This window comes from Eretmochelys imbricata, chromosome 16 (genome assembly GCF_965152235.1).
Source record: "Eretmochelys imbricata isolate rEreImb1 chromosome 16, rEreImb1.hap1, whole genome shotgun sequence".
NCBI lineage: Eukaryota > Metazoa > Chordata > Testudines > Cheloniidae > Eretmochelys > Eretmochelys imbricata.
The window spans coordinates 10,218,634-10,362,812 of record NC_135587.1 but is presented as its reverse complement, the minus strand read 5'-3'; the positions used below and the strand labels follow the sequence as shown (position 1 = coordinate 10,362,812).

Sequence of the window (144,179 nt, the reverse complement as noted above, 5' to 3'; positions counted from 1 at the left end):
TTAACAGAGGCACAAAGGGGAGAGGTAGTCTGGTATGTGTCTGCTTCCTGCAGACATTTACATTTTAGTTACATTTTACAGTTTCGTTTCCACTGAGGTATGTTCAGAAGTCTGAACTCTGTAAGATCCAGGCAGTGAAATATTCCCGTATTCCATAGGTATGAACCCAGGGAGATTCCAGCCCTCCTGAGCTCTCATAAACTCAACAGTGAGACTTTCTCCATCACCACCTGAGATTTCTGACAGACATTGTCCTACCCCTTGAAAATTGTTCATGACTTTAAGGACAGATCCTCTTGTTGGGGTGTTTCCTATGAAGGGGAATTGCGTAGGGTCTAACTTTTCTCTCGTACCAGTGTAAATCAAGATTAACTCCCCGCAAGTCAACGCAGTTATGCCGGTATGTGAGAAGAATCAAGACTATGGAGCGTAAGGGCTGGACTACACTAGAAAGTTAGGTGAACTCAGCTACGTTGCTCAAAGGTGTGAAAAATTCACGTTCCTGAGTGACCTCGTTAAGGAGACTTAAGTCCCTGTGTAGACAGCTGTAGGTCAGTGGAGGAATTCTTCTGTCGCTGTAGTAAATGGCTACACTGAAGCGCTACAGTGCTTCAACTGTACTGCAGTAGCATTTCTAGTGTACACATAGCCTAAGTCAACAGCCTTTCACAGATGACTGCTGTAGTCTTTCTTGCATCCTGGAGCAAGATTCCTCTGGTAGGAAGAATGCTCTTGTGGGTTAAGGTGCTGGATTAGGATTCAGGAGATCTGCATTCAACACCCAGCCGTGCCACTGACGCTCTATGTTGCCTTGGGTAAGTGACTTAATTGCTCAATGCCTCAGTTTTCCCACCTGTAAAATGGAGATAAAAGTAATTCCTTTCTTCTAACATTTGTCTGTCTTCTCGATTTAGATTATATATTCTTTGGAGCAGAGACTGTGGTGTCTTCACACTGCCAAGCACAATCGGAGCTTGATCCAAATCAGTGCATCTTGGAGCTACGGTAATACATATAATTAATAACTGTATAATTAATAACCTCGGAACCTGGTCTCTTCCATCACAATGGACCCTACAAGATTCCCCTATCCCATTTCTCCTGTCCATTCTCCCCTTTGGCATTCGGACAGCCATCCTGACCATCCTTCCAGGTTGGATGTGGTTCTCTCTACAGCCAATCAATGTTGAGCCTTACATCAGCAAAAAGTAATTACTGGAGAGTAGTGGTGTCCTATCCACTTCCCACCACCCTAATTACAATCGGTCCATGGGACCAGAATGCTCCCATACATCCTCCTCTCCTGTTTTATTTGGATCTTTCTATACCTGTCGGGTTGGTGAATGCTACCTGTTAAACTAGTGACCTTTCTAGCCAAGTCACTTGCAGCTTGAAGGTGGGTAGACATAGTTCCCCGGGGTACGAGTCATCCGACTGAGTTGTAATTTCTACTCGTTAGCCTGGAATTCCGCACTCACTGTTTTCTTCAGGAAGAAGCCTTGTGTGACATGGAGACCCATTGGTGGTTCACTTCTCTGTGTCCGCAACTCCTATCAGGCCTGACAAACTCACTACACCTTGCACATTGCAGTCACAGTATTGCTTTGTAAAGAATGTTGCTAACCCAAATAAGAAGCATTAGTAGGAATAATAATAATGAATTGTAATATTTAGCTGTAAGGCTCAGAAGACGTCATTTTCCTCTGTCCTGGGAGGATAGTGTTTAGTGTCAGTAATGGCAGATGAGGTGGTAAATCCATGGGCAACAGGTATTATGCCTTTGCAGACTCATATTCTCAAACTGACACTTCATGGGTGGTCCATTTGTTGTAACCACTCTGCAGCTTTCTTTATGAATGAATGTATTTTCTAAGCACAGCTTCTGTTAGCTCAGCAGGTACTTACTTCAGGCATATTTTAACACCCAGCCCTGCAGGGCTGTTGCTTATTCCAGAGTACCAGGGGAAGCTATGCAGTGTCTATGCCATTTTTATTTGGAAAAAAAAGATGAAGATGGGCTAATCCTATGCTGAATGACTAGCCCTGACACTGCCTAAAGCAGTGTCAATAGAAGCACTTCAGACATGCCTCATCAAACTCAGAACTAGGAGGAGAGGGCTTCCTAGTGAGCAATCTGGGCTGGACATGTAGAGGACTCATAAAAGTAGCACATTTCCCCCACACTACATGGAGAGTTACGCAGTAATCAGTAAAGCATGTAACTCGTCCCTTCCCATGTCGAAAGTGGATCCTTTGCTCGGCGCCATCGACTCCATTTTACATCTTCTCCTCTGCTAGCATGGGATGCTCAGGATCGACAGCGCCAGCCACGTGTGGAACTTACACGACCTTCCTGTAATGGGTGACATATGGGATTGAATTACGTCTCATTCAGTTACAGAAGGCAACCTGTCTCAAAAGGGGGTGTGTGTGTGTGTGTTTACACAAAATAATGCTCATCCTAACTTATATAAGAGCTTCTTATTATTATTAATAATAATAATTAATAATCTTGGGGTTTTATACTAAGACCCATCCCCATAGTATCTGAGCGAACTTCCACATAAAATAGGTATCAATGGTGAAGTCCCTAGCAGATATTATTTTATTTATTAATAATAATTATTATTATTTTATGTATTTGTTATTAATATCCCAATTTAGGAAACTACACATCTTCAGCAAACATTGTAAGCACATGGTTAACATGCATAACTTTAACAGTAAGGTCAATGGGACTGTGACAGGCTGGCTGGGCTTTTAAGACAAGCCAGGCTCAGCCTTGCCTGTGACCTAGCAACTAGCTCCCAGCTGATGATGGTGATATGGCATCTTAATGATACTTAGTGACCCCAGCTTCAGGGAATCAGAAGGAACTACTTAAACAAGGGGGCGGGGAGGGTAGTATGGATGGGGAGTACGCTATGTTACAGGGACTTAAACCCATAGTTCAAGTTAAGCACTTGCTTATGTGCTTCCCTGAGTTTGGGCCATAGTGAGTGCAAGGTGGTGGGTTGTGGTATAAAGGCATTGCTGGCATTCATTTGAATACTCTGCATGAGCTATGCATGGCTTCACTAGCCAAAAGCAATGCAATCATGCTGGCAAAAGCTTTCTGCTGCTCCACATCCTTATTTATACTCCCTCTCATACAACCACTTGGAATATGCTCTGTCTTCTCTCTAGCTAACTAGAGGCCTCAAGCTGTATTTAGTCTCATCAGCTTGCAGGGGAGTCTGCCACAAATATAAGACATGATAAAAGTGGGTCTGAATCTTGCTCTTACTTCTGACACCGTCACTGGGACTGAAGGAAGTTGATACACTTTGTCACCAGTTCTTGACTCTCGCATTACTCCTTGTGCCAGAGCACTGGTTCGATGTGGTGAACTTAAAGGGTGTTGTATGTTCTGTCCTTGGAAGTATCTCTAATAATAGGTTTCAGAGTGGTAGCCATGTTAGTCTGTATCAGCAAAAAGAAAAGGAGTCCTTATGGGACCTTAGAGACTAACCAATTTATTTGGGCATAAGCTTTCGTGGGCTAAAACCCCATTTCATCAGATGCACGGAGTGGAAAATAGAGTAGGAAGATATATATAGAGAGAGAGAACATGAAAAAATGGATGTTGCCATACCAACTATAATGAGACTAATCAATTAAGGTGGGCTATTCTCAGCAGGAGAAAAAGAGTGGGAGTGGATGGGTCATTACACAAAGTAAAAACTATTTTTCCCTAATTTTTCCCATTACTCACACCTTCTTGTCAACTGTTGGAAATGGGCTGTCCTGATTATCACTACAAAAGGGTTTTTTTTCTCCTGCTGATAGTAGCTCATCTTAATCGATTAGTCTCATTATAGCTGGTATGGCAACACCTATTTTTTCATGGCCTCTCTATATATATCTGTTTTCCTACTGTACTGTTCACTCCATGCATCTGATGAAGTGGGTTTTAGCCCATGAAAGCTTATGCCCAAATTAATTTGTTAGTCTCTAAGGTGCACAAGGACTCCTCATTCTAAAAATAGAAAGTGTTATAAGAGGTTGATATTACGATCAGTAGATCTCAAAGCACTCTACAAAGGTCAGTGTATGTGTTCCTGTTTCTCAGATGGGGAAACTGAGGCACAGTGACTTGCCCAAGGCCACCCAGCAGGTCAGCAGCAGAGCCAGGGATAGAACCCATTTATCCTGAGTCCCAGTCCACTGCTCTAGCCACTAGAGCAGCTTTCCTGATTTTTTTTTCACTCCTGATAAGGGGACTTGAAATCTCTTTGATAGAGACTGCAGCTTCCTCGGTTATCTTCTCCTGCTTTGGGGTTGAAGCCTTCCCAGGTTAAGTGGAGGCTGTTCAGAACAGAACGCCTCAGCCTCCAAAGGAAGAGTTAAAGAAGGGGATACAGGAAGAGACCCTTGCAACCTGCTTCCTGTGCAGACACATTGCATAAGCCCAGTGGTTTTACTTTCAAACAGCTGCACCCCACTTCTTCTCGGGGCATAAACAGAACACTTAAGACAACATCCTGCCGATAGACACATTCTAAACAAGAAAGGACTTTCTGTTCTTCTTGAGAAGCATTTCACGGAGAAAAAAGTGTGGGTAATTCCAGTGTATTTTGTACTGGAATTGCTGGCCAATTATATTTAATTAGATTATTGGGGTACAGTTCTTCTCCTTACAAGTGTGATCAATTCCTTTGAAATCCCCAGGACTGCTCATCTGATCCTGCAATCGCTGCTCATGTCCTGCTCTCCTGGGTTGGAAGGCTTGCTGCTGCGGATTGTATAGATACACCATAAGTGTTATGTTTATAGCATTCTGTCCTGAAGTCCTTGCTCACGTTGGACTCCCATTGACATTAAGAATGGGCCTTTCAGTTCTCTGGCTTCTCATTAATGGATCATAACAGCCCCTTTGTGCTGCTGCTGTTAGGATGTAGCCAAATCTAAAGCAGGAACTTCATTAATAAGGTGGGAGCCAGAACACAACTGTAGCCATCCATAAAAGTTAAGAATCCTTTGGAAAAGTTTCTAACAAATCCCTATTTGCACTCCATTAACCACTATTATAGGTATCGGTTCAAGCATTCATACAGGAACCATCCATGCAGCCATCCTGAGAGCTCTTGATTGGTTTGGAAGTAATCAAGGCAGGGAGGAAAATTAACTGCTAAACAGGCTACATGAACAGCAAGTTACAAATACCAAACACTCCAAGCAACAGAGCCAGGATAATTTATGGGTCCCTGGTAAACTCTAAGTGGAACTATGTTCACGTAAACCACTTGCTGAATAACTTCAAATGAACAAATTCGTAACAATCAAGTATGTGTCAATCATCTGCTGACAGAAGAAAATACTGAATGCGTTGAACAAATGGCTTCTTACAAAAAGTGGAACTTTCTCTAGTAAGAAATCAAATGAGAATATTGAAAGAGAAGATGATAGCAAGGTTAGAAGAATAACACAGTCAGATTTAACATGAGCCACCTACAGGTTAGAGGCATGTAGAAGTCAAGACTTTAATGTTTTAGAAGCTCAGTACTTTCAAGATATGGGGTAAGGGAAGACACAAAGGTCTAAACGCTAGCCTGACATATTTTTTTTATTCTGCTAAGCTTTTCTGAGCATTGGCTCAAAGATGAGACAATATAACAAAAGGAGATTAAATGGGCTAGGATCACAAATGTCCCTGGGCAATTACTTGTCCTAAAGTCATCAGTAAGGGGACTGGGATCTGGCAGGGACCTTTCAGATCTGGTGTCCATTTAGTCAAGTAGAAAGAACCAACGCTATTATATACTATTTTTTCCATATACCTTTCATATAACACAAAGACCTATTCCCCTGATTGATCCACCTTTAGAAAGCTTTCTTCCACCAAGGTCCATTATCTAAATATTATTTTTAGGCCATTATTCCTCCTTGGTATCCAATGTGACTAGTTCATTTTCCTCTTTACTGTATCACTTTTGTAAAATCTCAGTCTTTCATCTGGATTCACATTGGAACGTTAGAGCTGAGGTACCTCTCTAATTTGTTTGCAGTTCTAAAAAAAATACTGTGCCTTCCATCTGAGAATTTCAGTGTATTTTCATCCCTGTTTTATGGGTGTGGAAAATGATTTGAAGTAGTAATACAGAAAGCAGGGCAGTCAGGATTCCTAAAGTCCTGCTCTAACCAGTACAAAACACTGTTACAGCCTGCCAAGCTGTCCTGCAGTGTCTCAAGGGCATGAATCTGAAGCTCAAGGCAGACTGTTAAGAAGCAGGGCACAAATTGGTTATGAGTTCTATACTTAGATTTCATCAACCAGTTACCAAGTGTGAGCTCCTCAAGTACTAAAACAGCATAATATGGACTCTCAGACAGTCCCCTTGCGTACTTTCTATCTTGCCATCCGGGTAAACTTATAGATGATTCCTTACACCAAAGATCTTGACAATAGTCAGTTTACTCCCAGTCCCAAAGGGCCAGTCATTTGCCTTAGGTCAGTTGCACCTTAGATCTCATACTTGACAACACTTGTAGCCAATCCTGTAATAAACTACCTAAAGATTTTATTAACTAGGAAAAAGGAATCAGAGTTATTTGCCAGGTTAAAGCAGGTAAAGCACAAATAAGTTCCAGTCTTAAGCTTAAGACAAATGGTCTATCTTCCATGAACTTGTCTAATTCTTTTTTTAAACGCAGTTATAGTTTTGGCCTTCACAACATCCCTTGGCAATGAGTTCCACAGATCGACTGTGTGTTATGTGAAGAAGTACTACCTTTTGTTCATTTTAAACCACCTGCCTATTAATTCCATTGGGTGACCCCAGGTTCTTGTATTATGTAAAGGAGTAAATAACACTTTTTTATTCACTTTCTCCACACCGGTCATGATTTTATAGACCTCTATCATATCCCTCCCTGAGTCATTTCTTTTCCAAACTGAAAACTCCCAATCTTCTTAACCTCTTCTCATATGTAAGTTGTTCCATACCACTAATCCATCTGTACATATGATCTATATCTCTCTGTTTTTGTTCTACCTCCCAACTTTGAATTACTTGCAAATGTTATCACTCTCTCATTTGATCATTTGTCTCTAACTGGAAACACATCTCTTCCCAAATGCCTGTGCTTGAATATTTCCTGCGGCCTAAAGCCATTCAATCCAGGTATCTATTCCACTGAATAAAAGCATGATCACCTGATCATTTATGTTTAATGAGGCAGATTCATTTGAGTTGCTGCTTTCCTATCTGTATGATGCTACCTAGGGTTGTGTACACTATTAGTGACACATCAGGATCCACCAAAAACACATGAATTCTCAGCACTACGGGCAAGCTGCATTCAAATCCTATTGTCAATATCGGTCTGTTCTAGGCTAAATTATTCTAGAATAGGATAGTCGAGTTTAAGTCAGAAATCCTAACCACCACTGACTACCTGAGATCCAGTAATCAATTTTCACAGAATATGATGTGATTCAATGTACATCTGACCAGTGTTTTCCAGAATCCCAGTCTGTGAACATGAGAAGTTTGAACTGTGGTGTCCTGCCATTATAGTCCAGTCATCCCTGGGCCCATCTATCCATTATGTCCTTCTCTACATATGTCTTGAGGTTCTATAAGTCTTATGAATGCTAAAAATCAGCCTTCTCTAGTCTAATGTTCTTTCACTGTCACATAGGATGAAATTCGCTCCCTCCCTCCTCTCTCTCAAACAAATCTCGCCATCAAAGTTTATTTCTCAAGAGAGGACGCATCAGCAGTGAGACCTGGGCTCCTGTCCTGCTTGGTATGGACCCCAGTGCCTAAATGTGTATCTCTGATCCAGAATTCTTTTAAAGAGAATCCCCCTCACCCCCACTGATTCAGTTTTTGTTTTGCTTCTGATTCAGAGAATCATTTCATGCTGATACATAAATTAAAACACCAGTATGTGATTAGGGAGGGGTGAGTATATAGGATGAAACAAGAACAGGCCTGGGGTGAGCCAAATAAGAAGAAACAAGAACAGGTCTGAACTTTTGCCTAAAACATTAATCTCATAGGGAACCTGGCTTGAAATTTGCATAGAGTAGTGGGTGGAGAAAACAAAGAGGAAAATTATGGTGAACAGGTTTTAACAAGTGAAGGCAAAAGGCTGGTATTAACAGTTACTGAGACAAACACAGCAAAGGACTTTGAACAATCCAACATTTTTAGCTTTCTATGACAGTCTCATGGATTTGGACAATGAAATAAAATGTTTTCCTAGCATATGCTAGAGTTAGGGACTGGAAGGGATAACCCTGAATGCATTGTTAATATAAGAACCATAGGAACAGAGGATTTCTTCTGTCAGAACTGAGCATTGGTACATTAAATCCAGGATCATGCTTCCAGCAGTAGTTAATAGCTGAAATTTACCTGAGGAATGGGAGGTTCTGTGGCCTGGGTTACACAGGAGGTCAGACTAGTATCATAATGGTCCCTTCTGGTCTTAATTTATGACCCCATGACACTGTGAATTCCCATAATACTCTTAGCCAACTGGGCAATGGTTATATCTGGGGGGAAAACCTTGCCTGAGCCCCCATCACACTTATCTGCCAAATAGATCACACTTCACCCAGTATTCAACGTTTGCTCTTCACAAGAGCCAGCAGTCGTGGGAGATCTGTACTAGAGTAGCTGTACCCTGAAAAGGGTTAGACAGCAAAGTAGGAAACATGCGGGTGCCCTATCTATTTGCATAACATTGTCAATGCAGCTTGAGAGAACATCAGTTCCAGTGCAACCTGCCCAGAACAATGGGGATGTGGTATTTTTAGAAGACAGTGGACCACTCTCAGCTTCTCTCCCAGGTTCTATTGGTGATTATTCATAGATTCCGAGGCCGGAAGGGACCATGGTGATCATCTAGCCAGACCTCCTGTATCACACAAACCCCAGAACTTCTCCAGAATCTTTTAGATCATCCTAGCAGACCTTTTAGAAGAGCATCCAATCTTGATTTTTAAAAACTGTCAATGATGGAAAATCGACCGTGATCCTGGGAAATTTTTATCCAATGGTTAATTACTCTGACTGTTAAAAATGTGTGTCTTATTTCCAATCTGAATTTGTCTAGCTTCAACTGCCAGTAGTGGGGGACAACTTCTTGGAAACAGAACTGGTTCCAAACAATTGGAACAAAGGATTTGTCACTAATTGGAATGGGGGGAGGGGAGGAAGAAATCCTTTTCTTCCTCTTCTTGACAAACTCTATAGCTAATTGAAAAACAGGACAAATGTTTTGTGCCCCCCGCACCCCCCATAAAAAAAATTTGTGAAAAAATTCATTCCGTGTTTTCACAGAAAATCAAAATTCGGAAGCTTCACCAGCTTTATTTAATGTGGCTGCTGCTCCTGAGCTGCCTGGGGAAAATAGATGCCTCTGCTAACACAGAACTAGCAACGACCACTGTAAAAAATTTTGGAGGATATTTGAAATGACCAGAATATAAAGAAAAGATGAGAGACAACTCCTAACATGGAGATTCTTAAAGAGCAATGATAGGCCCCCATTCAGGAAACACTTTGTTTAAATACATCCTTTATCTGTAAAAAGAAAAGGAGTACTTGTGGCACCTTTGGCCATGTCTACACTACCCGCTGGATCGGTGGGTCGCGATTGATCTATAGGGGATCGATTTATCGCGTCTAGTGTAGATGCGATAAATCGATCCCCGATTGCTCTGCTGTCGACTCCGGAACTCCACCATGGTGAGAGGCAGAAGCGGAGTCAACGTGGGAGCAGCGGCCGTCGATCCCGCGCCGCGAGGACATCAAGTAAGTGATTCTAAATCAATCTAAGATATGTTGACTTCAGCTACGCTATTCTCGTATCTTAGATCAATTGCCCACCCCCCGTGTAGACCAGGCCTTAGAGACTAACAAATTTATTTGAGCATAAGCTTTCGTGAGCTACAGCTCACTTCATCGGATGCTGTAGCTCATGAAAGCTTATGCTCAAATAAATTTGTTAGTCTCTAAGGTGCCACAAGTCCGCCTTTTCTTTTTGCGGATACAGACTAACACGGCTGCTACTCTGAAGCCTATCCTTTATCTGTGAAGCCCATAAATCATGTTTAACTTTAAGCCTGTGCATCAGTGTTTCCTGGATCAGGATTCTTTCCTGAATTAGCGGATGCAGAGTTGCAAACACTAGATCTGGTCAAAAAAATTCAAAATTTGAAATTTTGTTGAAAATTTTGATATTGGGTGGGAGGCTAATCAAGGAAATTTTTCAACAGTCTTGTGATTTCTTCCCATTTTTCTTTTTTTTTGGACTGATTGTGGAGGTGGGTGGAATTATCTGAATTTTGACACTTTCCTTTATTTTTAAAATGCGAGGACCTATCCAATAAAATATTAAATTTTCCATCTCTTTCTGATCAGCTCTTGAGTCAGTCCCTCCAGTTTGTCCATTAGAGGGTCAAACAATAGAATCAAATATTATTTTCGTACAAATGGTCAGAGCATTATCCAGTCTTTTCATCTGAAGTAATTATGATGAGAGTCACAGGATTCAAAGTTTAAGATGACTGCCCCAGGTCAGAAATTCTTTCCCTCTTCCATGTGCAGTAGAGCACAGTTGACCATATCTATTATGTCTGCCTTAGATATGTACGGGTGGGCAGGATATTCCCTGTAGTGTAATTCCCTTAACACAGCAAGGATTGGTTGCTGCTGGAGGCAACATACTGGATTTGATGGACAAGTGGTCTGATCCAGTGTGGCAAATCCTGAGTTCCTAGGAACAGCCAGCTGACAGGAGATGCAGTCAGAGGGGTTAAGTAGCTGGAAGGAGCCAGTCAACCAATTTTAATTCCAGCCAGTGTCCAGGTGGTGCCCTCGGATTGCAGCTCAAAAGGATCCCACTCCTTTTTAGGAGCCATATTCATCGCTTGTTCAAGCCAACCGGTGTGTTTACACTGACTCCAATGGGCTTTGGATCAGGCCAAAGGGAGTGCATCAGACGGCAGTGCTTGCTTACTGGAAGAGCATCAGAGATGTGTGGTCAGGACAGTAGCTAGGTGAGGGCAGAGCTGAAACTCTGAAGGTTTTTAAAAGGTAAGTAATTGGGGTGGGCTGAATGGGCTAGTTTATACTGCCCGATAGGAAGAACATACAGGTTACGTACATACTGAAGCCAGGACACATTTAACCCTCGGTCACAAACCTGAGGTTCAAGGGAAGAATAGAGAGAAAAAAAAAGATGCCCTCGAAATATACTAAAGGGGGTGGTCTGTAGATTATTGATAGCTTTGGGTGAGAAAAAGGGATGAAGGTGAGGGGGCTTTGTCCCCAGCTGGATGAAACAAAAGCATCACACAAGAGAACAGATTATCTCTCCAAACACACATGCACCCGAGACACACAATCCCCTTTTATCAAATCCCAAGAAGAAAGACGAGGCTTCTCTTTTCTCTCTCCTTTTCAAGGCGTCAGGCTGGAGCTCAGCTCAGACTTTTCTTCTTTCCCCCCTCCACACAGCTTTTGCGTTTGCAGCAGCTCAGAGACATTAGTTAATTAATGCAAGGTTGCAGTTACATGGGCCTCCACCTCAGCTGGTGTAAACTGGCATAAACCAAGTGAAGTTTGGCTGATTTACACCAACTGAGGGGGCTGTGATGTGTAAGAAGCATCTTTGGAACTGGAATCCTGCTTGCCACCCTCCTGCTCTTACTGGATTTTATTTCACAGCATTAAAAAGAGGGGGAAAGACTAAAAACTCTGATAATATACTTTGCTGATGCTGTAAGGAAAATATTCTCCTCTGAGTCACTTGCCTTGAGCTCACTTTTTTTTTTTTTTTCCTCATGGGTTTCCTTCTTTAGCCATAAACTGCATGCAAATACCTTTGTGTGTGGTGTGTTTCAGTTTGACAAGCTAACCCACGCTCCAAAGGGACTCGGGAGGCTGTTCCTTTAATAAGCCAACTGGAAAAAAAAAAGTGGAAAGCTTGCCTTGAGGCATCCCATTACAGTGGAATGAGACAAGGATCAGGGCTTCTAGCTCAGCTATAAAAACCAGGCAGAAGCTGGCTGCTCTGACCATAGTTTGCCTTACTGTCAAACATCTCTCTCTCTCTCTTTCTCTCTCTCTCTCTCTCTCTCTCTCTCAAACACACACAGACTATAAGACAAGACAACTTTTTCTCAGTTTTGACAGGACAGCAACAAAGTGGAAAGCCGGTTGCTGATTTTTACATCCTATTTATTTCATGGAGGCTGCTTGTGGTGGGATCTAATTCATATCAAAGCTTGTAAGGTAAGTCTGCTTCATCACAAATTGCTAAATCTAAAAACCCCCTAAACAAGAACAGCGACAAAAACTCTCCGGAGCTTTTTCTTTTTTTAAGCTTGCAATAATAGACTGTGCCCTAGTGAACTTTACAGTCACTGCTTTTATTCAGTCTGAGCTGCCAGAGGATCTCATCTGGGAACAGTTTTTCATGAAGTGTGCATGCGTTCAGTCTGTTTTTATTTTCTGAGGTCTGATATAATCAGATGAGTGTCTCAGTGGCATTGGCCTGAACAAATGAATGAACCAATCAATGAATGAATGAGTGTGGGGATTGCTGAGCTCTAGATGTGGGGAAATCCAGATGAAATGTGGATGAGAAGGTGGGTACAAAATGAATGTCTGGGTGGAGTGGAATTCTTGAGGTTCACTTTGCTACTCAAGTAACTAAAGAAGGTGGCCCCCTATCAGATCAAGCCCACTTCTAATTCTTAGGCACTTCAAATAATTCTCATCACTAGACTGTTAGGTATGAATTGAAAAGAGTTGGAAGGTTTTAATTTTTAATTGGCCACTTCCCTTGCGCTAAAGTTTTTTTTTTTCCCCTCACCTTTTTTCCCCACACTGGGCTCCATTTTCTTCCACAAGTACAGTGACATCTGACTCTGTATTGGGGGACAAAAGACAAAGGCACACACAGCTGGTATTTTATTACTAAGTATTTAAATGGCAGGACAAGAGGACTCCAGGGTAGAGGGTTGAAATTCTGCCATCATGATAGGTAAAAACGAGCCACTTTCTGTACTAACGAGAGTTACTTTCTCATGATTAGCCAATTATTTCCCTGTGCATTACAATTTTTGGCATTACTAGTGATCCTATTGGCTTAAATTGCTTCAGCTGATAGAGAAGACTGTAATCCTCGGCTTTGTTTAATGGTTAAGTCCTACTTCAGAACTTTCTGTAGTTACATCGTTTTTAAGTGTTCTCCCTTTGTGTTTTACAACTTAATATCTGGTTAATGAGAAGAACTGGGTTTGGGCTAGTATTTTCACCTTTACAAAACTTTCGTTGCACTGGGCAGATAAAATGTTACGTTTATGCTGTCTGGCATAAATGGAAAACCACGAAATGTCTCTAGTATACAGTAGAGACACCCATAGTCCAGAGGCACAAGACAGGTATTCTTTACCAATACTTCATTTATACAGAAGCTGGAACAAAAGGCAGTACACTGCAGTTATTCAGTGACTAGGGCAGAAAGTCTGATTAGTATCTTGTTTTCCCACCAGTTCATTTAGCAAATGTCTTCCTTTAGTGAATGTTCATTTTCAAACTTCCCCTCCATATGCTGGAATAAAGTAGCAGAGAGGAAAACTTACAACTACACACATTCAATTAGTTAGAAAACATGGTCTATCTAACATGTATCAGAGTTCCTGTATCTGCCCTGAAATTCTTTAAAACAAGAGCCTGTAAATGGTATGTACTGTTTGATGACTTAGCAAGTATTAACTCTTTTATAACAGAGAGCTAGAGAGAGACCTAGATATGGTATGGGAGTTTTCTCTTTTGTGTCTTTTTTCATTTTACATTTCTAAGCAATAAATCTGAAAAATTGGATTGTTTTTATCAAATCAACATGCGCAATTAAAATCAAGCTGAACCAGTAATGCCACTGGGTTTTCACACCAGTTATTGGGGAGTTCATGCTCAGCCTCATGCTGCAGGTGTTCCCCCTCTCCACTATCAGCCCAGCAAAGGGTTTGCATCTTAATGAACGTGGAGATTAGCAGCTGTAAAACAGCTGAGTAAAAAGGGACTAGTCAAAAGACTCCATCCTGCCCACACCCCCACTGGCCCCATTGCACTCATTGTCTGCAACAAATTACTATTCATGTGCCAGATTTTCTCTTCATTAATGTCATCCTATGTCTCCTTTCATCCCAGAGAAGAGGCTTTTCTAGTTACTTTTCTAGTATTGATGCTATCCGTGCCCTTGGAGGAGCCCTATGATCCACAGAAAAGCATGCATCTTGCAGATTAGAGTGCTGAGGCTTGTCTGACAGCAAAGCTGGTGTCACATAGCAAGAGGTGTCAGACAGTACATATTGCTGAACCAGCCCCAATAAAGGGGGACCTAAAAAAAACCCCGCCTTTCCATTGAATTAGTGCTGCTGGGTGCCCCATAAAATTTGACTCCGTAGCACTTCCCAAAGTTATTGTAACTCTGGCCAGACTACATAACTTTTATAGGGAAATCCCCTCTTTTGCTAGCCTCGCCACGCTCGGGATAGACTGTCTGCCCTCCCTCTCCCCCAGAATAATTGCAATTACTCTTAACTATCATGTTACCAGCCTGGAATTTCAAAAAGTGTTTGGAGTTGGATAGTGGTGGCTTATTGATCATAAACCTGCCGTTTATAAAATCCCTATAATACACTAAAGGACTCTTTCATAGGTGCAGATGTCCTGGGATGCTTTACCAAGACTGTCAAAGCTCTCTTGATTAAAGATATTCTTTCACTTAGGGATAAGCAAGACCAGATTAGATAGCTGCAGAGTCTATATTTCTCTGGGTAGGTTCCATACTCTCCTTCCTTCTCTGCTGTCAAAATACAGAACTGAAAATGGGTTTGGTTGCGAGTCTAAAGTTTAGCAGCTTCATAACCTCAAGGGGTATCATCATGTGAAATAATGGCCACCCACTTACAGCTGTTTGCTACTCTTCTGATAATACACATCTCATCTAATGTTTGCCTAGGCTTGTATGACTTTGACATGTAAGGCATTTTGGATGCAAAGCCATCATGGAAAATGCTAAGTATTAATAATTTGGTTTTTTGGATTGCATGAATTGACAATGGAGAATGAGAATTTATACCAGTCCTCTGGTGAACCTCACATTATATAACCTCACCCTTGCAGAGCTGCTAAGTTGACATAAAGAAAAGGAGTACTTGTGGCACCTTAGAGACTAACCAATTTATCTGAGCATGAGCTTTCGTGAGCTACAGCTCACTTCATCCGATGAAGTGAGCTGTAGCTCACGAAAGCTCATGCTCAGATAAATTGGTTAGTCTCTAAGGTGCCACAAGTACTCCTTTTCTTTTTGCAAAGACAGACTAACACGGCTGTTACTCTGTAAGTTGACATAGTGAGTTAACTTTAATTAGAGAATAATAAACCTCTTACTGCATAAGATCTGGGTTCAGATTTGAACTTGGACACAAGTGAAAAAGAGTTGGGTGGTCTCTGCGTAGTTACCAACTAGCCATTTGTCTACCTTACAAACTCCACACATAATTAAATATAAAAGACACAGGGAGGTTGAAAATTACTCCAGTTTGAAGTCTGGGACTTGATATATTCAGCCCTGGACACATGCCATAAAGTCATTGCTAGGTAAAGAGCCAATGACAGTTTTAAGGTCCAATATCTCATAAACCTCCAGAGTTAGAAATGCATGATTTATACTGCTGGAAAGTTAAGACTTTCATCTTTCCAATGGTAGAAAGCATTTGTTTTGAACTCTAGCAGGCTGTAAGACATTGGTCTGTAAAAATATGTTCTAATTTACCATCTTCGTTTTCCCCCCACCTAACTTAACTTTACCTAACTTAAATTCTTAAATGGCTTTTTTTTCCAAGCAGCACTGTCTCAGGAATTGAGACTTTCATTTAAAAAAAAGCAATTTATAAAATATATAAGTCTGAAAATATCATAAAGCATTAATACCTCATCCTGGCAGTTTTCAAGATAATAGCTGCAATATGATCACAGAAAGCATGTTACAACTGAAGGGGGGGAAGCTAACAAAGATGGGAATCAGAATGATATGATTTTACGGACCAGTCTCACATGATCTTCCAGGGGTAGAAATATTATGGCAGACAATACAAATCATTTTAGGATCGGTAAAGTTTGGTCCTAGATTTGTGCCTGAAAATACACTTGAGTCCCTGGGCCAAGGAATGGAAGAACAGGGGACAGTTGCAGGTCAATACTGAGCTATGAGACTTACTCTCATTGGTAAAGTGCTTTGAGATCTATGGACGGAAAGGACTTCCAAGGGCCTGATCCAAAGTCCATTGAAATCAACTATCATGACCAGTGATGCTTGAACAATTTTTATAGTGGGGGTGCTGAAGGCAGAAACCATGTATTTGGATTGTTATTACTAATTCAAGCCTGGGAGTGCTGCAGCACCCCTAGTTCCAGCACCTATGACCATTGCCTTCAGTGGATTTTGGATCAGACCTCTTAAGCTGTTGTTGTTATGACCACATTAGTTGTGTTAGGTGCTGTATATACACTTAGAGACAGTCCCTGTCCCCAGAACCTTACAAATAGACAAGATAAAAAGATTATTACTGATGGCTGTAAAAGCTCTTTGTGTGATTCAAAGGGAAGAAATGAAATGACAGTTCTTTAAAGAAGAAAAATGTCAGAAAGAAGCAATGAACAATTCTCAGATACCTTGTTGAGCTATTTCAGTTTCCACTGGGCTGTGGGGTGTGTACCATGCCTGTAGATGGCCCCGCTATTTACTTGTGCATTCCCCACTCCAGCCAATCCAAGTTGAAGTTAAATGCCTTCTGCATGTGGGGAAAGTTTAAAAACTGGGCATACTTCCAGTAAATAAAATCCCCCAAAGTGTGATGGAACTAAGCAGCACAAAATGGTTGGGACAGGAATGGGAGAGGATTCTTTGGGACAAGGGGTACCCGTGGGCCTAGCCAGACATTTGGATGCATGATGAAGGAATATTATGAAGTCCATAGTGCAGTGCGGAAAAAAACGTTACCTATGGTCTTTTTCTAGCCTTCGTAAATAGGAGAAAAGCTGTTACAACGTAAATGTGATTTAGATTATATATCTTTCATCATACTTAGATGAAAAAAAAATATCTTATTAGGATTTCTCTCTGTGTCATTCACACACCCCAAATTCCATTGCTAGGATACACAGCAATATAGGGCCATATCCTCAGCTGGTTAAAATCAATGTAGCTGCATTGACTTCGGAAGAACTAGGCTAACGTACACCAGCTGAGGACATATAGCTCACAAACTGTCCATAATAAAACGCAAGTAAGATATTGCTCCTTGGGCTATGGAGCCAATGGAAATGATGTCCCATTTACCTCCCTCCCCCATATATATGAAAGGCTTATTTGTAAGTTGGATTCAAAAGACAAATTCATTCCGAGCTGACTCGGACATTAGAAATATCCTCAAATTCACATCCTTAATGGTGTTGCCACTGTAGTTTCAATTAAACTAACCTTGGCTGCTGCCAAGTTTTAAGAATTTCTAACCAGAAAATCCCTGTCTGCAAATAGCCTGTGGCATTTTGAATTCTTCAGAAAATGGAGGGTCGCCTTGCCAAGGTTTCATTCAGTCACCCATCACATATTAGCCATTCTTCCTCAGCAAGAGGGGAGCTCTGGTGCCTACTTATAAAGATTACTCACACAGAAAACGCTTTCCTTTTAACCAGAACTGCATGAGGAGCAGAAAGGAAGCTTTCTTCAATTCATATAGCTGTTTGGTTTCCAAACCCCTAACAAAAATGATATTGTTTCATGGCTAGGAAACCTATTCTTTTTAGTAATTGACTAAGAAGAACATGGTGATGGAAACGAATTAGTTTTAATACAGACACAAACAAAAAATCAAATCTTAGAAATGAAAAAGATCAGTTAGGATATCTCTTAGATATCTTGTCCATCCTCGTGCTGAGCTGTAGATGATCTAGCAAGAGATGAACTGGGTATAGTTTTAGACTGAGGTTTTCAAGATGGCCCGTGGAGGGGTGCTGAACTCACTTATTTTCCTTTGAAAATCACTGGTGTGATGGCCCTGATTCAGCAAAACATATTATAATCTATCCTGAATCATCAGAACAGTTTAAGCACACACTTAAAGTGAAGCATGTGATTAAGATCCTTGCTGAACCGGGGAGTTAATGTTAAAGTTTAACTCTGTGGGCCTGATTCTTATTTACCCTTATGCCTCTTGACGCCACTGTGTAAAATAGTCTTAGAGTGGGTGTAATGTTTTTCACTCTGGTGCTCAGGCCTCTCAATCCTTAGGCCTGTGGGGTTGCTTTTACTTAAACACACATACACTCATGTGTCATTATGGTTATTGGCATCTCTAAGGTGCCCAAAACTGTGGTACTTAAGCATCACTACACCAGATTGCTTTTCAGGAAAGCGATTAAATTTTCCATTCCCCCCATGGGCTCACAATTACAGTGACCCAATGATCACCCAATTACTGCATTGCCAAGTCTGTTGTAAAGAGTACAAGATCCAAAGAGTGTGACATGCCAAAAGGGGACAGAAATGGATTTCCACTTGCCTGGTCTCTCTCAATCTGACTCTGATCTGGTCACACTTCTGGAGCTATTTCGCTGTTCTACTAGTCTTATTTTACAGATTATATCATCTTTGATATGGTACTGCCACAGACATTTTGGGAAAGTCAGTTTATTCTTGTGATTTATTTGTTTGGGATCTCTTAAGGGCGGATTATGAACCCTTTATTCAATTGGTGGTCAATTACTTACACAAATACCCTCATTGGCACTACCCTGAGTAATGGCTCATCATCATGAGTAAGGCATTTACAATCTGGCTCCAAATTAATAGTGTTGTTTTAAAGGGGCAGGGCCTGATTCTCAATTACTCTAAGGCCACCTTACAGTACTCTGAAAGTATGAAGGAGCCTTACATTGAGTGTAAATATAACTTGCAATTGGTGTAAACTCTAAAGTCCTTTTACACTACCAGATGGGTGCACACTGCTAGATGTGTGCAAAGGGCTTAGTGTAAATGAGAATTAGTCCTGAAGTGTCTAATTTATCTTCAATTGCTTTATATATGGACAGAGCTTATCCTATTAATCAGGGAGCTGTTAGCATTGCACTCAGAGTTGGAAAGTTGAGTGAGACCTAATGCATAACGCTCCATGCAGAACACCGAGCTAGTTGTATTGTAAAGAAACTTCAGCTTGCCCAGGATGCAGCAACGTGTGTTGACCTGATTCTGATCTGACTTGCATCCATGTAAGTCAGGAGTAACCTCTCGTGGAATTACAGCAAAGTAAAACCAGTACGGGTGAGAGGAGAGCTGGGTCTGTTGAATGCTTTTCAGTGGATAGAACGTATTACACCTGTGCTTCACCAATGTCATTGTTTGAAATTCATTTAATTTCTGCATGCAATTAAAGGGATCGGTTTTCCTCTGTGCAATCAGATGAGCTTAGAGACTGCAGGCCAAATTCTCTGTTGATGTCAGTGTGTTGACTTCAATGGAGATCTGCTAGCATAAAATTGGGCCCTGCCTGCCTCCTCAGGTTCCACAGCTCAAGTTGCAGTCAGACATGGCTCTTGAGTGGATAGATCCCAAGCGAATATGTTTGAGAGAATGGGTCAGGATATTCTTGGAGGATTCTCAAATGTCCTGTCAGCTCAGCAGAGCCTCAGTTTGTTGACATTCCGAACAATGTGCAAGGTGTCTCTGTGCAGACTTCTTGCACAAGTGCAGTCATTGATTCAATGCACCATTTGCTCAGAGCTGCCCGTGTGTCTAGATTTTCTGTTCCCCTACACGATGAAAGCTTATGCTTTACATCAAAGTACCAAGGAGCATTTCAGGCTGAGTTAAGGAGGAAAGATCTACTTCTTGTTTCAAGTGTTTTGCCCCCATTTCCCTCATGGTTTGTGGATTTGATCTGTTGGCGGGGTTTTTTGCGCCCTCTGGAGTGGACTCCATCCCATCTCTGCCTCTCAACAATATTTTTTGCTCATAAAATAGAGGGTCTAAGGAAGGATCTACAACTCCACTGCTGGTCTCCAAAGAAGCAAGTTCTTGATTTCATTATATCTGACAGAATTAGGCCAAGCAACTGTCTAGCCTTGAGGGAGACCGACTTCTAGGAATTATTTCTGTGATCTCATGTGTTGGTAAAATGTGCATGTTCCTGCAAATTTAAAATGTTAGTACCAAGGACAGAGGAGTTCTCAGCTGGGATGGAATGCAGACCAAGTAAACCATGAATTCTTTAAAAAATTAGGGTTATCTCAAAGGAGTGTTGCCAGCTCACTCCCTCAGCACCTAGTAAGAGGAAGTCATAAGCCCCCTGGGGTTGGAAGGGAAGCAGTAATATTTCACATAGCTGAGAGCAGTGTCTGTTTATGGTGAGGTCTGAGGGACGCATCATCCCAATGTGTAATCCACAGAGCTGGAATAATTATGTGGTTAAAGCAAAGCAAAATTACAAACTGCAGTGCAAAGAGCCACAACCTTTACTTAAAATATCTTTCCACTTCCCAACCAATTGCCATCTTAGCCATTCATATCTTTTAAACACTTCGTCTTTTTCCAGGCCAATGCACAAGTGTGCCAAGTTTGTTCTCTAGTTAAGCTAAGTCATAAAGAAAGAAGACGACCACTTCATTTGCCTCTATATGCAAAGATCCCTCTACAACGTTAACTTAAAAGAAGGGACTGTGTTATATTTGGCTTATGGAATGGGACACGGGATAATTGCATGCTGGCTTTGTAACCCCAGTATAAATCTTTATTTTCATAAGAGCCCACGTTCTATGAAATAACAAACAAAATTACAACACAAATCCTTTGATTGGCCAAGAAGGTCAATGGCATTTTTGGATGATAAGTAGGGGCATTGCTAGCAGATCGAGTGACGTGATCGTTCCCCTCTCTTCAACATTGATGCCTCATCTGGAGAACTGTGTCCAGTTTTGGCCCCACGCTACAAGAAGGATGTGGAAAAATTGGAAAACGTCCAGCGGAGGGCAACAAAAATGATTAGGGGACTGGAACACATGACTTATGAGGAGAGGCTGAGGGAACTGGGATTGTTTAGTCTGTGGAAGAGAAGAATGAGGGGGATTTGATAGCTGCTTTCAACTACCTGAAAGGGGGTTCCAAAGAGGATGGCTCTAGACTGTTTTCAGTGATAGCTGATGACAGAACAAGGAGTAATGGTCTCAAGTTGCAGTGGGGAAGGTTTAGGTTGGATATTAGGAAAATCTTTTTCACGAGGAGGAGGATGAAACGCTGGAATGTGTTACCTAGGGAGGTGATGGAATCTCCTTCCTTTGAGGTTTTTAAGGTCAGGCTTGACAAAGTCCTGGCTGGGATGATTTAGTTGGAGATTGGTCCTGCTTTGAGCAGGGGGTTGGACTAGATGACCTCCTGAGGTCCCTTCCAACCCTGATATTCTATGATTCTATGATTGGGTAACTCCAGGGAAGGATGAATTTGGCTTGCTATTTCTATAGGCTATGCGTGATCATAACCTCACCTTTGTGCAAAATGAACAGTCATTTAAATATGAATGAATATTATGTGCTGATAACATAAGTGCTTTACTCCCTAACTGCAAGCTTTAGCATAATTACAAAACTATTTTTAAAAATATAACTTATGTTTTCACTGTGATGGAAAGCGAACTCGAAAGTGAAGAGATGCTATTAGTCAAATTACGATCTCCTTTTCACCATTGTCATTCTAGTGTATCACATTTGACTAGCGTGGAGTCACTCTGGATTTAAACCAGTGTCTCTGAGGAAAAAAGGGGCAATGAAAATCTTAGAATATAGAAAAAGGAATCAGACCCCCAAAGTACGTGTAAGGGGTTCAACGTGTGTGGAATGGGTTCATGGTTATTGGTCAGATCTTGAAAGCTCCATTTTGTTTTTACACATCCTTCTCAGTATTGCTGACCCCGAGCCTTCAAAAATCATGAACCTGGCCTGAAAATTATGACATGGGGGGGGAGGGAAGAGGGGGCTCATTTTATTTCTCTTACGTTTTCTGAGCCTATAGGTCACACTGTCTTCCTGCTTTTAAGCTTTTTCCTGCAACTAGAAGGCTAGAAACTTACTTAAAACAAAGAGAGCCTGAGGGTGGTTTTTCTTTTTTGGATAACATGATTCCAGGAGCTGGGTTTTTAAGAGAAATACCAAATATCACAAGACTCCTAATATGAGAGCTGGCAACAGTGAACTACTCTTAGTTGCCCCTCTACTTTGTTGATATTAGTTGGCAAATTTATTGTAGGGGTGTCAATGGTGGATTTGAGGAGAGATTTGAATGCAGTCAGGGTGGTGGTCTTGTAGACAGCTCTGAAAGGACTGCTCATAGAGAGCAGAATGGAAGAAACTGCAAAGATTGTTTTGAAAGAAGCAGAAAAACTGCCCATCTAGTGAAGCATCCTCTTCAGAGAGGTGGTGATGGAAAAGAGGGCGAAGCACTAGGTCTGAAGGTCTTTCCATGAATACTGCTGCTCTGTGTTTCTAGGTGCAGTGGTTTCTCAGCCTAAACACGTTTAGATGTTTGGTTATAGTAATTCTCGCTCACACTGGTGGGATAAATTAATCATCAAAGTTGGGTGGGGAAGAAATCCACCCCTAGAGCACATGGGCAGGGTGGGGGGGGTGCTGGAGGTTTTATTGCTTTCCTCAGGAGCAGTGATAGTCAATTTGTTCTTTATTGTGGACTACTTACAACAGGTCAAGGAGACTCCCCTCCCAATCCCACACGTTCTCTGTGGTCGCTATAGTGCAAAGGAACATGGAAAAGCAATATTATGGCAGAACTGGAGACATGAGGAAAATCAAATCACTTTAATACAATGAGTTGGGCTGTTTATGTCCCTTATTCTGTAGCTGTGCTTCTTTCCTTCTCTCTGTGTTGTCCAACATCTCTTCTGATCTGTAGCCCCCACTGTCACCCTCTTTGCCAGTTAGTTCTGTTGGCGAACTCTCTCAAACTGTGTTTTTCATCTGCAAACTTGACCATGATTGAATTTACACCAAAGAAACACCCATGAAGGAGACTTAATTGCAGTCTTTCATGTCGGCCTCGCAACCCAAACAGGTATATAACGGAGATGCTGCTTCAGAACTCAGAGTAGCAGCCATGTTAGTCTGTATCCGCAAAAAGAAAAGGAGTACTTGTGGCACCTAAGAGACTAACAAATTTATTTGAGCATAAGCTTTCATGAGCTGCAGCTCACTTCATCGGATGCTTCAGAACTGATTCAAATGATGGCAGGCAGGACCACAATTGCATTTTGTGACCACCACATCTCTATGGGCTATGTGGAAGTAAGCTACTCAGATTCTATGAACCTGTTGAACAGCATCACTAAAGGAAAAACTTTCTTTGGATTGAGTGGACACCATACTGTGATTAGAGGCAGGTGAGTGGGCACTAATGTACTTTCACTATTCTTGACTTCTTTTATATGTATTTTGGTTTTGGCTTAGTAACAATAACATACTGTATAGCACCTTCATCCAATGATCTCAAAGTGTGGCAGAAATGTGAGTAAGCTGAGTTTTGAGACACCCCTATGAGGCATTATGTGTATTTTACAGATGGCACAGCTGAGGCAGAGTCCAGTGGACAAATTGAGAGTAGATCTGTAAGGTTATGTTAAAGAAAACAGCCTCAGAAATACTTTATTCCACTTGCTAGTGTGTAAATCTGAATGAAAAAAAGTCTAAATTTATGTAACTTACACTTTTTTCCAACCCTTTCATATTTAAGAAGCTGTAAATTAGAGTAAAGCAAAGGGCATTTTAACTTACGGACTCCTGTTGGTTGTATTTCTTGTCACACTTCCATATTCTGGCCCATCTCTATGTGAGATACACCAATCTAGAGGCGAACTGATGCTTAGGAACGTGTAAGTTACAAGTTAATAGAAGAGAGCCTCACTCATGTCTAACAGAGTAAGTCAGTCACTGTAAGATGGTGTAAATTACATATTGGAGGGTGCAGGGTCAGATGAACAGCAATTTAGACTCCTCCTACGTGGAATTAGTGGGCCAAATATTGCTCTCATGTACCTCAATATAAATTCAGAGTAACTCCATGAAACTGTAAATGAGAACGAAATTGTGCAGTTAGTCTTAGCTTCTCTGGACCCAATTCAGAATTGATGCCAAGTGGCTTGCCCAGCATCAGGCAGCAAGTCAGCGGAAGAACCAGGAACAAAACCCAGAAGTTCTGGTTCCCAGCTTCCGACCATTGTGACCTAATGGAAACTAACCCTTCGGGGCTATGTGAAATGGGCTGTTGAAAGTCTATGGATGGTTGTGGAAGAAACAGTGGGGGTTCTGGAAATGAAACAGAGCTTTGTATATGAAATTAACATATGTTGCTATGATTAATAGGGAGAAGAATACAAACTTCATAGTTTGAAACTGTGTCTGTGAAACACTTGGAATAATTCAGAGTGAAGTCACTTATGTCTACCCAAAAAGTAATGAGCTCTCGAGAAAGTGTAAATTGGCAAAGAAACTTTCCAAAGACAAGTTTAGAAATATGTTGATCTTTTCCAGCCATGCGCACATCTTTGCTAAAGGCAGGAAGAGCAAGAGTAAGCAAATACTTTTACCATTAGGCACAGTTTTATTAAAAGGTACAGATTGTAGGATTGGTTTTGCTGTATGATTAAGCACAAATATTGCTTTGGCTGTGGAAGGCTTTTTACTGGAAAAGGCACTAATCTGGTCTTTAGCTTCCTTGAGTGCTGCTTATGGACCTGTTTCCATATTTAAGAGTCCAGCAGCTCCATATGGGTCTGCAGAAACTAATGGGTAAGACTGATTTCTGTGCCGCAAATGCCGGGGGTGGGGAGCAGGGCAGGGGAGTTTACAACAGGAGACAAAACAAAAGGAAAGTGCAAACCCAGACCTTCTGTTTCCAGTCATTTTGAGAAGGCATATTTCTATAGTTCTGCTTCCGTTTTTAGAACAGAGCCTTCTTTTTCCCCCTGATTTCATCTCCTTGTTGCTGTTCACATTGCTGATGTATACTGCTGTTTCTAATCTATATTCTTTGTCTATGTTGTATCTGCCAGAGGCATTTTAATTCCAGCCCTGGAAACTACAGTAAGAATGGAGATTGCTTTGCAGTTTCGGGAGAGGAGTGTGGGGAGGTAGTATTTAGTAGATGCATAGTCCCCTCTTTTTATTTTATTTTCTCTCAAGTTTGTAGCAAATTGCTCTACTTGGCTGAGTGCTTTGCACCCTGCCGGGATTCTGAATGTAGCTTGAAAGCACCCCACTGACCTGCTTGTTTTGTTTCTCTTTTGCGAATTCCTGTTTCCAGAAAATTATGCTCAAATAACCAAGCTCTCTGCAGAAACAAGCTTTGTGCACGGACTGGATTTTCTGCTAGCCTGTGCCTCTTTTGAGGCAGTGAGAATTGGGTTGCAAGAGAAGGATGGGGTTGGCTCTTCCATTGCTCCCTCCCAATTTTCCATCTATCAGAAATATTAGTCACTCTGATCATATTCTGTCCCCTAAAACATCCAGATTGTCTGTCATGGCTTGGATGAAAATCCCTCCGCAGTTTCAGCCGAGTATTGTGTTCTTCACTTCTGTCCTAAAGCAAGAAACATGTCAGCTGTTTAACAGTGTATGTCATCACTACACAACAGTGATGCTGTTAAATAGCTGATATGTTTCACCATAGAGTGAGGGTGCATTTTGCGTGTGCACATGCATATGAAGTTATTCTTATGCTCAGCTCGTAAAGACCTTGGGGATTCTTTGAGATCAAAGGCATTGGGTAAATGTAAAATATTAGCTCCAAATGCAAAGTTTGGATTTTATTCCAGCTACACATTGTCCCCAAAGGCTGTAGGGTTTTGTTAGTATTATCGCTTATTTCCATACGTTCATCTTGTTTTCCTAGTCTGCTGACCACATGTTGGCTCCAAACAAAGTCTTCAATCTAGTATTGTTCCACCAGAAATTCTAAATCCAGGCAGCTTCATGGTGTTCTGCCCATTTATTTTCTCATGAGGACTTCCTCCCTGATGCAAAAGATAACCCATCCTATAGATAGCATGTGGGAATGAAAGAAGTTTCCTTATCAGGGAAATCAGACTTCAATTATTCTAATGTATTTAATTACTGGCATGGCTGTGGCGCTCCTGAATATTGTATCTAACTGTGAGCTAGGGGATTCTTCAGTGCCTTTCATCTGGGGTTGTTAGTGCACTTTACGAACATTCATTCATTCAGCCATGCTTCCCCTTTGAGAATTTGTAAATGCGCAAACTGAGGCGCACTGGTTAAGTTACACAGTGCTATGAGAGACAATAATATAGAAGCAAGGAATCCTGAATCCTAATCCCCTGTTCTAACCACTAGATCATGCTGCTACTAAACCAGGGCTTATAAATGTTTCCTGCTGACACTAAATGGTTGTCTGGGGACTCCAGCCATCCAGCATATTGAACCAGCTTTATTTCTCTGGTTACAGTTGAGCAGGCCTCTAGTTGGGAAGCTCTCATCTAGACTATTGACCAGTGGTAGCTTGTCTGAAACTGGAGAACTCAATCCACCTGTGAATTCAGTTCATGTTTTAGCTTTACAATGACATAAGGGGTCTCTGCATCACCCTGCAATCTAACTTTAACTCTAGTCTTTCCATTTTGCTTCAGCTGCAGTACATGTCAGTTCAACTCCAATTTCCCTTGCATTTTAATTTTCTAAACAGATTGCCTAGCCTGAAGAGTTGAAGTGTTTCGTCCTCTAACCTCAGAAGAGGAGCTGGGAGAAAGAACTGTCTCTAGTACATTGCAAAACCCAAAATCCACTGTACAACAGACGTGAGCTGAATGCCTTGCCCTGCCCTGCACTCTGTTCCATGTGTCACAGCAGATATATGGACACCATAGGCTCAAGTGTGGAGCATGTTTTCTCCCCTGCACACGTAGCCTGTTTAACAGAACACAAACCACTCTGGGCTGATGTTATAAATTTCATTTAAGATATAAGGAGAAAAAAAAAAACACTCCAAAAAGAACATTAATTCTTAATGCTCCACTCAGAGTTCAAACAAAGATCCATGTCTCTGTGTTGCCAGTTTGGAAGTAATCCCCGATTTGCAAAATTTGTATTTTTTATTGCAACTGCATTTTAACATCCTGATTTATAAAACTTAAGCCAGCAAGGAGCAGCAAGCAGTTTAAACAATCAGGGCCATCCCTTCACTGGGAATAAATCAGCATCATCCCATTGACTTCAGTGGAGCTATGCCCATTTACACCAATTGAGGATCTACTCCATATTTTGCCTCATATAGAAATTGTGGGGAGTTTTTTTTATTTGTTGTTGTTGTTGTTGTTGTTAATATAGGGACAGATTCTAAGCTTGGGTAAGTCACTGGCACTCAGCTGTGCTGATTTTCACCAGCTTGCCCAAAGCATTTGGTAAGAAAAGAGAAGGACATTTTTAACACTCCAAAACAATGCAATGAAATTAGAAATATTGGTACACGGGACCCCTCCTTCAAGCATTTCAAACTGCTTGCTTCATATCTAGTATCAAAAACACTTTCTCTCTCTCTCACACACACACACACAGTTTATTTACCAGTCGTCATGATGGTTTATTGCCAAATGGCCAAACTTGCCTTGGTGCCATAGGAACTGGTGCTCCAAAGTGTGATGAGAAACAGAACTGGGACTAGACAATGAGCCAGCTGGAGAGAGAGAGAGAGAGAGAGAACGTCCTCCGATCTAGGGCCAGATTCTTAAAGGTCTTTAGGCACCTAGAGATGCAGATAGTTGCCTAGTGGAATTTTCTGAAGCCTCTAAATATAGACGTTAGTTGCCCTGCCACTTTGAAAAGCCTGTTAAGCACCTATCTGCATCTCTTGGTGCCTAAATACCTTTGAAAATCTGGCTGTAGGTTGCTTCTGAAAATGACCTTAGGCTCTTAAGTCACTGAAGCACTTGTATGAGAAGCTGGATATGAGTCAACAGTGTGCCCTTGTTGCCAAGAAGGCCAATGGCATCTTGGGATGTATAAGTAGGGGCATTGCCAGCAGATCGAGGGATGTGATCATTCCCCTCTATTCGACATTTGTGAGGCCTCATCTGGAGTACTGTGTCCAGTTTTGGGTCCCACACTACAGGAAGGATGTGGAAAAATTTGAAAGAGTCCAGTGGAGGGCAACAAAAATGATTAGGGGACTGGAACACATAAGTTATGAGGAGAGGCTGAGGGAACTGGGGATGTTTAGTCTACGGAAGAGAAGAATGAGGGGGGAGTTGATAGCTGCTTTCAACTACCTGAAAGGGGGTTCCAAAGAGGATGGATCTAGACTGTTCTCAGTGGTAGCTGATGACAGAACAAGGAGTAATGGTCTCAAGTTGCAGTGGGGGAGGTTTAGGTTGGATATTAGGAAAACCTTTTTCACTAGGAGGGTGGTGAAACACTGGAATGCGTTACCTAGGGAGGTGGTGGAATCTCCTTCCTTAGAAGTTTTTAAGGTCAGGCTTGACAAAGCCCTGGCTGGGATGATTTAATTGGGGATCGGTCCTGCTTTGAGCAGGGGGTTGGACTAGATGACCTCCTGAGGTCCCTTCCAACCCTGATATTCTATGATTCTATGATTCTGCAGAGATGAACATAAGACCAGGCATACTTAGTCAGACCAATGGTCTATTTAACCCAGTATCCTGCCTTCTGCCAGTGGCTGGTGTCAGAGGCTTCAGAGGGTATGAACAGAACAGGGCAAGATTGAGTGATCCACCCCCTGTTGTCCAGTCCCAGCTTCTTTCAGTTGGAGGTTTAGGGACACCCAGAATATGGGGTTGCATCCCTGACCACCTTGGCTAAGCGCTATTGACAGACCTATCCTCCATGAATGTATCTAATTCTTTTTTGAGCCCATCTATAATTTTGGCCTTCACAACGTACCCTGGCAATAAGTTCCACAGGTTGACTGTGTTGTGTGAAGAAGTACTTCCTTATGTTTATTTTAAACATGTTTCCTATTAATTTTGAGGGAGAGATCCCTTGTTCTTCTGTTATATGAAGGGCTAAATAATTATTCCCTCTTTGCTTTCTCCACACCATGAACTTTACCCATATAGCAGAGAGTTCCACTGTACCAGAGGAGCAGAGCTTTCAACCATGGTCTTTATCTTGGTGCATTAGATATGCTGGACCCTGGCTACTGAGCATCTTGAAGATAAGGACTAATACCTTGAACTTCTCTAAGGTGGATGGGCCATCTCCTGCCTAGGAACTCTTGGTGGTTCCTTCATCCTCTCCCCTTACTGGATTACCTCTTCTGGACTGATTTCAGTACTGTCAAACCCCTAGCATTCAAAAAATCACAAGTTGTCTCTCCCTCCTTCCCCTGGCCCCTCCAGTCCCCCAATTGTGAGATTGGCTTAAATCAGGAGAATTTTTTTAAAATGTGGTTCTTTTTTGCCTTCTGGCTTTTGAGCCGCTGGTATTCACGTTTTTAGGCTTTTCCTCTATAGCCATGAGGTTGGAACTTCCTTTTCTGTTTAAATGAAAGCTGAGATGTCCAAATAACCACATGGCTCCAGGAGCAGGGGCTTTTAGAGAACTCCGGATGTTATGAGACACACAATAAAATTGTGGATTGACAACACTGTTTTGAATCTGTCAGTGCTCCATCATGATTGAGCTGGACCTTTCCCTCCAATAAGACAAGTGGTAATGGCAAAGTACAGTAGCACAGTGTGGTGACAGCAAAGTGACGGTGAGATCATGTGAAGTCCATAACTCTGTAGTAGACTGATCACCGCCAGGCACTAGTTGTACATGGAGCTCCTGGTAAGCCACTCACTTCCTAATGAGGTGCTCTGATACCACTGTGATGAGGACAGGAAAAACCCATAAATTAATACAGCAGCTAGGCAAGTGAATTCTGTTTTTCCAATAAAGACCAAGAGTAACAGCAAATTACTGATGTGAAGTGGTACAATTCGATTAGGTACAGATGTTTAACAGCAGGTGTTTTACAACCTCCCTGCATCTTTGTCCTGAATCCTTTTAGGTAAAATATAGTAAAACAACTACTTTCCGCACTGCTTGGGACTCTGATCCTGTTAGACCTCATTAGCTAAGCAAGGCTGGACCCGAGTAAAGACTTAGACGTTACAACTCTTTGGAAGAAAAGCGAGATGTGGTAGGAAGTGCTGACAGCAATTCAGTATGGTTCTCTCTTCCTTCTTAAGAATGAGCCACATTCCCAGCCTGGTGTTAAAGGGCACTGTGCCGCTGAAAAAGCCATCTGAGATGTACATCACAGTGTTTCAATTACAGCTGGGTGCAGATTTTCTTGTGAAACTTTTTTTTTTGATGAAAAATTCAGATTTGGCAACACCAAAACATTTTGCAAGTTTGTGCTGCTTTTGCCAAATTGTTTAGGGAAAACCAAACAATTCTAAAGTTTCAAAACATTCTGATTTTTTTGGTTTTAAATGACTTTTGAAATAAAAAGTTCCTTTGATTTCTTTTAAAAATTCCAAAAATATTTTAAATGATTGAAATTGAATGTTTCATTTGATCCAAATCTTTTTTCCCCCCAATTTGCTGAAATGTTTGGAAATTTTCATTTTCAAAAACAATATTTTTTTACTTCAGACCTGAAAAAATCCTTTATTCACCCAGTTCGCGTTCCAGTCTGAGAGGAGAGGTGTTAACCTTAATGTGCAGGTCAAAGTACAAGTTGGGCAAATTGCAATTGATCTACCTCAAACCGCCCCTCCTCCCCAAATCCTTAGTTTGAATTCGGATTCCGCGAGTGCAGACAGAATGCTATGCTCCAACCGTGAGGTGACCTCTTTTCAGTGGTGGTGTGAAATGACTCCTGTAAAGTATGTACAATGTGGAAAGGAAAGATCCTTCAGGCTGGAATGTGCTATATAAATGTGTATCATGATCTGCTACAGTGATGGGCGCTATAGAAACCCCTAAAATAGATTAGGATTTTGAGCATTGCTGTTCGTCTGTGAACAACGCACCCCTTTCTTGTGTCCCCTTTCCCATCTGATTGCTCTTTGCCTACATTGAATAACACAAAGCAAAAGAAAATCCAGTGTATTTATTCGCTTCTTTCTGCGACTTTTTAAAAAGACCCTGCTTTTGTGAGTTGAATCGAATGCTTGATAACAGACAAAGCGTTGCTAACTAGCACGGAGGCACAAAGAAGCCCCTTCAGAGGAACACATGACCTCATCGACAGGATTACTTGCTTACATGAATTCAGACTTGGTTGCTCACCTAAAATTAATAGTAGGCTTGCTCTGCAAGGACGCTCATTCATCCCCTCCCACTCCCCTCTCCCCAATCCTCCCCAGCAGGGAAAAGGCTTTACGAATCTCTTCCCTGGGTGCTGAGATCAAACATGTATGGAAATGCAAAGCAAGGCAGATGTCCCTAGTTAGGTTCCCTGCCATGCATTCACAGGCTTCTCCAGGGACCTTCACTTACAGCCACTGCCCTCGCTGAAGGGGCTGAGGACCAGCGACAGTTCCTAGAGCACGTCAGGCCCTGTTGACTTTGTTGGTTGTTGTCGGTGCTTGGAATATTGAAACCTCAGGTGCAGTGCTTCTGTGGATTCTTGGGAGAGTTCACGCAGCAGCAGTTACCCTTTTACCAGGGTGCAGCATGTGTTCCTCCCGCACGCACGGGGAGAGATGCGAAGCCAGGGTCCTGCCTGACTGCCTGTGTGGGCTGCTGTCAGCATTAGTGTCCCCTGGCTCTCGTACAATGTGGCTGAGATTTTTTTGAAGGAGCGGCTTAGGGGATTTGGATGCCAACCGGGTATTTGAATTGCCCAGGGGCTTTGCAAATCCCAGCCTTTGGATATGAGGATCCAGATGTTGCTTGACACTTGGGCATGAGTGAGAGAGGTACGGAGCACCAAGCTCCTAGGCTCGGCAAGGCTCCATAGAGCCTTGACTGTACAAGTGTGTCATTAAGAATAGGGACAAAGGTCTTTTACTGTTATTGAACATACCTCAGTGCTTGGACAGAGACTGCACAATGAAGTGGCATGGCAGTATCCCACTGTGTTGCGAGCTGGAAGCATATTTGGTGTAAGCCGGTCTCTGCATAGCAAGGAACCCAGGGAACCACTGGAAAGCAATGGATCTGCCATCTCCTGTTAATGAAGTAACACAGACTGAGACATCATTTATTTCACTCTAATTATACACCATTAGCAATGCATTACATGCGAGATCAAAGACAAAGTCATGAGCTAATTCTGAATTATGGAGCCACGTCCATTAAGGATTATCTCTATTTATCCAGAGCTTAATTAATTGTCTTTAATTCGAGTGGCATCAGAGAGGAGTTATTGGAAGCTTGTTCATTTCTGTGTTTAGAAATGGACCACAATGCAGATGGCTAAACATAACTATTACATAATGCCACATCCGATGCTTCTTAACATAAACCTTAGATGCAAAACAACTGTGTTTAAATAACCTTACGGGTCTGATGCAAACCAAAAGCAGGATGGAGATTCAAGGATACATCTAAAGCTCTTTCCCATTGAGTTGATCAGGCACAGGAGGTCTTTGATGGATGTTGCATTGGGCCCCTAGTGCATACTGTTGCTCTGCAGGTCCCTGCTCTGTCAACTTTCCTATTGATTTCAGTGATAGTGTTGCCTAAGTGAGGGCCCACAGAATCAGCCCTAAGAGTGAGAGTTGACGGTAAGTTACAACAAATCAAGGCATGCCTGTGAATTTCTTTTAGGGGGAAGGGGAGTTCCAAAAACCTTAGGGGCCAAAGTGTAGCTTTAAATGACAGTCCTCCACAGGGGGCACTGCAGAGTCACACTGCCCAGCTGCCGGTCCAGGAGGATCTGTGTCTGATTGACTCCAGCTACATCCTTTGGAAGGGTGAAACATCCATTCCACTGCATTTGGTGGCTGGTGCAAAGAAGGGCTGGGGGCCATAGTTTCCACCCTCTCTGTCCTCTCCCCAGCTCCGAGAAAGCTAGGGCTGCTGTAGGCACAAGACAGGAATGTTTCTTGTGCTCCCTGATCACAAGGATTGGGAGTGTGCCCAGCAAGTGTCTCCTTGCACATATCCTTTCTGCTCTGTGCTCACCTGGGCAAGAGCAGGGCAAGAAAGACCTGAAATTTAAGTAGGAAATTTATCTCCCCAAATTTGGTCCTCTCCGGATCAGAGAAAATTCCTGATGGATGAATCCAGACGGGCCAGAATCCTGCAGTCCACGTCAAAGAGCAAAAGCTGTCATAGTTCAGATGGTTTGAACTATGAAGGGGAGACAGTGCTGCTGCTCTTGGAGTTTTCATATATAGGCGCGCACACAGACAATGGATTATCAACATCCAATCTGGATTCCCTCGTGCTCTGGACACCACATCACACCTGCTATCCTTAAGGCTGCAAAGGACAGGCAAGGATTAATATCCTGCCCACTACAGACTCCATATGGGCTCTTTTTGGTGCTCATGCTGGCAGAATGCTACTCCTCAGTCAGCCAGAGTTGTTGGAAAGGGGAAGGAAACCCCGCTCAGCATCCCCCTCTCTTTGGGGAGTGGATCTGTGCTCCTCCAATACTCTGGCACTGGGGCATTGCGGTGGATTCAGAACAGTATTCAAACCAAGATCTCCCACATGGCAGCATGAAGCCCTACCGCTACACTAATCTCAATTTAATAATGTTAAACACGGATCTGTTTAATTTCCTCCAAGAGTGTCCAGATTCTGGAATGGCTCCAAAGGAAGCATTTCAACCTATTCTATAAATAATTACATAGGCGAGGCTTTAACAAGAGTATCTTATACCCAGCAGTCGTAACCACCGTGGTAGTCAATTTCAGTGTTGAAAGAACTATCAGAGTGTATATTTTCCAAAGACATCTCATCTGCCCTCTGCACCACTGTTCTTATCTTCTGTATTAGCTACCTCTTTAGGTGGTGTACCCTGAATATTATTAACCCTTTTGTCACTATCTGTAGTCACCCCAAGGCACATTGTTAGTTTTCTTCGTATTACAGTAGCACCTAGTGGCCCCTCAATTAAGATCAAGGTCCGATTGTGCTAGGCACTGTACATACATACAGTAAGAGACAGTCCCTGAACCAAACAGCTTCATTCATCTTGTGCAGATCAGGAACTGAGCCATGGAGATATCAAAGATTGAACATTTCAAAGGGTGCTAGGGAGTTTGGCAACCGACTTTCATTCATTTTCAATGGGATTTGGGTGCCTAACTCTGTTAGGCTTGGATTTTCAAAGGAGCTTAACTGACTTGCCCAAGGTTATGCCAGAAATCGGGAAGTAACCCAAAATTCCTGAGTCCCAGATTAGTGCATTATCCCCAAAACCAACCTTCCTCTGAATTCAGTGAAATTGATGGACTGCTAAGGTGTCAGGCTGAATTTACCTGAGATGCTCATCAGCATCACGGAGTCCCAAAGAAGCATGCACTAAAAGCCTTTATGAAATCTATTTAATGCACATTTTCTACTGTCATTTTTTCCCAACTTGTATCTTGGACAGTTAGCTTTATTTTCTATTTAAGTTGCAAGTAATTGCTCATCAAATCTAATATTTTATAGATTTGAATATGATTTCTGTGCTGTTGATGTTGGAAAAAAACCCATGTCTGATCCACAAACTGCCTTTATTTGACAAAATGCCAAACCGACTGTTTAATTTGGAAATATATGTTCTCTGTCTGGGATCTTGAATGACAAGGGTAAGCCAAGGATGAGTTTCTATAGTTGAGAGTACAAACCTCCTGAAACCAGTGGTTTAGAATGCAATAATAGATTCTAGTTTCATTAGAAATTGCTATTGTACCACAGTAGATTTGGTCTCTCAAGGGGATCCGTGTGTGCTTTATCACTCAGAATTTACTATAGCTCCTTTCACATGGTTTATGGTCGTTGGCTTTAGTTTTTTCTTTCCCTTCGTGGTAATGTCACGCTGATGCCTTTGTAATACAAGACTCTTCTAAATTCAAAATTGTACACAAAGCAATTAATTTAAACTCCTTCCAAAACACCCTTGGCAAAATTTCCTCTGCATGCTGCTTTTCATCCAAGATGGGAGGGATGGAGGCGAATATTAATCTTAATGGTTTAATTCCAGGATGATACACAGTAGGAGCTGTAAAGCAGAAACTGTACAGCTATTCTCTTGTTGAAATCACAAGAAATTACTCAAGGGGAAAGAAAACGGCCAAGAACTATTTGAAAAAAAGTGAGTGGTAGAACAAGAACAGCCATAAGTGATAGGAATGAGTTTCCAAAGCCCGTGGCTACCAAATGAGATAAAGGGTAAAAACCCAAGCTGATAAATAGCGGGGAGATTTTCAGCTGCAGAAAGAGCAGCTAACTGCCCAACTCCCATAGAAAGCCAGAGTTGTGTGCCTAAAGCCTTCTGTGCCTTTTGCCTTAGGAGAGGGGGATGAATAGAATCCAGTGGTGGAGGGCTGGGAGCATAAGTACAGCCCAGTGCGAGGAAGGACAAATATTATCCGGTGCCCAGAGTTTAGGAGCTTAATCCTCAGGTCCAGCTGAGCTGCACTTAGAACAAGATCCCAGGCAGTTGATCGGTCAAAACAAGTTTGTTTACTACTATCATATTGCTACTCTCTGATAGGGAGGCTGGGTTTGGACCCTGGTAGGGTGAGCAGACAGCAAGTGTGAAAAATCAGGACGGGGGTGGGGGGTAATAGGAACTTATATAAGAAAAAGACTCCAAAATTTGGGACTGTCCCTATAAAATCGGGACATCTGGTCACCCTAGACCCTGGGAGCAATAAACATAAACCTCAGGGCCTATTTATAGCCTCCCACAGCTTCCTTTGTTTATCTGAAGTGCACTAACACAGAGTTTCTCAACATTTTCCATACCAGGGACACGGTTGCTGCCTTCCTAAACTGTGTCAGGGAGATCTCAGGGACCGGTGCCAGCCCAGGGACTGGTCGTTGAGAAAGACTGCCCACATAGGAGGTCCTCAAAGTCATTTTGGAAGGAATGGGGGTTTCCATAATTGCACCACCAACGTTTACGGGGCATGCATTTTGCACATAAAACACCTCCTTTGCTGCACAAAAATTAATCACAAATTGAGGGTGCAAATCATTTTCCATGCTGTCCATGGAAAATGGACAAGATCTGGGAGTTGTTAAGGAGGACCTTTGTAAATGTGACCATGTGGGTCAGTAAGAGCTGTGCCAAAGCGAGATGTGAAACAGATGACTGCAGGATGTAGCCAAAGCCCTTCATTGCAGACGTTTATCCACATCAAACAAAAGCCTCAATTTGTCCTTCAAATAAGAGCTATTTAAGCTGTAAAGGCAGGAACATGAAAATGAGGTCATAGAACTTGGGCTTGATACTGAGAGGTTCTGAGTGCCTCCTGTAGGAGGCTGAGACCTCAGCTGCAAGACAGAAAGGGTGGTCTTGTGTTTTAATGTACTGGAGTAAGACTGAAGACACCTGGGTCTATTTCCAGCTTTGTCAGAGACTTGCATTGCCTTGGGTAATTCACTTAGGGCATTTCTACACTGCCCCGCAGTTTGTACTTACTACAGGGGTGTGAACTGCAGCGTGCATCAAAGTACTGCGCTCTAACTCCCCCATGTGGAGGCTGTGGGCACAAACTTTTAGAGGTCCCTTGTTCACACTCATACTTCTGTTTGTAGAGGACTATGTCAGCGCAAACTCAGGACCTTTAAGTTTTTACCTGCAGCATCCACACTGAGGAGTTACAGCACAGCTTTTTGGTGCATGCTGCAGTTCACACTCCCAGAGTCCAAACTGCAGGGCAGTGTAGACATGCTCTAGGTCTCTGCGTGCCTCAGTTTTCCATCTTTCAAATGGGAGTAATAATACTTTCCTTGTCCGTTGTGACTGCAAGCTCTTTGGAACAGGGAAGTGTCTCTTCTATGGGGTCTCTGGGCATCATTGAAATATTCTAGGAATAACAGGAATTAAGGGCCCACAGGGGTCCTTGCAGTTTCAGCCCCCCATCGCTTTAGTTAAGTGAATGAATTTTTCATCCATTCTTCTTTTTTTCCCAACTACTTTCCTCATGTCCCTGTGTTTCTGCCCCATGTTAGTGCCCAGGGCAAGCTCAGAGCTATGTTTCTTGGACTTAGCATGTCCTGCTTTTTAGCTTGTGTAACCATGAAGATGTGAGGCCAAGCTTTTCTTGCGTCCTGTCTGATGCAGCTGGATCCACTGTGTGCCACTTCATGAAAATCACCTCATACGGCAATGCTTTTTGACTCATTACCCCACAAATGGGTCACCACATCTGAGAGAGTGTTGGCTGATTTGGGGCTTAATCCAAGATGATACTTGATAACATAACGGCATGTGACATCCTTGCCTAAACTGAGAAAATATAATTTCCTTCCAACTGGCTGCCGCCTGCATTTCAATGTGACAGTGCCTGATGTGGTGTTCTGATAAGCAGAAAACTGGAGGGCGTTCTCTCCCGCTTTTTCGTTCCTTATGGATTTCTCTTCAAAGTAAGAACCCTTCTGCAATTGTATTTCTTACACTGAATTTCTAGAGATGGATTCAATCTACACATTTGGAGCTGCGTTTTGAGGGCCTTCAGATCTAGCCTTTCGCTTCCTGTCCATTAGAAGGAAGGGGGCCATTGAATCTGGATCCACAATCTTGGATTCTTTGGATCTGGGATTTCCAATCAGGTTTCTCTCTTTTATTTACAAATAGTGGACCAAATACCTGTCTGGAGTATTTGGTGGGTGTGATGGACAACCCTAAGAGAGTTACTTGATGATGATGTCCACAGAGATAGAACTCAAACTGTCTAGCTCCAAAGCATCCGTCTGTATTGCTTGATCTAAAGAACTAGGCCCATCAGGTTGTAGGAAGTGGAAAACCAAACCTTTTTTGTGTGGTCCAGTTGCTGTATGGCGAACAAAGAACTACCCTTGGTTAAATATAGGTTAAGAACATAAGAACGGCCATAGTGGGTCAGACCAAAGGTCCGTCTAGCCAGTATCCTGTCTTCCAACAGTGACCAATGTCAGGAGCCCCAGAGGGCATGAACAGAACAGGTAATCCTCAAGTGATCCATCCCCTGTCGCCCATTCCCAGCTTCTGGCAAACAGAGGCTAGCAACACCATCCCTGCCTATCCTGGCTAATAGGAATTGATGGACCTTGTGACGAGTTGCCCCCCTTTAAGGTGCCACCTGATGTACTGGGGTTTCACTGAGCCCCTTCTGCTCCACCAGTCTGGATTCCCTCTCCTGGTTTTGCTGAATTAGGCTCTCCGGCCTCTTGTAGCACACACACACACAGGTAGGGCCATACCCAGCTGCAGACACAGACTGAAGACAGCTCTGTGTGAGAGGATTCACCCAGCACTCACGGCCACACCCCTTTTGGGGAATAAACCCAAAATAATACTGTCTTGTGCTGTATGGAAAGATTTTCACAGCACAAGCTAATAAAAATTTACCCTTTCCCTCAATGTGAAGAGAGATATGCACAACTTATTGCCCCCCCCCATTAGAAATTGCACAAACCTAGTTTAATAATAAACAAACCAAATTTATTAACTATAAAAGGCAGATTTTAAGTACTTAAAGGGGATAGCAAACAGAACAAAGCAGATTACTGAGTAAATAAAACAAAACACACACACTAAGCTTAAGATCTTAAAGAGACTGGTTTCAAGAAGTAATTTCTTACCCTAAATGTTGTTTTAGGTAAGTTGCAGGGTTTCAGTAGCTTAGAGTTCCAGTTATTTTTTCTTGCAGACTTGATCCCTGTCTCAGTCTAGACTCACCCCTGCCTTTCCCTTCAGGTTAGTTCCTTTGTCCATTCAGGTTCTTTCAGCAGTGCTTCTTGGGTACACAATGGAGGAGAGTTCCTATCAACTTCCTCCCCAGCCCTTAAAAAAGAATTTACCTAAAGCGGGAATCCTTTGTTTGATTCCCATTCCCCTACAGAGGAAAAATACAAGCAACGTCCAAAGTGGTATTTTGTTATCAGGTGACAGGACCACCTCACCGGGTGGTGTCATGGCTATGTCCCAGGATGCCTCTGACGAAGGCGGGAGATTAGTATCTTTGCAGTCTTATCGTTCCCTCCTAATGGCTCATCAAGGCTGTGATGGCCCGTTGTCTGGTGTGCCTCCCCCAACTACACACACAGTTGTAAAAATATATCTTAGTTAGGCCATATTCGTATCATAACCATATTTCTGTGAAGAATATGGGGTGTAACATCACGTACTGATCAATATATAGATAGAACTTCTCTGAGTGTGGGAATCACTATTTCTCTCTCACACACACACACACTGTTGCTTTCCCTTTTTCCTCTCTGGACTCTGGAGATTCAACGCAGTGTAAGAGTTTTCCATAGGGTAGAAGGACTAATTACTGGATATTCTAAATAACTCAGCAGCCAGAGATTCCCAGTGAGAACATTGAGAGCTGCTGGATGCTGAGCTATGTGACTGCACACAATTTCACTACACCCTTATGGTCCATAACTCACTAAGACTTTCTGAAGTGGCTTGAATCATCCTTCTTAAAAACCTCCCCCTTCAGAACAAATCAGATGGCAGCCAAAGGAAAAGATGCAATGGTTTTGCATTGGTAGTACTCCTCCCACGCTCTTGGGAGGCTGCAGTACAGAAGTAGTCAAGGACTCTTGTTACAAATGATCATTTCAGCTCCCTGGAGTGATTTCATTTAGTCTGCTTTTCACTGAGGATTTCCCACTAGGTTCTTAGGCCTTTTGGCATCTCCGGTGGAAAGAGAGAGTATTTTTCTAGGCTTAAATGTACAGCAGCAATGAGGAGATGTGATTAGTTCAGAACTGTTCACTTGTTGCCTGGCTGCATCATACATTCTTTAAAACCATTTCAATACCCTCTACTCCCTAGCCTACCTGTGCTCAAGAAGATGATGCAAGGTCAAGGGCCCTGGCACAGCAGTAATATTAGCAGATTTCCTTTAGTTGGGTTGAGGCTTTTAAAGCTCTTCCTTGTGAAAATCCACCCTGGTAGCCGCTTTTCAGTTGCTAATCCTTGGGAATGAGGTCACTCGCACCACATTAGAAAGTGCCTGAGCTTTACCATTTCCCCAAGTCCCGAAAGGGAAAATATCCCAGAGCAGGGCAATTCCTAGTATGAGTCTTCTGTACCTGTCTGGTGGAAAGAGACAGAGAGACAAGGACACCACAAAACAGGGACACCAATGCTCACAGCTGACCATTTCTATGCACCCCAATCCTTGGGGTAACTGGGGACCAAATTAGCCCCTGGTGCACATTTGAGAAGCCCTGAGTCCTGATAAGCCTCAGAGGGCTGCTATGGAGTCAGCGGTTAGCAGAGTACAAAGTGCACCATTTTATGCTTCCTATGCCAAGGGGTGCCACAGAATATGTGTAACCAGCTCTATGCCAGCTGATGATCTAGCCCAATGTTTTCACTCTAGATTTTAACAAAACATGCAGAAATATAAAATATGTTGACACTATTTGTTCCCATCCTCTCGGGATGGTGACAGTGTCAGCATGGGTCTAAATGTATGTGTGCACATCTGTGAATTTAATTTCCCTATTGTGACATGTGGCAGGTGTCTGAAGAAATGGTCTCAGGTTTTGCCTTCTTCAGGGCAGGCTCTGCAGAGGGATTTGTTACCTCCTATAGTTCCTCACCCACCGCAATCTGCCTTGATTAGAACCACACAATATTCTTTTTCGCATACTTCTATCGCCATGTGTCTAGAAATCCTCTGACGGTCCTGCCACTCCTTCTGAATTGACAAAATGAACCAAAAGATACTCTAGAATGATAAGCTATGAGACCATAAATTTCTCTTCAAACCTGGTAGCTTCCAACTAATTTCTTTTTTGGGAAATATTAATAGATTATGTTTCCTTAGCAGCCACTGGGAATCAGGACTCCTGGGTTCTGCAATCATTGTAAATATTGTTTTCCATTTTCACTTAAAAACATAGATTTGCTATGTTTAAAAAAGTGAAAAAAATTCAGCTTTCAACAACCAAAAAAATACGATGCTTTGAGGTCCTCAGAGGTAAGGTGCTGCTGTGTAAAAGAAAAGTGCTGTTTTTCTTGGTATTATGGAGAGTCCATCTCCCTTCCATCATATATTATTATTATTATTATTTATTATTCATTGATGGCGATCAATATTTTATGGAGTGTTTCTTCAGGCATTTCCCCCATTTCTTTTCTCATAATCATCAAATGTCAACAAGTCATTCTTTCATGGGAAGTGTGCGTATTTTCTTCTGAACCCGATCAATAGGAATTCCGAGTCAGCCAAAGGGGTTAGTTTGAAACTGATGGAAGCTTCTTCATCCTCCACCAGAGGCTAACTCTGCTGCCTCTACCGTGCTTCATTGCGTCAGCTGGTCCAGTTGCATGTTAATAGTTGCTTTAGCGTTCCCTCCGCCTAAGTTAAAAACCAGGACTCTGGTCATGGCCTCTGCTCTGTATTCTGAATGCCTGGCTGCAATTCACTTAATTCCTAAAGCATATGTCCAAGGCTCTAACAGTGTGATGTTGAGGCAATAGCTTAGGCTGTTGTAACTTCTGGGTCAGGTACCGTCACACTTAATCTTATGGCTTCCTTGAAAAACAAAACGGACCGCAGTGACTCTCTGCCATCTTCTGCACAACGTTACTGCCACGGCAACTGTCTTGTTAAATCTTTATGCAATATCTTCAGCCTACCAGTAGAGAGGGTCTGAAATAGAGGATTCTGTTTTAACTCCTCCTGCACCCTCAATCCTGGTGGCTTAGTTGCCAGTCATGGACGTTAGGAGTAACATTTTCAAAAGCTCCTTCGGCTTAGGCATTTAAGTAAATGAGAATTAGTCTTGAAGTCACTTAAGTGCTTTTGGAAATTTGACCCCAGGCCAGGAAAATCTGACTCAGTATAAGTAAAGAGAATGGCTTTGATCCGTTCAGCAATGTTGTCAGCTTTACGAGCAATGGGCTGGACTGAGCACTGAAGTCAGTGCAGTAATACTACTGTGAAAATCGTGTCAGAGGAGAATCAGGCCCAGTGTGTGTTTATCTGACATTAGTCTTTGACTCAGGCTGGGTGCTATAAGCCGATGCCTGTTTGTCAAGCTACTCCAAGATCTCTAGACTGGTATATCCAACCTAACCAGAGGCTAAGATACTGGCTCAGGTTTATTCATACCTAACCCTAAAGAGCTCGTCTCTAAGAAGATGGTCTTGTTAGAAAATATTCTGCCTTGTATTTCCTATGCCGTATATTTTTCTTCCCTTTTCCCCTTCCCCACCAATTGCTTTAGGCCAAAATCCTGGTCCTTACACATCACATTTGTTCCATGCAGAAATCCTAAATTACATCAATGGGATTTCTGTATGCAAAACAAGTGTAGACTAGGCATTAGTCTAGCCCACAGTGTAGACCACAAAAGAGAATTATGCCTATAATGCATTTTGTATTGTGGTGGCTATTTTTCATGATTCTACTATATGTTAGCTGGATGAAGTCTGCAGCAAAGTATACGGACTAGTGAAGAATGGGAAGAAAGGGAAAAGAAAAAATAACCCTGCAATCCAGATGGGATTATTTTCCCAATCAGAAACAAAATGTTTGTCCTATTTCATTACATTTTAGCTAAGAAGCCTAATTATTATCTTTAATAAAAACATGTAAAAATGCAAACTGCATTCCTGGTGGTTGTTTTTTTCAGATGTACTGTGTCTAGAGCTAAGGTAACGAGTGACAAAAATAATACACTTAGAATATTTATGACAGATGGTTCTGCTAAAGGTTACCGATCAAGGGCTTGATTGCTAACCTGTACTCATAAGATTCAGGGTATGGCTACGCTGCAATCACAAGGTGTAACTGCAGCTCGAGTAGACATACCCAAGCAGAGACAGCAAGTGGAGACAGAAAGACAGATGAGGGAGCATAAAGAAACAATGAAACAGTATTAGTCAGCATGATGGGCTGTGGGGGTCAACCCATCAGGTACCTAATCATTGTCGAGTTTTTTTGTTGGCATTAGGACAGGATTGAGCACTTGGTGAATAAGGGCTGTTGCATCTGGGCCCTCTTTTGCAAACTCTTTCAAGCTTTATAACCTGCCGTACATTAAAATATCTCAACCCTTGAGGTCTATAGTGAGAAATATTTAGGAAATATCTACATTGGATTATATGTCTGTAACTTTTGGATGCTGACTTGCATAGCAACAAGAAACATCACAGAGGGGGGTTGAGGGAGGAAAATAAAGAGCAAATGCTGCAGGTTGCTTGGCTTACATCTTTCCCTTTTTAAATGTCTGTTCCTGGGTGGTCACTAGTGGCCAGAACTGTTGGGTAAACATGCTTGAAGGGTGGGAGTTGCAGGAAGGAGTGTTGCCTTTGTTGTTCCAGCCAAAGAATAGATAATTTATAAAGCACTGTGTGGAAATTGCCTGGTAGATTAGGAAAGATCTCAGATCCAAGTGGGGAACTCAGCTCCCCAAGCCCGATCCTTGTCAGATCAGACAAGAAACACCTGATCTGAATCAGCCAAGATACACTGGAATCCTGCGCTCTGCTTCAAAGCACAACGACCATGACTCAGGCAGCGTGGAGTGCTTCTTCCAGACCACCCCTGAAGAATGTCAAAAAGATGTCAGTAGGGATGAAGTCTTCCAGAGTCATCCTCCAGCTGGGAGGCTTAATTAATTCGGTCTGGCGCACCTACAATAAATCTGCATATGATCTTGTGACTCTTCAACAGTGGAGTGACAGTGGCCCACTAAGAAAACAGGTTTTTCAGTTTCCAGCCACATTCCAAAGACACAATTAATACAGTCACAGAGCCATATTCAACTCCTATTGAGGTCAATGGGCATTGGACTGCATCCATATCCCTTTAGGCTGGGATTTTGCAAGAGGCCTAAGGGAGTTAGGTGCTCAAACCTTTTGAAATCTGTTAGGAGCTGGATGCCTAACTTTCCAGATGTCTTCTGACTAGCCTTAAACTCACGAGAATTAGGATGACATTATAGGGGTATAATATTGACCGGTGAGTATTGTTTACTAGTTTGGAACATGGATGGGAGCAAGTAGAGGAACATAAGGAACTGGGCTATTTGCTATGATTAGGTGCCTGTTATGTTAGTTTGAGGCCTTGTGGGAGGAATTATACTAAAGGTTGGATTTTAGCTCTAATCACAGCAAGCTTAATAACCCAGTTACTTATGTCCACCTACTTGCCTCCCTGCGTGTTCCAAACTAATACACACAGGTCAATATATCCCTATAATGTCATCTTCTTTCTAGCGAGCTGAAGGTTAGTCAGAAGACATCAGGAAAGACGGTAGATCAATATGCCTAAGACCCCTTTCTATATCCCAGCCTTCAGTCTGTTGTTGATCCTTTCACCAACTAGTTCCTAAATGTAGCTAGATTTTTGTCTGTCAGTATCTTGTTGTCAATTTGGACAATAATTTTGCTTATACACTGAGCAAGACATGGCTAACATCTGACACAGACATCTCGCAAGAAACTGTAAACACCTACAGATAACTTGTGAGACAGTCGGGGTCTCGGGGTAAAATACATAGCGTACCTGGGATCTCCGCTTCATCATTTGTAAGACACTTTGAGATCCTCAAGTGGAAACTGCCGTGTAAATCAGGAAAGGCCTTAAGCACCTACATAAATCCTGACTTCACTGGAATTCAAGGACAAGTATGAAGTAAGCCTGTTTTTAAGTACTATCCTGAGTAGGGATACTTGCATGACTCAGAGCCCCATTTACAGATGGGCCTGGGTCACAAATTGAGATGTAGATCTAGATCTGAACTTCACCAACCATTGGGAGTGTCTGGCTCAGGACCACCTCTATTATTATTTACCTGGTGACTTTTTCCAGCACAGAAGCTGGGTTCAAACACTTTTGAACAAACAGGGAAAGTGCTGGAGAATGATTCAAAGCTGAATGGTTTCCTAGACAGAGAACAAGATGCAGTTGCACCTTGTATGGTTCTGATTTATTTCCTAATAAAAAAGATATAAAATTCACTCTTTGGGAGCCCTGCTTTGTCTATGCAGAAAATGGACCTGGATAAAGGAGGCTGGGGTATTCTTGTCCTCCTGTTGTAAAAGCCAGCGGAATTGCATGGGGAAACAAAATTGATCTCTACACTTCATGGGAGGCAAAGGGCCATGGAAGCTGGTTACCCAGCTGATATCTATTGCCATCAGAGCCTTGGGTATCAGAGTCTTTATTGCTGTTTGGGGAATTACCAACACAAAGAAAGAGAGGCCACATCCAGTCATGGGCCAACAACTGATCTATACATTTAACAAGACTTTTCTGGGAGTGGAAAGCAACACAAAAATTAAGGTATTTATTAGGGAGTGATTGGATAGCCTGCCGAGCAGGCTCTTTGAGTATGTCGGTCTGAGAGAAGAAGGGCTAATTCTGAATGGACGAAGATTGGGGGGAAGGGGGCGGTTATTTTTTTTTTTATCTGCTCTCCAGTTCAGCCCACTTGAAATTCACCTCAACATCTTTTTTTTTCCCCTCCCGAATTAAAAAAGAATGACATGCAGGAAGGGCTGTTCTGGCCCAGCCAGGTGGCCGTGGCTAAAAGTAGGTACTTTATGGATAGCTGATGAAAGATCAGATATTGGAAAATGGTGCCTGGTGAAAGGAGTCACCTGTTACTGAAAAGACCTGTTCACACCTGTGTCAATGTGAAGCTTTCTCTTTCTCTTGAAGGGCTCAGGTATATCAAAGGGGTTTTCTTTTCTTTTCTTTTCTTTTCCCAGTTATTCCCCCACACACCTGTCTGGTCTCCTACCCTTCCGAGAGATTGATGTAGCTCAGCACAGTGCAAGATACCTGCTACACTTGAACTAATATCTGTTTCTCCCAGTATATACGATGGCCTGGATCCTTAGCAGATGTAAATCAGTGTGGCTGTGAAGAAGATATCAAAGTCCATAAGCTTGACTCTTGGTCTGAGAACACATTTACTTCACTGCCATAAACCAATTCCTTTGCGGGGGTCTATATAAGAAACACATTAAGTCTTGACATTGATCCCCTTTCTACCCCCCAAGTCAATTGTAAATAAAGGGAAACAGTTGAAATGGGCTTAGTGGCTGTGACGTGCTAGATGACACATGATTTAGATCTCAGATGTCCTGGTGCTTGTTAGGCTGAATGTTGTTGGTTGTTGGGTGAGAGGAGGGAGGGATTCTTAGTTTCTTACTAGAATGACATCAAAATGTAGAATTTCCATTTGTTTTTAAAGGAAATCATCTTGATTTTTTTCAGAGTAACAGCCGTGTTAGTCTGTATGCACAAAAAGAAAAGGAGTACTTGTGACACCTTAGAAACTAACCAATTTATTTGAGCATAAGCTTTCGTGAGCTACAGCTCAAGTGAGCTGTAGCTCACGAAAGCTTATGCTAAATAAATTGGTTAGTCTCTAAGGTGCCACAAGTCCTCCTTTTCTTTTATCTTGATTTTTGTGTCTTGACTAGTTCTGCTTCTTACCCTTATAAAAACAGAGTATCCTTCAGTAATAGCCCCCAAACTTACTGCTCACAATACTTCTTTCAGGGGGCCAGATTCTTACCTCAAGTGCACATGGACAGTGCCCATTGTCAGCAATGGAATTTACATGTGTGCACCGGTGGGTAGAATTTTTGTCAGCAGTCTTGGTTTCCGTTCTTGGCCCTGTGACTCACTTAAACTCTCTGTGGCTCGGTATGTTCACTTGTAAAATGGGGACTCATTTGCAAGTGCACCAGGGTCTTGGATGGAAGGGGATGGATTGTGGTGGTGTTTAAATGCAGGCTCAGTGACTTGAAGCTGACTGGCTCTTGATGTCAGCGGTGGTGCACCTGAACTGTTTATCAGGCCTCCTTGCTTTCAGTATTGTGGATCTTTAATTGGGAGGTGCAGTGGTAACTCATTCTGTGCAACTTTCATTGTTGTTATAGGGGGAAAGCACAGCAGGAAGAGAAGAGAAATAGAATTTTGTTTGGAGCTGGCTCTCCAAATTCTTCTCCGGACTGAGAAAGCAAAACGGCATTGAGGAACCAGCAGTGTCCCAAAGGAGCCGAATATCACCATGGGGCTTCCCTTGCAGGTTTTGACCTGTGCCATCATAGCTTTGCTACACCACCATGTCAACGGTGGGCTCATCAAGAGAATTATCCGGCAGAAGCGGGAGACCGGGTTAAACGTGACCTTGCCGGAGGATAACCAGTCTGTGGTCTTTAACCACGTCTACAACATTAATGTACCCATGGGCTCCCTCTGCTCTGTGGACTTGGACTCAGCTAATGAGGACGCAGACCTGAAGCCCCAGCCTGAGCCAAGCAAGACCTACCAGGAGCACACGGTGAACGAGGGGAACCAGATTGTCTTCACACACCGCATCAACATCCCCCGCCGGGCTTGTGGCTGTGCAGCTGCCCCTGACATCAAGGATCTGCTGAGCAGACTGGAAGAGCTGGAGGGGCTGGTATCCTCTCTACGAGATCAGTGCTCCAGCAGCGCTGGCTGCTGCCACAGCGGCCTAACAGCAGAGGGTAAGGCGGGTGGGCGAAGCTGCTGCGTAGCAGAGTCTGGCTCCTGGCTGCGAATAAATATGAGAGCTTGTTGAAAAACCGGGGAAAATGAACCCCATTCATTCTGAAGTGCCATCAAAATTGGAAATATTTTTGACCAGCTTGTGAAATGTTAAGATACATTTGCAAGACTTGGATTATCCACAGGCCATAGCCAGACAACTGTTGTTCATGAATCCCTTTGGTTCATGAATCACTCGGTTCATGGATCCCTGTGGGGCTTAGGCTGCAGATAAGCAGCCACAGGCCTAGAGGGAGACAGCAGCAGGTGAGGCCAGAGGCTGAAACATGGGCACTTTGGGAGCTCTTATCCTGAACACGTAGGTGTCTGGATTAGGGTTTGGTGGGAGTTTTGTGGATCGCAGCACAGCCAAAACTGGGGCTTAGGTGCCCAAGTACCTTTGTGCATCTGGGCTTTCAACAAAGCCATGCTTTATAACAGCAGCTGAGAATCAGGTCCTATAGTCTTATGATTATCATTTTGTAAGGACAGAAAGTATTATCCACTGGCCTGGCCAGAAATCCATCAGCGGGTCGTGCCTGTCGACTTCAAAGTGCTGCACAGACTCTAATTCCTCTTCACTGCCTCCCCACTCCATCTTATCCCCATGTTACAGATGGGGTAAATGAGTCCCTGAGACTATATATGCCCAAGGCAGCACAGCCAGTGTGTTTGTACAGCACCTAGCACAATGGGTCCCCATTCTTGGCTGGCCGTTGGGTATTACTGTAATAAACATGATTAATAATAAATAATACATTTTAAAATTCTTACCATTATCTCTTTTTTAAAATTTCAACATACCTCTGCTCTTGTTGGGTTTGGTCGGTGCTGTCAGAGCAGCAGAATGAAGTGTGAGAAGCCATTTTCAGAGTATATTTGGCACAACCCAAACCTGAAGGGTTTAATCTTACACAAAACTTTTGGATATTTATCCACGCCAAATTTTTTGAGATTCACCCATCCCTTAATCACTATGTGATATTTGTGTGAGCAGGCCACGAATCCAAGCTCACTATCCACATTGGCATCATCCCACTACTGCCACCATTACCATTTTTTAAGAGAAGAGGTAACAGTTGTCCTTGGGTTCAGTGGATGCTTACACCTGCCATTTTATACAAGATTATAAAATTTTGTAACCCTGACCCGTGCCCTACGAGCAGTACCAGAGTTGTCTTAGTAACAATCTTGTGTGTCTAACTTCTGTGACGCACACCACAATCTGTTAGGTGTAATGAGTTTTCTGATTCATTGATACAGGACAAGTGGACACCACGCCGTATTGCAGTGGACGAGGGAACTACAGCACTGAGCACTGTGGCTGCATTTGTGAACCTGGCTGGAAAGGACCCAACTGCTCAGAACCAGAATGCCCGAACAATTGCAACAACAAAGGCCACTGTGTCAATGGAAAATGTATCTGTGATGAGGGCTTCACTGGGGAGGACTGCAGCCAGCTCACCTGCCCCAATGACTGCAGTGACCAAGGCAAATGCATCAATGGTGTCTGTCTGTGCTTTGAGGAGTACACCGGTGAGGACTGCAGTGAAGAGCTTTGCCCGGTGGCATGCAGGGAGCATGGAAAGTGTGTGAACGGTCGGTGTGTGTGTGATGAAGGCTTCACCGGTGAGGACTGCAGTGAGCCGCTCTGCCCGAACAACTGCAATAACCGTGGGCGCTGCGTGGAGAAAGAGTGTGTGTGCGACGAAGGCTACACAGGTGAAGACTGCGGCGAGCTTATCTGCCCCAATGACTGCTACGACCGTGGCCGCTGTGTCAACGGGACCTGCTACTGTGAGGAGGGCTTCACCGGGGAGGACTGTGGGGAGCTTACCTGCCCCAACAATTGCAACAACAATGGCCGCTGCAGTAATGGGCTGTGCATCTGCAATGAGGACTTTGTGGGCGACGACTGTAGCGAGCGGCGGTGCCCCAAGGACTGCAACAAGCGGGGGCGCTGCGTCAACGGGAAGTGCGTGTGCAACGAGGGCTTTGCTGGCGCCGCCTGTGGCCAAGTGAAGTGCCCCAAAGATTGTAACAACCGGGGCCGCTGCGTCAACGGGCAGTGTGTGTGCCAGGAGGGCTTCATGGGCGAAGACTGCAGTGAGTTGCGGTGTCCTAGCGACTGTAGCAACCGGGGCCGCTGTGTCAATGGGCAGTGTGAGTGTGACGAGGGCTTCACAGGCGAGCATTGCAGCCAGCTGAAGTGCCCCAACGACTGTAACAACCGGGGCCGCTGCGTCAACGGGCAGTGTGTGTGTGAAGAGGGCTTCGTGGGCGAGGACTGCGGAGAGCTGAGGTGCCTCAACGACTGTAACAACCGGGGGCGCTGCGTCAACGGGCAGTGTGTGTGTGAAGAGGGCTTCGTGGGCGAGGACTGCGGAGAGCTGAGGTGTCCCAACAACTGTAATGAGCACGGGCGCTGCATCAATGGGCAGTGCGTGTGCGACGAGGGGTACATGGGGGAGGACTGTGCTGAGCTGAGGTGCCCCAATGACTGCAACAACCGGGGGCTCTGCGTCAACGGGCTGTGCCAGTGTGACAATGGGTTCACTGAGATCGACTGTAGCCAACAGCGGTGTCCCAGTGACTGCAACAACCGGGGGCTCTGCGTCAACGGGCTGTGCCAGTGCGATGAGGGCTTTCAAGGAGTGGACTGCGGTGAGCGATCCTGCCCCAGCAACTGCAATGACATGGGCCGCTGCGTTGATGGGCAATGCATTTGTGATGACGGATACGAAGGGGATGACTGCTCCAATGGTAGGTTTTAGTGTTGGTCTCAGCCAGCCAACCACCCTTAAATTACCCTCTATTTGTCCGTCAGCGAATGGAGATTTAAGGGTATTTTTTAGAAAGCCGGGGTCTGATTCGGATCTTGTTTACGATGGTATAAACCAGGAATGACCCCAGTGAAGTCACTGGGGTTAAGGCAGCATTTGGCCAAGGTGACCAGAATTCTTGTTATCTCTACTGTTCTTGGGTCTAATAGTTTGATGACCAAGAGGCTAGTGAGGCTAACACTGTAGCTATGTTTCTCACCTGGTATAAATCTGTACAATTCCCATGGACTTCAGTGGCTATGCAGCGATTTACAAGTAGCTGCCAATATGGCCTCCTGCACTTTTACTTTCCCATGACACTTCTTCTATTGTATTCTTCTGTACTGGTTGTAGCTAAAATACATCTGCTCAGCCAAGGGGAAAGCAAAGAGTCCTAGAACTAGGGAGTCAGCTGGATTTGCTAAGGGAAGTAGCTTTTTAAAGGGTAGAGGGAGCTTTGACTCGAAAATAAGACTTGTGGCTCTCCAGGAATACTGGAGTATAGGCTAAAGACTTCAAAGGTTGACAGCCTGAGTTCTGTATATTTCTGATAGCCAGGTTGCAGATTAAAGATAAGTTTCCTATGTCGGATACCTCTTGTTCATGCTGAACTGGGAAAGTGGGGGTTTGCATCTGCAGCATAGCAACTGTTTCAGGTGTACAGAACAGAGTGCGTGCCACGCTGTGGCACCATGCAAGGAGAGACCAAGGAGCTCAGTTGGTTGACTGCTCCTTGGGAGTAAATCAACCTGTGGAATGGACAGTCTTGGCTCCCATCCTCTCTGACTTGCTGGTCAGCAAAGCTGAGTCAGCACTGGGAGTTTTGTCATTTGCTGTTAGCACAACCTATGGCCCTTAAGACAACTTGCAGTCACTCCTGTAGGAGTTTCAGAGGGGCAGCCGTGTTAGTCTGTATCAGCAAAAACAAAGAGGAGTCCTTGTGGCACCTTAGAGACTAATAAATTTATTTGGGCATAAGCTTTCCTGGGCTAAAACCCACCTATTTTCCACTCCATGAATCTGATGAAGTGGGTTTTAGCCCACGAAAGCTTATGTCCAAATAAATTTGTTAGTCTCTCAGGTGCCACAAGGCCTCCTCGTTGTTTTTCCAATAGGCGTTGTAACTCTTGGGCTATGAAACCCTGCTGTGTTCCTTTTGCTGTCCCTGTGGTGACATTTCCAATTCTTTATCTCCTCCAGTTTCCTCCCAGCAGAAGAATCCTGAGTCTTAGTTTGATCTCCCACCCATGAAAATCTGGAATAATTCCTCTGAAATTGTTGAAGTAATTCCAGATAGCTGGCCTCACCCAAGCTGACAATAGGATTTGAACCCAGGATCTTCAGCTAAACTCATGGGCCATTAGCACTTCAGATAAGTCACTAAGTCCCCTAACAGGCAGCTCTGGTGGCCTTATAAACCTCTGTGCATCAGCCATTAGAGGGGGGCGTGTATTACTATGAACAGGAGTTGCATATGGGTGTGACAGCAGAAATTGGCCCATTGTCTTAATGTCTCCATTGATTTTTTTTTTCTCCCCCTGGCAGTGTCCTCTCCAAGCGACTTGACAGTGACAGATGTGACAGATCAGACGGTCAATCTGGAATGGAAGAATGAGAATCTAGTCAATGAGTATCTCATCACCTATGTTCCTACCAGTGTTGGTGGCCTAGAACTGCAGTTCAGGGTGCCTGGAAACAAGACATCTGCTACCATCCGTGAACTGGAGCCTGGTGTGGAATACTTTATCCGTGTGTTTGCCATCCTAAAGAACAAGAAGAGTATTCCAATCAGTGCCAGGGTGGCAACCTGTGAGTTTAAAATAAATACAAATCTCTATATTTGACCATCTCTCTGCTCCCTAATATACATTTACTTGTCTCTTTTCTTTTCTTTGGGACTTTTCTTTTTTTATTGTTCTTTCTCTTTTGTATTCCACTTGAAGTCTGGACCAAGCCAGAGTCTCCTCAGTTTTCTTTTCCAATCTCTTCTTGCAATGGTATGCCTTCAAAACGATAGAATTACAGTACTGGAACTTTCCTGCTCTGCATGAAGCCTTCCATTGAATATCATTGGGTTCCTGTAAACCAAAACTCTGTCTACTGTCATGACAGGCTACAGTTTAAGGCTTTGGGACTTCACCTGTAAAATCGTTTTCATGCATTCACGTAAAAGCATTTGGCTCAGTACTATTGTAATTGGATTTTCAATGCTTCCAAATACAAATCACTTTCATTGCACATCTGTCTCACCTTTCTCTATGATATCTCAATGCCTTTCACTACTGCAAGGTTCAGCCTCTTGTAAGGCATGCCATGCCGTACCATACTATTCTATACCCGTGGCCCTCTAGCCCTATAATAACACTATTATAAGCTGTTGCTGTAGAATATTATGCTTTATTTTTAAGAGTAATGTGCACCATCAAAGCCAGATTAAATAAGTGCATTCACTCTTCATTATCCTCATGTTTCAGTCTTGCCACCTAAATATGCTCATATATTTCCAATTGGCCCACTTGAGAAAGCAAAGGCATTGTGGGTATATATAATATATTTAACTTATTGCATGCATGTGCTAATTACTGTGCTTGGAAAGGTTCTACGGAAGGGAACTATCACCTGTAAGTAGAAGGGGCTAAAGTCTGATCTCTGCTTTAACATGTAGTGCTGCAGTGTACCACAGAACTGCTAAACTGGCAAGTACATAGCTATGCATGTCTCTTAAAAGGCACCAACATATCTGTGGGTGTGATGGACATTTTGGCGGGGTGGGTCTGGAAATCAAGGATGATTAAAAAGCCCTTGTGGCTGGAGAGGTGGGAGGGAGGAGTCAGGATGGTGGATAGATTTTCCTATCGTTTGGGTCCCAAATTAACTCTGGCATCTTTGGGGACAGAAAAAAAGTCATTCATCCGTCTACAGAACCCACCTTTGCTATCTGTCCGCCGTGTGTTTGTTCATTGTACTAGTTGCCTATCTATCTATCTATAGCACCCATCACAGTACCATGTAAGCATCTTGGAGTATCTCAAAACATCCCCAGTGATTTTCACCACGGTACTCGTTTGTGAAGACCTAGTTTTCTGATCTGTGGGAACACTATGATCCATGTAGCTACCCTCTTGCTGTTTCTCCTCATAGATCTGCCTGCTCCTGAAGGTCTGACATTCAAATCCATCAGGGAGACATCTGTGCAGGTGGAGTGGGATCCTCTGAACATTTCATTTGATGGCTGGGAGCTCGTCTTCCGAAATATGGTAAGGAAAAAGCTCATCCCGTGATGCCTCCATGTACAAGTGCAGAGTGTTGGGCTCCTTTTATGCTGCTTTCAAACTAGAGCTGGCCAGAGAATGCCCATTTTATTTCATGATAACTTTTGAGGGTTTAAAATTCGTTTTTGTTCCTCATTGGAATGAAAACCAAACTTTTCCAATGTTTCCACAAAATGGAATTGTTCCAAAAGGTCTGAGTTTGGATTCAGTGCTGTCTCCCTGGAAATGACCGGAGAGTCCCTCCATGGACCTCAGAAACCTTCCCATCAAAAACTTCATTAAAATCAGTTTGTCTTCAGGAAACGTTAGAGTTTGGATGAATAAAAAAGCAGTTAGTCCAACTTGAATTTTAACCAAGTGTCTTGTATGTTACAGAAAAAGGAAGATAATGGGGACATAACCAACAGTTTGAAGAGACCAGACACATCATATATGCAGCCAGGTCTGGCACCAGGACAACAGTATAACGTGTCCCTGCATGTAGTGAAAAACAAAACCAGAGGACCTGGGTTGTTTAGAGTGTTTACCACAAGTAAGTACTATTCTGTTATTTGGTGTACTCTGTGGAGATGCTAAACTAGAGGCAAACCAAGCCACACTTTCAAAAGTTTCTGCTTTTGAAAACACATAGCCGGGAAGAACTGAAGTAGCTGACACAAGGAATGAGTGGGTTACCTGTCTGGGGAGGAAAGGAGATGTTTCTTCCAGCTGGCCGTGGTCCAGCATACATTTTATTCCCATTCAGAGAGTGCAACAAAGTGAAACTGGCTCTGCATCCTTAACCCACCACATGGAAACTATTTGGCACCAGCAGGAGTCCTCGTGCAGCTGAAGAACTTGCTTGGACTGCTGCTTATCCTTGCTGTGCCGGTGCAGGACCGGCTCAGTATACGTCCCTTTTCCTTCCTGTGTAACACAGCACTTTCCATCTGCATCGGTAGAACGTTAAGGGCCATAAGGAAGTCGACATGAAGATGAGTTTCAGCTAATAGGAGCCACGTATTTGAACTTTGCTTTGATTCAACTATGAAGGGTCAATGTCCAGACTGTGTTTGATCTCTCTATGATGGGATCAGAAAATTCATGTTTTTCCTCTTTCCTTAACAGAGCTTGATGGCCCAAGCCAGATTGAGGCAAGAGATGTGACAGACACCACAGCTTTAATCACATGGTTCAAACCTTTGGCTGAAATTGATGACATGGAACTCACCTACGGACCAAAGGATGTTCCAAGGGACAGGACGACCATCGACCTCTTTGAGGATGAAAGCCAGTACTCCATTGGGAATCTGAAGCCACACACAGAGTATGAGGTGACGCTGATCTCTCGGCGTGGGGACATGACCAGCGACCCTGTGAAGGAAATCTTTGTCACAGGTAAAGAGCTTGTTCAGAAATGGTCATAGCTTCTTGTCTTCTGCTCTACTCCAATCACCATCAACACATCCATGCGAATTAGCTGTAGCATGTTGCTTCACTTCACAGTTGTTATGCCAGCACAGCACTGTACCAGTCATAGAGGTTTATGGAAGTCGAGTAAACTTTTCAAAAGTGACTTAGGAACCTAGCTCCCATTGCTTTTCCAAGAGACTTAGGCTCCTAAGTGCCTGCATCTCTTTTGAAAATTGAAATTAGGTTCCCAGATTCTTTAGGACCTTTAGATACCTTTACCTTGAATCTCCCGTTTCCCGCACCATCACCACCACCAAACAGTGTTCCTCCTACCTTATCTGCCTGCCTGTGTGTTTACTGATCTAAAGTTTTCCTGTAACTGCCATTACCACAGTGCCTAGTTCTGAACAGATGCATTATTCTGCCTACATCCATTGTGGATTAGAAGAGAACTCTTCTTTTTTTCCCTTCCTGGGTCCTGGGAATCTCTGCCTGCTTTGATTTTTAATTCAGTTTCACCTTTGGTTATGCTGGGAATGCTTTGGTAAAAGGTGTGCATTTTAGCATGCAGTCATGCTTTGTATCTGTTAATGGAGCCATATGACAATGCTGGGGAATAAATGGAACAAGGAGAATGAAATCTTCTTTTGCCCCAGGGTGGAGTTGTTTCACCAAAGCAGGATTTGAGTCCGTTATGGGAGTGAATTATGACAGCTCATGGAATTTTTAGATAAAATCCCTATTTCACTCCAAGAGATGAGACTCCTTTAGGCCAGGGTTGGAGTGTATCTTCTGAATACTGAATTCCAGGGCTGGTCAACCATTTCCCGTCACACCTTTAATGTGATGGAAAATTGGGTTTTCGATTAAACAAAATGAAAAAATTTCACAGGAAGTGTCTGCTTTCCTTGAAGTGGCAACTTCTGTGGGAAAATTGATCTTATCTTGTAGATGGTACCATATGCCAGGCGTATGAATCATTCTTTCCTTCTGTCCTGAGAGAGAAAACCCTTTTTCCCTCCTCAGACTTGGATGCACCGAAGAACCTGAAGCGCCTGTCTCAGACAGACAACAGTATCACCTTGGAGTGGAAGAACAGCCAAGCCAGCATCGATAACTACAGAATCAAGTTTGCTCCCATCTCAGGTGGAGACCATGCTGAAATAACTGTGCCAAGGAGTAACGAGGTCACGACCAAGGCTACACTCACAGGTAGGATCAAAGTGAGATTGTTGTTAATGTAACTGGCACCAGTAACCATCTGGAGATCTGACCTCCTATCATCACGATGCACTGTGGCAAGGTGTAAAGGCATGTAACGGGTTACAAATAGAAGCCGGGTACCTGCTTGCCACATGGCTGATCTGGGGCAGGTCTCTAAAAACAAAGAGGAATCTACTGCATGGATAATGCCTTGTCCTCTCCCCTCACAGCTGTTGACTGTTTTGAAATCTTAGGTTAATAAAACTAGCCATGAATAAAGGGATCTTGAATTGAACCAGAGTTTGGGCTTTATTTTATGTCTCCAGCTGGTGCCTCAGCCCACCATAATATTTATATAATCACAACATAATTGCATCAATATTCAATAAGAACATTGTTTTCATTAGGGTCTCATAAGCTATCTAGAGAGATCTGATCTTCCTTTGCTATGAATGGAACTTTCCCCAACTCTAAGAATTATATCTGCACAGCAGAGGAACAGGAGACCCACTTAGTGTAAAGGACTGTATCTTCTGAATGGATTACAAAGAATTTACAAAAATGTAGCACTATAAAGAGTCATATTGGAGAGATGAGAAGAGAAATGTGGATATATGAAAGAGACTTTAAAACCACACCAAAATCCATGCAGATTGGGATAATAAGTGTATTTGAATCTTTTATGGTAGAGAAGATATTCAGGATGTAAAAGACTTTGAAGATGATTTACATACCAGGAGACTCTCATTTTTTACCAACTTGGGTACATTGTGTCTGTTCCTGTCAGGAGCCACATTGTCAGCCTGAGGGCCAGATTTTTAAAGGTATTTAAAGATGGGATAGGCACCTAGTGGAATTTTCAAATCAATTTTGAAATCACTGGCAGTTGATTTTGGGTAACTTTGAAATCTCTCTAGGTGCCTCTCTGAATCTCAAAAAAAAAAAGAGTACTTGTGGCACCTTAGAGACTAACCAACTAACACAGCTGTTACTCTGAAATCTGACTCTCCAGGCACCTAAATACCTTTAAAAATCTGACACCAAGGCTCCGGCTCCCCATGCCACTTTTGCACGTGCTTGCAGAAGTGAGCGTGCACTTTTTTATGCTTGCAGGTTGACCTCTTGCCTGCAAGTTAGGCAGCTGGGATTTTCACATTCAACACGAAGTCTGCACACTCGTGCAGGTTACATTTATTTCAATCATAATCTCTTTGAGGTGGGAATTGTCACTTTTTATGTGTTTGTACAGTGCCTAGCACACAGGGACCCTGATCTTGGTTGAAGTCTCGAGGTAATGCAATGATGATAATAAATCACCAAATTGACTGTGCATGCAACCGGTTATTCTTCCACATTGGAGGCCCACCAGAGAGTGTCTGAAAATTTGGCTCTTCATGTTCATAGAACAGGAAACATCCGGCGCCACTATAGTTTTTCTTATTAAAAACAAAACCAAGAAACTATTATCTAGCACCATCCCTAAACAGTGACACATCTCTACACATTCACCGTAGGTCTGAGACCTGGAACTGAATATGGCATTGGAGTGACAGCAGTGAAGCAGGACAGAGAAAGCGCTCCCGCTACTATGAATGCTGCAACCGGTGAGATGATCCTTTTTCTTGGCCACCCAGGGGGAAAGAGCAAAGAAAGCTGGAGTTGTTCAAGAGCCCCAGTTAGGGGCCAAGTATAGAAGTCTGGTAAATTGTGCAGTCCTTGTGGTCTCTTCCACTAAAAGTGAATGTTGTTGCTGGGAAAAAGAGAGAAGCCCACAAAATACGGTATAGTCCAGTTCTAAACATATAAAATGTTAATAGTGGGTCCAATTAACCATTAGGACAGCTTAGTGAGGGATGTGGCAAATTCTCCATCCCTGGGAGTCTTTTCCCCGGGATTGGAGGTCTTCTTAAAAACTTGCTCTAGTTCAATGGATCTCAACCCTTTTTGTACCCAGACCTGTTTCCATACTGGCATCCCCCTTTCCGTTACCGCTGTGGGAAGGGCCGTGCAATTGCAACCCCCTGCTACCTGTCTGTGGCACCCACTCTCCCCATGACTGCCAGGCTGAGAACCTGTGCTCTAGTTTCATCACACGGGCTCAGTGCTGGAATTACAGCTGAAACTGAATGCCTTTTAAAAAATGAATAAATGAGGGGGTCAGATTCTGCCTCTCCTCCATGCAGCCCTGTTGAAATGAATGTTAGTGAGGGAGATCTGGATTCAGTTTGGTTTGCACATAAACGGAACTTCACCTGCTACTATTTAGACCAAGGAATAGGGTCTGAAAGACATAGAAAGGGAAATCAGGCTATCATTATACAGTGAATCTATTAAGGCAGCAAGAGTAATTATGGCTTTTTCTGCAGTTAGCTGAGAGAATACCCACATGGCAGTACACAGCTCCTGCCCTGAGGAACAGAAAAAATTCTGATGTATAAATAACCTCTGTGGTTTAATGTGCAGATCTGGATAACCCCAAGGACTTGGAGGTCACTGATAACACTGAAACGACCCTCTCCCTCCACTGGAGAAGACCACTGGCCAAGTTCGACCGCTACCGCCTCACTTACATTATCCCCTCTGGGATGAAGAATGAAATTGAGATACCAGCAGATAGCACCTCTTACCTCTTGCGAGGGCTGGAGGCTGGTACAGAATATACCATCACCCTAGTGGCAGAGAAGGGCAGGCACAAGAGCAAACCCACAATGGTGAAGGAGTCTACTGGTAAGTAACAGCATCTGAATGGGTGCACTGTGTCAGATCCTCTTAAAGAGCATGTGAGATGGTCCAAACAAAATGTCACCAGCTTTCCAAGATGCTGCTGGGGAGCAGCTTTGAATATGTCAGCTGGCTGTAAAAACCTGGTTTCTCTCTGTCTAGTGTGTGAAAGCCTAACTGAGGTGTAGCCATGCCTTTTCCTTATCCCTTTGTTTTTCTCCATCTCCTCTGTTGTGTGCTTGCTTATCCCTTAAGGTGACCCACACAATACACTTATTCTCCAGCAGGGAATGTACAACCTCGTTCTTTGCTTTAAATTGGACGATTTTGTGTGTGTCGGTCTAATGGTTTATTTTGTTTCCCTGCACTCTAGCAATCAAAGAAGGGGGACAAAGATGTTAACAGCACACCCCTTTAACATTCCCCTCCACCACCTTAATGAATTTTCATTGCAGCCTTTCTTGACGCTGGAAGCATCAAAACATGGTTGGAGCCCTCACAATTCCGCTTTTGCCTGTCACCATTTTTCTCTTTCAATAGGAGAGGAAAGCTGATGTCCTAATGTTAGTCTCAGTCCCTTGAGTCCATTGGATACCACAACTGCTACACTTCTCGATAAAAGAGAGGCCATTCGTCCACCAGTATTCACCTTGAGCAGTACCCTATTCCTCAAGGAGTTTCTACTGAAGTCAGAGGGACTTCTTGTTGAGTAAGGAACTGTTCAGTGTGTAAATGGGGCCCAGAGATGGGACTGTGTCAGGCTATGGCCTTAGGGTAAAAGATAATCAGCTCCTATATGTTTTCAGGGTGTTTTATGTTTAAATATTGTGGGCTAGCATTCACCTGGTATAAATCAGCAGAGCTACACTGAAAACAGTGAGGTTACAACAGTTGGCACCAGCTGAAGATCTGGGCCTCGGAGTTTCATTTTCTTTCCTTCAATTCCATCTAGAGTACAAACCCATGCAAGAAATCTCAGATCTTACAAATTAGCAGCTGTAGACAAGAGAACATTGCCTGGTATTGCGAAGTCTGAAAATTGAAGTAGGCACCTTATTCTGCTGCCACACAGTCAATCCAATCCAACCCAACTTTATTTTCCATAGTATTTTTCATGCCAGCTGTACCTATAAATGCTATACAGAGTTGGATAATTCAAGACAGCTGAGAGTTCATATGCTGTAAACATCCACATTAAGTAAATTGTATGATGAATAAATAAGGCCAGTAGCCGAGTGGGAGAAAACTCAGCAGGCCCTGATACACAGAACAAAGCCAAGGGTCTACACTGCAGGGATGAGCAAACCTTTGATCTTTCCAGGGTTGTTTCTCCCCCTTCTCTTTGAAGAATCTTCAGACCCTCACAAGAAATGCACATAGAAGGTGAAAAGTCTTAAACAACATACATCAGAAGGACCTTGATGTGGAGTTTCACAAGCTAGTCATGTCTAGCATCAGAATCAAATCCCCTCAAACCTTATTCTGTATCTTCTTGTGATATCTTAAAAAATGCATGAAAGCAGTGTAATTTTTTAAGCATTTGCTCTGGGCCGTGAATAAACTGAGAGGCTCCTGAAGCACCAGAGAGGCAGCAGCACTCGTTGATGTAACCTATCTCTGGGATCTGTCCCTTGACTGGGGATGGATGCATCCCAAATGCATAAGAATCAGGGGCTGTAAAATAAGATCTTGTGGATGTGTGAACTGGGGGTACAGTACAGGTACAGCTGCTTTCATGATTCCGTCCATGTTCCAGCGTGTGTGAGATCCTCCAGTCCTCAGGCCAAGCAAAACAAATCTTGTTAGCTCTCACATTCTGCCTACGGCGAGAGATGGCTTTTGCGCCGCTTCACCATGGGGCGGCGGGGGAGTGCTTGCTCTGAGCAGCAGGGAGCAGAGAGTATCTGATTCAAGTGGAAGGCACCAGGAGCATGAGTGGGACCGAACTAGCTCTTTGTATTCTAGGAAGGATGCAGCGGAGGAACCCAGGGGCGCAGCTTGGAAACACTCGTTCATTAAAAGAGAGATTTGTCCTCCGCACTGGAAAAAAAAAAAAAGGAAACTGATTCACATGCAGCTTATAGAGCGCAACCTGCTTTAGGGCAGGGAGTATTTGCTTTCAAAGTTCCCTTCTTTTACCCATGTTGTGTATTTTAGTCTTTCTCCTTAATCCTCCCTGACTTCTGTTTGTTCAGTCAGGCCTGCAGAGGTCAGGGAGCCTTTGGTTTGGTTTGCAGGGTTTTTTTGTTTGTATCTGCCAATTATCTCCTACTGAAATCCTGTAAGATAGGCATTGCTCCTGTTGAGCTGAAGACATTATTTTCTTATGTGTTGTATGTCTGGCTGGTTCTCCCTCATACTTTCTTCAATCTCCCTCTGAGAATATAAACAACATCCACCCCCTTTGCACGCAAGCACGCACACACAAATTAAGAATCTTTGCAAATTGTGTAGCACGCTGGCAAAGAGTGTGTGTCACAATCTCCTTCAGTGGCCAGCCCATTAGTGGATAACAGTCAACTACTGCTACCAAGTAACGGAATGGATCCTTTAGCTCATGTGGTAGAGGTTTGTGCTTTGGTGCTGAAGGTCCTGGTTTCAAAATCTGCTTAGACGGTAATAAGTATGAAGTGCACAGTTCATTGACTTTTGTTCTTTTGAAAAAAAGGAAGGAATTAAGTATTTCATATTCTACCCTTTGCTTGTTTATTTCTTTATAGCCACACATAGTCTAGATCTAAAGTGGGAGGCGACTCCTGGCCCAGATGAGTACTCTGGATCTTGGAGCTCAGAGGCTTCTGGGATGGGGGAGGATACGCTGAGGGATGTTGTGGTCTCCAATGTGACAGCGCATGGCTTTAGTCTCTCGTGGAAGGTGGACTCAGGAGCCTACACTAGTTTTGTGGTGGAGTACAAGGAGGTGGCATTGGCAGCTGGGCCTCTTGCAGAAGTCTTCATGCCTGGAGACTCCTTAGGCACTGTGATTGATGGCCTCCAGGCTAACACATCCTATAAAATCAAGGTGTACGGAATGATTGGAGGACAGCGCTCCCATCCTCTTGAAGCTGTGGCTACAACAGGTACATCCTTTCAGTTGTTAACTAAGGGGTCCCTAATCATGGTCCACTTTGTCAGTTGTTCCACCCAGGATCATGGTATATTTGCAGTTTAGAATGACATGAGAAGCAAAGAGGAATAAGCCATGTATTAGCTGGAAAGGCCATTTCTCCAGCATATCTTTCCAAATATATTTATGGAGGCAGATAGTCAATTTGTAGTGTAACCACATAGCCCAGCTTTGAGGAAACTGAGCAATCAGATTGCATCTTTGTTTCTCCCTGCTCCAGTTCTGGAGCGATGCCTGAGCAGCATAATGTGGATGCTGGAGAAGGAGGGACAGTAGTATGTTACGCATGAGTGGCATGTGGAAATAATGAATGGACTTTATAATAGCTGAGTGCCTGCTTAACATTCCTCTGCAACAGTGCACAGATTATTCAGTGACTACTGGCATGTCTTGGATGAGATGCTTTCTTGTCTATGGAAGTGAGTTACAGGTCAAGAGCTGAATGGGAGCATGGCTTGGAGAAGGCAGCTTCCTACTCTGTTGAATGACTAAAGAAGATTCTTTCTATCTGCTGAGGACCCTTGACAATATTCTGTGTCAGTCCTTCTTTCTCTTATGGCTTCTGCTTGTCTGAAGTTTTGTCCCCGTTTTCCCAAGCTCAAAGTAACATTATCAACAATGAATATGAATGAATGTCAGCCTGACAGGAACCTGCAGTGGTTATCACTGAAAAGTAATTTGCCAACAGATGCTACACAATTACCACATCGGATTCCTGTTTAAAACAGAGGCATAAATGGGTATTGCAGATATCAGTATCTAGTGACTACTGGCAATACAGAATTTTTAATGGTAGCCATTGTGGTATATTAATCCACCACAAGTAAGACCTTAAATCAGATCCTGGCCACCAATTACTTCCCCTTTGTTGTTCTCCAATGGTACAAAGCTAGCGTAACCATCTAGCTGAGACAGAAGAGAGGGATATTTAAATGGAGGGCCCAAAATAAGATGGAGGTTTCATGGTTGACCCTGATGCCAAAATCCTATCTGGGGAGGGTGAGAGCCCTGAGGCATAGAACTTGGGTTGATGGAAGACCTGGCACTGAATTGATTGTGGCCACCTCTTTCCAATAAATAAAGCAAAAGACAGAAACAGGAAATAGTAGAAAGTAACACTCCCAGCTCTGTACCAAGCACCCAGAGAAATCTGACTTCCAGGCAGGACATTAACGTTCTTCATAGTGAAAGTACTAGTGAGGAATTAAAATGGAATTCCTTTAGAAGGCCCAAGAACATCCGTATAGGAAAGAATAGGCTATATGTATAAAAGGGACACCTCCATTTGAATTTTTTACCCTCAGGATAATAAATATAGGTATTTCACTTTGACAAGGAATTCTCATAGCAATTTATCTGTTGTCCATCCAAATGCCCTTTCATGTGTTTAATTCCTGTGCATTTGCTATTCACTCATCGTTCTACTAGGTGACATTCTGTCTGTCTCTCACCCATCCATCCAGAGCTTCTAGTTTGTCTCTCTTTTGTCCAGTTATCTAACTGTTGTTATCTTCACATGTCTCTGCCACACACCCACTTTGTTATTCAACAATCAAACTGTTACATTTTCTGTTGTCCATTCATCTAGTTGTTAACAATCTCTTATACATTGATAGCTATCACTAGCTACATTACCTGGATGTTTTCCATGTATCCAGCTATCTTGCATTTCTGTCTCCGTTCTATGTCTGTACACTAAGCCATTCATTTTTCTATTATGGGTTAGTTTTGAGCTAATCTGGTTTTCTCTCTACTTATCATCCATTCATTTCCCCTTTGTGGGTCTTGTTATTAAACCCTCAAACAGTATCCCTAGCTAGTTTTGCAACAAAATGATTGTAAATAATATGACAGTGTAGCTTTACCTGCATGTCATGGGCCAATTTATGCCCTGCAACTCCAACTGAAGTCAGTGGAATCCCATGGGCAAAACTAAGGGCAGCATTTGGCCCAGTATGTTTAACCTACTGGTAATAGTTAGATCCAGAATTCAATACTAGTTGCAAGGGTGTCCCCTTCATGTGAGTTACTCACTGGAGTTATCATATACTCCACCATCCTTTTTTCTATTATTAGCAGACTGCATGACAAATTAAGTCCTTGCCTGCAAATAATAGAATAAATAATTAAAATGGAGTCATTTTCTGTAGGGCTGGACAGAAAAAAAGGAAGAAAATTGTGACTTTTTTTCCAAAAATTCCTCTTTTTATTTTGGAATTACAAAAATTTTATATTTGGGCAATTGAAAACCTTTGATCAATTTTGAAGCTTCTCAAAACCAATAGGGGGAGGGCTAGAATTTTGTGGAAATATCACTGAAATCTTTCCCCTTCTTTTCTGAAATTGTGAAATTTTGTCACATTTCTGAAATTCAGAAATGGTCAACTAGCTCTAATGTTCACCCTGTCCCCTCAGTTATTTGTTTATCTCTGCAGCAAGTGCAAAAGGATGTATAAAATCAGTCTGCCTTTTCCGCTCACATCTTTCCATGCTGTGCGTTCTTTTCTGCACGTCTCCACGATCTCCATTTCAATTTGTCTAACGGACCCCGTATCTCTATGATAATTTTGCTGTTCCCCCTAATTCTGATGTTCTGTGTATGTATCCAGTGCATGTCTATATAGTGGGATGTACTCTACAATATATGTTAGCTAGTAGCATGCATGTAGAGTGGTCAACATTTAGGCAGCATTTGCCTTCAACTAACACACACCTCATATTCTGCTGTTGCCACAAATACTTAGAAAAGAACGGGTGGCAAGTCTTGGCAAAATGCAGCCAGTGTAACAGCAGTTCACAGACTCGTAGGAGGTTAATACTTAGATGTTGCATGCTTTCCTCAATTTTTCTCCCCTATGGGTATCACATGAACATAATGACTCTGATAAGTTAACAACTATAGGCTAACTCAGTATCCTCACTGGCAAAATGGGAATTAGTATAGTAATGCTCATGGTAGGTAATGCATTATCATGGTAATAAAGATACTGTCTTTCATTTATACAGTATATAGATTCTGGTCTCAGACTGGAGTAAATCAGGTGGAACTCTATCTAAGTCAGTAATAGAGTTACACAGATCCATGACCAGTATGAGTGAATGGTTTCCATAGGCTTTCAGATTTCTTGAAGATCAGCAGAAAAGTACTTTACATGAGTGCTGGAAATGTATTTTCTAGATATCGCTTTTTCTTTTTTCTTTTCTTTTCTTTTCTTTTCTTTTCTTTTCTTTTCTTTTCTTTTCTTTTCTTTTCTTTTCTTTTGCTTCAAGATGTTTTAATTGTTCTTTCTCTCTTCAAACATTTTTGTGCTATGCTAGTATTTTGTCAGTTTGGAGACAGATATTGAATCGAGGCTACGTACCCATGCTGATCTGCCTGGTGGTGGAAGGCTGCTCACTGTCTTTTAAATGAATGCCACTGAGACAAGAAAGCAGGGGAGCCCTTTCAGTGTGGAATGATGTGGCTCATCCACGAATGAAGAGATAATGCTGCATGGCTAATTGAAGTCTCAGAAAAGTTCTCTGCCTGTTGCTCTCCAACTGCGATGGGCGTTCTCTTTTATCTGTGCAATGCTCAGAATCCCAAAGGCTGATAGTGGTCTAAGGCATGTTACTCTTGGGTAGCATGGAAACCTATGCACAGAGCAAGTGCTGGCTCATCTCTTTGTCTTGTGGAGCTCTTTAAAGAGAGAAGGCTCACATTTTATTTTTTTTAAGAATGAGGCATGTGTACAGACAGACAACAGCTCCATGTCTGTTTTTCTTCAGGTAGGAAGAAAGTTAGCAATGCTACTGCTATAGCTGAATTCTCAGTCTGTCTTAGATATGTTTGCAGTCCTAGCATGCATTCCATTTCCCGTTTCCATCAGCAGTTTTACCCGTCATATTGTGTGGATAGAAGGCATGTTTAAGAGATTGAGGGCCAAATTCTTAGCCAGTGTAAATCAGCATAGCTCCGTGGAAGTCAATGAAGCTATGCTGATTTACACTGATGGCCCTGTATCTCTACTGAAAACTAGTGTCCTTAAATTGCTAGCTATTGTGATTGATGCTCGAGAGCTACCATTGAGTGTGGCTGGTATGAGACTGACATTATGCTTTGTAATGCTTCCTGTGCTTATGTCCTGGATTCAGTCTCCAAACAATCAGCTACCCCATCTGCTTTCTCTGTGTCTAGTGATCTTTAATGCAAACTGCAGAAACTAACCATTCTTAGATGTTAGGCATCGTTTGGTTTCTTTGCCTTTTATTTTATTTTATTTTATTTTATTTTATTTTATTTTTTTAATAAGGAAAACTTAACTTGTGATTTACCTCTGTTTAGCACATCTAGTCACAGCATCTGGAGAATCAGACAGCGAAACAACACTTAATCCTACCAGCCCAGCACCTACTGAGCTAAGTTACTTAACAAATCCAAGCACTGATTCTCACACTCTGCTTTCAGTACCCACTGATTTTTCCACCCTGGAATTCACTGCCCAACTTCATGACCTTAAAATAACGGGCAGGACTTTCAATAGTTTCACAGTATCCTGGGCAGCACAAGATGTGTTATTTGATCAGTTCTTTATCACCCTGAAAAGCCTGCCCAGTTTAAACAGGACCCAGGAAATCTCTGTGCCCGGAAACCTACGAGAAACAGAATTTATCAATCTCACAGCTGGCACACAATACCTGATTAATCTCCGTGGAAGCACTCAAGGTCAGCTCTCTCAGTCACTGGATGCTCTAGCTGCCACAGGTATTTTCTATGGATTTTGTTATCCATATGTTCTCATTTCTGCTTTGACATTCTGGGTTTCATCTTGTACTGCGGTTCCATTGCAGAAATGCCAGGCTTCATGAGAGATGGCTTCCTTCTGAAATTATTTTCTGCATGGGACAAAACTCCTGTTGCTTTGGAATGAGTTATGTAGCATGGACAGTTCCCCATCCAGCTTTTGAAGGGGCATAGCATTGATTCTCCCTTTACAGATTGCATGCAAAGACGGGATTCGATGCATCAGCTATTTACAAGACACATGGAAATAGCAGGATATGTGACTGGGTTTGTTTGGATTGTGATCCAAACAAAAGGAAGATTGCAAGGAGGTAGTATCTGGCAGTGTTTCCATGGAAGTGGTGATGTCTGAAAGGGGGAAAAAAAAAGATTGTAACACATTGTGAGTGGGGATTTTCAGAGTTTTTAAACAGCCTCTTATTTTCCTTTTGCACATTCATTTCTCCTTGAGCAATACAACAGTAAAAGGAAACAACCATATAAACTCTGAGTGCAATTCACTAATGATCAGGTACCGAGATGCAAATGTAGAGTTGGAGAAACAGACAATAAACTAGTAATACTCCCTGTCCATGTGCCAGTAACAAAATCACTGGTATGGAAATGGCTAGAACAGTCTCATCTTTTTCTACGACGTGTTATATCTTTTTTTTTTTTAACCTAAGAAACATCATCTCTTCATCTCACTCCCCATGTTGTTGTCATCTCTGTTGTCATGTATGGTCAAGGCTTTACTGGTGAGGCTGGCCGAGCTCCCCAGCAATTGGAATTGGTGCATTGCATGATTTGTGTATGAGAACAGGAAAGCATGATGGGAGTTAGATGCATTTCCAGATCAGACATGCATGTCCCTGAACAGGAAACTGAAAGGAAAAGTGTTTTTGTGAGCCTGCGTCTTGGAAGAGAATGGAAATTGAATTTTATGTCCAGGGAAATCTGAATGGCTTTTAAGTTGTTATGGCATTTGCAAAATAGGTAATGTTTTTCCTTGAAAGACTTCGCTGTGACTTGACTTCTTTTTTTGGGGGGAGGGGGGTGTATTTTGATTTTAAATTAATGTCTTATTTTATCTCTACTGCCATCAAATGATCACTGATTTCTTTTCCAGCCTGCATTCTCCCTTTTGCATTATATCATAACGAGTGTCTGATCCCTATTTTTGTTAAAACAGCTTGTGCAAAGTTCTTGAGCAGCACTGATTTGAAAAGTTACTCTGTACAGTGTCATCTCTTGAGGGTCAAAGGGAGATGGGAGGCAGCTAGTTGGTGCTTCAGTGGACCTGAGTGATACCACTTTCCTATACAGAGATATAGGGCCTGAGTATTCAGAAATCTAGTTAAGTCAATGGGAGCTCCCATTGATGGCTCAGCATTTCTGAAATTAGGCCCATACTGTATGCATTAGGGCATGCAATACATGCAAGCACACATACACTATGTGCAACCCTTACTTTACATGATAAGCAACTACACAAGTAATCTCATTGGGCCTGGTTCTCATTTACACTAAGGCCCCTTTACACCAACCTGCCTTAAAATGGGTGCACACCTTTAAAGCACCTTACATCAATGTGGCTTAAAGGAACCTTGAGTATAACTGAAAATCAGGTCCTAGTGGAACATCTCTCACGAGTAAGTGCTCAGCAACGTGTGTAAAGGTTGCACAATCAGGCCCCGTCATCATTATTAGGGCTGCTCTACCTTGATTTCAGCCATTGCAAATAAGAGAGAAGAGAGCTATGGAATGAGCCCAGTCCGAAAGTTAGCCACAGATTAAAAGAGGAGATTCCCCATGCATAACCAACAGATGAGAAGATGCTATTTTCCAGCGTGACTTTGAAAAACGTAATGTCTGTCACTTGTCTTCCCTCACCACAGGAGGGCTTTCTATAGCATGTCCCTGAGATTCTTCTTTTGAAATAATAAGCTTGTCTTTTTAAAGAAGTTATTGTTATCTGCCCTCATTAAACTTGTGTTAACCACAATTAGGGCAATTCTCTAAAGATGGGCATGTACGGGCAAAGAAACCACTATTCATTCTTTGTCATTTTGAATTAGGAATTGATTATTTGAAAACAAACGAAACCAACCTTGCTTCAAGTGGACCCCATTAAAAACATAAACTTCACAGCCCTGGTACTTATGGGAACTTCTGTATCTGTTTAACCTTGGAACAGGAAATACAGCAGTATCACAATCACTTTAGAGTAGCAAACATTGAATTGTTAATGGCAGCTGTAAGATGGTTCTAGAAATACTGACTTGCCTCACAAGGAGGTTTAATTAATGTTTGTAAAATGCTCTAAGCTCCAAAGCTGCTTCCTACATGAAATATTATAGTATTAAAATGTTTATTTATTATTGTTGCTCTCTGCTTATTGTACAGCTCTGCATTGCCAAGTCTCAAGGAAGCTTTCCACTGAGTTACCAAGGACAGACATAAATCTAGAAAAAAGAAAAGGAGGATTTGTGGCACCTTAGAGACTAAGAAATTTATTTGAGCATGAGCTTCCGTGAGCTACAGCTCACTTCATCGGATGCAGACTAACACGGCTGCTACTCTGAAACCTGTCATAAATCTAGAAGTGTGTGTTATAGTGCATCTATAGGAACACTAATTATAACTGAAATTCATTAGCGTGGAAAGTCATCAGGTAGCACCCCAATTATTTGTTACTTTAATCTGTAATTTGAGTAACTAATTGACTCTCTGTCCATATTCAGAGGAGGAACCTGAGCTCGGAAAGTTTACAGTATCGAAGGTTAGCTGGGATGGTTTCCAACTCAACTGGACAGCCGCAGAAGGGGCCTATGAGACTTTTGTCATTCAGGTGCAGGAGCCTAACAATCCAGAAGAAGCTCAGAATCTCACAGTCCCAGGCAGCCTACGCTTTGTGAATGTTACTGGCCTCAAGGCTAACATGCCCTACACTGTCACACTTTATGGTGTGATTCAGGGCTACAGGACCAAACCCCTTTCTGTTAACACCACAACAGGTACCCTTTCTAATTTATTCATCAGTTTCCATGCTACTTCTTTCTTTGCAGAGAGGCATATAGGCCAGCGCTATTGCAGTGTCCAGTGAGAGCTTGGAAGTCTGCACTCTTTTGCATGAGCACCCTTAATCCTCAAGGCTTATCAAAGCTTGGCTGAACATATCATGCCTGGAAATGTCTCGTGATGATCAGATTTTCTAATGAGAGTCTCAGGGCCACCATGCTGTCATTTGCTTTCAGGAGCTCCCATTTGTCCTTAGAACAACTTATTTTTGCTTATTTTACTCACTTCTCTGGTTGGAACTAATTGCAAGACCCAAATGTCCAGTGTACATGATCAGAAAGAGCAGACGTTGTCCTGTGAAACCTGTGAAAACCTGACTTTATAGCCCAGATATTCAAGGCCGTGAGCACTTGTGTTTCTTGGATGCCAAAAGTTATGTTCAAAACAAAGCACAAAAAACAATATGGAATTACTGCTAATAGGTGATCTCATCTATTGGGCTGTTAACCAGGATGAATCTGTTACTGCTCTCACAATGTGTAAATCAGGAGTAACTCCACTAAAGTCAACAGAATTACACCGGTGTAAAGCTGGTGTAGCTGAGAGAAGACTCAGGTCTTACACAACCAAAAATTGCGTAAAATTATCAATAATAATGAAAGTAATTTGTATGACTCATCTCTACACCTTTCATTGATATGCATTCACCTTTCACTGATGTAAATATGGTATCTGGGTTGATGAAAAGTAGAGATGGGCACTAGTCTCCACATTCATAACCAGATCTTGCATCCCTCAAAGATGTTCCATGGTTTTGGTTCAGGCCTATCTCTCATAAATAAAAAATAACATTGTTTTAATGATCTACAAAACTCTAAATAATTAACCCTCAGATATAGAGAACCTAGACCACGTGTTCCATCTGCCCAGTCAGATATTTGATTTTCTTTCCCTTCCAATTTGGATTTTGTCCCTCATCTTCACCTTGCAGATTTTTTTTTATTTGTACTACCTGTTCTGTACTTGCAATGGATTGCAGCCACTCTCATTTGGCTATGCCTTAGGAGTATATCTCCTGCAACCCAGTGCATTTCTACTGTAACAAGTCAAACATATCCTTCCTTGGATTGTTCCATGCCACTGCCACTTTTAGATACTCAGAAAGACTATAATTAATGGGGCTTTCTATATCTCATTTACTCAGTGACAATGGCTGGGACACAGTGGCTCTTCCTTCAGATGCACTAACGATCTGTTTCAGACAGTATTCACAGGACCCTTCCTTAAAGTCCTTTGTAACCTGCTGCAACTTTTCTCTAGCTTGGAGGATGGCTCAGACTTACTCTTGTTTGCTTTCTCTGAGCACATTTTATCCAGCAGCTAGAAGGAACTAGGAAAATTTATAACTGAATTACAGAAATGAGGATGTACTGTTTGCTTTTTGCTGTGGTGCGTTACATGGCTTGGCTTGGCTAGAGTGGTTTTTATGACATGAATTGCTTGCTTTGCGCTGTATACTGCCATTGACTTTTCACTAAAAGCTTCCATCAGGAGTTCTGAGTATGGGTTGATATCGGATTATAGTCTAGTCACAGTGGACATAAATCTCCTTGAGGTGGAGAAAGTAATCTTTAGGGGGTTAAAAAGAAAACAGACCCCAACTCAAGCCTGGACAGCTACACTGCTATTTTTAGCACTGTAGAGCAAACCCAAATCTGTAGACTCGGGCTCTGAGACTCGCTGCCATGGATTTCTGCTTGCCATGTAGACATACCAACAGTGTCCTGCCAAAGTGTGGCTTAGCCATTGCTCAGTCTCTGTTAGTTTATTGGAAACAGCAGATGACACCCTACTGGGGTTTTCCCTTCTATTTCAGTCACACTCACCACTTGGCTTTTCAAGACTTTTCTTTCCAGGGGATTTTCCATTGTCAGAATGTTTCGTGCCTTTCGGGGGCCTGTCAGGGATGTCTGCAGAAGGGAAGGAAGCCCCAGGGAGCTACCACAGCTTTGTACTTTGGGTCAAGCTCCAGGACTAGATGCCAACTTTTGTGTGTTTTAATCAGGAAGGGAGAGAGGAACAGCTCAAATGAAACTCGTCCCTTTTTCCTTGACTAAGCCATGGATCTAGTTTCAGCGAATTTAAATCAGTGAAGTGTATTCTCCAGGTCTTTAAGGCCCTTGGTGTGTTCTTACACATCTGCTTTCATGCTCAGACCTCAACGGGTACATCGACACTGCAGTTGGGAATGTGATTCCCAGTATTGGTAAACAGACATGTACTAGCTTGGTGTGAGGTAGCACACTAAAAATAGCAGAGTGGCAGGGGGTAGCATAGGTGAAGGCTTGGGCTAGCCATCCAAGTAGGTACCCAGAGGGTCCAGGTGGATTGGTATTCAGGTGGCTAGCCTGGACAGCTGCCGATGCTACCCCGGCTACACTGCTATTTTTAGCACACTAGATTGAGTAGAGGTAGTGTGTGTCTGTCTACCTGTGCTGGGGAGCATGGTCCCAGCTGCAGTGAAGACTTACGCAAGGATGCTTGGCTGCGCTCAGAAGCATGGACAACCATTGCAGTCTTACAGCTTTCATTTATGCAGCACTGTTAGACGCTTTCTCTTTTTGACATTCTTTCCTTTAGCTCATGTCCGCTTGCAGCAACCTGTTATTCGAACCCTCCATTCCTCTTTTCAACATAGAACAGTGGTAGCTGTAGATGCAAGCACAGCATTTCTGAACATACGGCTTCAGAGGGGGCATCTAATTCTCACTCCTTTTGTTTTCCTCTTCAGCAGCAGAACCTGAAGTTGGTGAACTAACGGTTTCCAGCATTACCCCCGAAAGCTTCAACCTTTCCTGGACAGCCACGGATGAGGCCTTCAAGACCTTTACCATTGAAATTATTGATTCTAGCAGGTTACAGGAACCCATGGAGTACAACATTTCAGGCAACTTAAGGACTGCTCATATCTCAGGGCTTTCCCCCAAAACTGATTTTATTGTCTACCTCTCTGGGAGCACGCGTGGTTTCCGCACAAAGGCAATAAGTGTTGCAGCTACTACAGGTATATAAATCTACCTCGCATACTCACTCCGCTTTCTCCAAACTCTTCTTTACAGGACCTTACCTTTCCCTTACCCTTACCTTCCCCAGCCAACCCTCCGGCACCAAATCCTTTACCTCCCCCTACAACGCCTTCTGATGAAGAGCTGCAGGCGTTATTTTAACCTGTACAATTATGTTTAACCCGCCCGTCCAGTGCAGGGAAAGGTCATCACGGCGATGAGGGATGTTCTTATTCACAACAGAAATAATCAGCTTTCTTTCCTCTCGGCTCCATCCGAGCAGGGGCAGCTTCTGGTAGAGAACCCCAACAAGCTTGCTCAGGGGCTGACCATGGAGCCAACACTTCTCTAGGCACACCTCAGTGTGGCAACATGTGTTCGTACCTGTTACATTGCATTTAGGGGGTTATTTCTCTTGAATAGGCAGATGAATAGGCAAAGCTTTTTCTTCTTTTTGAATGGGGTGTGGGTGAAACTGACTCCACAGCAGAGGAATTATATAAGGCCGACGCCCTATTTTAATCCCATTTAAGATTTAATCCCATTTAAGACCTCAGATGAGGTTTTACATGGGACTGAAGTGGTTCACGGCCCTGGGCTGGCTGGCTGCATTGGTATGGATTTTACTCTTAGCACCTAGAACAGCCTGAAGTTTCACATCTGGATCTCTGTAGCACAGCCATTCCAAGGAAAGAAGGAATCCTATTGTTGTATGTGCGCAAAATTGAATTAGAAGTAGAAAACCAGCAAATTACAAAAGTAGATGGATTACTCAAGGGAGGGTTCTGTATCACATGCAGTAATCTTTTATTACCCATATTGACTCCATTCATATGACCTCATATGCAAATGGTTCTCTGCTAGGGTGACCAGAGGGCAAGTGTGAAAAAGCAGGATGGGGGTGGGGGGCAATAGACACCTATATAAGAAAAAGCCCCCAAAATCGTGACTGTCCCTGTAAAATCGGGACTGCTGGTCACAAAGTTATCTCAAAACAAGGTGCCTACATTAATTTGGTGAGAGATTATACAAGTAATGCAGGTTATATCTCCTCACAGATTGCAAGGACTAGACCATGCTTTATCTTAAAATCCGTATAAGTAGAAGGAATTGTAACAAGGTGATGCTGCTGCTGACATGATTGACAGACAGTTCTATGGAACTTTAGGATGCCAGTCGCAGTTCAGCGTAATATGAAGTATCTGTGATCAAGTCAATAGCAGATACATTTGTAGGTGGGGAGTGGTATCCTGGCAGAGGGATGAATTAGGGTTTCTCAGCCTGGGGATCAAGACCCCCAGCAGGATTGCAAACAGGTGTCAGTGGGTCAAAATCATGCTGCCCATCTCATTCTGCTAAATGGGAGGGGGATCCTGGTGAGCTTTTGGCTAAGATGACAGGGGTCATGGTGCAGAAAATGTGATTAAATAGGTCTTTTCCATTTCTGACTCCTCTGACATTGATTTTATTTGATTTTATTTTTGGTTCTAATAATTCCGACACATTTCCATTTGTTTTTCTTCCTCTAGTAGACGAACCTCTCCTTAGCAAACTAACTGTCTCAAACGCTACCTCAGACAGTGTGTCCCTCACATGGGAAGCTCAGGATGCTGCCTTTGATCGCTTTGTTTTAGAAGTTATAAACTCTGACTTGCCTTTGGATTCCCTGGTGTACACAGTGCCAGGGGCCTCACGGAGTTTTGTAATCACCAGCCTAAGAGCCACCACTAATTACACTGTCCAACTGCATGGTCTAGTTGATGGCCAAGGTGCTCAGACTTTGACAGCACTGGTTACCACAGGTATTTCACCTTCCAGATTTACTTTTTCTATTCTTTCTTTTCTTATCCACCAAACTGCTTTAGAACGTGGCTCCAAAGAGACCTCACTTTTCCTCATCAAGATGGCCCTTGTTAGTAAATTACAGGAAGGGTCACTATGGGGACAGGTTGGAATAAGCTGAATCCGAGACTGCTTTGAAAGAAGCGGATCTGGGACCCTGGAAATGGCTGAAAAGTGTCCCCAGAATTAAGGAAGCACAATGCTAAACCTTTGGTTTATTTATATATACACTTATCTGCAAACTCTCTGTATATATAACTAAATTGCTCCAGATGATTCTCTGGAACATCTTTGCATTTGACTTTGAACACTCTTTGTGTTCATTCCACACCCTCTCTCTTCATTTGCCTGTGATCTTTCTTATCACGGGAACGGGCACTGTGTCTGTGTCATACCAGAAAGGCAACTGCATGCCATTTTGGTTCTTTGTTTGTAAAAGTCAAATGTCTCTCATGGCATTTGTATCTTTTACTGGTGCTTTGGGTAGCATGTTCAATGACCAACAAGAACTGCATGGTGTGGTCCAGTTATTCAGTGCTGGTACCAAGAGTTTTTTCTGCCTGGCATCTTTCCACATCCCCTCAGCAGTGAGCTGGGATTGAAAAGGAAGTCCATCCCTTCTTGATGTTCGGCCCTGTACACTCTCACTTGCACTGTTGCCAGTGAGTCTTGTAGGGGAATGGGCACCACAGTGCCTTCCGGTGGATGCCAGAGCCTTTCCTGCACTGGTGGAGACTACAGGATGTTGGGAACTCACTAAGCCTGGCCTGGAGAGAGATTTTCAACTTGTGTTGCATGTCGTAACCTTTGAAATCTGGATGCCATGTCGTGGGCCTGCCTGAGCTCGGTGGGAATGGCATGTGAAGGAATGTGCCCGTTTCGGGTTCAGGGTGGAAAGGACTGTTCTCTACAACCTGCATGCAGGACTGACAGCGCCGTGCCTGGTTTCACCACATTCTCCCTTACGTATGTTTGCATCTTGAATACTTTTTGATCTCCTCCGCCATCTCCCCAGGCACCGAGCTCACGCCATGACAACCTCATTACTGACCATGCTGGCTCTGCTGGTCACTAGATGGCAGCATGATGACAGTCCCAGCATGCATCCTTAATTGGGGTCACTGAGATGTCCCTGCTCCTGGACTAGACCAAGGCGGCAGCGTGGATTGGGAACAAACTCTTCTGGCCCATTTAATCTAAGTCTTGGGTGGGTAAATTGCGGTAACTTGCGTCAGTTCATATGTCAATTAATTATAGGTCTCTCTCTGTTCTTTAATTGTTCTGTTGTTATGATTACGTCCCCCAGAGTGAGTCACTTAACCAATAACTCCCCCTGAATATCACTGACTCCATTTAACCAACACTTTCATGTCCCCAAAACATTTTAACACATGGGGTTTAAATAGACTCCTCATTGTTGAATTATGTGAAAGCTGGATGGATTTGGCTCCAATTTCCAAAGTTATTCCTTTGAGGATAAGAATGAAATTTATCCCAAAAGGGAATATTTTTCCCTAAGAAGAATTTTTCCCTAAGACTTCCCTAAAGTCCTGAAAAAGGAGGTTGTGTCCTCCATTCAGTGGTCCACAGTGTGACCTAGTGGATAGGGTGCTGCCACTGGCCTGCTGTATGAGCTTGGGCAAATCACTTCACTCATTTGTGCCTCAGTTTCCCCATCTGGACAGTGAAGATAATGATCCTGATCTTGTTGGTAAAGCACTTTAACCTGAAGTGTGCCATACCTTCTGTGGCCTTCTGCAAAAGTAAAGTCTTGGTTCAGATCTGTGCAGTCGTTGAGAGCCTAATTTTCAGAGGTGCTTAGCATCTGCAGTTCCCTTGAACTTCACGAGGCGTTGTGTGTGCTTAGCACCCCTGCAAATCAGGCCCACGGTTAAGCGAGACAATTGAATCTATTTACCAGTAAACAAAAAAGAGCAAGAAAAAATTAAAACTAATAAACACCTGCAAGAGGTTAAATTGAAAGCCCTTGTCAATGGCTATTTGTAATGCCCAGCTCCTTATTTCTTCAGCCATTGCTCAGCAGATGGTAAAGGCTGGCTCTGTTGCTCTATACCCTTAAATAGCCATAAATCTTTCCTGCTTCTAAGCACTGCCCTGCTCTAAGTAATGCTTTCTCTTCACCTGTGTTCCTTTTCCTTCAGAGGCCAAGCCACAGCTGGGCACGCTCACACTCACAAACGTTACCCCCGACAGCTTCAACCTCTCATGGACCGCGAGAGATGGGCCTTTTGCAAAGTTTGTTATAAATGTTAGAGATTCCTATGCAGCCCACGCGCCGCAGGAGCTTACGGTGTCAGGAGGGGCCCGCAGCGCTCGCATCTCAGGCCTGGCAGATTACACTGGCTATGATATTAACATTCAGGGCACCACCAATGCAGGGGTCCACACAGAGCCCCTCACTGCTTTTGTCATGACAGGTACCCGTTTAAAGGCTGCTGCTTTGTGTGTTTGTTTTTTGTTAAAAAAAAAAAAAACAACATTGATTAATGTGCAGGAAAGGAGAGAAGTGTGGCGGTTGTTTCTCTGTGAAACTGAGTAATGTTGACACTTAAAGAGATCATCCATTTTTAGGGCGAGGGAGGGGAGAACAGTTTCAGGTGAATTAAGAACCCATCCAAATCTTTACTCCTAACTTCAGCTGCAATTAACCTCCCTCACCGAGCTTTGAAAAAATAAGGTTAACTTCATGGGCTCATTTATCTAACCTGAATGCCTTCTAGGCCTCATTTCAGCTTTTGGATATTTAGAGCAGCCCTGGCCTTTAAAATTCCACCTGTCCTTCTGGGTCAGTTCCACTGATTAACTCTAATCATCTGTGAGATGGGCATCTCCTTTCTGCACGACACGTGGCAATTGAAAGGGCCAGGACTTCAGACACCCTTGTGCCTATTTGAACCTCTACATGTGGCAGTAAGAGAGGACGTCAAGATTCAGCCCATTTCTGTTGCTGCTTCACTCTTTACTCAGATCAGATCTAATATAATAACCTGACACTCATGCATGAATGATCGTGCTGCCTGCAGTCCATTTATACTCCTTGAAGACTAAGCATTCCTTGCACATCATATTACAGTAACAGAGGCTGTCACTACAGCTTCTCTCCATTCTTTGTATACTTTGCCTCGACCAAACAGCAGTCCTGCATGTGCTTGCATCCAGAAGCTCATGTCTCATTAGCTTTCATTTTCCTCCTCACTCAAGTAATACACAGAGGTAACACCATCTGCAAAGGCACTATGCTAGGGTAGCCTCCCTTACATAAGGCAGTCTGCACAAGCGCTTCACTGAAGTCCCAAGGATGCTGACTGTGACCTCCCTCCCTGATGGTAGCGCGTTACAAATGAACCAGCGTTTGCCTTCTCCAGTCCTGTTCTTTGCTTCTCCAAAGTACAGATGCTTCCCTATAGCAAATGTGGCATTGCTATATTTGAAGGCAAGTTTCTCAGATCTAGGTAAGCATGCTATGCTTCCTGCAAGCAAACAAATTCTTGTCTGCCTGTAGTTCATGTAAACCTGTTTCTAGAAAATAATTTCAATGTTTCAGATCCTTTATTTATTTATCAAGGCTCCAGCAAAGCAAACCCATGAGGGGTTGGATCCAGTATATCTTGGGGATGCTCAGTAGGAGATTAGTGTAATTCCCTTAAACCACTCTGTCATGCTGTCTGCACCATGACCATGAGTGCCAGAGTGTCAAGAAGCAGGGCAGAGACCCCGAACTGCTTGTATGTTCTACGCTTAGATTTCACTGAACTCCTAACTACAGTAACAGTCTTACCATGGAGTCACAGACAGTCCCCTTGGGCATTCCAGTCTATTTTGCCACACAGGCAAGCTGGACTGGGTGATAGTTGGTTGCTATACACCTTTGATCACAAAATATTCACGTTACTCCCATTCCCAAAGGACCAGTCACTTATCCTAGGTCAATTTGTACCTTAGATCTAACACCAAAGACAACACTTGTAGCCAATCCTATAGTCAGCTATCTAAGGATTTATTAACTAAGAAAAGAAATGAAAGAGTTATTACAAGGTTAAAGCAAAAAGAAAAGGAGTACTTGTGGCACCTTAGAGACTAAAATTTATTTGAGCATAAGCTTTCGTGAGCTACAGCTCACTTCATCGGATACATGAAGTGAGCTGTAGCTCACAAAAGCTTATTCTCAAATAAATTTTAGTCTCTAAGGTGCCACAAGTCCTCCTTTTCTTTTTGCAGATACAGACTAACACGGCTGCTACTCTGAAACCTGTCATTATGCAAGGTTAAAGCAGGCAAACGTGCACACAAATGAGTTACAGTCTATGGTTTAAGAAGGTGACACAGTTGTAGTAATCTGTCAGCTCTGAATATCTTTTAGGACTAACCCAGTTTGACCCTGGGGACCTCTGCTTCTCTTTTGTGTCCTGTGAGAGTCCAAACAACAAAAGAGATGAATTTTTTTCTTGTCAGCTATTTTTAGTTCCTTCTTCCAGAATGGAACTAGCCCTTTTGCAGGTAGCCTCTTTATGGGTGTAGGGGAGTAATTAGCAAAGTCTTTGTATTGTGATGTCTTACGATGGCCCATTTAGTTTTGATAGAATCATAGAATATCAGGGTTGGAAGGGACTTCAGGAATGTCATCTAGTCCAACCCCCTGCTCAAAGCAGGACCAATCCCCAACTAAATCATCCCATTTAGGCCTTCTTGATGGACAGGAAATGAACCCTCCTGGTTGGGTTCACAGTTTCAGAGCAAACATTTTTTACAGTTACACAGCAAAAACTTAAATATTAACTTATATCATGTGATAAAGAAATTCTAAGTGAGATTAGTGCATGCAGCAACTTACAAGCATTTCATAAAGTCTAAACACATTGTTATCATTCCAGTACCCATCTAAACCATATTAACGCACAGGTAAAACAGACTAGTTTCCAGCATTGAATTTGTCAGTGCTCGGCTGAGGCCTAAAGCCTTGCTAAGAGCTGGCACCTGATCTGCCCACGTCATGCACTCCACATGCATCAAATTCTAACAAAGCCTTTGGTACATTGTTATGCAGCCATCAAAGCTCGAGGACTTATATATTATTTTAAATGGCTTAATACTATGGATGGGAGAATGAGGGAAACAATGTCTCAGTTCCTACAAGAAGGCCACGGGGCACCCCAAAGTTGGTTCTTGGGTCCTTCCCTTAATAATAGTAAGAAATACTTCACTGTTCATGCCTAGTTTGTGAAGAGCCATGTGGCTTTTGTGTAGAGATTGGCTCAAGCCTAGAAGTTCTGATTCTGATCAATACCCAGAATTTTCCCAAAGTTTGGAAGTTGGGGGTCCGTATCTGAGCTCCTGGATCAGACTAAGGCTATGTCTACAGTTGGAGCTAGGGATGTGGTTCCCAATTAATACAGACAAACTTGCTCTCTCTCTCATCAAGTCAGCACGCTAGAAATAGTAGTGTAGCCATGATAGCATGGGTAGCAGCAAGCAGCAGTATGGGCTGGCCACCTCTAGTTCCTGCCTGTGGGCTACAGGTAGGTTTGTACTCGGAGGAAAGCCTGCACCACCATTTGCTGCTACTCGCATTACCACGCCCACGTTACCACAGCCACGGTACTATTTTTAGCGTGCTTGCTCGGTGCAAAATCGCACAAGTATGTCTGTGCGAGCTGGGAATCGCACTCCGAATTCCAAGCGTAGACATGGCCTACGCTGTAGAATTCAGCTCAAAAACTTTCTCAGATGCCTGAGTTGCGTGTTTCAGATCCATGCTTCTGGTTTGGGTCCATCTCTACTGTTCAATGCTCTTTCTGTAGTCACACATACTGAAATGCAGGTGGGGTTATTTTGTGGGGGGTGGGAAGGAAGGAAGGAAAGAAGGAAGTCAAGGACCAAATCCACTCAACTCTTACTAGGGATAAACTTCCACTGTAGTAAGTGATCATGTTGAGGAAGGATTGCAAGATTCCATGAGTGGGCCATATGGGAGAGCAAAGCCAGATTTTTAAAAAGCTTAGGATCGGATTGCCAAGGGCTGGGCACCCACAATCCGGGCTAGACCTGTGACACCTAGGACCAGATATTCAGATGAACTTAACAGATTGGGCTCTTTTGATAGCCTGGCCACTTAATTTTAGTGCCAAAATGGAAACTGACCTTTTTTGAACCATCGCCCTATGCCTCTGAACTTAAACTAGTGCCCTTTTGGTCTGAAAACTACCGGAATAAGCATTCTGTATTGGAATCTCTTTAAGTTGTCAACATATCAGTTAAAGGGGAGAGAGGGGAGGAACTGTTGGCTATTAAGATTTTTAGCCAGTCTGATCTTCAGCCACTACTTGCAGTCATTAGCTGTTGTTAGCACAATCTCTCCAAGTAAAAAATCCTTCAGTTGTTTAGATCTTACGTTTGCAGTGACCCATGTTGGTTTAAGCCCTGGTTCCACTGGGTCAACCATTGGAAAGAAAAGCAGGCGATACTGGTGTGAAGTCGTGAGATATGTGAAAATTGAGGCTTGTCCCTAAAGCAATGGTGATGGAGAGGGGAGGATGGAAATAGATGTGTTATTCAAAGCAGCGTAAACCTCTATTATTCACAACTGATTCTGTGTGCATGTGAAATTGAAGAAACTTGTTTAAGTATCAGGGTTGGGGATTTTCAAAGGGACCTACAGGAAGTAGGTACCCAAATCCCATTGGCATGCAGTGAGAATTGAACACCTAATTTCTTTAGGCTCCTTTGAATATCTCAGCCTTGCTGTAGTGGCCATGCATTTCCATTAAATCTTATGGTTTTTGGGGAAAACTTGTGATTGATGTTTGCTGGAAGCTGTGACACTATCTAACTTGCAATGTTTTTATGCTTCTTTTCTTTTTTGTTTTTTTGCACCTTCCCTTCTTTTAGAGTCCATGCCCCCACTGGAAAACCTAACTGTCTCTGACATTAATCCTTATGGGTTCACGGTGTCCTGGATGGCATCGGAGAATGCCTTTGACAACTTTCTAGTAATCGTGGTGGATTCTGGCAAGCTGCTGGACCCACAGGAGTTCCTCCTTACAGGAGCCCAGCGGCAACTGGAACTTAAAGGCCTTATTACTGGCATTGGCTATGAGGTTATGCTTTATGGTTTTGCCCAGGGGCGCCAAACAAAGCCCCTAAGCACTGTGGCTGTTACAGGTATATTATCGTGGGCAAATTGTTCTTTTCCGTCCTCTCTTTCATGCTTCTCTTCTCACCTGGAAGATGTTGTGTGCAATCCATTTGCAAAACAAACCATGGCTTTTGCATATCCTTTTTCATCATGGCTACACATACCTCATCATGATTGAGAGGTTCACTAATGTGATCCCATTTCTACGTTTCTTGGTATTCTCTTTATGTTCTGTCTCTGTGGGGTCCAGTGGAGAAGAGTGGAACAGGGTGGAGGGGTAAATTGCTCCCTGAAAGAACCCTTAGCTGGAGAAAGGAGACCAGACGAATTCACCATGTTATAAGCCACCAGGTACCTCGATATTCTTCAATTGTCTATGCAACAAGACCATTCAGGAGAGTCATGCTGGGCTTCCCGCCCATGGACTCCTCCCCTTCATTCTCCATGCCAAATAAACAAGAGGATCATTACAACCAATAGCGTTGGGCATCTCTTAACAAAGCATTGCCCGTGTTCTCATTCTCATCGTAGCTGAGTTTTTCCAGCTGCATTTTGGCCTTATTGAACAATTATTGCTTCTTTTCACCAAGTCTCAGCCACAGGATTTGCTCATTCCATGCACCAGCAAAGCCAGAGTTATATGGCTGAACGTTGGTGAGAAAATAAATATGGACCTTTTATTGTGAAAAATACAACTGCATTGGAGATACTGTTAAACAGTTATTATTCTGGTAACATTGCTACAGTTAGTAATGCCTAGAGTACCCTATGAGGCAGATAACCACAATAATAGTGAGAAACCATCTTAGGTAACTGCTGGAATCCTCTTAGGTGGATTCCTCTACTAGGGGTGTTAGATAAACCTCTTTGGACTTAAGCGTGCAGCATTGTGGATATAGATTTTCTTGATTTCCCCTTGCTGCTTCAGCATTGATTCCAAAGGAAAAGTGGACACTGTAGGCTAGATCAGAAGCATCAAGAAGTCCAGAACCACATGCAATAATTGTTAGGAATGAAGGAACTTTTTAGTGACTCCTCTACAGTGCTCCTATCAAAGCGGGAGAAGCAAGCAACGATATAAGCACAGCTGCAGATTATTAACAATGGCTTGTTTTTATTTGTCATAAAGGGCTCGCAAAGGATGGGTAACTCTAGTGGAAGCCAGAGAACAAATAAACATCACTTTTACTGTTAGCATCTTCAATATTGCATGACCGGGGCAAATGGCCTGTATCCAGATATTTGTTCTGCTTTGGGGTATTGTAAAAGTTGGGCATGCCTATACGCACACACACATATATCATGTACAGTACCTGTATAACTCTTGAATATCCAAAGGTTTCTTTTTTCTTTTTTATAGCTAGCAGATTGTTCCAATTTCTTTAAACTGTGGCTGGATTTTTGCAGCGTGCTCTGACCCGACCTAGAGCTGGTCACTATGAACTGGTGTGTGTGTGTGTGTGGGGGGGGGAATCTAATTTCTTCTTCCTACTGCTATTTTCTCCTTTTTTTAGAAGCAGAACCCGAGGTCGACAACCTTCTGGTTTCAGATGCTACCCCAGATGGCTTCCGTCTGTCTTGGACCGCAGATGATGGGGTCTTCGACAGCTTTGTTCTTAAAATCAGGGATACCGACAGGCAGTCTGACCCACGGGAACTAATAGTGCCAGGCCATGAACGCACCCAAGATATAACAGGGCTGAAAGAGGGTACTAAGTATGACATTGAACTCTATGGACTTATCAGTGGACGACGTTCCCAGCCCATAAATGTAGTAGCTACCACAGGTATTGCCTCTGCAACGGAGGGAGAAAAGCATGACGTGCATGTCTGTCTCTTTCATTTCTGTCCCTCTCACATCCAGTTTGACTTCTCACAAAGTTTTTAAAAGCCGTTTGCCCCAACAGCTCTCACCAAGATTTCTTTTCTTTGCAATCTGCTCCATCTGATGGAGCATACTCTTCTGCTTGGTCTTGTTCACCATATTTAATAAAACAAAAGGAGGGTTATTTCATACTTGTTATCTGAAGACAAGCAGCATGGTCTAGTGGTTAGAGCACGGGGTTTGGGAGACAGGAGATTTGCCTTCTATTGCAGGCACTGTCCGTAATTTTCGACAGTCAGTTGTCTTCACTTTCCCTCAGTTTCCCACCTTTGAAGGATGGATGATAAAACTTACCTAACTCACAGGGCTATTGAGAGGCTACTCAATTAGGGCTTGATTTGCAAGGTTGCCAGGTGCTGAGCACCCTCAACTCACACTGGTTTTAATGGGCACTAAAGATGCTCAGCAGTTCACAGGAGTCTTCAGCATTTTGCAGGATCAAGCCCTTTAGTGTCTGGGGAGTGCGCTGAAGTCCTCAAATAGAGGACGCTGTAGATCAGCTTGACTGTGAGTACAGTATCCATGTGTCAGTGCTTATTTAGCTGAGTCTTACAGTTAATGGGATCCCCAAGGAAAGAGGCAGACACAAGAGTTTATTAGTGCCATTTTGCTTAAAAAAAAACAGGGCTGGATTCTACACTGTATCATGCCAACTTTACCCAGGCAGAATTCCATTAACCTGGCGCAGAAATGAGTAATGCCAATGCCATGATCCTGAAGCTTGATTCCTGGGTGCCTAACTCCCATGTGTGCCTTTCAAATCTCCCCTGGAATAAACTCTCACTTCCAGGCCATTTTAAACTGCCAGAGTGGTATAAAGGGGTCTTGATGAAAATGTGAATCAGGCCCTAAATCTGGCTTGATAACCTTTAGCCGGTGTTTGGAGAAGAAAAGAGCCAATGGTAGATCAGTGTTGGAAAGCATCTACTGAGACCGCATGCGCCATGATTCATCTAACTGGTCCCCCGTGGTTGAGGGGCAATGCACACTTGTGACCAGCTTCTAACTGATCACAACCACGGTCCTTAAACAAACAGCAAGCAAATGTACTTACAGTCCGAGACATTTGCAATACGCAGAACATCAATCCATCACAGACAGCCTTTTGTCAACCCACGGGTTTGACTCTTGAGAGAGGGTGCTGTTTAAAGTCAACTGTAGGTTTTAGCAGCATGTCCCTATTTTCACTGACTCACAGAATATTTATGGTAAACCACAGGCAGTTATAAATTTCCTCATGCCTTCATTCTGATTCGGTCCTGGCAGAAAGATTTAGGAGCATGTCAGCTATTGAAGCTAATAGTCCAGAAGACAGACCCCCATAAATAGCCCATGGATAATTGATAATAGAGCCTGGCCCACAGAATCCCAGTTAGATGATTTAGGCTGCCACTTATGCCACTTCCAGCAACAGTAGCCAATGCCATCAAGAAACCTAATTAGCTTTTTGAGTTAGTAGCTTCTGTCTGTTAGACTTTCATAGCATTTCTGCGATGATGGTAAAGAAATATTTGGAGGAATTTTGACATTTCACCATTATTTTCCCTTCCAAATAGGAAGCAAAAGTCAAAATATCAAAAAATGTCATGAAATGAAACATTTCAAAAAGATTTGATGGAAAATGATCAAAAAGAAATAATTTGAGGTATAAAAAAGATCTTTACATTTTGTTTTGAAACAAAAGCTGGAAAGACCAAAAATAAAGTGTCCGTTTGGAAAGTGAACTCCTCCTTCACACCAAGAGGTGGCCCCTCTAGCATGGCACAGAGTCTCACTGGCAGTAGAAGTGAACCTGAAATGCTTTGCACTGTCACTGCCCATGCTGTACCTATGCTGTGGTTCAAGGGTCTAGTCTGGTATTGACGACAGTGGGATTATTCAAAGAGGGTGCAATTCGCCCCATGCAGAGAGGCACCATCCAGGCCATACATCACATAACTGCTCAGAATAGGGCATAGGTGGGGCTGGAGTGGTACTCAGGCACTCCTTGCAGGGATGAATTTCACCCATGCATAAGAATGTCAGGATCTGGTCCCACTAGAGGCTCTCAGTCTCCAGGGCTATCAATCCATCAGCTTTCAGCAGCTACTAAATTCACTGGAATTGCAAAACTAAATCGATATTATTTCCAGCTCTGTCTCATCCATGTTTTTTCTTCTTCACTGTTTCCCTCAGATTGTGGATTGATGGCTAAATCAGCAGCAGCTTTTGGTGCAGTGCTGGTTTACCAAACCCAATTTGCTTTGTCTTTAAGCCCCCCGCCCCGCTCTTGTTTTTGAACAAACCCAGCAGCCCAAGGTGGACAGCAAGCTGTGGAGATAATTTACAGTTCTCAGTGGAGTGCAGGTTGTTTTCTTTTCCTTTCCCCTCTGTTGATTTAGTGCCCTGCTGCTGGAGCTCCCAGGAGCACCTGGAAGTCACAACCCCCTATGACTCCTTTTCCTGCAAACTCTTTCTCTGCAAGCCATTTCACCCACAGGCTCTTTCTTTTTCCCTCTCACCATATACCCTGGCTTGTCTCCACTAATCCTCTTCATATAGCTCGTGTTTGGTATTTGTCACTCTTCTGCTAATGGACTTCTCTTGTGTGGGCTATTTATTTTTGTTAACAATGATCACGGTTGTTTTTATTAGACAAAAGGGCAGATTAGGACTGAAACGCTGAACGTGAACTTTCAAGAGCCAGGTGTTGTCACCCCATAGTGCTGGGAGCCCTCATCGCAATCAGATCACACTTAAGATCTAATTGGTTAAAACACTGCGCAGACTGGCAAAAATTTAGAACACATCTTCAGACTGAATCTCTTTGACACATGTTTTTCTACTTATCCAAGTGGTGCATGCAGTCCGATTTACATGTCTGATTCCAGCCAATGCGTATACAAAGGTATTAGGAGACAGGGTTGGAAGGGCAGCAGGCTTTGAACAAAAGAGCCTCTGTGTGTACGTGAGTGTGTGAGAGAGAGAGAGAGAGAAACCAAAGCCTCAAAGGTTCACTGTTTCCCCATCTCTCATAAGACCTATCTACCCCCAGTGGTTTCACTTATGCAAAAATATATATGGGGCCATATTCACTGTTATGCTCTGGCTGCTTTGTGTTGTTCTGGCAATGCAAATCAGCCATAAACCCAGGTCAACTGGTTGCATTTACGGCTGTGTACACACCAACCAGTGAATATTCTTATTCTTACTTATTGTTAAGTGCCTACAATGCGTTCACCGCTGTACAGAACAAGACGGCTTCCGACCCAAATGAGTTTGCAGTCGAAACATCGGCCGCATTGCTCTCAACAAGTACATACCTCGCCTAGGCCCCTTTAAATTCTGCTTAGTGATGGCCCCTGCTTTGGAAAGAGAGAGAGAAAGAAGAAGAAGCAGTGGTTTTATCCATAGGAATGAAAGCCAAAAGAATTCCTTCCCTGTCCTCCTCCCTCAAAACGATTTGTTCTCTGGCTCTAAATATCCAGTCACTTCCCAGCCAGGGAATGTGTTTTTCCCCTCCTGCTCCCTGGGTAAAATGCTGCTTTCATATGCAAAGCTCAAGTTAAAGTGGCTTTCAGCCGGGGGCTCTACTCTGGGGTCGAGGTGATGGAATCCTCCCCGTTTTCATAAGCAGGGTGCAGGGTAGCTGCACAGCCACACCACAGGGGATATTGCCTCCTATCCTAGTGGATCCATGGAGTTGTGATCCCACTGGCTGCCCCGATTCCCTTCTGCATGCCATTACAGAGAGAGAAATAAAGTCCAAAACAGTGCTGCACCACAGGGAGTGAATGGTTTCTTCTACACACTGCACAGCTGGGACTCCCCCTGGTGCTGGGGAGGGGGGTACTGTGTTCTCTCTGCATTCTGAACCTTCAGTGATTTTGACTTGGGCTAGGAGTTACTTGGAGTTTATGATCTTATCTGGGGCTTGATCCTGCAAGTTTCTCAGCGTCCTCCACTCCCTTTGGTATCAGCAGGAGTTGAGGGCACTCAACCTCTCGCAGGATGGAGCCCTTGATGCACCTAGACTGTAGATTCAAGACTTTTTGTGGGCTTCTTGCCTGCTTGGGACTTGGCACCATGAAAGAGGGCTTTCTCCATTTCTGAAGACTGCTGTGCACAAATGCTTTCAGGGTGTAAGGATGGGCTGCCTCTGATGTTCAATAAAAAACTAAAAATAGACCAAGCGCAATTGGGTAGAGAAAATAATGGCTAGAACAAATTCTGTACAATATAGAGTGCAAACCAAAAAATGGATCTGTTCCATAACCCCTGCAATTGCCATTATTCCCTGCAATATACTATTAATAAAGTAATATATAATATGAATACATTTAATAGCTTTTTTATGAGGCTGGACATGGTTGTAACTTTATTGGAAAACAAAATCAGGACTGATTGTTCTGAGCGGGTAATAAAACCCTTAGCTGTGTGGAACTTTCTCTCACGTTACGTTGAACTAGAGAGTTATAGCTTCAGATCCTGGGACAGGAGGCTGAGGTCAATTGTTATTCCAGCAAAAAATGATTGATAAGCACATGCTTTAACTCTTTCTCTGTGTCTGTGTGGTGTGTTTTTCCCTCTCCCTCTGACTCCACCGGCAGCTGTGGGATCACCCAAGGCACTCACGTTCTCTGACATTACTGAAAACTCAGCCACAGTCAGCTGGACACCTCCAAGGACCCGAGTAGAGAGCTTCCGGATTTCATACATCCCCATAACAGGAGGTGAGGAAGTGGTGGGGTAGTGAAAGGAATAAGGGTGCACTGGTAAAAGAGAGTAGAGAGCAAGTGGAAGGGACTACGGTGATGCTGGTGTCAGTCACTCGGTACATAGCAGTCTAGCCTCCATATCAGAAGGACACAGAGGTTCAATTCTCTGGCTAGCCAGCAGCTGGCAGGCACAATTACTGTGCACTTAACCAGTTCCAGTGGGTGGACATACTGTATGAATGGCATATCTAGTATGCCATGGACCAGATTTGCAAAAAAGCCAGATTTCCGAGTGCTCAGGAGCACCCATAATTGGAGCCAGATTTTCCAAAGAGTTCAGCTCCCATTTTGGCTCCTAGGCACTTCAGCCTGCATGCATCATACAGAGCACCTTTGAAAAGCTGGCCCTTGAAGATTGAAAATAGTTTGTTTTTTAAAATGTCATCTGTGGCTTTAACTGTGCTTTCTAAGTCAACGCTTTTTTGAATATCCCTTAAGGATGTTTCATTCCATCCACCATATCTCTCTGTTTTAGTGCTTCACTGGCAAATGGGAAGCTTGTCTTTTTCATGAGACTTCCGTGATGAGTAATAGACTTTAGCACAACTCATGGGACCCCTGGGTGGAAAGATTACCTAACAGCATGTGAAGAGCACCTACCAGGGACTAAAAGAAACACCTGGAAGTGCTACAGAACAGAACAGGAAGGAGATAGGAAACTACAAAATTGGAAACCACCACCATCAGATAACTGGAATTGGTTTTTCCACTAAGATTTAGGCCTTGATCCAGCAAAGCACATATGTAATTTTTAAGCACATGAGTTGTCACATTGAACTCATTGGGCTTTCTCAAAAGCATACAGTTAACCATGTGCTTAAATGCTTTGTTGGAGTAGGACCAGAATTTGGAATAAATAAATATCCCGAGTCCCTGTCTATGCAGGTAGGACCTCTCAGGCTAATATGCACTGTGTCTTGGTCTGAGATTAAGTGGGCCAAAGAGAGACTCTGAACAGATATCTGGCCTTTCTTCACCTCCCATCAGAAACCAAACCAAAGCGGTCCAAATATACAACAAGACTCTTTGATTTCTTTGTATTTAATTGCATGTACAAATACCTACATTTGCACGTGACAGTTATCCATTTTGCACATGAAAATGTAGCCATGCCTGTGCACAAGATTTTAGTTTTTCCTTACACATATTCAAATGTTGGCACTCGGACCACTAGGGGGAAAAAAACACGAATAAACCAGCCCCTTTGATTTATGTTTTAGGGAGACTATTTTTACTGATCCTCAACTGTCAAAATTTTCCCTTGTTTTCACCCATTCAATCTTATTGACGTCAGTGGGTTTAACCAAGGGGGAAATTTGGCCCTGATGTACATAGCACAAGCATGGAGGGACAAACTCAGGATAGGGCACAAAATGAATTACACCTAGCAAGGGATATTGAAGGTAATAACACACGGTTATTTAAATACAGTGGAGCAAGAGAAAGATGAAGGAAAGTATAGGTTCTTTACTTAGTGGAGAAGGAAAGCTAATAATTTATGACATCAAGAAGTTTGAAGTGATTAATTCCTATCTTCCTCCAGTCTTCAATAAAAAGGTTAGTGGTGATTAGATACTCTACACAATTAATATTAACAACAAGGGGGAAAGAACACAAGTCAAAATAGGGAAAGAAGAGGTTAATGAATATATAGCTTAGTTAGATGTATTCAAGTCAGCAGAGCCTAACAAAATTCATCCTACGTTACTCAAAGAACTAGCTGAAGCAATCTCGGAACCGTTATCAATTATCTTTGAGAACTCATGAAGGATAGCAGAGGTCCCAGAAGGATGAACATAGTACCTATCCTTAAAAAGGAAACAAAGAGGACCTGGGGAATGATAGGTCAGCCTAACTTTAATACCTGGGAAATACTGGAACAAATTGTTAACCAGTCAATTTGTAAGCACCTAGAGGATTATAGGGTGATAAGGAACAGCCCACAAAGATTTGTCAAGAATGCAAAAAACAACCTAATTTCCTTTTTTTTGACAGGGTTACCAGCCTAGTGGATGGGGGGGAAGCAGTAAACATGATTTATCTTTATTTTTGTAAGACTTTTGACACAGCCTCACATGACATTTGCATAAGCAAACTAAGGAAATGTGACCTAGATTAAATTATTATAAAGTGGGTGTAAAACTGGTTGAAAGACAGTAGTCAAAGAGTAGTTATCAACGATTCACTGGAGTCCCACAGAGATGGGTCCTGGGGCCGGTACTATTCAATATTTTCATTAATGACTTGGAAAATGGAGAATATGCTCATACAACTTGCTGATGACACCATGTGGGGAGGGGTTGCAAGCACTTTGAAGGACAGAATTAGAATTCAAAACATCCTTGACAAATTGGAGAATTGGTCTGAAATCAACCGAATGAAATCCAATAGAGACAAGTGCAAAGTATTTCATTTAGGAAGGAAAAAAATCAAATGCACAATTACAAAATGGGGAATAACTGGCTAGGGAGCGGTATTGCTGAAAAGAAACCGTGGGTTATAGTGGAGCACAAATTGAATATAAGTCAACAACAATATACAGTTGTAAAAAAAGGCTAATATCATTGTGGGGCATATTAACAAGGAGTGTTGTATGTAAGACAGGAGAGGTAACAATTTTGTTCTCTGGTGAGGCCTCAGCTGGAGTATTGTGTCCAGTTCTGGGCACCACACTTTAAGAAAGTTCTGAACAAATTGAAGAGTCTCTAGGGGAGAGCAACAAAAATGACAAACCTGACCTATGAGAAAAGAGTAATAAAAAAACCTGGGCATGTTTAGTTATAAAAAATGAAGACTGAAGGGGCACCTGATAATAGTCTCCATTATGTTAAGGGCTATTATAAAGAGAATGGGGATCAATTGTTCTCTGTGCTGCAGAAAGTAGGACAAGAAATAAGGAGCTTACTCTGCAGCAAAGGAGATTTTGGTTAGTTATTAGGAAAATCTTTCCAACTATATGTATAGTTATGCCCTGTAACAGGTTTCCTAGGGAAGCTGAGGAATCCTCATCTCTAGAGGTCTTTAAGAACAGGTTGGACAAACACCTGTCAGGGATGGTCTAGGTTTACTTGGTCCTGCCTCAGTGCAGGGGGCTGGACTTGAGATCCCTTCCAGCGTTACATTTCTGTGATTCCATGAAACTTATTTCTGTACTGGAAATGAAGTCCTTTGTTTAGAGCACAGCACCACAGCCTAAACACGAGCTGGAACATCATTTCATCATTGCCTTGACATATGGTTTGCTCCTAGGTACTCCCAATGTTGTGACAGTGGATGGAACCAAGACTAGGACCAAGCTGGTGAAACTGATCCCAGGTGTAGACTACACTGTCAGTATAATCTCCATCAAAGGATTTGAAGAAAGCGAGCCTATCTCTGGAATTCTGACTACAGGTAATGCCCAAAAGAAATAAAGTCCTAGTAAGTTTGTTCAAGTTCATGTGTCATACAGAAGACTCATAAAAATCAGAATTGAAAAACACTAACCAAATCACATTTTAGCTATCCCCTGATACTGACGAGAGGATTTCTTTCTTTTGTATTTTGCCTACTGGTTATTTATTCTTTGTATTTGTATTGCAGATGAGTCTAGATGTTTTAACTACCCCATTCTGCTAAGCACATACCAACTTGTAGTGAGAGACAGACCCCTGCCCCAGATATCTTCTAGTCTAAACAGGCAAAACAGAAAGAAAGCATTATTAGCCCACTTTTATAGATGGGGAGCTGAAGTACAGATTGATTAAGTCACTTGGCCGCAATCAGACATGGAGTCTGGGGTGGCACAAGGAATGGTACTCGGGTCTCCTGAGTCCCAGAAAACCATCCTCTCTCTCATCTCTCTAGCATAGTTTTAAATAAACCAGGGTTTCCCCCACATCCCTTTGGAAACCACCTGCAGTCTAATTGATTCATAATGCTCCTGGGCTCATAGGGGTACAGAGCACTGGGAGGAAGGGGCAATGCACTCAGCACTGGAGGCCAGGTCATACTTCATATCCCTCACCCTTGGGAGCAGCTAATGGTCCCAGTGCAAGGTCTCTGATGGAAGGAATGAAAAGGAGGGAAGATGCAATCCCCACAAGAAAGAATGTAGAAAAGCAGATTATGTGATTCAAAACAATTGTGGCTAGAGGTCTGTAGAAGGTTGTAATGGCCATGAGTTGCCATCCGTTCAGTCCTTTCCCCAGCCTCGGTAGTGTGAGTTTACCCCAAGAACCTGTCTGGAACTGAGAGCATTGAGGAGAGAAAGGTATCAGGTCTGAAAGAGGCCCCAAGATGGATGATGTCAAGAGTATTATCTTAGAGCCTGTGGAACTGAGACTTTGAAAATAATTAGTTCTCACTGCCAGCCTCTTGGTATGAGTTTAATCCTCTCCCATGATGACCTCCCTCTGCAGCAGTGCTGTTCTGTGAAGCACGACATCTCTCCAGTAACCCCCCTCCCTCACCCTCCCATTCCAAAGAGGACCACGCAAAGGCAGCAGTGTCTGCTCAGTTTTCACTATGTGCCTGGCACAGCATATTATATGCAGCAGGGAAGCCCTTAATATGTATAATTCCCTCATTATGGTATTATCTGTCCTTTCAGCTCTGGACAGCCCATCAGGACTGGTAGCAGTGAATATCACAGACTCTGAGGCCTTGGCAGTCTGGCAGCCAGCGATTGCCACAGTGGACAATTATGTCATCTCCTACATTGCTGAGGATGGTAAGAAGGGTCAGTGGGGGGCGTCTTTGAGCTCGACCACAGTCGGTGAGAGTGGTGCTCAGGACTGAATTCAGCAACTGGGAAGGGGGAGAGGAAGGTTGAATCTGAGAGGTGAAGGCTGGTTAGGAGCATGTTACAGCATCCTCATTTAAGTAAGTTGTCAGTCCCTATTCCCGGTGGTGAGCAGCAGCAGAGCTGTATCTGTGTTATCCTTGAGGCGAAAAGAAAACACACTGTTATTTTCAACACATACAGCAGGGGGTGCTAGTACTTGTGTATGGAATTGACTGTAGAGTTAACAGTTTGCATTCAGCTTTGGTGTGGGTTGAGGAATGACTCCACTGAGCCACTGCTTCTCCTTACTTCATCCTCGTCCCGAAACACCTCCGAAAAATGGGTTTCCTTCCAATGAACGATCAGCCCTTAGCTCAGGATGTGAACATTTGAACGGAGCGCTGGTGTTAAGCCTCCCTCTGAGGAGTGCTCGCCACTTACAACCGACCCCCTGACTTCTAGTGGCCCCCAAACTAAAGTTCTCTGTTTCCATCTTTTGTGTGTTCGCTGTGTAGATCCAGAAGTTACTCAGACGGTGTCTGGGAACACTGTGGAATATGACCTTAATGGCCTTCGTCCTGCAACTGAATATATGCTAAGGATCTATGCAGTAAAGGGACCTCAGAAGAGTGAGACGGTCTTCACCAAATTCACTACAGGTGCAGTGTCAAGCCTTTCCCCAGCATTGCAGCCAAAGGTTCCATTGTCTGCTGCCATCAAGCCAGCGCTGCACTCACTGTATCTTGTCTCCTTTAGGCATGGATGCACCAAGATCTTTGAATGCCATTGAGGTCCAGTCAGAAGCAGCAGTATTGTCATGGAGGCCTCCACGGGCTTCTGTCACCGGCTATCTCCTTATCTACGAGTCTATCGATGGCAAAGTCAAGGTACTGCACTTGGATCTAACCCAGAAATTCTGAATTGGGAGACATGCTGGTAGAGCTGCTCAGAAAATGCCAGTCAATGGGACTGAAGCACATGTCTAACATTAAGCACATGTCTAAGTGCTTTCCTGAATCGGAGCCAATAATGAAAACTTAGCTGCAGCCGAGACAACATATAGTCTATCTTCTCTCCGCAATAGGGAAAAAAATAAGACAGCAAGCAGCTGCCTTCTCCCATCCAAAGTCTATGGCATAAAGGCAATAGGCATATGTGTCTAAAAGTGACTAGTGATTTTGGGTGCTCAACTTGAGCCACTTTTAAAGACTCGATTTTCAGAGGGCGGGTGTTTAGCACTTTCTGAACATCAGGCCTTGTCTAGATATTTCAAGATGGTTGTCCAAAATTGTCACGTTTGGAAATTCAATTCCGTGGCATCTATAGACATACCACAAAGGACAATCCTGCTTAATTTTTGATGAATTTCGCCCCTGCGGCAGAATATGATGTATATATATATGCCATGTTAACTTCTACCATGCTTGCTTTTAAACTACACTACTTAAACATTATAATATTAAACATTCATTTCCAGGCAACCTTTCTTATACTACTAATGGACGTTAGTTTGGTGAAAATCTTGTAGGAATAAAGTTTCATAATAAATCTTTGAAACGGTTAAAAATGCCATCAATAATTTACATAAAAAGGCATCTGAAAATCTAAAATATGCAACAGTTCCAGTCCATGGGTTTGTTCATTTCAGAGTTTCTGTAGGATTTATTCTTCCAACAGGAAGTCATCCTGGGACCTGAGGCAACTTCCTACAGCCTGTCTGAGCTAAGCCCATCCACCCAGTACACGGTGAAGCTGCAGGCACTGAACAGAGCCCTGAAGAGCAAGATAATCCAGACTATTTTCACCACAAGTAAGGCCTTTGCTTTGTATGAGGGGTTGGTCCATTCTTAGGACCAAGCTGAGCTCTGGAATAGGCAGATGCAGCTCCCATTGAAGTCAAAGGGCAGTGGATACCTGCAGTGTGCTTAGGGCAGTGAGTATGTCTACACTGCAGTCAGAGGTGTGACTATAGCTTATGCAGCCTGAGCTAGCTTTGATCTAGCTAGCTTGAAAAACACTGACAGTGAAGCCCCTGCAGCATGGACCGTACAACCCCACCCAGGAACCTGAGCATCTATACGAGTGGCTAGCCTCTGTGTAGAAAGCCAGCGTGAGGCTCCCTGCACCACTTAAACTCTGTATGAGGCAGCAGCCCCATTCACTGCCCTCAGACTGGAAGGTTGGATTTCAGCTGTTCAACCATTCCACACTCCACCCACACAGAGCCTGATTCAGCCTGTGGGTGGAGTGGCTTGCACTCGGGTTGGCCCTTATAGCTTTAATCCCTGGACTAGCTTCTCCTCTCCCTTCTCTCTTTCCCACTGAGCTCACTCAGTTTTCATGCTGCTACCCCAGAGTGTTTGTTCTGATCCTACCTGGGAAGGCTCTCCAGTAAACTGAATGCAATCAAGTATTCTGAAAGCCTCATCACAGCTGACAGTCAGTTCTCCTGTTGCCACATTTTTGATGGCAGGGAAAATACAATGTCGTTTTTGAGGATTAAATGGCTACAAAATTCCACCTGCCGTTCTCCTCACTTCTCATAATTCTCAACCTTCCAAACTGAACAGCGTCTTCAAATGTTTGCCTCTGACTTCTGCCATCTATGCTGACATCAGGTCAAGTGCTTATAAAATGCTAGGTAAAGTCACAGGGCCCTGAATCTGTTTCCAGTCAACCCTGATGTAAATCAGGAGTAACCTCATTGAAGTTAATGGAGCTACACCAGCGAGTGGGAGCAGAATCAGATCCTGATGTGTTTAAGTGACATCTACCTTCATGACCAGTAACTGGAGACCTCCAAAGCTAAAGCATGAATCTCTACAGCTTCAGCTAAAGAGCTAGTACCTTATTCAGGCAAACAATTAAGTCCATGTTTAATTTTAAGTACATGCTTGAGTCCTGTTGACCTCAGTGGGGAGGCAAGCACATGAGTAAGTGTGCTTACTTCCCCACTGAGTAATTGCCCTGAGTAGGGATGTTTTCCTGAATTGGAGGCCTAAGTCCTATAGTAGAGAGCTGTAACAGACTCAAATCCTCTGGCACAGAGTGCGTCACATAATACACAATGGACCCTGAGTTACATTTACACAGCTGGCTTTGAGACTATAAAAGTGTTACTAATAGAAATTCACCTAATATACATTTCCAGAACATCCCTTAATTACACCTGTTGCAGTTATTTCCACTGAATATGCTAAAATCAATAGTATTTTCAGTCATTTCAAAGATGTCAAAAAAATGCCAAAAACATTCACATTTTAATAGTTTTGGGGATTTTTTGTGTTCGAAATTGTATTGACTGCACCTATACCTCTATTAAGTTGTAATGAGAAAAAAATGCACCATTGTTTTTTTTCTTTTTCACACGCCTTGTTTTATAACATACTTTGCATTACACTGGTTGTTGAAGAAGTCCCAATTTTCGTCTTGGCTTTACCCATGCTTCCACTGTTATAGTCTCACGGTGCCATACATGCAAATCATTAAAGGTGCAGTTTTGTCCTGCAGGTAGTTGCAGACAGAACTGATGTCACTTAAACATTTAACTACATGATTGTGCAGACATTGTAGGTAGGTAGGCATATAAATACAGTTAATTGAGCCTTCAAAATTGCAGACATACACAGGAGGCTTAGCTTTAGAAATCTGTCCCTAAATATTTCCTTTTATCACATATTATCTGATTTTTTAAAATTAATATATATATATACACAACCCCACACTGGTCTGGATTGCAACCCAGAACTTCTCTCTATATATAGTCCTGGTCCACAATCTTGGGTGCTTCACAATGCTTTGCTGTTGTAACTCCCAACCTGGGATGCTCACTAACAGTCTTACAGCATGCAAGTCACACACTCCGTGTCTGTGTATAGCTCCAGCTCTGGTCCAGCAGCTCTGGCCCCAGCAGCCTGTCAGCAGCACTCCAATCACACTCTGGCTTCCAGCAGTCTTGGTTACTACTTCCAGAGTGATCCCAACAAATTCCCAGTCCTGAATTTTCCCAGAAATGTGTGTTCTGCACTGTCCAGCCCTTCCCTGGACTGTTCAGATTTTACAGGTCCATTGCCTCTGTAAAGGGTCAGTATTCAACAGTTTTCTACTTTAACTGGAGTTGCCAAACAGTGCTGTTTAAATTAAACACTGGATTGGTTTAGCTTAAAAAACAAAACAAGTTTATTAACAAAAGAAGATGTGATTTTAAGTGAATTCAAGTATCAGGTATGAAAGTCAGAAATGATTACAAGACACATAAAGATGAACACACTTTCTAGTAGCTAAAACTTAACAAGCTAGACTTGGTTCAAGGTAAAATCCTTACCACGTTTCCAGCAACATGGTTGACCAAATTCTCAGGTCAGGATCTCCCCTCAGAGTCAAATGGCTGGTTCCTTTGTCGTCTTAGGTGAACGAGAGATCAACTGGGATATTTTGCCCCTCACTTTTATAGTCACTTTTATACCCTTTGAAATGCATTTTCTTGAGAGTTACCCCTAGATAAAGTTTATTCCATCTGTGAGGAAGGAGACATGGAGGCTTGGGGTGAAAAATGTTGTTTTCTAAAATGCAGATTGATCTGTTCCTGCCCCACCCCCCTTCATTGCCAAAGACTGGCCACTTGACAGGTGGCTACCAATCAACTTTGATGACAACTGGCTAGAGGTATAAGTTCGTCCTTTGTCTTTGAGTAACCAGTTTACCTACTCCCCAAACTTGTCTGGTAAACAAATGGCAGTCATAATTTCAGCTTGTGTTCATAATGCTTAATAGGCATTATGTACATATGTTACATAAGATTATTAATGATCAGTGTGGTGTTAGTTTTTAAATGACTTCTCACAAGGCATATTTTGCACAAAGATTATTACAATAATGTCTAGGGTGTGAATACAGGATCGAGGATTTTCTAGAATTTACAGTCAGGTCTCCTAGGCTCTATTCCTGGCTGGGCCATTGACCAGATGAGAAACCTTCTTGGCCATGTCACCTAAGTTCTCTGATTTAATTTCTACAACTGTATACTAAGGACACTGCTGTTTAATGCACCTAGTGTGCTGTAAGGATTCATTAGTTAATGAGCAAGTTGAAGAAGGAACGTACTATATAACTGCAAAATATCAGTATTTTTTCATCCAGATTTGTGGACAGTCAAGTTGATTTTTCTCTTGCAAATTTTCAAGTCTGTGCACCGCTAGTACATTACGCCATTCTTAGCAGTATCTCTTCTAAATGAAATAGATTCATTTGCCTTGTCACCAGAAAGAGCTCACAAATTAATTACCTAAGTGACAGGAAGATGCATCCCCTTTTCATAAACGATTTCACAAGCACTGTTCTCTGCTTTTTTTCTTTTGTGTGTAGCTGGACTTCTCTATCCTTACCCTAAAGACTGCTCCCAAGTTCTGCTGAATGGAGAAAGTACCTCTGGACTTTACACCGTATATATGAATGGAAACAAGTCCCAGTCTGTGGAGGTGTATTGTGACATGACCTCTGATGGAGGTGGATGGATTGTGAGTATCCAGAACCTCTATGTCACTCTTCCCTTATGCCTGAGTCAAGAACATGAGACAGGGCCCAGCCTCAGTCAATTACTTCATTATTAATGATGTTGCATTAACGTGCCAAAACACATGGGACATTTAACTTTTCGTTCTAAATCCGACTGCAGTCGGGGTGGGAGACTGAAGCAGAGGTGCAGCCAGTTCCAAAGCTTTGCAGGAGATACGAGGCCTGAGAAGGATGCATTAGGTCTACCGTCACACTGTAGGGTGGGTAAGCAGGGCAGTAAAAACAGAGGCAAGAGGAACAGCAAAGTATGGTGCTGAGAATCTGTGGAATTCAAAGAAGCCAGGTGGGGCTGAGAGTCTGAGAAGTGTCAGAGTGAAGGCAAGGAGCTTGAGAAATACTGAGGCTTCGTGGACAACAGGTTGAAGGATACAGAAGGACCTGGCAATAAGGCTGAGTGATATTGAGCTTTGAGGGAGTGCTAAGAAAGCAGAGGGCAGGGACTACCAGGCTGCAAACTATAGAGGTGGCTTGGCACCCAAGAAGAAACATGGGCCTTGCTTTAAAAAAATGTTCAGTGGGCCTGCTAAAATCTGTACTAGCTTGGGCTGAAATATGTCAGTGCCCATGTTGCTTTGGGATGGTTGGTGTATGGAAGTCCTTAGTGTGTAAAAGTCCTAACTGTTGCAAATATAAAGCTACTGGCATGTTGGGGTTTTAGGTGTTTCTGAGGCGTCACAATGGAAAGGAGGATTTCTACAGGAACTGGAGGACTTACGCTGCTGGGTTTGGGGATCCCAAGGATGAATTCTGGATAGGTAAGTGATTGGCAAGAGCTTTCTGAAACAAAAGAGAACGAGTCACTTGAAGGCATGACAGCCATGTCGCTGACCACAATATTGGCTTCTCTAAAGAGGCTCATGGCAGGAAGATGTAATATGTGGTAATAAGACATTAAGACAGAAAATCAAGAGAGAGGGAGACAACACAGTGGTTCTTTACTCATTTATCCATTCATTACAACAGGTCTGGAGACCCTCCACAAAATCACTTCCCAGGGCCAGTATGAGCTGCGTGTGGATCTGCGAGACAAGGGCGAGACAGCTTACGCTCTCTATGACCGGTTTAGCGTGGGAGACTCCAAGACCCGTTATCGGCTAAAAGTGGATGGATACAGTGGAACCGCAGGTTGGTTAAAACTCATATTTTTTCAGGCCAGAAATAGGCCAAGAAAGGGGTGGGGGAGGGAGGAGCTATGCATTTCTCCATATCTGGCTGGAGCTACAATTTCCTTCCACTTGGTTCAGAGCAACAACTTCTGTGTGCAAGCGATGGGGATTGCTGTCACAGAAAGTAAGTCTTTTCTTGGGCGGGGGGAGATTTGAAAATATGAAAGGATCACTTTCCTCTCTGATTCCATTCTCAATGCTCTGCTCCTTCAGGTGCCACTTTTCATAACATGCTTACGACCGAATGTAAACAAACATATTAAACAGACACATGTCTCATGCGAGCACTGCCTACCTGTCATTAATAGGGCTTAGGATAGCTGGCTGCAGTGCCGTTTGTGAAGAATGTGCCGCTGATGCCTTGTTATAACGTGCTTGATGATGTTCCTGAAGAATGCCTTTGCCTCCTTCAATCCCATTAAGCCCAGGCCTGCAGACCATGTCCAGCCCCCTCTCTGGCTTCATTGTTGACAGAGTAAGGACCAAGGGCTAAATCCTGTGGCATGGGAGCGTAAGGGCTTAAACAAAAGAGAAATACTGTGATTCTGCTGTGCATGGCCACAGAAAGAACTCTCTGGGGACTATGCACCTTGAAGCTGTCCATGGTGGCTCTCTGGATAGTTGAGTAGCAGGGACAGGAGTGTGGCCAATGGCTTAGCAATTGTGCGGCCCCAACAGTCAAACTCCCCCAGTATAGGGCAAACAGACTGAGGTAGAGGCTGCTGCTTCAGCTCATGGGTTACAGTAGCAGCATCACTGCTATGCCATCAGCTGAAGGGGAGACTCAGTTCCGTCAGTGTCCTACACAAAGAGCCCCCTGCACTGTCTGTTCACTCTGGCTTTGGACAGGGGACCAGGGAATTGAGCCCCGAGTGCACGAACTGCAGACAGTTGGCCCCAAAGCAATTTTACGCAGAGCCGTAGAAGTGACCGTGGAGATCAAATTCACTTCAGCCAGTTGTGGAGTTGTCAGATCCAAAGGACACATTGCATAGAATTACATTTGATGAGTGCATTTTTGAGAGGTAAGCGGAAAGGCAATTGAGCATCTGCCAAGGCTGAAGTTAAAGGTCTCAGGGGTTCTTTGTTTCTCCTGATAACGTTATTGACATCTAAAGTAGCATAAGGAATGTAGTGCCCTGCTCTGCTGCAGCTGTTAAACAATATAACATTGATTCGAACAAGAGAAACGCTGCACCTTGAGGGTTTGAATCTTGGATTCAGCAAGTGCAGTGAGTGAACAGGAAATCCATTTAAACTACTGAGTTTTAAAATGTATACATCTGTCATTTTTTTAAGCCTACACACCAATTATGTTTAGGTCAGATGTTCAGCTGATATAGATCAGCATAGCTCCGTTGACTGGCCTTCGTTTACTTTTGGTATTTATTTTTAGCCGAGATGGGCCTGAACCAAACCCCCAGATCTGAAGCCCAAGAAGCTTGTGGTGGGTTCAGAATCTGGATACAGAGGCAAAATTCACAGTGTGGGCGCATCTCTCCTTTATTTATTGGCAAATAGCATTTCAAGTGAAAGTCAGGACCACGGTTTCAAAGTGGTCTCTGCAAAACTTGTGATATGCACCGCCAGGTTTTTCTACAGGAGCAACCAAGGTATTTTATGCCCAAAAACTCAGAGTTGCCCCTACCCATTGAATCATTTGCACATGCAGAATAGAAGTCAGGTGAAAACTCTGACACCATTCTCTTGGTTTCTCCTGTATAGGTGACTCCATGACCTATCACAATGGACGGTCCTTCTCCACCTTTGATAAGGACAATGATGCTGCCATCACAAACTGTGCGTTGTCCTACAAAGGTGCTTTCTGGTACAAGAATTGTCACCGAGTCAATCTGATGGGCAGATATGGGGACAACAGCCACAGTCAGGTGAGTTTGCCATTTGAAAGCAACATTACGTAACGATCTTCAAGGCATGGGAATGTAGGAGTGGCCATACCAAATCAAGTCACTGGTTCATTCATTCTGTTAGTCAGTCCCTTGTTGTGGCCAATATATAGTGCTTCAGAGAGACAGGAGAAACCCCACCATTAAAACTGAATGAATCGTGGGGTGGGGAGTTATATTAAATCACATTCACCAAATGAGAATTGCAGTTCGGTCAAAATATGTTCTCAACCTTCTTTGTTCGTTCTCCCATGAAAGTTCACGGGAATGTTTGGGGCTGGAGCTTTTATCACTTCAAATACAGGTTCTCATGTTTTAAGAAAAGAGCATTCTGTTGAAAATGAAGTAAACCTAGGAGAGAACAATGGAGGAGTGACAGTTTTGGGAGAGCTCACTGTTACTCTAGCCCAAGCCGCTGCTTCCTCCAGCAGGGGTCAGTAAAAGGAATGGCATAGGAACACTGGCTTTAATGGATCTCAAAGCGACTACCGCCTCCTTAATCCCACACCAGGAGTTGGTCTCAGGGACAAAAGTTGTGGGGAACCCACTGCTGTTCTAGTCACAGATTGTTGTAGCTGGAGTTGGAACAGGGGACATGGTAAATTCTTCACCAGCCTTTAAATTGAGGTTAGAGATCTCTTGGAGATGTTCTAATTCAACCACAGTTTATTGGGATTGATGCAGGAATCACTGCGTGAAATTCTAGTCTGGGTTGCATGGGTCAGATGAGATGATTATAATGGTCCGTTCCTGCTTTACAGTCTGAGTTTATAATGCAGAAATCCTGGAGAATAATATATACTGCAACCTCTCTGTTATGAGGGTCTAGAATAGAATAATACATGTACAGGCAGCATTGCCTAGTTGATAGAGATCCAGACTGGCAGTCAGGAGACCTGGCTTCCATTCTTGGCTCTGTTGCTAGCCTACTTGAGCTGACCTTGAACAAGTCATTTCACCGCTCTTGTGATCTATGGCAGAAAAGCGCTGTATAAGAGCCAGGGATGCAGATTGTACTAATATGAGGTCATGTTGCCTGTGTGTTTTTGCAGGGTGTTAACTGGTTCCATTGGAAGGGCCATGAATACTCCATCCAGTTTGCAGAAATGAAGTTGAGACCCATCAGCTTCCGGAATCTAGAAGGGAGACGAAAGAGAGCATAAAACCCAGAGATGGAGGAAAGTTTGGGAAGCCGAGTGGGGGTAGTGGGAGGGTTTTCTGGAATAACAGGGGGGAGGGGGAGATAAGGCAGCTGGTAATCTTACCAAAGCATCGATGACGCTTGGCCTAACTGGGGCTCCTTCTACAGTCTGAGTGACCAGCCTTATGCAACCACAGCATCTTCTGCAGACCAGCTTTCGCTGCCCATGGTTAATGCCCTTCACACCAAAGACAACAATCTCAAGGGTCCTATATTGATTTTAGATTTGGGGAGGGGGGTTTTTCTCAGAGAGGTTCCGTGACAAGATTCTTCCATGGTCTCTTGGGCAGCTCAAGGGAAGGGCGGGGGGAAAGGCTGTACATTGATAGTTTGAGAACCAGCCATATTTTACACACACAAATTTGTATGATTATCATTATTATTATTATTGGTCAAACTTCTGTTGGTCATTGGAAAGCTTTTTTTTAAATATATATATATATCATGTATCACAGAGAAAGATGGGGGAGGGGAAGCAATTTAAAACATAAGCAAAATCTTAATTTTATTAATATAATGACAAAATAATAATAATAATAATAATAATAATAATGATAATAATAAGCTACATTTTTGTCATGCTTTCCGAAACACAGCAGGACAGTGTCTGATTGTATTTTTTTTTTAAATAAAGCACAATTTTAAATAAACCTCTACATTTTCTTCATGCATCAACTTTGTGCACGTCCAGGGTATATTTCCTTAAGTAGGGGAGTAAAGAAGGCTGAGAATGATCAGGATGTTAAATTTATTCAGAAAGCACGCTCCCTTTTGTCAGTGTTTGGGTGTAAGTATTCTGGTGGACTCCTTGCAGTGGAATGCTCAGGGAGGTTTTTAGAGGGTGTTCCTTTTTTCCTATCCAGAAGCACATTCGCCGTGCCATCGAACTGACTGACTCTTACGTTCAACTAGGTGGGAATCACTAACAAAACCAAACCAGCAAAATGCAAAGGTGGGATTAGCTACCAATTGGTGATGGGGGACACCTGTGTAAATAAAGGGCTCCTTTAAAAAAAAAATGAACGAAGCCTCTGTAGTTCCTCTGTACCATACTCTTTGATTAAAGACAATAAAAAACCTTTTGTTTTAAGCCCTGGTCTCTCTTCCTTACCTTGCTCTCTCCATGCTCCTCGGTTGTGGGCTTCTGACTCTTCCTCTGCCATCTCTGGATTGTGGCTTGGAAAGAAAATGCTTGCTCTGTGAGCACAGATGTGAGCAGATCTGTTCTAACAAGGACTTCATGCTGCTGGCCAAGGTGGGTGTGCCTTGTTGCAACAACGTCCTGCAAAACTCTGTCCAAGAGGGCCTTTTTTCTTCTCCCCGAATACCTGAAGTTTCGATATCACATTGGAGCTAAAATATGGCTAGGTTAAAAATACATGTGTGATTAGCTAATGACATAAAATATATCTGTCTTCCACCACATTTCTTCCTAAAGGCCTCAACGATGCCACAACACCTCTTGCAAACATTTTTACCAAGCCCTGTTCTTTTCAAGGCCCCCAATTACAAGATTCTCCCCTCTCCCAGCCTGCAAGAGTGTTTCCATAGTGTAATCCTTTGAAACAGATCAAACCCTGTTTCCATTACAGCGTTCCCCTAATGTTGATCCTTCTCTGGCCCAGAGCCAGTGGCTGAGTGTACGAGCACAGATGAGTACAGCCAGCTCATCCAGTTGGGGAGCTGCATGTTAAGCTGATGTGGAGATTCTGCTAGACCAGTGGAAGACGTACGACAGACTCCTTGCCAGCAAGCTCTCGCCACTCACAGCAGTGCTAGCATCATTGAAGGCACTTTCCCCTGCCTCCTAACCTTTTACAGGAGAGACTAGAGATTGAAAAGGAACAGGAGAGTGTCCTCTTCAACAGAAAACTTCTCATGAGACAACTCCTAATGTCTATGAAACAATCACTTCTGTGGGTGTGATTCAAAGCCCAGATGTTCTGGACTGAGATTTTGGAAGAATCAAGGTAAAGACAGCCCACTGAAGAAAGCATACCAGACTTTATAAAAGCCTCATGCATGGTTGGACAGCTCACTTTCTAGGGGAATTTCAAAAGCACCTAAAGGATTGGCTTTTGATGGGACTTATGCTCCTAAACGCCCTGGACAATTTAAGAAATATCCCACTTTGGAGGAGCTGTGCTGACATCCATCCAACAGCTGGATGCATTCACTAAAGATGAAGTGGAAGGATAGCCCGGTGGTTATGGTGCTACCATGTAACTAGGAGACCTGGGCTCAATTCCCGCTCCCCTACAAACTTCCTTGTGACCCTGGGCAAGTCACTGAGGCCTAGATCCTCAAAGGTATTTGATAAAGTATATGAAATAGGAGTTAAGTGCCTAACTACCTTAGAGGTTCTGGGATTTAGTGTCTCTGTGCCTCAGTTTGCCATCTGTACAATGGGGCTAATGGCACTGCCCTACCTCACAGGGGGGTGTTGAGAAGATAAATACATGAAAGATTGGGAGGTGGTCTGATGCTATGGTAATGGGTGGGGGGAGTCATATAAGTGCATTAGAGAGAAAGATGTTAGTCCTTTGCCTTTAACCCTAACTCTTAGCATGTGAATGAAAGGTTGCCATTCACTTGGGCCACAACAAACCCAGCCTACATCTTCATACCATGTCTGATAAAGAAGGAAAAGACCTATGAGCAATGCCTTGTTTTAGACCCATGTTTTCTTCTGTCCCGTACAGAGGTACAGTTAATCCAGGGTTACTGCAGTCATTTGATTGGGTCAGAAATTGTTGAATTGAAACGGTATAAAAAAGTGAACAAAGATACTCGAAAAACTCCCATCTCCCTTCTTGTCCCCCTTCATCATCACTTGTATCTTTGCTGTTTCATTAAATTGCATCCTTCAATTGGTTTCTTACATTTGCGCTTTGGCTGCTTGACAGCTGTAAAGTCCTGGGGGCATTCCCCTGCAGATTTCTGGTCAGGACTTTGGAGCAACCAAAGAAGAGACTGCCTACTAGCGAATCCATCCAAGGTTTTATGCTGCGAATGAATAAATGTGGAGAGTAGTCAGCCACTGCTATGTGGCTACCTAAGCAAAGCAGACATGAGCAATAACTCTCACTATAATCTGCCTTGCTATCAGGTTTCAGTGCCCACGTTTCAGAAGCAGCCTACAATAGGATGTGTTGCAAGAACCAAGACAATACAACACACTTTTATGAGTCTTCCACATGACTGTTTCACAAGTTACTCACCACAAAACAAATGTTACACATGGAAGGTCAGAGAGTGAAATGCAGGGAGCCTGTTAAATGAGTTAAAGGTTGATAACAGCAAACCCCTTTGTGGGGAAGTGGCTAAGTGTATTGGCTGATACTAGCGAATGATTTTTTGAGGGATCTTTTTGTTCACATCTTCCCCCATCCCAACGTTTGGTGGGGAGTCACACTCTCTCTCCCACACTAATTTGTTCAGGCTTCAACTAGAATTATTTCTATCTCTTTTTACCAGCAGATGGCACGCTAGTTCTATCTTGCATTATAGCTGAGCGCTCTCTAGTCACAATTAATGTTCCAGGCCTTGTGTTTGACTGCACTTGTAAATTCTTCATCTGTTAGCATCATCCCCACCATGCCCATGTTACAAGGAGGTACTCCTGGCCCAAAATTCAAAGCTGTTTAGCCTCTCTTTACATCTCTGAATCAGAGTTCCACTTGGCTAATCAATCTAGGTATCTTGCCAGTTCTAGAGTACTGAAATAAAACTTAATCATAGATCATAGAATATCAGAGTTGGAAGAGACCTCAGAAGGTCATCTAGTCCAACCCCCAGCTCAAAGCAGGACCAATCCCCAATTTTTACCCCAGATCCCTAAATGGCCTCCTCAAGGATTGAACTTACAACCCTGGGTTTAGCAGGCCAATGCTCAAACCACTGAGTTATCCCTCCAGGGATATTGGTGGAAGGTGCTGGATTACACTCCTCATTGATATTTGTCAAAGCACAGAGTGAGCCCTTCAAATGATAGGTACCAGAAAAGAACAGCAAAGCATTCATTGTTAGATCACATCTCCTCTCAAGTCACACAAAGATGGCTGAATACTACACAGACCGTTCTTCGCATTAATGTGAAATGTCACTGAATAATTTTGAATAACAAGCAAATTTAAGAAACTCACAATTTGCTTGCAGACATTCAGCCAGCAAAGAATTAGGTGAAATGCATAGAAGTGATTTCCTCATTACTAGAAGCATCCCAAAACAACCTCTATCTAATCATTGTGGTGGTATGCTAACGGCTTAGATTTCATCTGGGAGATCCAAACACAGCTGGTATAGACCAGCTTAGGTTTCCACCTAGTCACAGAAGTCATGCAAATAAGCTGAATGGGAAAGAGATGATATTTCCAGTAATTATTCACTGACAGATACCTTACCGGATATTTTTTCAGGGCCACTGACTAGCAAGAAATTGGCAAAACCTCAAAGTAATCAATGTCAAAAGAAAACCACTGACCTAATGCAATTTTGATTCAGGATAAAAAAACACACTGCAGCATCTTTTGTAGGATATAGAATGCTCTTTCTCGCTGTCCCTCCTCCATCCCTACTTCTAATTTGACAGAGTCATTTTGTAAAAATTATGAGAACACTCTCAGCTTTAAGTTAATGTAAAACCTGCCAAGATTGATCTAGAGACTCATCTAGGTTATTTTTTTCCCCCAAATAAGAAATTAGAAGCCACTTTCAAATTAAGTCATTGTGGATAAAATTCTTAAAAGTTCCTAAGTGACTTAGGAGCAGATGAGCCATATATTTAAATGAATTTAAATGCTGAGCTATGCAGCTAGATGCCTAATGGGATTTTTAAAAACACCTAGGTGCTTAACTTCCATTGGTAGCGACGGAAATTCGGTGCTTAGGCACTTGAAAATTCTACTAAGCATCTATCTGTATCTTGAGGTGCCTAAAAATCCGACCCTAATGCCTATTGACATTCATCTCCCATTGGGAGATAAGCGCCTAACCTGCTTAAGTGCTTTTGAGACTCCCACTAGCTGCCTTTCTCAGCTTAATCACCGAGGCCCAGATCACCAAAACGATGTAGGTGCCTAATTCCTATTGAAATCAGTGGGAAGATTTGGGCCCTAAATACACTGGAACATCTGGGCCTAAGTCCCTTTTGAAAATGGAACTTTGGCTCTGCCCTTATGGCAGCGTGTAGAGGATAAGCACAACACGTGTAGCTAAAGGCTGTGTGAAAGGCTCCAGCAACGGGGAAAGGCTATGGCGGGGAGGCAGGGGAAGTGTAGAGAGCCCATATATATATCCTGGGGGTTCAGGCATGTAAGGCATCCTACCTGCCTCAACCATGCCTCCCCAGCCACACTGCTACTTATACCTGTTCTAGCTGGACATGCAGTGTGTGTACTCCACACACAGTAAGTGTGGACACTCCCTGACGATACTAGGGCAGGGATCGGCAACCTTTGGCACACGGCCAGTCAGGGAAAGCCCATGGCGGGCCGGGACGGTTTGTTTACCTGCAGCATCCACAGGTTTGGCCGATCGCAGCTCCCACTGGCCGCGGTTCGCCGTTCCAGGCCAATGGGGGGCTGCGGGAAGCGGTGCGGGCTGAGGGATGTGCTGGTCACCGCTTCCGGCAGCCCCCATTGGCCTGGAGCAGCAAGCCGCGGCCAGTGGGAGCTGCGATCGGCCGAACCTGCAGATGCTGCAGGTAAACAAACTGGCCCAGCCCGCCAGGGGCTTTCCCTGAAGGGCCGCAGGCCAAAGGTTGCCAATCCCTGTACTAGGACATTTAAGCACTTTTAAAATTTTTATCCTCTTTTTATTCGTTTTTAAATTTTTAACCCTTTTTAAAAGAAAGTCTTGATTAAGATCTTTAATTGATTAATTGGATTGAATTGATTAAGACCTTAGGATGTTTCGAAGGAAATTTGAAACAGAATCTGGCTTGAACATTTGCATTACCACAGTGCCCAAGAAATGCTTGCAGTATATCTATGGCAGGAACTGCTCAGACCCTGGGGACCAGTATGATTGGTCCAATCCAGAAAATAAACACGTGAGTAATTTTACTTATGGGAGCTGCTTCCTCTTTCGAGAAACACAGAGAAACTCCTCCAGTGGAAACTGCACAGTCAGAAGGGGTTTGGGAACTGGCTTTACTGGTAGTGGTGGTAGATTTCATGATGTGAACATTACTGAAAAGCCCTTGCAAGCTATAGCTCAGAGATTGGTGATGGGTGTGGACAGGGCTTATATAATTACAAGATTGCACTTCTATGTTAGAATGGAAGATTATTTTGTTATCGCTTCATCAATTTTCACAGAATTTATTTTTGCCTGTGTTGTTGCCTAGTTAAATAGTAAAACAAAGAGCCAGACCAAATGTTTAAACATAAGAAACTGAACTCGATATAGTATATGTCTTCTCACAAGAGGCTTCTCCCCTCAGAGTCGCCCCACGCAAGAGCTTTTCAGAGAAAATTCATGGGATTGCATGCAGTGTTTACTTCCCAGCATGCCTTGAGACAAGGTAGTCCTACTTCTTGGACTCTCTCCTGGATAGAAAGGGTAGTCCAGCCGGTTATTGATGTCTACAGCTGCAGGACCTTTCTATATCCTGAGCAGGACGGCTTTTTTCCATATGTCCTTCAGTCACTCGGAGGTGGGAAGTGGATTATTATTGTCTGATAAACAACGTCAACTTTCAACTCAGGGTATCTTTCCTTAAGAAGATTTGAGCAGGGAGATGGGTGTAGTGGGAGACATGGGAGTGCCTGAATGAAAAGAAGCTTTGTGCTTGTCTGCGTAACTGAGAGTCAGACACAGAGAGAGGAAGTGATATGCCCGAGGACACACAAAGAATCTGTTGCAGAGCCAGGAAATTAACCCAGATAATGAGTCCCAGTCAACTGCCTTAGCCATGCATCCATACTTCCTCTGTTCATGCTCCCTGCCATAGTAGTTGATTGTGTAACCCCCTGAGATTAAATTTAGCAAGGTTGCTAATGATTCTGTAAAGAAGGTTGGTGGGAAGATAAATGGAGAATGCAGGTGATGATTAAAAATAAAGCAAAACAAATAAAGCTCAGCTCTTTCCTCTCACACCAACTCACAGATCTCCCCCAGACTATAACTTTTACTGCTAAACTAACGTAGAGAGGTGTACACAAGCATTTTATGGTTTGGAGAATTTTGTGTGTGTAAAAGAGAAACTGGGGGAAAGACAAAAAAAATTATTCATTTGTGCTGATCCCAGTCTCTTCAGCAGCTCCAGTGGCTGGTGGGGATAGCCCCATCAGCACTCCGTGCAACCCATGTCTCATGGAATACATTTCTTTGAAAATGTCTGATCAGGAACTCTCATAACGCCTGTCTGTGTGCGTATAGCCTCCCCTAGGGTACTTCCCCGCCTGCCTCCACAGGTAAAGAAATCTCAGCCTCCAGTGCCAGAGAAGCTGTGTGTGGGTAAGACACATATGAGTCCTAATAAACAAGGTCTGATTGTTGCAGAGGAAGTGCAAGTAGACATCGTCCACACAACAATACAAATGATCTTAATTCCTGGAAAAGCGGGCAGCCCCACCATGAACGAATGACTTGCTAAAGTAGAATCTCATCAAGATAACAGGGCAATCTCTCTTGTGGTGAAGAAAAGGAAGGGTTAGATGAGAGGTGGGGGGAGCCTCTCTGGAAAAAAATGGAAAAAGAGAGAATAGCTTTGCTTTTCTAGGCCATCCTCCTCTCTCACAAACCACTCCTGGCTTTTTGGGAGCTCAAAAGCAGCTTGGGAACCTCAACCCCATTGATTTCAACTGAAAGGCATCCGGCACTTCCACAGCTAAGGAATTTCTCATTGGGTTTGGAATGGTTCACCATCCAGTTTACACCCCGTCACTTTCCTCCTGCAAAGTAACACTTCACTCACATCACATTTGACTGCCTCATTTACTCCACAATGATTTCATTTGGCTTTAGAAACTTTATGGCATTCACAGGGGAGAAAGGAACAGCCAAAGTTAATCCTCTTTTGCCATCATGACGCCTGTGTATTTTATAGAGTGTTCTTCGAAGAAGAGGGGGTTGGGTATGAAAGAAAGAAAAGTTAAAACATTCTATTCCATTTATGGACAAACTGCTCATCCCTAACAAAATATAAAATCCCCATTTTTCCTAATCTGCCATCCCTCATGCCACGATACACACACCTATACCTGCACACAAACATACACATAAACCCACTTACCAGGCCGTCACTTTTGACGTGTAGGGGACTCCTGCTCCCACTGAGATCCACACCTCGTACCTTCTGCAGCTGCTGTTGAGGAGTTGCTTGGATGGGGAACTTGGCTCTTGAGTCAGGACAGCTTTCGAAATTTCAGAAAGTTTTTGGTTGAGATTTTTCAAAGCTGACTAAGGGATTTGGATGCCTACCTCTCATACATTTTTATGTGAGCCAGGTGGCCAAATCTCTCTGAAAACTTCAGCTGTCAGTTTTTAGGTATCTGAAAAAAAGATTTTTAAACTTCTGAAAGGAACTGTCTCCTCACAGGATGGGAGATCCAAAATGGCGCCCGTGCAGTGATGGTCCTGCAGCCAAAGCTGGTGTGAGGATTCGCGCTTCACAGGAGGCAGGGGTGGGGTGTGGGGGTAGGAGGGAGGATGTAAAATGGCAGCTGTGCAGTGTTACACCCACAGGACACTGCAGATTACCCAGCCATCTGTCTGACAGGCCCACCACAGTTCCCAAGAGAGAGACGCTGCTACCCTTGCTCACGGTGAGTAGTGTCTTGGTCCATGAGTAGTCCCACTGACATCAATGCACTATTTGCACAGTAAGGTACTACTCAAGGTGGGTGATCGTGGCAGATTCTGGTGTGGTATAGCATGTGACGTATTGATTAAATGCTTTGTCACAAAAACAATGGAAAACTCAAAGCTGCTTGTACTTGGGCTGTCACTAGGAGCAGCTCAGGACTCTCATACCTTCTGAATGTCATGCACTTTCATGACCACATCAAAGCCCTCTCATTCTGGGATCAGGTCTTTTACTGAAACCTCGGAGGATGTAGCAGGTGGTGATGAAGCCAAACCATTTGACGACTTTACTCACAGAGACTACTTCACTACTTGCAATATTACCTCTTTGTCAGGTGCTTTCCTCAGAGGAAATCATTCAGCTTCCTGTGCTTTTACTGTAAATCATATTCACCAAAGAGGAAAGAGAGAGTGTCACAGACCGGCAGACTGAGAGTGGAAACATATAGATAGTTTCAGTACAGGTTGTGCCTTTCACCATCTCATTTGTAGCTCCCATTACCAAAGAGGCCTCCCTTCTTACCAGCTTGTTGTTATTCAGGCAGGAGTTAAAACCAACAACAACTCGTCGGGAACTTTGATCAACACTTGAACTGAAACTCGTTTCAAAAACAAAAGTATTTGACTAACTTTCTCCCCACGCCTTTACTTTTCATTTTCTTGTCTCTCTTCACTTCCTGGAGCTGAGTAGCGAAGAACTGAAATACGGTGAGAAAGGCTGGTTTTAGTAGATTTTTTGCCCAAGTAGAAGGAAGAGCTACCGACAATTTCACAAAAAAGTGGAGCTGGCTGGAAAGTGCTTTATTTTATCACAAAAATTAAAACCAAAATGTGTTCAGCGGAAAATGTTTGAGTCAAAACCTAGTTTTCCACTGAAAAACAATTTTGATGAAAAATTTGAAAGCCTTCGTTTAAGTTTGTTAGTGTATGCATTGTGCTGTTAAAGCCATCTAAAGAATGAATGCCCTCCCTAGCTGTGTTCCGCTCCTTTAAAGAGCAGAGCACAGCCCCCACCCCCTAGCTAGCCCCAAGTCTTTTCAGTACCCTGTATTCCCTAAAAATCTCTTGTCAGTACTGCATACTGGAGAGTACCACCCTACTTGCACTACTGATGGTGGCAGTTGTCAAACTAAACCAGGAGAGAACAGTCTGAACCAAAGCCCAGACCAGAAATACCCTCAAACCCTGGGGAATGTCCTGTATCCACAGTCTGTCTGAATCCAAACAGTTGGAGCCTAGCTCTTCCAGAGGGGGCCTTCCAGAAATGCGTAATGTCCGCGGATCACACAGTAATTGGGCTGAATGCTCACCATGACAGCTCACAGTTCAGTGCCTTTGAATCCAAACCTGGTTCTGCCCTCAACGCAAACCCTAATCTAAGCGTGAACACCATTTTCTTGTCCTAGCCATAACCCAGTAAGAAAGCTGCTTCTTTAGTGGACTGAGAATAGAACTTTTTGCATACAAAGATCTTAATGTTCACATGCATGAACTAGCTGGTAGAGTCTCAGTATGTCTCCTATAGCTGCATCACCTTGGGTTTGTGATTGTTTTGGCAGAAGGCATAGGGCAGGATCAGTCCTTGGATGTGAAACCTCTTGGAAAAATTCAGGTGTTGACGGCAGCGGTGTTGGAGATTCACCAGGTAAAATTCTTTCTAAGTCATTTCTGAAACAATTCCCCAGCATGGTGCTCGAGGGCTCTGTGCTTCCAGAGGTGCTGTCAATTGAGAAGGGAAACTACAGCACTGAGGGTTTGTAGTTTTTAAAGACTCCCTGGCAACTTCTGCAAGAATTATGGTCAATTTCCAACTCAGGTAAGTACCTCCGGCTTTCTGCCTAACCCAAGTCCCCTTTCAGTTTAAATTATGCACAGTGCTCCAAACTCATGTGTTGTGTTGCTGTGAGTTGTTAAGCAGTTCCACCCCAGAGGCAGCTGCACTTCAGTGGTTGGTAAAGTGATATAGATATAGTGATGTCAGTCTTATAAGTTTGGGATGTACTCAGTGGAGTATGAAGAGCATGGCAATAACAGCAAAAATGAAGGCCTCGGTGTTTGTGCAAGGCAATACTCATGATACTATGGTTACTATCATCTTCAGGGCTTCTTACTGATGTTCCTAGTGGGACCAGAATGCACTCCTCTCTGTTACCTGCTACCTTCTGTTCCATGCACACTTGAGGAATGCCCCCATGCCCCCAGCCAGCTGATGACACCCCCTGCATCTAGCAATCAAGGAAGCATGAGTTCTGTACTACCGTGGCTACTGTGCTGAGGCAACCGATGTCTACACCTTCTTTAAACATCTGTGTGAGACAGGCTAGAATGTTTCCCAGATGCAATAATGCAGTGACATTAAAAATGTTAAATGTGGGGGGGGGGCAGGATTAAGAATGCGTGAGTTCAAACAGAATAGCCAAATATTGGGGAAGGTGACACATCCCCTCTTTTTACCCAATGGTTGACCCTGTGCCATAATGGGTAAAGCGCTTTGCAGATAAGAGGTGTTCTCAGAATATAAACTCCTCAGATTTGTTGCTATTATTATGATGACTGCTCCAAATTATTATCAGTACAACTCACTCACTCCAATTCGTATTTCTTAAAAAGCATTACAGAGACAGAAAATAAGGGGAGAACCAACGATTTCTCTCAGTCCTGGGTTAAAATTGCCCTAAATTTCAGCTTTCCCAGTTTGTCAGCTGTCCTAGCCAGTACATGACCATGAACCAAAATAAAGGAGCAGGTAGGGTTTACTCATTTTTGGAGCTCAGTGTGAAACAGTTTTCCCCTCCTAGGTTTTTTTTTTTTTTTTTTTGAGATCCAACAATTTTCCTGTCAAGAATTGGGATAAAAATTCAAAATCCCCAAAATATTCATCCATTGAAATGTAAAAAAAAATCATTTTGGGTCATTTCAAACATTTTAAAAACATGTTCTTACCATTCTGAACCTTTTAATGTTTTGTTGGTGGGTTGGTTACTATACTTAGCTCAAATTTCAAAATGAAACATTGGTTCAAACCGGAAAACCAGATTTGTCGTTTGTTTCAAAATGAAACTTTTCAACAATTTCAAAACTTTTTCCCTCAAATAATTTTCAAGTTGAAAAAGTTGTCAAAACCAACCCTTTCTGGCTAAAAGTTTCAGTTTCGATGAATCAGCATTTTCTGACATTGCCAAGTACCTGAGTGGTCTGGCTCTTTGGTATTTTGACAATGCTTATATAACTTGTCACGCCAGTAAGCCTCACTGAATTGGAACACATTGCCAAAATGTCTCTTCTGGAGAAAGCTGTGTACCTGTAGCCATTTTGGTCCCAGGCTGTGAGAGAGTCTAGGTGGGTGAGGTAATATCTTTTATTGGACCAACCTCTGATGGTTAGAGAGAGACACGTTCAGGTCTGGGAACTGAAGAAGAGCTCTGTGTGGCTCGAAAGCTTGTCGGAAGTTGGTCCAATAAAAGATATTCCCTTCCTCGCTTTCTCTCTCTTTTGGAGCAGTCTGTTTCATTCATCTTTGTTGCATACCAAGCAACTATCACCAGTTAATACATCGTGTATATGGGTGCTAGAGGGACCATTTCTTCAGCAAGAACAGGAGGACTTGTGGCACCTTAGAGACTAACCAATTTATTTGAGCACAAGCTTTCGTGAGCTACAGCTCACTTCATCAGATGCATTCAGTGGAAAATACAGTGGGGAGATTTATATACATGAAACAATGGGTGTTTTCATACACACTGTAAGGGGAGTGATCACTTAAGATGAGCTAACACCAGCAGGAGAGCGGGGGCGGGGAGGGACCATTTGTAGTGTTAATCAAGGTGGGCCATTTCCAGCAGTTGACAAGAACGTCTGAGGAACAGTGGGGGTGGAGGAGGGACTAAACATGGGGAAATAGTTTTACTTTGTGTAATGACCCATCCACTCCCAGTCTCTGTTCAAGCCTAAGTAGACTAACACAGCTGCTACTCTGAAACATTTCTGCAGAGTAAATGCTGAGGGACAGATGATGCCTTTGGGAAAGGGTTAACACATGTTTTTCTTTTAAAAGCAAGGAAATGACATTGAAAATGTCCAGCCTGACCTTTTCATCTCAAAGCAAGCAAAGTCACAGGTGGGTACAGACAATATTCTAGCTGGAGACGAAATAATAGGAAGGAGAAGTATGGTTGGAAAGCAGATTTCTTTCCTGATTTTCAATAGAAAAGCAGAGACTGAACAAATAATAACAGCCAGAGTTACTGCTCATATGACCACTGAGATCAAATTTATTCTGGCAAAAGTAGACTCAACTACATTATTTCAATGGAGTTGCACACACCCCCTTGCTCTAGCATTGAACTTTGTTCTGAACTTTACAGATTACAGCACATGATCAACTTTGGCCAAGATTTACAAAAGTAGGAAGCTAAAGTTACGCTTCTAGGCCCAAAAACTCAAAGGTATTTAGACACCTTACTCCCACTGGTTTCAAATGGGAGTTAGATGCCTAAATACCTGTAAGGATCTGAGCTCTAGACTCATACTTAAGCACCTAAATCAGTGAGCTGATTTTCAAAAGTGCTAACCACCCAGTAGGTTCCTTTGGGCTGTTGTGTGCTCAGCACTTTTGAAAAGGAGACCACTCTTTAGCTGCCGAACAATGGATTTAGAAACCTAACTGTGACAGACTGTAACCGTGTGTTCACACCCTACACATGATTGTAATAATTTTTGTAAAAGGAAAGTCTTGTAAGGTATCATTTGAAAACACATAATTTTCTGGTCAGTATCATCTAACAAAATATGTATGTAAAACTGTAAGAGTTCCATGTATGATGTTATTAACACATGTTCCAAACTCCACAGCCTTGCTGAAACAGAGGTTGGCAAACTGATCGGTTGTAGACAAAGGAATATGTGCTCCACTTAATGTGCATTTAAGCAGTAAACAGAGTCATCAAGCAGGAAGGGAAACACAGAAAACCCAAAGAGGTGAGAAAAAGCCAGCAAGGAACATCCTTTCACATAGACTCTGGCTCCTAGTGCTCTGCTGAAAATGTGTTTCAAGCAAGTGACTGAACCTATATAAAGGAGGGATAAACACCCCAAGGCACCCCGCTTTCTTTCCCTGACCATTGCATTCACTACACTGAAGAGATAAAGGAGCATTTGTTGGACCCTGGAGGAGGGGTCCTGACCTGCAGAGGTTGGTCAATAAGACTGCTGAAAGCATGTGGTGAGAAACTTTGTTTGACTCTGATATAGTTTGTTCAGTTAGGAATTAGTAAACGTCTTATCTTTATTTTTCTTGTAAACATTTCTGACATTTAAGCCTCATTCCTTTTACTCACTTTGAATATCTCTCTTTGTAATTAATCAGCTTGTGGTTTTCTTGTTTGTTTTATCTAATCCAGTGTGTTTAAACGGAAGTATCTGAATAACTATTTGAGATAATAAGATGGCATTTTATTCCCTTTAAGCAATAACAGACTTAAAATATGTTGTACTGTCCAGGAGTGGGCTGGACAGCACAAGACATACATTTCTGGGAGGAATCTGGGACTGGGGTGTGTGTTGGGGTCACCCTGCAGTATAACCCAGGTTGGTGAGAGCCAAAGTGTAACCCTAGTGTCACCTAGGCTGCACTAATGCACAGATACTCACGGTGTGGTTTGCATGCTGGCAGGCTGTTTGTGAGCACAGACCAGGTGAGAGCTTCCTTTGTAAGACACACAAGGTTGCTGGGCAGGAGAGACACAGCTGCTCATTAGTCTGGATTATACCCTGGGTATGTCACACTAACTTTAGGCTCTGAAAATCTTGGCCTGTTTGTAAAAACACAGATTATATATATGTAAATACAGAGAGAGAAAGAGAAAGAACAACTGACAATAGCTTGCACAGTTACTACAGTGGTAGGGAGAAACAGCTGCATTTCAGATAAGTGCGCAGGTAGCTATTATTGCTAAATCTTGTCTTTTTAATAGTGAATGCTGTGTGTTTGTGTGTGTGTGTGTGTGTGTAAAAATTCCAGAAAGACGTAATCTCCTTCAAACAATATGGCAAGAAAACGTCAGCCCTTCATCACAGATGTACAGACTAGGGACCGAATGGCTAGGCAGCAGTTCTGCGGAAAAGGACCTAGGGGTGACAGTGGACGAGAAGCTGGATATGAGTCAGCAGTGTGCCCTTGTTGCCAAGAAGGCCAATGGCATTTTGGGATGTATAAGTAGGGGCATAGCGAGCAGATCGAGGGACGTGATCATTCCCCTCTATTCGACATTGGTGAGGCCTCATCTGGAGTACTGTGTCCAGTTTTGGGCCCCACACTACAAGAAGGATGTGGATAAATTGGAGAGAGTCCAGCGAAGGGCAACAAAAATGATTAGGGGTCTAGAACACATGACTTATGAGGAGAGGCTGAGGGAGCTGGGATTGTTTAGCCTGCAGAAGAGAAGAATGAGGGGGGATTTGATAGCTGCTTTCAACTACCTGAAAGGGGGTTCCAAAGAGGATGGCTCTAGACTGTTCTCAATGGTAGCAGATGACAGAACGAGGAGTAATGGTCTCAAGTTGCAGTGGGGGAGGTTTAGATTGGATATTAGGAAAAACTTTTTCACTAAGAGGGTGGTGAAACACTGGAATGCGTTACCTAGGAAGGTGGTAGAATCTCCTTCCTTAGAGGTTTTTAAGGTCAGGCTTGACAAAGCCCTGGCTGGGATCATTAAACTGGGAATTGGTCCTGCTTCGAGCAGGGGGTTGGACTAGATGACCTTCAGGGGTCCCTTCCAACCCTGATATTCTATGATTCTATGATTCTATGTACTTTTGACAATCCCGGTGTCTATTTCTGAACTTGTAATTTGAGATTCTCAGAAAACATTCCCCACAAATCTATAAAGATTATTTTTTATTTGTATTGCAGCATTTCTTCAGCTAAGATCAGGGTCTATAATGACAGGGTTGTACAAACACATCATGAGAGCCTGGAGTTTAACTCTGATCTCCTGATTCCCAAGCCAATCCCTTATTCCCCTTTAGGTCTAATTGTGATGAATACCCTGTATCCCTATGACACCATCCTTAGGAATACTTGTGCCTATTTTCAGAGTAACAGCCGTGTTAGTCTGTATTCGCAAAAAGAAAAGGAGTACTTGTGGCACCTTAGAGACTAACCAATTTATTTGAGCATGAGCTTTCGTGAGCTACAGCTCACTTCATCGGATGCGTACCGTGGAAACTGCAGAAGACATTATATACACACAGAGACCATGAAACAATACCTCCTCCCACCCCACTGTCCTGCTGGTAATAGCTTATCTAAAGTGATCATCAAGTTGGGCCATTTCCAGCATAAATCCAGGTTTTCTCACCCTCCGCCCCCCCCGCCCCCAAACTCACTCTCCTGCTGGTAATAGCCCATCCAAAGTGACCATTCTCTTCACAATGTGTATGATAATCAAGGTGGGCCATTTCCTGCATAACTCCCAGTTCTCTCACTCCCTCACCCCCCTCCAAAAACCACACACACAAACTCACTCTCCTGCTGGTAATAGCTTATCTAAACTGATCATCAAGTTGGGCCATTTCCAGCACAAATCCAGGTTTTCTCACCCTCCGCCCCCCCACAAACAAACTCACTCTCCTGCTGGTAATAGCCCATCCAAAGTGACCACTCTCCCTACAATGTGCATGGTAATCAAGGTGGGCCATTTCCAGCACAAATCCAGGCTTTCTCACCCCCCCCCACCCCTTTACATATCTTCTCATTGGCAACTTTACTGGCCATTTAATCAGCTGTGTAGTTCTTAAAAATCAGCCAAGGGTTTATGAGGAGGAGGCAAGATTTATGTTGTGAGATGCAACTACTAAACAAGCCAACACTCAGGCATAAACAAGGACATAGAAGCATGCTGAAGTATTACCACTTTTGAAGCAAGAGAGGCTATCTTTTGCGGTCATCACAGCTTGCCCACAAGAGAAATAAGCTTAGAAAAGCAGGCAGGCATGAGCTTACGTAATGGGTCAGGCAAGGAAATAATAAAGGAAGGCAGGCAGTCAAAGAGGATTTTAACAACCAGTACTCGCTAATCCTCTGACCTAGTTTCTGAAAGGCCTATATAAGGAAGAATATTCTCCACTCAGCAAGCTGCTAATAAGCAGTGCCAGCATTTGAGATTTTGGAGCATATAGATTCTGAGATGAAACTTGCTCTTCCTGGAAAATAAAGCTATGCAAGTGAACCCTCTTCAAAGAAAAAATCACCTTACATCTCTAACAAAAGCAACATTGTCTCCCTCCATAGCAACCATGGTTAATGCAACAACCTCATACGGTTTATTTTGTTCATTAGTTTGTGGTTGAACCTTAAAATGGACTTTACTGGCAGGGTGGGCCTTAGGGCTGGGCAAACGGGGCCCACGACCAGGGCACTGTAGCCAAGGGAGCACTAGCAGGGGCTCAGGCTTCCCCTGGCTCGCTGTAGTCGGATTCCTCTCTTCTCCAGCCCATGGCCCATGCTGGGACAGTGGGCTTCTCCCCGCCCTACTGACCCCTCCCTCACTCGCTCCTCAGTGCACTCACTGTCTCTCAAACATCCCTAACACACACACACACATACACACACACAGAGATTCACACGCCCCAACACACACTCTGTCTCTCACACAATTCCCCAACACACAGTGACACACACACACATTGTCTTTCTTTCACACAGGCTGGCTCTCAGACCCACATACCCTCTGCCTCTCACAATCCCCCAACACAGATTGTCTCACACACATAGTCTCACACTCCCCAACACACACTCTGTCTCTCACACAATTCTCTGACACATAGCCTCACACACACACACACAGAGGCTTTCTCTCTCTGTCTCTCTCTCACAGACTGGCTCTCTCTCTAAGAGCGGCAAGGGGCTGCAGGAGGGCCGTAGACTCTGGCAAGATGCAGCCCCCTTTTGACAGTGTGAAGGCTGCCTTGAGCTGCAGGCCAAGTGCCAGGAACCAAAAGCCACCGCAGCAGACAGAAGTAAGTGTGGCAATACACCATATACCATGCCACTCTTACTTCTGCACTTCTGCTGACAGTGGCCTAGGAATTTGCTAGTTGTAGCAATTACTCATTGTGACGTTATCTGATTAAAACATGACCATGTAGATCACCATTGCATATTTGCAACAAATCTTGTACAACATGTCGCATGTAAGATGTCTATGAAAAGGTTATGATTTGCTGAATATGTTTATGCTATTTGTATGCATGTATCGTTTTGGTATTTGAAGTCATGAGTAGAGACCTGTATTTCAAATGTTTGCTCCTGGGGTAACTCCCACAAGGTAGTTAGCCAGCACATCTTGAAGGGACTAGTCAAAGTAAGTGGCTCATCAAGTGGCACTTAACTACAATGGATCATGGGAGACGCCCATCTACACTGAATGGACTTTCCTGTGGACATTGCATATGAAGTATAGGTAATGGCCCAGAGGTGATGGGTAGGGGGGAGCCCAGGGACCCCGTAGGAGCCAGGGCTAATGGGGGAAGGAGAGGGAGGGCACTAAAATACAAGTTCACCCAGGGCACCATTTTCACTAAGGCCAGCCCTGTTCACTGGTAAGTGAGTCTCTCATCCATGGCTATTGGTCTGCATTGTGCATGTTAGTACAGTTATTACAACTATCTATCATAGGTGTTTGTACAGCCATCCATCACCGTATGATCTGAGAAAATCCCTCCATGTAAAATCAATAGCAATAATGAAGTCCTTAGTCTCCTTCATGGAGTCTCTGGGTCTTCTCAATTTAAAGAAAGCTCAGAATGGAGTCGAGAGAGACCCAAACTAGGACCCTCATGGGATTTTCATCCTGTCCAAGCTAAAAAGAGCCTTTCTGGGCCTTTTGCAGTTAGAAGCCACTACAACCTAAATTTTGAAAAGTGGCCACTGGTTCGGGGTGCTCAGTTTTTGGGTGGTCAATGTAAGATGTACTAGAGGTGTCAGTTTTCAGCGGTTGGCTTCAAATGGAGTCGTAGGTGCTCAGCTCTTCTGAAAATCAGTCCAAATATATCTCAGGATAGGCTCCCAAAACCTGAGGAACCCAAAACTATTATCCAGTTTTGAAAAATCTGGTCAGTGTTCACATCTTACAGATCCGACTTCTCCTCTAACTTACATTGGTCCCACCTTGGTATAACTCAATTAATATCAGTGGGGCTACTCGTGATTCCTAGTGTACTGAGAGAGAGGAGAAATGAGCTCTCTGTGTAAGCCATGAGATTTCTTTTGCATCTTTTTCTCCTCTCCAGAAACACTGTGGATACGCTGCAGGGTCATAGAGGACACTGTCCTGTTGGTATTTCCCCTTGGCCCAGAAATGAGGCAGACCAGAAAATGCGCAACAGAGCCTACCCTGGTGAGATTCCCAGCCCCTTGTTTGCAGGCCCAGGTGTGATCCTTGTCTCAGGAAGAAAGTCCACTCCTCAAAACAATGAGATTGAAGATACCGTTGGAGGATGTCCAATTGTGAGGCTTCAGAAGAAGGTAAAAACCTCCTAGCTAATTGTGTAGCACTTTGGATCGGGGGAGAGGGGATATGAACAGAGAAGCCTCTCTGCCTTCGCAGGCAGAGGGGCAGGATGATCTAACGTCTCTGATTCTCTCCAGCCCCTGTCCCACCCCATCCCCTGGTGATCTTCTTATAAAAGAGGCTTAACCTTACATTTTACTTGCATAGCTCCATATATACTGCTCATCGAGTTATTCAGGGCTAAAAAAATCCACAGGCACAGTATTTCACTTACTGATACCCTGAGGCAGCAAATCTTTGAGCAGCTCTTGGTTTACATGGTATCAGAAAGAATATGAGGGAGGGATTGTTGAACTTTACTACAGCCTTCATAGCATTGCTCATCATAATCAAGTCCCCTTAAATCTTCTCCTTTCCGGATCAAAATGATCCCAGACTTTACAACCTCTTCTCCTATAGAAACCCCATTTATAACACTTTCCATTGGAACATCTCACAGGTTTTTACAAACAGCAGTAAATTAAGCCTCATGAGATAGGTAAGATATGCATCCACATTTCGTCAATGTAAGAACTGAAGTGCAGAGAGGTTAAATGGTGTGCCCAAGTCCACACCACAAATCAGTGTCAGAGCCATGAATATAGCCCACCTCTCTTTACTGCCATCCCTGCTAACTGTGAGACTGCCTTTAAGCTTTCATCCCTCCGTTCAGGCTCTTTTCAATTTCTGCTTTGTCCTGCTTGAGACCAAAATGAACTCTGCACTCCAGCCTCCCATTGATCTCATATAATGTTGCCGTAATAATTTCCATACTATTTTCTGTCCCCTTTAAAAAAAAATCTGTCTAATGTTCTTTAAAAATAAAACAGCCAGCCCCAGGGGAACATATGACACCACCGTCCTCCCCCTTTTCTTTTATCACTGTCTTGTACAGAATGTGTTGGCTGTGGGAGGACCTCTGAGAGGAATTTGCCACAAGTGCTAGTAAAAACTAACCACATTTTTCCTGCAGCTTCATAACCTCCTCGGTACATTGAAATCCTTCAGTACTGCATGTTCGGCACATCCACAAATTACCTCCAAGCAGCTTCAGTGGCACTGGAGAGGGGCCAGGAGGCTATTCTACCCTCTTTCCCCCTCGCTAACCTTTCACAACACCTACCTGTTTATTAGGTCTTCATGGTACTTGAGTACATATGTGGGTTTATGTAACATTGAAAAACAACCACTGCCCACTGATTCTCAGGAAATCTTACCAAACCGCAGTTGAAATATGTTAGCTCTTGTACAATGTGTTCCTACTCTGCTGGCCTAAGTGAGAAGTGGTGGAACTAGAGCAGGCTAGAATAAGAACTGACCTGAAACTTTGCCCAACTCTCCAACAGAACTGAATGTAAACCTTGGTTTAGCTCTGAAAAACTCAACAGGTTGTTTTTGCTTCACCTTGCCAACTTTGAGACTTCCTGCTCTTGGATAAACCTGGAGGTGGAACTCTCAAAACAAGGCAAGAAGAGCTCCATGTTTCACATCCTACATGCTGGGTATAACGTGAGAGGACTCCGTGTGCCCAGAGGTGAATGGATGGAATCATTCCATTCCAAAAAGCACAGCCAGGAACGCCTTTCCACTCAGAGCACATCTTTCTGTGTGCCGGGGATCTATTAGCAAATGCTATGGGCTGTGTTGCTCCTAACTCCTCCTGAGGCCTCACACTACAGCTCTAGCCGCTCTGCAGGGTTGTGGTGCTTTAGGGCTGGTGCCTCTCTTCCGAGTCTCTTTCTTTAATCTTTCAAATGCCTGTTCTTGGGTCTATGACCATTCCCATGCTTGTCACTGTGTGTCCACTGTTCAAGGGTTCCCAGGCTTCTGATCGGTGGGTACAGTATCTGGAAAAGTTAATCGGCCATCCTTATGAATTGCTAGACTCCCTTCACACCTTTTGGTCCGCGACTGGCCAGACTCCCTCAAAAGTCACCAGATGTCCACTGTAGGTGTTTGTTGGGTTTCTTCTCGATAGCCTGCATTTGCTTAATGGCCTCAGAATGGTTTTATTGTTTGTCACCAGCATTTGGACGCATTTGTCCGGTCTTATATTGCTGCTTATCAGGGTTGCAGGGATAGTATTGCATACGGTGACCATATTTCCCTATGCTGAATACGGGACACCTGGTAAAATTACTCGTATTCAAGCGAGTTCAACAGCAATCAATCGCAGAAACATTCAAATTAACAGCAAGCCCCTGTTAAAGAGAAATACTTCGTAGTTGGATTCTTTTTATTTACCTTCTTATCTTTAAGGCTTTAGGGGTCACATGGGGAGGGGTGACACACACACACCTACTCCCCCCCACACACATGGGGAGGGGGGAGAGACACACAATCCCATACACCTCTCTCACACACAGGGGGTGACTGAGAGACCCAATCCTCCCTTCCTGGGGCTCCCTGTCTGGCTGGGCCCCCTATGCGGACCCGCCTCTCCTGGTATCTGGCACCGCGTGTTCCGGAGGCAACACATGCGGGGTGGGGGGGATGCAGGGTCACATGCCCCCCTCCCCAGATTTCTGCCACGGTTCACACCAGAATGTGGCCAGCCAACCCTTTCAGCACTGTGTGGGAGTGAAGGGATGGAAGGGAGAAGGAGCAGGGGAAGGGATGACCTGGCCTGTGTCTTTGCAGAGCTCGTCTCTTCCTCTCCAGGCTCCACCACTCCTGTGTGGTTGGAAGCAGCTTGTCCCTTCCTACCCACACAATATCAAAAGGCAGCTAACACCTCCAGGCTGCTGCAGGCCACTGACAAAACCTAGCTGCCTCCTGTCCCCCGGCTACCGCATGGGCAGGAAGGGTTTAAGCCCTAAGGATGCATTGTGCACTAGGGCCCAGGGAACCTGACTGCAGGGGCTTCAGCAAACCTGGCCAGAGAGGTGGCTCAGCAGGGGAGGGTGCCTAGGGGATGGAGCAGCCTGGCACTCCCTGTGGGCAGGACCCAGGGCTTGGAGAGAGTGCTAAGCCTCTGCCCCCGGGGCTGCTGTGGAGCCTGCAGGTGGAGCCCGTAGAACAGGCTGGAAATTGCTTCCCCCCTCCCAGCCACACCAAAGCTTCGCTGAGGGGCAGAGAGGCTTCCCCGTGCCAGCTCTGCATGAGGCTTTGGCACATGCCGGGCTCTGCTCCTCCTGGCCAGTGCCCTGGGCCGGAGGGTCTTGGGCTTTCCCGGGGCGCTGGCCCAGCCAGAGGCAGTGGGGGAAGGAAGGAGCCTGCCGGCCAGGCTGTTGGTGAGTTCAGTACTCCGACCAGGGGCTGGTTCTCCACACAGCGCTGGGAGAGAGACGCATCCCGCCGTGGGGGATTTGGAGGAGCAGCGGGGCTGGGGTGGGGGGAAGTGAAGGGGCAAAGCAGGGAGAGGACAACAAGAGAGCGAGCACATAATGGGCCGATGGGTGGGCAGTAAAAGCGACACGTAACCGGCCGCTGCCTGGCGCCTGCTCGCACTCACAAGCCACTGCAGAGCGCAGCCAGCGCCGGCTGGAAATGGGACAGGGGGCAGGGCCAAGAGCCAGCACGCAGCAGGGACTGTGCTGACAGACCAGCAGGGAGAGCGGCTGGCCCTGCGCACTGCAGCTTCACCCTGCCACCAGCCTTGCACACTCACTCCCATCGTCGGCCACTGGAACCCCCTCACTCACCGTTGGTGGGAAGGTGGCTGGAGAGCAGGGATTTGGCCAAACTGCCTGCCAGTATGGATGTGGGGGAGACAGAAAATACAGGACAATTTGCCCATTTTAAAGAAAAAGTTGGGACACCTGCAGGATGGCTTAAGTACGGGACTGTCTCTTTAAAAACGGGAATCCCACAAACAATCCTGTCTCTCACTAGGGAATCTTTTCTGTCTCCAAAATTACTTGTGGATGTCAGATTTTCTCAGCTCTGTAATATAATGTATCTTCTACTACTAAGTTTTGAGGTAAAAAACAGAGTATCTGTCTACCGATTCTTTCTGTCTAGGGTCACGGACCTCATCAAACACTTTAATCAGCAGCTGTTCCAGCCTTTCAGGCATTACTCCTGGCAACAGTGTTCCACTCACTTATCATCCTTTTCCTCCCAAAGAGACAGTAAAAAACCTTTACTTATGTTGTCTCATCTTTATCCCCCACAGTCAGCTCTGGATGCTGACTCCATTCTTGTTTGCACTGCTTCCATGTCCGTGCAACGTTTTTTCTCTGAAAATCCAGTATTCCCAATGGCTTGAGTGCCTCCATGTTGCCTGTTTGCTCTGTACCTAGGTGCTGCTTTATTTGCCTGTTACTCAAACTCTCTTCCTTGTTGTGGGTCTCAGTAGACTGACAGCTGCAACCATGTTTCATGTACCAAGTGCTGGGTAATAACATGAGAGGACTCCATGTTTGTAAAACTGAACTGGCTCTTTATTAATGGAACTATTTACAGGGGTGCTGCAACTGTACCTGGCATTCCAACCATGTGCACACAGAATGATTGCCTAGTGCTTCCTCCAAACTCTTCCCTCCTGCACCCTGTGCTCCTTGCTCCATGCAGGTTGCTACACTTACACTACAGCTGTAAGTCTACCTAAGTTATGTCGACTACAGTTATGTAACTTCCAGTCCAGCAGATAGCGGAAATCCCATGTAATGTTCTAGATCATGGGTCAGCAGCCTTTGGCACGCCGCCTGTCAGGAAAAGCCCTTGGCGGGCCGGGATGGTTTGTTTACCTGCAGCGTCTGCAGATTCGGCCAATCACAGCACCCACTGGCTGCGATTCACCTTTCCAGGCCAAGTGGGGGCTGTGGAAAGCGGTGGCCAGCACATCCCTGGGCCGGCATCACTTCCCACATTGACCTGGAGCGGTGAACCACGGCCAGTGGGAGTCGCGATCGGCCGAACCTGTGGATGCTGCCAGTAAACAAACCATCCCGGCCCGCCAGCAGCTTTCCCTGACTGGCCACATGCCAAAGGTTGCCAATCCCTGTTCTACATGCTCTCAGTATTCTCAATGCAGTTTCTAGTGAAAGGTTGAGGTAGCATTGCATATGTTTAAAAACATTTCAATGTCTGATGAATTTCAAAGCCTTGAAACTAGATGACTCACTGGATAACCCTTAGGAACCAAGTGGGTTTGTGTCTTTATATCTTCATAATCACCACAACATCTGTGAAAAGAAAAAGAGGACTTGTGGCACCTCAGAGACTAACAAATTTATTTGAGCATAAGCTTTCGTGAGCTACAGCTCACAGCTTATGCTCAAATAAATTTATTAGTGTCTAAGGTGCCACAAGTCCTCCTTTTCTTTTTGCGGATACAGACTAACACAGCTGCTACTCTGAAACAACATCTGTGGATATTCATAATCACCATATGTCAGACAGACAAGAGCCAGTCATACTTTCTCTCAGCCATTATATTTTACCTAGAGGAGCTGCCTTTAATGGTGAGAGAGTGTTTTTGTGTCAATAGCCCATTCATTCCTCAACCTCTGTTGACGCTGCCAACAATGTGGCCAATTAGGGTATTTCTATGCTGCAATTAAAAACCTGCAACTGGCCCATGCCAGTTGACTCCGGCTCACTGGGTTTGGGCTAAGGGGCTGTTTAACTGCAGTGTAGATGTTCAGGCTTGGGCTGGCATCTGGGTTATAGGATCCTATGAGGTGGAAAGGTCCCAGAACTTGAGTTGCAGCCTGATTCTGGACTAGATTGCCAATCCTCCAGGATTGTTCTGCAGTTTCCAGAAATTAAAGATTAATCTTTAATTAAAGATTATGTCATATGATGAAACCTCCAGGAATACATCCAGCTAAAATTGGCAACTCTAGCCCGACCATCTCCAATGCAGTTAAATAGCCCCTTAGCCCAAGCCCGCATCAGCTGGCATGGGCCAGGTATTGATGTCTAATTGCACTGTAGACAGACCCTTACTGTCAATGATGCCTTTTGTGATGTAGCCACTTTGTTATGAGAGAACTGGATTTGGCATAACTCTCAGCCATCTTTTGCACTTGGCCCTCATAAGCTGGAAGTGAGGACACCACATAGGAATAATTTGGCCTTGCTTAGGCAGACAGAACAAAAACAGCTGCAAGCTGCAGTTTTACTGACTGGGATAGATAAAGTTAAAGGACAGATTCGTGAGAAGAGGGGAATGTGGGAACCTGACCTTGATTTTGGTTGTTTGTGATTGTAAGTGTGATACCCCGGCACCCCAATATTCACCACTGTCATGTAATTTGGATATGTTTTGTACAAAGTATGCCTTGTGAGGTATCATTCTAAAAGTCTTGATCTGCTTGTCATTAATATCTCATTGGATTGTATGTGCTATTATCATATGTGAAATTATGACGTTTGGCTAGGTATGTGTTACTGAAACATGGTGTAAGATTGAAAACACCCACAAGCAGCCTTTCAGGTACAACCTTAAAAAGGCCAAACAATGTGAATGGCATATTGAGGAAATGCACACAAGCACAAGGATTACTCCAGGAACTGTGTACAATAGAAACCTCTCCGAGACAGCACTACACAATGGGAACTGTTTGACCCATGTCACAGCAAAAGAGCTTTCCAGCAAGAGGGAAGAAGATATAAAAGGGAGAAAATGACATTCTGGGGGGACCACATTCTCCCTACAACAACACACCTGGAAACACCTGAGGAACAAAGACTGAACAGGGGGGGAATTGATGGTCCTGAGCTAAAGGGATTTCTAACCTGTGTATGAAAATCTGGGAAACCCAAGCTGCAAAACCAAGGCAGCTTGTGCCTTAAGAATCTGCCAGCCTGTTTATCACTCAGGGTGAGAATTGGCTAATTCATATCCTACCTATCTAGTGTGTTAAACTCAGTTTGTGGTTTTGTTTATTTACTAGGTAATTTGCTTTGATCTGTTTGCTATCACTTATAATCACTTAAAATCTATCCTTTTGTAGTTAATAAACTTATTTTATGTTTTAAACAAAACCAGTGTGCATTTGACTGCATTTGGCGTCTGGGGAAAATCTCAGCTTGGTTACCACAAGTGTGCTTGGTCCTCTTCTCATTGAGGGAAAGGCAGACCAGGTGTTAAACCATATACTGGCCAGATTTGACCAAGGCAGGACAGTACTGTTCTGGGGTCCTAAACTGGGAGGCTGGTAGTTAGGGAGCCTGCATGTGACTGCAGTTGGGCGTGTCCCTACCTGTGTGAATGCTGGTGAAAGTTCAAGCTTGGAGACCTTTGCAACTTGTCACAGCAGCACAGTGTGAGAGGGAGCCCAGGCCGGTGGGTCAGAGGGCTCAGTGGTACCCCAGTTCCAGGTGGCATCCCAGGGGGAACTGTCACAGTAAGGTTGTGGGTTCTGGGTTTTTTTTTTGCTGAAGCTCTTTGCTGATAAGGAGAATAATGAATTGTTATTGGCTGTTACTATGGAAATTGTTAGTCTATTAGGGGCTATTATGAATTATCTGTTTTGCTGGGAGAAAATCTAAAGAGTTTACTTAGAAAGTATGCTTTGGAGCAGTCAGAGGAAGTGTCTCTTTGGGCAAGGATCTGACACCAAAACTTCCCCGCATCTGAACGGAAGGAGGGCCCCTGGAAGGCTGGCTGCTGATTCCTCAAAACCATCTTAGACTTTGGTAAATACAAAGGTTTAGGTTGCTCTGAACCTACTGTTATAGTATCTGTGTGCGTGTGTGTGCACGCAGGCACTTGAGACCTAAATAAAGAGTCGTTTTAAAGGTAAAAGCACTCTTGTTTGTATCCATCATTTTATCAGATGGAGGAGCTGTGTCCCCATTGATTTATTCCTGACACTGCCTGAAGGCAAACAGTTAAGTTACCACTGCTTTGGATTCTTAAAACAATTCATCCACTAGGAACTGGGCTGAGGCATCTCCTACTCAATAGGCTTTTGTGCTGGTACATCAGCATGTGCTTCTGGCGTCTCACCAAAGCTTTGATCCAGCCAGGTGCGGCAAGCCCCCATCCCATTCAATGGTTCCACCCTTCACTTTTGAGGTTAGTGGACTGTGAATGAGACCCCGGTGCGAGCTGAGGATTCTCAGCACTTGGAATCTCGTTCTTTGTGCACAGAGGTAGACAACTATCAAAACTTGTTCCACTGTAGGCGTGTTGAAAGCCTGCAATGTGGGTTGCTGCAGTCTAGAACATCTCTTTCATGGTCATCTTACTCATTTTTGGCATCCACTTCTCCTCCTTTTGATTTAAATTACAGGTGTATTGCCCTAGCATTTATTACTCTGATGCATCTGAACTAGGGCTGTCAAGCGATTAAAAAAATTAATCATGATTAAGTGCGTGAATAAAAAAATGAATCGTGATTAATCGCACTGTTAAACAATAATGGAATACCATTTATTTAAATAGTTTTGAATATTTTCTACATTTTCAAGTACATTGATTTCAATTACAACACAGAATACAATGTGTACCGTGCTCACTTTATATTATTATTTTTATTACAACTATTTGTAATAAAAAACAAAAGAAATAGTATTTTTCAATTCACCTAATACAATTACTGTAGTGCAATCTCTTTATCATGAAAGTGCAACTTACAAATGTAGAATTACGTACAAAAAAAATAACTGCACTCAAAAATAAAACAATGTAACACTTTAGAGCCTACAAGTCCACTCAGTCCTATTTCCTGTTCAGCCAATCACTCAGACAAGTTCATTTACATTTGCAGGAGTTAATGCTGCCCGCTTCTTGTTTACAATGTCACTTGAAAGTGAGAACAGGTGTTCTCATGGCACTGTAGTAGTCGGCATCACAAGATATTTATGTGCCAGATGCACTAAAGATTCAGATGTCCCTTCATGCTTTGACCACCATTCTGGAGGACATGTGTCCATGCTGATGACGGGCTCTGCATGATAACGATCCAAAGCGGTGCAGACCAACGCATGTTCATTTTCATTATCTGAGTCAGATGCCACCAGCAGAAGGTTGATTTTCTGTTTTGGTGGTTTGGGTTCTGTAGTTTCCATACTGGAGTGTTGCTCTTTTAACTCTTCTGAAAGCATGTTCCACACCTCATCCTTCTCAGGTTTTGTAAGGCACTTCAGATTCTCAAACCTTGGGTCGAGTGCTGTAGTTATCTTTAGAAATCTCACATTGGTATCTTCTTTGTGTTTTGTCAAATCTGCCGTGAAAGTGTTCTTAAAATGAACACTAATGTGCTGGGTCAGCATCCAAAACTGCTATAACATGAAATGTATGGCAGAATATGGGTAAAACAGAGCAGGAGACTTGCAATTCTTCCCAAGGAGTCCAGTCACAAATTTAATTAATGCATTTTTTTTTAACGAGCATCATCAGCATGGAAGCATGTCCTCTGGAATGGTGTTCAAAGCATGAAGGGGCATACAAATGTTCAGCATATCTGGCACGTAAATACCTTGCAATGCCAGCTACAAAAGTACCATGAAATTGCCTTTTCTCACTTTCAGGTGACATTGTAAATATTAAGCAAGCAGCATTATCTCCCACAAATGTAAACAAATGTGTTCATCTGAGCGATTGGCTGAACAAGAAGTAGGACTGAGTGGATTGTAGGCTCTAACGTTTTACGTCATTTTATTTTGAGTGCAGTTATGTAACAAACAAACAAAATCTACATTTGTAAGTTACACTTTCATGATAAACAGATTGCACTACAATACTTATATAAGCTGAATTGAAAAATACTATTTCTTTTGTTTATCATTTTACAGTGCAAATATTTGTAATAAAAATAATAATATAAAGTGAGCACTGTACACTTTGTATTCTGTGTTGTAATTGAAATCAATATATTTGAAAATATAGAACAATAGCCATAAATATTTAATAAATTTCAACTGGTATTCTATTGTTTAACAGTGTGATTAAATGTGCGATTAATCGCGATTAATTTTTTTAATAGCAATACATTTTTGGAGTTATTGTGTGAATTAACTGCAATTAATTGACAGCCCTAATGCACTGATTTAGAAGGCTATTTACTGCCAGATTTATTTATTCATTTTCCTCTTGGGTTGTTTTATCTGATGCAGGTGACAGAGCAGTGCTCCGAATCAGGGCAAAGATTTAGAATGGAAGAGAACGTAAATCATAGCAATCTCCCAGGGCAGCCTAATGGGACTTCTCCCCTTCATAGAGAAGAACCAGCTATCCCAAATGTTGCTTCTGTTTAAGACAGTGGTTCTTGAAAGATTTATTTCCATAGACCACTTCATTAGAGAGATGATTTCATGCAGAATTGGTGTCTCCCCTCCCATCCCTCACCTCTTATTACTCACTTCCCTTCTAGCCCTTGCCAACTTTATACCAACCCCTGCCTTGCACTTCCTGTCCCAGCCTCCTACTCCCCACCCCCTCTCAGCCTTCCTCAAGTACTTTAATTCAGTTCTTTTTACACAGAATTGACACTTTCGTAAGACAACTCCACGCCTTTCATTTACATGTCTCAAAACATAGCAGAGACCCCAGGGGTGTGACAGTAAGAGACATTTTTCCATCATTCAGAATGAAAATATTGTTGAGATTTCAAGCCACTGATGGCCAGTGATTTTACACAGAGCTGGACGGGAGCCAGATTTTCAGTATCACAAGAAAATTGATTTTTTTTCTATTCAGAAGTGGAACAAAATAAAAGAAATAAAAATTTACCATAAAACAAAATTTTTAAAAATGGGTCTGTTGAAACATTTAATTTTGACAAAATTAAAGCTGCCTAATATGTCCTTTCATTTCAATGTTTTTCTATTTCAGTTTTTTAAAAAAAATATATATATATTATAAAATGGAAGGAATTTCTAAATGACAAGTTGTTTAAAAATGAAATCATTCCATTCCAAAAATGTTGCAATGGAACATTTTGACTTTACCAAAATGCTTCCTCCCTCATCTCCCTCCCTCCCCACCCCGCAAGATAAAATTTCCATAACTTGTTTTGCTTTTGACAAATTAGCATTTTCTAGTGAAAAAATGTTCCATCAGCAAAATTTACAGTATTGGACTGGGACTCAGGAATCCTTGATTCCATCCCAGGATCTACTATGGCTCTTCTGTATGACCTTGGGCACGTCACTTCGCTTGGTGCCTATGTTTCCCCTCCCACCCTTTGTCTTTCTTGACTATTTGAGGCAGGAAAGAAGAATCGGGAAGGCAAACACTGCATTTGGAAGACTCAAAAACATCTGGCAACTCAAAAACATCTCCCTCAAGAGAAAACTGAATGTGTACAAAGCAACTGTTATCACCATCACAACATATAGCAGTGAGACATGGCCACTTACCAAGACAGATACGCAAAAGCTGGATGCATTTCATCACAAATGTCTGAGAAAATATAGAGATAGGAAGATGAATGAAGAAGTCAGAAAAATTACTGGACAAGGTACCCTCTCACAAATAATCTACAGAAGAAGACATCAGTGGCTGGGACATGTGCTGAGAATGGAAAAAGAATGCTTACTAAATACTGCCCTCGAATGGAAACCAGAAAACACAAGAAGAAAGAGACTGCAGATAACATGGAAACGAACAGTTCTGAACTGCATCAAGCACCTCAGTATGAAATGGAAGATTTGGAGAGAACGGCAGTTGATAGGCAAGGGTGGCAAATGTGGGTAGCCCAATCATCAAAGCGTGGGATGGACTAAGGTAACTGTCTGTTACACGTGTTTGTACAGCATGTAGCACAATGGGACTTGAGTCTCAGTTGAAGCCACCAGGTGCTTCTGCAAGACAAATAATAACTTGTAAATGCATTGTTAGAGTGTTCTGAATGAGGTGCATAGACAGCCTGCTGATTATCTATTATCTATTCTATAATACTGCATTTACAAATGATTATTATTTGTCTTGCAGGAGCACCTGGTGGCCTCAACTGAGACTCAAGTCCCATACTTCTAGGTGCTGTAGAAATACATAGTAAGAGACAGCCTCTGTATGTGTGTGTGTGTGTGTGTGTGTGGAGATAGATAGATAGATACCTGGCTAGCTGACTGATACTGACAAGACTGAGGAGTAATTGGGAGTTGTTTATATTGCCTAGATTTTTTAAAAAAGACATTGTATTCTCCTAACCAAGATCACCACTTTGACAACTCTTCTTCTGTGTTGTATCCCTTTGCCCTGTCCTCTGCCTGTTTGTCTGCCATTAGATTATGAGCTCTTTGGGGCTGGGCCTGTCCTTTCTTTTCTGTTTGACAATTGTCTTGAGAAGCAGACATTACGGTAAACAAACACTAATCACACCTACAGACTTGGTGGCAGTTCAGCAGTGCTGTGCTTCCTTTAGTTTTTAGGTCTTCAGGGACAGGGACTGTTTTAGTACATGATTGTACAGTGCCTTGCACATCAGAACCCTGGGGGCCATTTTTCATATTGACTAATAACAACTCATTTGCAAACTCTTTAATCCCCACTACCACGCATTTGTACCCCCAAAAACCCCAGAGGAAATAACATGAGGTAAAAAGTTGCTTCTATTTATAGCCAGAAAAGGAGGAGTCCCAGCAGTACATCAGATAGATGTTTATCTACTGCCACAGAAATGTTGAGTCTATTTTTTAAATTACAAACTTGAAGTTTCCTTTGCTTATGTCAGAGCTTTTTTCGTTTGCTTTCACAACCTACACCACCACCTCCTCTTTCTCACTGTCTTCATCCCACTCCTCTTCCTTATTCCTTAGCCTGTCTGGCTGATTGTAAAGATACGAATTTTCAGATCCATAGAGCCCAAATGAAGTTAGAGAAGCACCATCTGCCTGGACAAACCCAGGAACGACTTCCTGCGGAAATTTCTGCCAGTGATTACATTTCTGCTTACAAACCCAGTAGGCAGTTGGGAATGATAATCTATCATGCCTTCCCAGGGAGCCACTGTGGCCTAGTGGATACAGCACTGGTTTGAGGACTCAAGAGAGCTGGTTTCTATTCCTTGGGCAAGTTACTTTGCCTCTCAGTGACTCCGCTTCCCCATCTGTAAAATGGAGATAATGATACTTCCTTTGCGAAGTGCTAATGTTATTTATATTACAGTAGTACCTAATGGCTCTAGTGGACATTGAGACCCCATTGTGCTAGGTGATGTACAAATACATGTGCTCAGAGAGTTTTCAGTGTATAATGATAAACAAACGATGGGGTAAAGAATATATTATTCTCTCTCCTATGCAGATGGAGAAGCCAAGACACAGACAGGTTAAGTGACATGGCTAAAGTCACACAAGCAGTCTATGGCAGAATACCCAAATCTCCTGACTCTCAATCCTGTGGGTAACCACCTGTCTTCTCTCTAGAGATAAACAGTCAAACAAACCAAAAAAAGGAAATGAGTAGGATGTGTCCTCCAACTCTCTAATTAAATTACCATTGGCCACAGGGACAGGGTTAGGTTTGTGTGTGTGACCCATAGTTTCAATTCTGTTGGTCTTTCCTTTAGCATATCTTTAACTTGCAATTTACAGGGTTTCTAACATTCGTGTGTTCTCTAGGGAAATGTTCTGTTCTTGCCCTCTAAGAAATTACAGTGGCAAGATGTGATAAAATAATTTGAGGTCTGGAAAGCACACTTTACAGTGGGAGACTTAAGGAACTTTATCTGTTTTGCTGATCAAAGAGAAATTGAAGAGGCAATTTCACCACAATCTATATTAACCTATATAGGGAGAAGGGATCTGACATTAAGGGACACTTTGAGCTATCAAGGAAAGACATAACAAGATCCAATTGCTGGAAGCTGAAATTAGTAATTGAAAATTAGATGAAGTTTCCTAACAGTGAGGGTAGTTAATCATGGGGGCAGCTTTTCAAGAGTATGTGGTAAATTCATCATCACTTGAAGTCTTTTAAATGAAGATTAGATCAATTTCCAAAAGATATCCTCCAGTTCAGTCACAGGTTAATGGGTTCATTAGTATTTAACGGGATGGTTCCTATAGAATTCCACGAGAACCACTGCTGTTCATTGGAAGACAACTTTGGCTCCATTTCAATATCTGAGACCTTGTCTTCAGAAATACCATCACTGCCAAAGGGCACGTATTCACTTCCATGCCCATTTATATTACACGCTCAGTTACATAGTCATTTTGGCCAAATTGTCTACATTTAAAAAAGAAATCCTTTTCTATCCACCCACCATATAGCTACTGTCATAAATATAAAGGGAAGGGTAAACCCCTTTGAAATTCCTCCTGGCCAGGGGAAAGCTCCTCTCACCTGTAAAGGGTTAAGAAGCTAAAGGTAACCTCGCTGGCACCTGACCAAAATGACCAATGAGGAGACAAGATACTTTCAAAAGCTGGGAGGAGGGAGAGAAACAAAGGGTCTGTGTGTCTGTCTATATGCTTTTTCTGCCGGGGATAGACCAGGAATGGAGTCTTAGAACTTTTAGTAAGTAATCTAGCTAGGTATGTGTTAGATTATGATTTCTTTAAATGGCTGAGAAAAGAATTGTGCTGAATAGAATAACTATTTCTGTCTGTGTATCTTTTTTGTAACTTAAGGTTTTGCCTAGAGGGGTTCTCTGTGTTTTGAATCTAATTACCCTGTAAGGTATCTACCATCCTGATTTTACAGAGGTGATTTCTATTGACTTCTATTTCTATTAAAAGTCTTCTTGTAAGAAAACTGAATGCTTTTTCATTGTTCTCAGATCCAAGGGTTTGGGTCTGTGGTCACCTATGCAAATTGGTGAGGCTTTTTATCCAACATTTCCCAGAAAAGGGGGGGTGCAAGTGTTGGGAGGATTGTTCATTGTTCTTAAGATCCAAGGATCTGGGTCTGTAGTCACCTAGGCAAATTGGTGAGGCTTTTTATCAAACCTTGTCCAGGAAGTGGGGTGCAAGGTTTTGGGAAGTATTTTGGGGGGAAAGATGTTTCCAAACAGCTCTTCCCCAGTACCCAGTATTTGTTTGGTGCTGGAACAGTTTTTATAGGGGGGGTGCTGAAGGCGGAAACCACGTATTTGGGTTGTTATACTTCACGCCGGGGGTACAGCAGCACCCCCAGTTCTATCACCTATGCCTTTGGCATAACCGAGAGCAGCTACAAAGCTTCTTGGTTTCCCCCACCCTCCCATGTCCCCAAGCTGTGCCCTGCACCAAGGGGGCAGAGGATGTAGAGTTGGCTACGTCACCTTCACACCACTCGTGGATTTCCCTGTGACAGGCGGAACCCTTCATTTCCTTCCCTGGGGGTAACTCCGTTTGCTCAGACTAGGCTGTGCAAAGCAGCCAGAGCTGAGCCCCAGGACTGAGCCCATTGTGTGATGTTCATCCCTGGTCTAAGGGCCCGTTGAAGGCCTATCAGGAACGCCATCCCCATTTAGCATGTGCTTGTGAGTCATAAACGGTGCCTAGTGCTATCCCGTTTCTGTCCCCCCTCCCCCAGCAGAAGGATGAATTTTCACCCGTTGTGTTATAAGAAGACAAAAGTGTATATATAGCTATTCAATCTGCTTTGGCACCTGTACTTCATGTATTCTATTTTAGGAGCTATGCAATTATCATACTGAAACCCCGAACTAGGTAAAATATATGGTTTGGTCTGGAAACCATGAGCAATTCTGTGGTTTTTGCTTTGGGTTTGTACTGAAACTAGGCACAAGTAGGTAGTTTTGGTTGAGTTTTGCTTAGAGGTGCATGAATTCATTCATACCTGAAACCGAGAGCAAAATTCAGGGGGCATGAACCCATACCATCTAAAGAACAAAAAGGGTTTAGTCTGAAACCGCAGGCCAGGTTTTCAAATTTGAATTTCACACCTCTTTGAGCCATGCTACTGGTGGCTGAGTCTCTGCGCCCCTCTCCTCTAAACGCTTTACTAATTTCTGTCTTCCTGAGCCCTTTTGATCTGGGCTATTTGTGGACTCATGTCTCCTTCCGTTGTGAACGTGGTGTTTGATGCTGTGTTCCTGTTGTAAAAGTAGCCCCTTCTGTTGTGCTGCTGAGTCTAGAATCTTGTAGCATGCCTTCTGCTTTTTTCCAAGCAGCTGGACATTTCCATATTAGCTGGCATGCCTCCAAGATGGTGAAAGACTCTGGAGAAAATGGGGGTACTAAGTAACACTGCTAGAAACATCCTGGCTGTCTGGAGCAGATGTGACTGGGGGGAGGAGACTGTTGATGGTGTTCCTCTTGACTTGGCTCTGCATTCTCCTTGTGCCCTTGCCTCCAACTTTGCTGGGAACAGCAAAGTCCTTGATTTTCCATCAGAAGTGTCGTCACCCCTCTTCTCTGCCCAAGGAAGGAAGAGCTGATACAAATCCTGAGATATTGGCCTAAAGGGTCTAATTTAGAGCAGAATTTGGGGGTGGGGGAATCCTAAAAACATTGAAATCAACATTATTAAGGTACCTAAGGTTTTATTAACTCAAGAAAAGGCTAAAGTAGAAAGGATCTGAAGATCAATGGAAAAGTGAAAGTCTTTGTACCCTGTGCTTGGCATCAAAGAAACACAGAATTAAAAGTAACTCATGGGAGGTCAGATTTAGTATGATCCATGTTGGATATCTGCTTCTGGTGGATAAAGTATATTGCATTGATAAAAAGCTCTGGGTGTGTCTAAGAAGCAGTTCAAGTGAAAAATCTTGGTGAGTCAATTCAAGATAGTGTATTATCTGTCTTTTCCCCGTGCGGACACATAGGGCTTGTTTACACTGCAAAGTTGTCAATCAAACTTTTCTCTGTCACGGGTACTTAAAAAAGCACCCTCATGAGCATCGAAGGTGAGATTTTCAAAAATGCTCAGCTCTGGTTTACCTCTGCTCCCTTTGGCTGTGATTTTTAAAAGGTGCCTAAGTGACTTAAGGACCCAAGTCCCATTGACCTGCAACAGAACTTGTGCACCTAAGTGACATAGTGGCTTTTGAAAATTCTACCCATTAAAGTGAACACGAGTTTTATTACTGACTGCACTGGGGGCAGAGTTAGGCCAGTGCTGAATATCTTTGAAAACCCAGGGCGGAATTGCTTGTCTGGCATTATAGACTGGACATACTGGAATCTGAGTAGCTCCACACAGGCGTTCAGGCAATGGAGTTCAGTGCTGCCAACCACTATCTTGTCGGTATCTCCCTTTGGCTAGTTTAGGTGGCTCCCACCTCTGTTTGGTGGCTTCTGTGAACATCATTTATAGCACCTAACTCTCCCCATGAATTCCACTGGACGGAAAATGCTTAAAAGCTGGGCACTGTAGCACTGTAGCACCAAAGTCCCTTTGCGAATCTAACCTTTAGGCTCTTTGTGCCTCAGATCCCCATCTGTACAATGGGGATAATAGCAGTGCCCAGCCTCTCAGGGGTGTTGTGAGGATTCAAAATTGGGAGTTGCTCAGAGCCCATAGTAATAGGGGCCCGATAAGTAACTTAGATCATGATCCAATTTTTGCAGGTTCCTTTCTTCCCCGGATGACAGTGATGCAAGAAATAAAACAAAACAAAAACAAACAAACAACAAAAACTTCACAATCTAAAATGTGTCTCCTCCCTCAGAAAACTTTGATTGATTTTAATCATTATCTGGGGATAAAACATTCCTGCTTGCCAGATTTATAAGTAGGAATTTGTCCTGTGTCCTTTTTCCTCCCTTGATGTATAGTTTGCCTTTCACATTAGATGTGACTTTGTCTTTTCTCTGTCTTGTGTTATTTCCCAATTAAGTTTAATATGTTAATCCCACAGTCAGCAGATTGAGTATTTGGTTTCCCTTTTTATAAGATATTCAGAGCTTTATTAACAGTCCGCGCTGGAATGTAATTTTTTCTTGTGACTCTTTATTATAATCTGGATGCTTTACTGTGTCTGGAGCCCAATTCTGTTGGTTTGGTTAGGTTAAAGCTGGGCTAATTTTGGCCCTCTGTATGTTTCATTTTTTTCCTTTTATGTTTATGACCTCCAATCCAATTGCATTGCCCTAACTGAAGTATTTTAACATAATTTTTAACCCAATTCTCTCATATTTGGAACACAGAAAAATAGAAATCGCCATACTAGAGGAGGCTAGTGGGCCCTCTAGCCCAGTGTGCTGTCCACTGCAGTGACCACTACCGGATATTGCATAGGAAGGTTCAAGGAAACATAATATGGTGGAATAAACTACCCAGAGGGATGTTTCTTCTTGACCCCAGGCAATTAGCCATTAACTGACACCTGAGGGTTTGAATCCCTCATCAATATTAAGCTATCTCATTTACCTCTGATTATTCATATAAATGTCTATATAATCCTTTTTCATATCCAGCTAAACTCTATCAGTAACTGTTATGGCAATGAGTTACACAGGTTAATAATGTATTGTGCAAAACACATGGTTTCTTTCTTCCTCTCCTCCTGCTTATTCTTATTCTTCAAATTGTTTGAGCAATTTCTGTTGTGAACGCAAAGGGGTCAACAAAGGTTATCCCATTCTTTCTTTATTTGATCATTTATTTATTTGCCTCCAGTCATATTTTGTCATTCGTGTGATTTGCTTTAGTCTAACCCAAGTTATTGGCATACTCTAGGAATAACATGGTGAACTGCGAGGGTCTGTATTACACAGGAGGTTACACTGGATCATCTAATGGTCTTTACAACTGGTGGCTATGTCATGCACTGTGAGACCAAGATCTTTCTCTGTAGTCCTTGACCAAGGAAACATTCCTTTAGTCTGCAAGTTCTGATTAACACCCCTGATTTCAGTACAAACTCACCTCATGCGGTATGGTGTCAGGGTCATGCTCTCTGTGGGCCACTTCCAGAGCACAGTGTCATCAATGGGAACCCTTTCCATTGATTTCAATGCATTTGGGATCAGGACCTTTTTTGTGTGTGCATTTGATTATTCCTCCCGATCATCTGAGTCGATTTATTGTTGTCTGTATTTGACCCTCGGTCAGTGACTTGAAACCATTCCACTGACCTTCCCAGGCAAGCTTTGCCGAAGTGTCCTGAGATTTTGGGTGACTCCAATCTTGGGTACCCAGCTACAGAGATGCTGAAGAGACCATTTGCAGAAAGTGCTGAGCACCTGCCCTCTGAAAATTAGCCTTCTTTCAGGTGTCTCAAATTAGGCACCCAGAAATTAAAATGCCCCAAATCACTCTAGACATCTGAAAATCTGGTTTTGGGCATATACTGTATGTTAATCTTACCCTTCCCTTTTCTCTCAGCTTCATAGTTTCCCTACCACCCTCTCCAGTCCATCCTCCAGGTCACTAATGAGACTACCAAATGGTATCGGACCCAGAAAAGAAAATTTCCATCTTTATTAAATCTTACCTAATACGTCCTCCTGTGAGATATCAAAGACTGTCAAACAGCCCAGACTCATTCCCTCTTGGAGAGGATGCTGTGCAGACAGAACTATTATATTCCATGGCAGACAATAACTCCAACTGAGGGAAAGTATTACCTGAAAAATCTATGAGTTATTGCACTATTATAGCCATTCCGTTTGCATTGGCTTAGTATTGCATTTTATCATCTGCCTTAATGCCACTAGTTTCTCTATGTACTGTACTTTTAGAACGATGGATGATGCACATCGCCTACTGTTATAAAAAGATTTTTGTCCCCTACAGACAATTTACAGCTAATTCAACATACCTGCTCTGCTATTGCCTTCAAAGGCTGACTGATGTGTTGCCTTTGAACAAGAAAGCTGTCTGCATAGCAAGAATAAACACTGTGCAGTTTCCCGGGGAGATAATATCGCACAAATTGCTGATTTAACCCCTATTTTTCTCCCTGTCTTGTGTCTACTTTGGTTCAGTAATTTTGATTGATTGTTTTTTTCCACCCAGTCCAAATGAGAAAAAAACAAAACAAGAAAACATTTCTCTTCTTGAAATCCTCCCATATATCCCGAAGGAGGAAGTCTTGGATGGAAGCTCCATAGCACCTCTTAAAAAGAACAGTCTATTGTAACAGCCCCAAATATTGTCATAATAGTAATACGTGTCTAACACACACAGTGTCATTAACTTTATTTATTAGCTCCAGTCACCTGACCGGGATCAGAACCACATGCTACATGGGTCAGTTTCCAATTATTTCAACGGTTGTTGTTACAGTAATACTTAGGTTCCTATGTCCCATTGATTTTCAACTTTGTCTCAGTTGGAATAATTGACTTTCAGAGGGACTTAGGCAGCTAAGTCACTTACTCAGATCCTCAAAGGTATTTAGGCGCCTAACTTCCATTGATTTCCATGAGCGTTGGGTGCCACAATACCTTGGAGGATCTGGGCCTTAGGTATTTTTGAAAATTGTATTCAGTGTTTCTTAGCCTTTTCCATGTTGACACACCCATTTCAGTACTGGAAACCCGCAGCTCTGGGACATCAAGCTGGATTAACCTGCTTCCATTTGTCAATATGGGAAGGGTAGGGTGGATGCAACCTATTCAGCTCCCAGGGCTGAAACCCCAAGTTTTATACCAGCAGCGCAGAAAACGGTAGTATCCATTATGAGTGATACATCAGAGCGCTCATAGTGGAAAGGTCCCTCACAACGACATCCATGTCCCAGAAAGTTCTGAATGCGTTACTCAACCCACCCAGGCCCCAATCTAGAATATAATGTAGGCCAAAGAGAGATGCGAGAAAATGATTCACTCTGGGAATTTTAAAGGGTGTGACTCATCTTGAGCATACATATTTTCAATAACCTCAGTTTTCTGATTCTGCATTTCCGGTTTCCAATGCTTTACCAGTGTAATCGTAAGGACGTGTGGGACAGAGGTGCAGCTGAGTCTAAAGTGATGGGCACTGCTTGCTGGAGGGGCCTGTCTGAGTGGTTCAATGTGGAGATGAGTCAGAGGCCCCCTCTCCTAATACCAAATATTTGCTGTGTAAGACCTTTTATTCATTTTTCATCTACATTCCAGGCACCCTTCTGACTCATCAAATGTTCGTGACAAAAATCTGCCTAGAGATAAGTTAGTTGTTCACAAACTATGGGCCAGATTCTGGCAGGCGGGCTACAAGGGCATAAATGCAAAAGAATAGGAAGATTTTGACAGCACCTAGACCTCTTTCAGGGAGAGGGCAAGTGCCTCATGAGAGGTACTGAAGAGCCTTGGTTCGCAGTGACTTCGTGCAGGGGGGAATTTTACGTAAGCTATGTTGGATAGTTTGAGCCTATACAACAAGTTTGATATTTTTCCTTTCCACTTAAAACTAGTTCAGTGTTAAGTTGGAGCTAGGGCTTTTTTCTCTCCTTTTTTTTTTTTTTTTGCTTCCCTGTAAGAGAAGTCACTTGTGTACTCTGCAAAGAAACAATTAGCAATGCTGGTTTTGTGGTTCACTTGTTTTCTCCCTTCTTGTCCTTTCACACAACGGCAGAGAAAAGATCTGGCTGCTGATCTGTAGCGCAGATGCTGCAGTGTGCTACATTTCGTGTATTCAAGAGTCAGTGCGAAGACCTGGCTACACTCTGCCTTTAAGCCGCTACAGCCGCAGCTATGTTCAAACGTTCATA

General features: G+C 43.2%; 1 protein-coding gene across 1 annotated transcript; it reads left to right on the top strand.

The window, feature by feature from the left end:
* Positions 1 to 47,246: 47,246 nt before the first annotated feature.
* Positions 47,247 to 103,346, top strand: TNC (tenascin C). Its single transcript, XM_077835792.1, has 28 exons — positions 47,247 to 47,709; positions 49,013 to 50,512; positions 52,117 to 52,380; positions 53,713 to 53,828; positions 54,219 to 54,375; positions 54,951 to 55,220; positions 56,262 to 56,447; positions 57,953 to 58,042; positions 58,902 to 59,165; positions 61,880 to 62,239; positions 66,611 to 67,030; positions 69,793 to 70,065; positions 72,861 to 73,133; positions 74,664 to 74,936; positions 77,139 to 77,414; positions 81,883 to 82,155; positions 83,644 to 83,916; positions 88,604 to 88,726; positions 92,021 to 92,164; positions 93,363 to 93,482; positions 94,052 to 94,195; positions 94,293 to 94,423; positions 95,214 to 95,346; positions 98,901 to 99,052; positions 99,769 to 99,865; positions 100,074 to 100,235; positions 102,002 to 102,165; positions 103,236 to 103,346. The coding sequence occupies exons 1-28, from the start codon at positions 47,247 to 47,249 to the stop codon at positions 103,344 to 103,346; spliced, it is 7,212 nt and encodes a 2,403-aa protein (XP_077691918.1).
* Positions 103,347 to 144,179: the final 40,833 nt, after the last annotated feature.

What these genes read in the sequence shown, in the direction of transcription:
- TNC (XM_077835792.1), top strand. Translation starts at nt 47,247, where the DNA reads ATGGGGCTTCCCTTGCAGGTTTTGACCTGTGCCATCATAGCTTTGCTA. An exon ending in GACCAAGGCTACACTCACAG is followed by an intron (nt 56,448 to 57,952) that starts GTAGGATCAAAG and finishes CATTCACCGTAG; the next exon opens with GTCTGAGACCTGGAACTGAA. An exon ending in CTCCTACATTGCTGAGGATG is followed by an intron (nt 93,483 to 94,051) that starts GTAAGAAGGGTC and finishes TTCGCTGTGTAG; the next exon opens with ATCCAGAAGTTACTCAGACG.